The sequence below is a fragment of the Balaenoptera ricei genome, chromosome 2, assembly GCF_028023285.1.
Source record: "Balaenoptera ricei isolate mBalRic1 chromosome 2, mBalRic1.hap2, whole genome shotgun sequence".
In the NCBI taxonomy this organism is placed as follows: Eukaryota; Metazoa; Chordata; class Mammalia; order Artiodactyla; family Balaenopteridae; genus Balaenoptera; species Balaenoptera ricei.
This window is the reverse complement of record NC_082640.1, coordinates 144,513,613-144,657,791: the sequence shown is the minus strand read 5'-3', so window position 1 is coordinate 144,657,791 and position 144,179 is coordinate 144,513,613. Positions and strand designations below refer to the sequence as shown.

Here is a 144,179-nt window from a genome sequence, read left to right as displayed (position 1 = left end):
CCTAGAAGTGGTATGGTAATTTTATGTTTAACTTTTTGAGAAACTGCTAAACTGTTTTCCACAGCAGCTGCACCATTTTACATTCATACTAGCAATGTACGGGGGTTCCAAGTTCTCCACATTCTTGCCAACACTTGTTAATTGTCTGTCTTTTTGATTAAAGCTCTCCTAGTTGGTGGAAAGTAATATCTCTTTGTGGTTCTGATTTTCATATTCCTGATGACTAATGATGTTGAGCATTTTTTCATGTGCTTCTTGGCCCTTTGTATATCTTCTTTGGAGAGATGTCTATCCAGATCCTTTGCCCACTTTTTACTTGGGTTACTTGTCTTTTTATTGTTATGATTTCATTTTGTGAGCTTGTCAAGAGCCAGACCCACACATCATCAATATTTAAGAATAAAAGAAACTGTTAGATTTCAATAGGGGGAAAAAAATCCAGATTTCCTTTTCTTTCAACATAGAAAAAGATATACTTACTAGATTTCCTTTTAAACACACAGTAAAATGACTTAATTTTTAATATTTGTATGAGTTAAAATATTTAGATAGTTCAATTTTATTTGTAATATGTGAACTAACAATATCTACCTTACAGGGCTGTTGTAAGAACTAAATGGAATATAAATGGAATCATACAATATGTGGCCTTTGGTGTCTGGCTTATTTCATTTAGTTCACCACTGTATCCCTAGAGCTTCATATAGTGTACCGTATATAATAAGCACTCAAAAACAGAACGAATTTGCAAGTACCTAGTAGAGTCCCACAAGCACATCAGTAAATATGAGTTCCTCCCCTTCCTCTTCAGGAAACTTGAAGGAGGAAAGAATAACCACACTAGCAGAGGCCCTTGAACTATCTAGATTGTGGTACAATATGAGTTGAGTCGCTTGCCACTTAAATACTATGAGATTTATGGAGCCGAGAGGTTTAAAGGATGTGAATGCTGGAACTCCACCTATCTTCAATGAAAAATGAATATGTTGGAGAATGTTTGGGTTTGGAAAGTTAAAAAGACCCCCTATAGGCTACAGTATTCCTAACGTTGTGACACTGAGTCACTTGTCAACAAATTTCCTGACTTGATGTTCTGAGTGTCAGTGAATTATACACTCAGTGAGGAAGTGCCCATCATCATGGCGCCTTAAATGGAGAGTGGAAAAGCTAGCATGCGAGGCCTCTTAAGACACTGAGGTGGCTTGAAGACAGGGATATTGTTTGTTTTCTGGAAGTGGTTGCAGGGGTACTGTCATAACTGATATTTTATAATTGATATTTTGATTGATAATTGCAATTTCAGGAATCTGTCTCATTATCCCCCAGCCCCCATATAACTAGTTTTATCCTCCAGAAATATTAAGAGGGTACTGCATAAATCAGGAAAATTTATTTCCCACCTTCTAATATTATTAATGTCAATGCACACAGTCCAACACAACTAAAAAATCCTTTTCACACATCTTTATAATCAGTATGTGACTCTGGACCTGAGAAGGGAATCTACTTATTGCAAACTAGAAATGTCATTCTCTGTGATATAAAATTGCCTGTTAGGAGCATGGCGGTTATACAGTTTAAGTCTATACAGTTTAAATTAACACAACACGAATAGCTGAAGGCACAAATTAAAAATCATTAGTTTTTTATACTTAAAATATAAAAGAGAAATATTTTAATTTTTAAAAAGTACTCTGATAATCAATAAACTTCATGTTGCACTTTTGAAAAGAAGATCTGATTTTTATAAAAGAAGTATTTAAAATTGCTGAATAATATCTTTGAAACAAAAGGAAACTTACCTCTTAAAGCTACTAGACACAGGCAAGCATTGTGAATCTACAAATCTCTTTTAGTTCGAAACCTAATCTGTAGTTAATTTCTTTTCTTCAGGACACACCAGTCAGAACTGAAAGACCAAGTTATTCTGGTAGATTTGATGAGCTCCCGAAGGTCAATGATTTGGAATACATCTTCTAGCAATGACCCAAGGCTTAACATCTGCTAATTCTGTGCTATTCTAAGACAGTTCTTACCTTACTGGGTCTGAAAAGCAGAATTTCCTTTTAACCTCTGGTATTTCTTAGCAGTTTCTGCCTGCGGTATGATCACCTGATGGTGTACTTTTAGCCAGCTGTGTGTATTCTTGGGGGGTTGTCTGTCTCAAAGAACATTCAGAAAAAAGGAATGGCTAGTTACAAACAGGTGATCGTGTTAGCAGAGGTTTATGGCAGAATTAGACAAAAGCTATTGGAAAGAGGATGTACATTGTGGAGGAGAGGGGGGCATATCCAATAATGTAAAAAATCATTAGAAATAAAACTGAAAAAAAAAAGACCTATGAAGACAGGTAAACGGTTGTTTTTACCTAGGGATCAAATTCTTAGAAATTGAAGCCACGAAAGATAATAATGTGGCTTTGCAAGCACTGTTTTACTCAGAAACAGCAGTTTTTGTCTAATAAGGCTGCAGGTGCAGAGAGGTGGTAGATGATAGCCATGGAAACATCATCCCTGGGACAACTGGGTGCAGTGAGGGGCGGCAGGGTGGCCCGCACACATGGGCAGAAGCAGGCCGTTGTTTTAACATGACCAGTCATGTCCACGGCTCTCGCAGTAGTTAGTTCTAAATTGAATTTTGCTTCTCAGGTATGTTTTTCACTTGGGAAATTCAAAACAAGGTCAACAAAGGAATCCATGGCATTGGCATGTTTTAGACACTAGGTGGAATGAATAAAAGAGTTCTCAGGATTCAGGCAATTAAATCAGTTCATCTGCTTTATTCCCCAATCTCTTTATTATTTTTAAAAGCCTATTCTGGATTTTATTTCATAAAGTACCGTGTTCCTCTGAAGTTGTATGTGAATGCTACCCTTACCCTAGGGATAAGGGCGTGGTTTCAAATACATGAGATAAAAGCTTGCCTTGACAAATACTACTTTTGTAAATTATATCTTTCCTCTCTTGTGTTAGATACTTAAGGATCTGGAAAGTTTTTCTAAAAACATGTTCTTCAAAGTCATAGCATCCAACAAGGATGATTATGCTTATTATACTTACACGAGGCAGAAGTGAAAATTGTTGAAACAATTTGTCCAAATGATCTAACAAATTCACAATTGAGCTATAATGCATCCTGAATTGCTAGGGTACTACCTTAATGAATTTTGCTGCTGTTTGTTCAAATAAAACGATATTGATTTTAAGGCAATCACGACTGAGACATAGTTCAAATTTCTAATAATTTTCTCAGCAATACTGTTTCATTTCTCACCTGGAAGTAAAAACATGTGTAAATGTGTTGAAATTGTGTATTTTGGTAGTACAGTCTCAACATTTTCATAAATTAAAAAACAATTATAAGATGGGAGCTTAGTTGGGAGTCAAAGTAAGAAAAGATATATTAATATATAAGATCCTTCTTATACTTTTAATTTCTTGATACAATGGTAAGGTGAAGAAATCATAGAGTCCCATAGAGGTAAAAATATATTATGATATTGAGGCTGACTTTGAAAGCAGAACAATACCTGTGTCTCTATCAAGTAAACCTAAGATGTGGGGTTTATTTAATTGGTTGACTGAATTTTTTAAATTCTGAATTTCCAGATGACCACCTCCACCAACTAGCTCCTTTGCTTCAGCTAGAGTACCATTCATAGGCATAGATTATTTATAGTGAACAATTACCCCACATTCACTTTCCTAAGATAAAGAAGGGATATAATTAGGCTAGATAACATCCCTATAATACTATAAAAATTACCAAAATTATGGTCATTGAGTTTCATTCTTATGGAGCAAGTAAAAGCAATTTTTAAAAATGACTAATTGAAATTAATACTCCTTCTGAGGGAAAACTGAAAATAAGTGCATAATTAAGCATATACAAAGAAAAAAATCTTATTCAATAATTGTAATAGAACAATTAAATTTATATTGACTTTAACATCAATGACAAACATATGTTCAAACATTATTGTCAATTACCTACAGCATCACATTGTTACTGACAATTATTAGTAATAGCAAGACGAGCATTTTCATGAATACAAAATATCATGGAAAATGTCACAGAATGCAAAATAACACTTTGCAGTTGTCTAGTTCTTTTTGTTTATCAAAGTGTTTTCACATTTGCTATATTATTTTATTCTCAATTTTTAAATAATGAATTTTTTTATACCTTATGCATTTGCACATAATTAAAAATTTCTTTCCACTGAAGAAAAACTAACCAAATATCCAAAAACTCTTCTACCAGTTTTTTTTAACCTAAGTTGTTTTTCAAATGTTGCTCCTTTGATTAACTCCTGTCTCACTGTCTCTGCTTTCCCTTGTTTTATCCTCTGGGAAATATGCTGCTTCAGGAAAATCTTTATCCTCAGGATCAGAATTCTTTCATGTTTTCTTTCCTTCTCCCATTGAAAAGGACCACTTAAAGTCTTCCTTGGTAACTATGGCATATTCTTCTTTGTTTTATAACACCGATCATATTGTTTTGCCACCAGATGTATTGTATCGATACTACTCAGGCTATTTCCTGTATTTCCCTAATTTGTACCTTTCACTCAGAACATAACATGGAGCAGAGACAATAAAGATTCAGTAAGGAGTCAAGTTTAAAATCAATTGTGTTTGCTATATGATAAAGGCTGTACCTATTTGCTCTGATTTCTTTTAAGACATCAGAAACACTATATTCTATACTTTCATGTTTTTATTACGACTATTCCTTGGTTGAAACAGCTGTAAAGTACATATGACAGTATGTACTTAATAAGTCGTCGTTAGCATAGAAATATCCTTAAGATACTATCTGCTGGGGCTTCCCTGGTGGCGCAGTGGTTGAGAATCTGCCTGCTAATGCAGCGGACACGGGTTCGAGCCCTGGTCTGGGAAGATCCCACATGCCGCGGAGCAACTGGGCCCGTGAGCCACAATTACTGAGCCTGAGCATCTGGAGCCTGTGCTCTGCAACAAGAGAGGCCACGATAGTGAGAGGCCCACGCACCGCGATCAAGAGTGGCCCCCGCTTGCCACAACTACAGAAAGCCCTCGCACAGAAACGAAGACCCAACACAGCCAAAAATAAATAAATAAATTAATTAATTTTTAAAAAAAGATACTATCCGCTGAATTGTCATTAAAATGAGTCACCAGTCTACATGAAACCAGACCTACCAAGATGATTACTTGTCTTATTTTTACGCTTCTTCATTTAACTTTTCCTCTGCCCAAACTAACATCTTATTTATTTTTGTGATGTTTTTACGGGGACAGTGGTATCAGTTACTTCTCCAGATTTATTGGTTTATAAAATCTTAGAACATCTGTGTCGAATCTATTGGCTGGTATGACTGTACAAGTTAGAAGAATTTATAATCTCATCAGTACTATATTTGTTCAAGATTTGTGCATTCTCTATATGTTCAGTTGTTTAGTTGTACTCAGAAACCAGATTATCTACTACTTTATTCTTGATGTCGTCTTGTGTACAAATTACCCAACTGTGAATTTCCATGGAAATTATTTGTGGCAAATGTTGACTTGTATCTGCCAGAGCCTTTTGCTTCCACCACTGCCATTGGTGCCCCTTGCATGTCTCACGATGACTGTTATAGTTCATGCTGAGAAAATGTGTGATTGACCACGAAAAAACAATCACAGTGTCATTTTGTCTTGTTTTATCTTTTTAAATTGGATTCTGTGAATGACTTGCTAAAACATATGTGGATTACTAGATCTACTATGAAATATCTATGTTGTTAGCCCTTTCACACTGTATTTTCTTACCAAGTTGTGGGAATAGGCTATAAGGGTGGATTTTAAGAGATAGTAATTGTTGCAAGGGTGGTCGCCACAGTACTATAAACTTCTTTACTGTCTTTACATGTTATAGTCACAGATGATATTTGAACTTAATCCAGTGCCATTTCCATCTTGTTCAAATGAGAAAATGGCTCCTGTGGGAATTCTTTTGACTGTTTCCACCTGCTACAGGGTATTAGCAGATTAGACCAAACATTGGGAGGTGCCCTGTGTCATCTAAGCGAACAATAGCACATTTGTTTGCCTTTCTACCTTCAAGGATATTTGAAGGTCAACTTCTGAAGAAAGTGTTTTGTGAACATAAAAACAGCCATGTTCTTGTGTAGAAATGGACAGATACTTGACCCAAAGGAGGATCTTCCAACCATACAACTACAGATAGGAAAGAAAGCCTAACATGACAGTTTTCTATGTGTCTGCTTTTTCAGCATGCTGAGGGCTTCACCCACCCCTAGACATCTCCCGCCCGGGGAGCGCCTGTCTCAGAGATGCCCAGGATCACATTGGAGCTGTGAACAATGGTCAGTGCTCTTATCCTACAATTGACACAGGAGAAAATCCAAAAGAAGAAGTGATGAAAGAAGTGTTTTTTCTTTCCACAATTTTGCATTCTATAAAGGCTTGAAATGTGCAGGTTTCTCAATACTGTTTCTACACTGATAAATGACAATATAATAGCAACTAAATCATTTAATGGGTGGTATTCCTTGGATTTCTCATGTCCCCAGTGCAGAAAGGATGGTAAGGATCTGCAGAAATCATGCAACTGGCCTTTATTTCCTTTTCCATAAAACGGAAAGCATAATGGGTAACTCCTTCTTATGTAATAGGATGTTTTATACACATTTAAGAAATGTTCATTGGGGACTTCCCTGGTGGCACAGTGGTTAAGAATCCACCTGCCAATGCAGGGGACACGGGTTCAATCCCTGGTCCGGGAAGGTCCCACATGCTGCGGAGCAAATAAGTCTGTGTGCCACAACTACTGAGCCTGTGCTCTAGAGCCCACGAGCCACAACTACTGAAGCCCGCGCGCCTAGAGCCCGTGCTCCGCAACAAGATAAGCCACCGCAATGAGAAGCCTGCACACTACACCAAAGAGTAGCCCCAGCTCCCCGCAACTAGAGAAAGCCCGCGCACAGCAACGAAGACCCAACGCAGCCAAAAATAAGTAAATAAATAAATTTATAAAAAGAAAAAAAGAAATGTTCATTGGAGAAATGAATCCTATGGGCAGACTAGCTCTTAAGATCCATAAATATCTTATTATACTTGACATCCGTAATACTAGATGAAAGAAAATGCTTTTTCTTTCTTATTGAAGAAAACAATGATATTTTTAAAAAGTTGATATACCGTGACAGCTGGCAGAAGACACTCAAAAGTGTGGTCTGTGAGGATTAGCATTACAGTAAACAGTAAATGGGTAATTGAAAGGGTGACTTGTTTGGGGTGTCAAAGGGTTATGTGAGAGATATAAGTGCTAATATTAGAGGCACATGGCTGATTCCATATGCCTCCAGAAAAAGGAGACTGCACTTGGGTTCGCTTATTGAAGAAGAAATTATTTTAAACAGTTGTGTCATGCCTCATTTTGTAGTTCATTAAAAAAAAAAAAAAAAAAAAGCTTAGCTTAAAATCGGTGAAGCCTGGGGAATAAAATCTCCATGTGAATAAACATTCAAATATGTTTCTTGTCCAGAAACAAGGACCTTTAGTGACCAGGGTCCCGTCTTCTTGCTGTGGAGAGTTTTCCAGATGTCCAGAGGAGGAGACGTGGCCAAGCTTCAGCTGGACGCAGGTGCAGCCACTCTTCCACGGAGAAGGAACAATGTCCAGAGTTAGCCGACACTGGTCTGTCATACCCCACGGTGACTGCCAGTCGTTTGCCGGCTTTTGTCTATTCTTTGTGTACTGCTTGACTCAGCTTGAGCCAAAGAATCAGCAGCTAAAGCTGGAGCCTACCTTTCTGCAGAGAGCATAACGTTTGATGTTTCTGGACATTTTTGCAACACGTCACCCCTACCCCGAGCTCCTGCTGCCTTACGAGCACTTCTCACATGAAAGTACAAGACTTTAAAACGGTACCTTCCACACACTATACTCCCATTTAGGAGGCAAGCAGACAGCGTTACAGTGTTTTCTGACAGCTGGCTGTCCATCTGGTGTTTGATGTGTGGCAGAAAAGCACGGTGGGGTGATAAGGGAGATGCTGTTTCTCTAGGTGACAACCTGGCGCTCCTGACAGCAGACTCCCCCGGGCTCCCTGACCTTCTGCCCAGCACGCTGCCTCTCCCCACAGGACCCTAGACTGTCTTCTTAGTGCAGTGCAGCTAAGCTCTTTCTATGTGCCTACCTGGCTTCTCATTGATGCACAATTTCTTGATGACAACAAGTATTTCAACCACTTAATGATGGTGCTGTCAGCATGAATGCGTTGGTAAAGGTTTTTAACAATTCCATTTTTTTTCAATTTTTATTTGTGCCTGAAATTCTCCTTTATTATTATTCATCTGTGAACAGCTTCTGGTCTTTCCATTACATTTATGTTAGACAAAAAGCTATCACCTTGCAAACTGTGTCAGGCCAAAGATAAATTTTTTTAAACTTTGATAATTTTCAGTTTACTATGCCTGAAGTGTATAAATAGTTCAGATATATGAATACACATTGCTATATTATGCATACCCAGTTTAAGAATTGTTCAGAGAGATATCTTCAAAAACAATTACATTAAAAAATAATTGTACTTAGTGTCTACAAAACGTTTTGCCTATGGACTGAGTGGAGCATTCACTGCCACGTTCTTGTACCTTTCAGCAACCTTTCTCAGAGCCACCAGCAGACTTCCCCTTATGTCTTTTTTTTTCTTTTGACCACACAGCGCCGTATGCAGGATCTTAGTTCCCTGACCAGGGATCCAACCTGCGCCCCCCCGGCAGTGGAAACTTGGAATCTTAACTGCAGGACTGCCAGGGAAGTCCCAGATTTCACCTTATGTTTTATTGGCCAAAAGAGCATTGCTTGCCCATGCCTAGGCCAAACCTGACAAAAGAATGGTGCCATGGGGCTTCCCTGGTGGCACAGTGGTTAAGAGTCTGCCTGCCAATGCAGGGGACGCGGGTTCGAGCCCTGGTCTGGGAAAATCCCACATGCCGCAGAGCAACTGGGCCCGTGAGCCACAACTACTGAGCCTGAGCATCTGGAGCCTGTGCTCCGCAACAAGAGAGGCCGCGATAGTGAGTGGCCCGCGCACCGCGATGAAAAGTGGCCCCTGCTTGCCGCAACTAGAGAAAGCCCTCGCACAGAAACGAAGACCCAACACAGCCAAAAATAAATAAATTAATAAAAAAAGAAAAAAGAAAAAAAAAAGAAAAGAAGAATGGTGCCATGATAATTAACTTATATCAATCAAGACTCACCATCTAGGCTTGGAGCTGGTGCTAGCCCCTCCTGAAGGACATGGCTTCCCAGAAGAGGGCAGACACCTGAGAGAAATCAGAATTCATAGGAAGGAAGAAGGGGTGTAGGAAAAGGGGAGCCCAGAGTAAAGTTGGTAGGCAAGGTCACCTGTACACCCTATGCATAGAGTATAACACTGTCCATGTCCTTGATTATATTTTAAGTGCAATTGAAATGTTTGTCTGTGATGGCTCCTGTTATATAGTCCCATCTCTTCTCAACTACCAAAATCAATAGTGAATTTATTGTGTATTTCTGTGGGGGAAATTGAGAGCAGGGAAATGGAACAAAGTCCAATTAAACTCAGTTACTGCTAGTAGCTCCCCCAATATGCATTCTCTCCTCTGCCTAAGGGCTCATTTGAATTAAGTCTGAATATTGAAATTACTAGTGTTCAGAAGTATGAATTAGACAAGCTTCCCAGGGAAACTATAACTATTCCTTACTCATGGTTGACCAGGAGGATCCCTGAAGAGTAAAAACAGAGCAAACAAATTGGCATTTAGAATTTAGGGCATTTTGATTAGCCACATAGACTCTTTGCCGCACATAAATTTGGGGGTGAGGAAGGAAGCCAACATACGAAAAAAGATGAAGAAAACTGGATGGAAGAAAATGGCAATGAATGAGAGGTGGAAGAGAGACAGTAACAGGGCACATATGTGAGAGGGAGGGAAGGAGCTGTGTGCTTTTGTCACTATTATGTTGCTATGGTAATGAAGCAAAATTGGGCTGATGCTGCTCTATTGGTTTTGTTTTGAATGAGAGACCAACTCTGAGCAAGCAGAAAGACAAATTAAGTCTTCAGTAAGCCTAAAAGACAGTCTAACTGTATTTCATCTAAAATTTCAATGTAAACTTTATAAGAACTCCTACGTTCCTTTGAAATAATAAAATCTAAAAAGATTCTGAAGACTTACACAGTAATATTAAAGTTTCTTTTTGTGAATGAACAGTGAATGAAAACTTCTCAATTATAAATACATGTTTGCTGCAGAAAAAAATTTAAATAAATAAACGAAAAGAGCAGATGATAAAGAAAAAAGGGCACCTGATCCTGGCTGTTAATGTTTTCATGTGTAGCTCTTCAGTCTTTTCATTTATATGTTTTTACCAATTGGGATTGTACTTTATTTTTGTATGTTGAATATTTAGGTTAATTCTAGTTTTTCACTGTCTTAGCTTGGGCTGCTATAACAAATTACTGTAGGGTGCGTGGCTTATACGACAAATATTTATTATTTCTCACAGTTCTGGAGGTTAGGAATCCAAGATCAAAGTGTCAGCCAATTCAGTGTCTGGTGAGAGCGGGCAGTGTCTCCTTGGTTTGCAGACAGCCACCTTCTGATTGTATCCTTACGTGGCACAGAGTAGAGAGAAAGAGAGAGCAAGCTCTCTTGCCTCTTCTTATAAGGGCACTACTCCCATTCACGAGAGCCCCATTCTCCTGACCTAATCACCACCCAAAGACCCCACTTCCAAATGTCGGGGGTTAGGCCTTCAACATTTGAAGTTTGGAGGAGTACAGATATTCAGTCCATAGCACACTGTTATAAATAAGGTTTCAAGGGAAAAATTTTGCATACTTTTTTTGTGTACCTCCATAAATTACCTACAGCTACTTGTGGCATATTGTAGACATTCAACAAATAGGAATTATCATTTTCACTAACAGCCACACCTAAGTTTAGTGTGGTCAATAATTATTTGTTGACTTATCAACTGGGGTTCCTCTTCGAATACTACAGAAGGTGCCCTGTAGGGATCCTGTCCAAGTGTATGACTGGAGGGATTAGCAAGCCTTCTGCCGGAGGGTCCCACAAGGCGGCATTTACTTCTCCATGACTTTCAAACCTGACGCTTTGCAGAATCTGCAACAACCTATGCAGTCAGCATCTGGACATGCCAACTCACATAACTAAACTCACAGTAGAGGTGGTTAAATTAATACCAAAATTTTAATTGGCAATGAGAAATATAACTGCTAGGGAGATGGTGCATTTCCACCTGCACAACCAGTATTTTCTCCTTTTATAGTCAAACAACAACTGCCCACAGAAAATCACAAGTTTACTAACAAACAGAATCAGATGAGATGTATGTAGCCTTGTTATTCAGAGAGGTCACTCTCTTTCCTGGACATTTCATACAGCCTATCTCCAGTTTTAGTACCATATAATTCACTATATAAGTTTACCCTTTCTAAACACAATTTCCAGATCACCTTGATTGGAATTGTGGGGATTTCTAATTGTGGGGTTTAAGTCACACACTTATAGACAAAGTCTTGGTTTACTTCTTCAGATGGCTGTTCATTTTATGTGGATATCACTATTTAACTCTAGGTAACTGGGTAACCTTATTTTTCTTTATCACCATATTCATCAATGGTCCCTGTTGGTTGGGCACTTTGGCAGAGAGAATAAAAAGGTTTTAGTCTATTTATTAAAATGCTTACAGGATAAAAAATTTAAAGGCTATGGATATATCTTGAAATATTTGCTTGACAGATATTTATTGATTACTTAATGAAAAAGAAAATAAATGGAGTAACTCATCAAGTCCAGGAACTGTGGATTTCTCTAATGGCACAGTGAAGCTGCCATTTTATAATTGTGGTAACTTTCACTGGCGCTTCCGAATTTCCTAAGAGGAGAGGATTTGGCCAAGAACTCAACCTCACTTTAAAACACTTTAAAACAACTTGGTTTGGGGCTATGCAGAGGTAGCTGTGGGCCAATAAGCTGAGCATCATCTGAACTAGGGGTTCGGGGGAGGACATATCACAGAGTATGTGAATATTCAGGTCTGAGTCCAAAAGACAATTCAGGATGGTCATGGTCCATCCTCAGGCTGGTCAGTGTCTTCTATGAGTTTCTTGTGATCCTGTATGAACCTACAATCAGACCAAAAATGATGACCTGTGTGGTCCAGACTGGATAGGGAAGGAAGTAAAGCTGGGAGGAGGATGGTGTACTGGGGAGATGGGCAGGGACTGCAGACTGGAGTCCTTGATGAACTTGAAGATTAGGTTAAGTGTGAGTATGAGACTGGGGTTGATGGAGACAGATGTGAGATGAGAAAAGGCTGTGATGGGAGAATGGAATTTCTGGTGTGGACGAGTTCCAGAATTATAAATTTTCAGGATGTGGTCATGAGAATGAGTTCTTACCAGAAGATAATGAATGATGGAAAGAGGGGTGTTGGGGACATTTGCTGCTTTGCACAGCACTCTTATATCCTTTGGGAAATCATCCATCCAAGTAAACGGTCCTAGTTGAGGCTGCCAATCATGGCAACCTACTCTCTTGACCACCGGGTTGGGTCTATCATCAAAGCCCAGCAGAATTCTTCCACAGGACTTTTCAGTACTTGGTTGGGGAAGTGGGTGGAAGACGGGAGAAGAGAGTTCCTCTCTGGGCACTGAACTGTGAGGATATGATTCTGGAACAGTGCTCCAGGTGACTCCCAAATCGATATTTCTGGCTCTAATCTCTCCTTTACCCTCTAGAATCCCTAAAAACATCTCCATCTGAATTCCTCATTAACCCAGGGCCCCGACAGAATTCTTCATTTCCCCCCACCCAAACTGATCTCCATCCTGCATTGCTGTCAGTGGCACCAGCCATCCAAGCCAGACATCTGGAAGTCATCCTCAACATCTCCCTCTTCTTCACGCCCAAACGCAAGCAACCCCCAAACCCTGCTAATTCTACTTTATAAAGATTTGCAAATTTCTTCCCTTCTCTGTCTTTCCACTGCTGTGGCCTTAGTACGGATCTTTATTAGAGGCTCTTAACTAGTCTTCTGGCCACCAGTCTTAAAAAACCCCTGTCTATTCTGTCCTATTTCCACCCCTACTCTCACCCTGGCTAGAATGAGCTTTGTCCTTCAGCAGCTCACTCCTGCTCCCTCTGCAGCCCCTTCTCTGGCCACACCCCTGCTCTCCAGCCACACTGAACAGCTCGCAGTTCCCTGAACCTACCACATTCTCTCCCTGCTCTGGGATTTAGCTCAAAGGCTGCTCACTTTGCCAAAAATGTCCCTTTTTCCTTCTTTCTTCGTGGCTAACTCCTGTTCACGATTTAAGGGGGAACTTGGGTGTTGCTGCTCCAGGCATTCTTTGGTGACAGTTTTCACCCTTGGCTCCCTGGTTGAGATCTTCCAGACATGCTCTTACACCACTGTGGCATATGCGAGCAGAGGATTCGCTGCCCTGTGTTGTGAAAACAAATTTGTCTTTCTTCCCCACTAAGCTGCACGTTCTCTGAGGGAAGAGATTGAGTCTTATGCAAATTTGTATTCCATTTCCTGTTTAGAGTCTGACACATAATAAATTTATCCTTAATAAGCACCTATTGAAGAATAGATAAATGAGTGAATGCAGAGACGATGCATCACTAACTCTAGTTCTTTGATTCTGTGGACCCACTCTCTTCTTGAACAATGATGGTTTTATGAAACACTGCTAGATCGTGTCTCGTCTGAACCCTATATCCTCATTAAAATTTCTTTTGCCATCAAAGCTGGAAAAATAGTCAAATGTCTTTGTTTTTACAGATGAGGAAACTAAGGCACAGAGAGGTTGAATGACACTCAAGGGCACACAGCTAGGGTAGGATCCTGGGCTCCTATGTCCTGACTCAGTGTTTTTTTTTCCCAACTACTAAGCTGCCTCCCTTAAGCACTTGTAATTTCAAATACTTTTGATCTTGTTTCTTTGAGGAATGTGTTGAGTGCTTCTAGCCTCAGGAAATAAACGCTCCCACCTGCAGACAGCTCCCAGGAGATATCTGACTCCTTTCTGAAATGATGTTACTCTGTATTTCAGGCAGGAGGGTTAAACAAAGTGTTTCCAATTCAGCTGCCCCTGGCCTCCTCCAAGCACTTCAAAAATTCTAAGGAAGGAAAGTCAGCTTCTCCTGACTGGGAACATGAACATGGTCTCTGAGACAGGATCCACTTGGTTGTGTAATGCGCCCCCTGGTAGGTTTTTATAAAAACCATTCACAAGTTAGTCACGAAACTAAAGTATTCGGTGCTGGAGGTGGTGGGATGGGTGTTCGGAAAGTAAAGCAAAGCTGAGAGTTGTTTCTATGATCGTTTCCCACAGTAATTTAGGCCTCTATTCAAGCCAAGCCTAGTTTGAGTCCTTGCTTCTGTTTCCTTCTTTCTTCCATTCTATGACTCTGCCCCCATCTGTTAAAATGATCACTCCTGATTTTTCTTCAGCTTATTTCTCTGATCACTATACTTCTTGCTTGTGACATTTAAACATGTTTTAGCAAGTCAGCTTGACGGAGGTTTCCTTTAGTTATGTAACATAAGCCAGTTTAAATATTTGATTTATTTGAATTGCTGAATTCAAAATACTGTTGGGCATTTTACATTAATTTTAAAAAGAGGATGCTTTATAGATGACTAGTCTGTTTGTCAAATTATTGCCTTTTACCGTTTCTTAAAAGTTTTCATGTTTCTTCTTGTAAGTGTTTGTTAAGGATGGTTACTCACCCAAAGAATAACGGGGAAAAAAAAAAAAAAAAAAAAAGCCATAAGCCTGAACAGGAAGGGCCAAGCGGATGGTGAAGACCTTCCATCTTACCCAGGCTTCTCTCAGTTCCACTTTGAACCTTAGATAACACGCTGTTTGTATATATGGGTGTGTGTGTGTGTGTGTGTGTGTGTGTGTGTGTGTGTATGTGTGTTTATGTATACAGATGTATAAATTTAGTCACCATGCATACTTGTTGGGGTGTCAGATCAAAGCACCCTCCAAAACATTCTCCACTAAGGACAGGAACAATTTTGAGCACTGTGGGGGAAATTCCAAGGAAGCCTAATTAAAATCCTTGCCGGAGCAGATACTGCTTTTTCATGTCAGGTATTTATCACAGAATTTTAGCTTTCTTTTAAAAAAGGGCACTCTGAATATTTACTAATAAAACATTCTGAATCAATTTCTTCCTCTTTAAAAATTCTAGGTGATGAACATGAGGACTGTAAGTACGCAGTACTAGAGAAGAAATGATTTTGGGATTGATGCACATGAATTCCATGGCGGCTCCACCTGCCAGGTGGAGGTCTGAGCATCTTCACAAATCCATTCTCCCTACCCATCCTCCCTTGCAGCCTCCAAGAATGCCTGCCCAGACAGCCTCAAGTTTCCGGTAGGGGTTGTTGTTGTCTAATACAAGGCCTATTGTTCTCCATAGAATTTGGTTATCGCTTCAGATCATTGCTAACCTTTGCCCTTTCCCAGGATTTAATCTGTTTAAATTGATATTGGTTATTTGCTCTTGAGTTTACTGTGAATTTAATCTTATATTACTGTTTAATACATTAAAGTGCTATTTTGGTTGCTACCACTAAACTGATTAGCATTAATTTTCCCCAGAATGTGTTCTGAATATCAGTGAACTTGTTCAGCAGAAGGAATAATTTTATTGTTTTTTAAACAGTGAAATATTTGATTACTTTATAAAATGCATGAAGTGAATTTTGATGAGATCGGTTCTAGAATCAAACTAAGACTTTCAGAAGAATTGAAACACTAGTCTTAACATACAAGTCTTGCCTTTAAAATTTTATTTTCCTGCTGGTAGAGATGCATTATATTTGCTTTTTTTTTATTTAAATGAGTAAATAGTGGTATCCCCTCGTTTTTTTAAATAATCTTTTATTTATTTATTTATTTTTATATTTTTATTTTTGGCTGTGTTGGGTCTTCGTTTCTGTGCGAGGGCTTTCTCTAGTTGCAGCAAGCGGGGGCCACTCTTCATTGCGGTGTGCGGGCCTCTTCACTATCGCGGCCTCTCTTGTTGCGGAGCACAAGCTCCAGACGCGCAGGCTCAGTAGTTGTGGCTCACGGGCCTAGTTGCGCTGCGGCATGTGGGATCTTCCCAGACCAGGGCTTGAACCCGTGTCCCCTGCATTAGCAGGCAGAATCTCAACCACTGCACCACCAGGGAAGCCCCATATCTGCATTTTTGAGGCTGAATAATTTTAATTCCATTTTTTTTTTAATAAATGTTTTTTGGGATTTTTTTAATAAATTTATTTATTTATTTACTTTTGGCTGTGTTGGGTCTTCGTTTCTGTGCGAGGGCTTTCTCTAGTTGTGGCAAGCGGGGGCCAGTCTTCATCGCGGTGCGCGGGCCTCTCACTATCGTGGCCTCTTGTTGCGGAGCACAGGTTCCAGACGCGCAGGCTCAGTAGTTGTGGCTCACGGGCCCAGTTGCTCTGCGGCATGTGGGATCTTCCCAGACCAGGGCTCGAACCCGTGTCCCCTGCATTGGCAGGCAGAATCTCAACCACTGCGCCACCAGGGAAGCCCAATATTTGCATTTTTGAGGCTGAATAATTTTAATTCCATTTTTATTATACAAACCCAAGAGGAACATTTACTTTGTTTTCACTGATTAGTTATACAATTATTCTTTTCAGATACTACATGAACCATGAACCATAATATTATATTCCTTGCTAATACATTTTGGCAAAAGTATGTACATGAAAACACAATACGTAAATGTAATGACTTTCTCAAGTGAGTGCACTGTTGCCGTGAAGCAACCACCTTCATTTTAATACAAGTAAAATTCATTAATTTTTCTCAGTTAGCAAACCGACTTTTCCAAATGAACTAGTGAAGGAAAAACATTGCCTGTTTTATCCTAACCCAGCTGATTTGCCTTTTATTACAAGATGCCTATTTGGGGAGGAGAAAAAAAAAGTCTTTAATTTTAATAAACTTGATGCAATGCTGACTCCTACGGGATTAGGTATGGTTCCGATATACTTAGTTTCTTTTTGGTTAGTTTCAAAGTAAAAGTTAGATTCAAAAGCAAAAGGCTTTGAAGCCAAGATACTACCTTCAAGACTCAAATGTTGAAAAGAAGAACCTGGAGACCCAGATGAACTAATCCTTTGAATTGCAAAACTTAACTTACACAAAAGAATATTTTATTTTTTCCCTTTCATTAAAATGTTTAAATCCCATCATAAGTCTAATAACCAGATTATGTCATTTGACACAGACAGTTGAGTTGAGCCTTGTATCTGTAAATACAAATGTAGTTTTTTGGAAAAAAATACAATTAACTTTGCATTCACATTTATATAGTATAGATTTCAGACTAAGTTAACTTCCCCTTTCTGAAGTAATTTTTTAGTTGTAGTGTTGGTCATTCACTTTATGTGTAGAGTAAAAACATCTTTTTCTCCACCTTAAGATAAGTTAAAAAAAATGACACTAGCTATGCACATACTGAATAACTCAGGGTATGGGATTTATAAAATCTGTTAGCTATTCCTAATAAAAATGCAAAGACTAAGAATGCTAACGATCTTATATATTTGTGAAGCTCCTGCTCTTAAAATACTTAATATCACTTAATCTAATTCTTGGAATACCTGTTTAGCATTCTTCAGATGGATTGTAAAATGTTAGTTAAATAATATTTCTAAGGGTACAAGGTGAAGACTGAAAATTCCAATTTCTAGTACTGTTCTTCCAAGATAAGGGGCAACTAATACAGCCTTTGTCTTGTAGGAAGCTGGAGTCAGATGTTAAAACAAAGTTTACATTAATCCTGAGGAAAATTCACCGTATCTTTCTCTTTCCCTCATATTTCAAATAGCTCTTAAGTTGACAGGGGGGTGGAGTCATAAAAAAAAAAAAAAGAATCACAGCAGTAAACTAGGGGTATGTGACATTCTCTAATAAAAGGAACCAGGCTCCTTGGAAAAATGGCTGATTATAGGACTGAGGCAGAGAATATTCAGCATGAATCTGGAGCATCCTGTAGTGCCAGAGAGTGAGGAAGTGCTCAAAAAACAAAAAGAGACAACAAAAAAATGAAGCATGTCAAAGGGAAATAAAAAGCGACCTGAAAAAACTACTAACAGACAAACCTGGAACAATGTGGGCAACAAAATAAATAAGGTAGTATTGGATGTATGACCCATAGTCTAAAATAAATAGTCATGAATCCATAATTGAACAAAAAATGAAATACTAAAATATTAATATGAAATAGCCCAATTAAGAAGTTTTAAACATTAGCAAGTAGTTAAAAATCTTTTTAAAATACTCTTCAAAGAAAACATATTTGTGAACCAAATTGAGTTGCAGGTCTCCAATTTACAACCTAAGCCACAGTCTTCTATTTGCCCTGGGTTCATTTTTCAAGATTATATAGGGTCATTCATAATTTTCACGGCAAATGTAACCCTAAAGTTTGATGTTAATCTTTGGGGAATAGTAAGCTTGTTAAGATATGAAAAAGGAAATGTGAAAAAATGGGCCTAGAAATCCTTGCCAAGGAGCTACACAGTTTCCTCATATCGAGTTGACCCAACTCCTCAAAACCAACCTGCTTTTCCAAGGTCCTTCTGATCAAAATGGATCCTGTAATATTATCTAGCCCCATAAAGGAGTGGAGAAGCTCCCTCACCATTGATAGGAAAAGATTGATAAGATACATCGTTAGGTGAAAAGCCAAGGTGGAGAACAATATGTCTAATATAACACTTTTTGTGGTTAAGTAGAGGAAAATAGAGATATATTTTTATAGTTGCTTGTATAAACATGAAATATATCCATAGGTTATGTAAAAATTTAAGAACCACTGTGAACCTATGGGGTGGGAACTGGGCAGATGGGACAATCTGAAGAGGAGGCTTTTGTTATATACCTTTTCTTTAGTTATGCTATCACCTTTCTGAAAATTTAAATTTAAAAATATATTCTGGGCTTCCCTGGTGGCGCAGTGGTTGAGAATCTGCCTGCTAATGCAGGGGACACGGGTTCGAGCCCTGGTCTGGGAAGATCCCACATGCCGCAGAGCAACTGGGCCCGTGAGCCACAATTACTGAGCCTGCGCGTCTGGAGCTTGTGCTCCGCAACAAGAGAGGCCACGATAGTGAGAGGCCCGCGCACCGTGATGAAGAGTGGCCCCTGCTTGCCGCAACTAGAGAAAGCCCTAGCACAGAAATGAAGACCCAACATAGCAATCAATCAATCAATAAATAAATCTTAAAAAAAAAAAAAAAAAAAAAAAATATATATATATATATATATATATATATATATTCTATTTTAATCACAAATCCATATTCAACTAACTTAAGTTTGAAAAATGTGTTTTGTTGTTTTATGTACTGGAAGAGTCCGGGGGCAGAGTAAGGGATGGCTGGATAAATCAGAACTTTCTTGTTTTTGTTCTCTAACTCTCAACTCTCAGCTCCTGGGTGTTGGCCGTATTCTCTCTTGCAGCAGATGGCTGACCCTCAAAGTTCAGGAAAAATGGCCACAAGATGCATGAGTCATAGGTTTATATTATCCTGAGACCTTGCCAAAGAGGAAGAGAAAACATCTTTCCTTCTCTGACAGTTAAGTCTAGACCATCTTGGGTCACATATCCTTCTTGACCTCTGAACCAATCATTGTGGTCAGGAGGTAGAATACTCTGATTGGCCAGGCCTAGTTCATATGGGAACGGTGAGGATGCCCTCACTTGTACTACATAGAAAGGGGAGGAATATTCCCCTAAGGCTGGCATGATGGGCAGTGAACACATATCTACTATAAAGCCAAATGTACTTAAAACCAGAACAAATCCAAATCCCTGTGGCTCAGGCATTTATATCTAGACTTACTGCAGAACTCAGGGACCCACAAGATGCTAGGGACCTGGAAAATGACCGTTAACCATATAAAAGTTTGCTCTCCATTTATGTGGGCTGTGAAGTTGACATCCTTCTCTAAGACCCTACCTGATTAAAGCTGATTATAACAAACTGGAAAACACATCAAGCCCCTTCCCCTCACACACTGTTTATTCACTCCTGATATAAATAGTTTTAGAGTCTAAACTTAAATGATGAGACAAAGGAAGATGTTTGCCAAAAGAAAGAGTAATTCAAGAAGCTCTGATTTCAGAAATGCTGAATTAATCTTCATAACGCTGCCAAATTTTTAGAAAGTAAAAAAACTCAGCTAAGCTCATTAAGAAATCATCTAACATGATGATTGAAGACAAAAGGGTGGATATTCAGTTAGTGAGTTACCCAGCTCATGCATCTTGCAGCTTTTTCAGAACCTTGCGAGAACCCACCTGCTTCAAGAGAGAAAGCTGCTACCCTCAAAAATATCTACACACTATGCATTGTGAGAGGAAGCAGGGTGAACTCAGCCTCTCGAATCCCTTTAAACATCAGTTTCCTCATCTGCAAAATGGAGATAAATTTGTTTTGCAAAGCTGTTGGGAGTTGTATTTGTGCCCTATTGCTGCTATAACAAATTACTACAAACTTAGTGGCTTAAAACAACACAAACTTATTATCTATAGTTCTGGCAGTCAGAGCCCAAAATGGGTCAGCAGGGTTGTATTCTTTCTGGAGTCTCTAGAGGGATAATCCTTTTTTTTTTTGGCCTTTTCTAGGTTCTAGAGGCTACCCACATTCCTTAGCTCATGGCCACATCACTCCAACTTCTGCTTCTGTGGTCATATCTTCTTTTCCAATGCTGACCCTCCTGCCTCCCTCTTACAATGATCCTTGTGATTACACTGGCCCACCCAGATAATCCAGGGTAATCTTCCCATCTCATGATCCTTAGCTCAGTCGCATCTGTAAGGTCCTTTTTGCCATATAGGATAACATACTTACAGGATTCAGGGATTAGAACACAGACAGCTGTGGAGGTCATTATTCTGCCTGCCACAGGAGAATAAAATGAAACAATGTCTGTGACTATTCTTAGCATTGTGCTTGCCACATAGCAGATGCTTGACCAATACCTCTTTGCAGTTTGTAAGTTTTAGCAATTCAGATATTCGTGCATCCTGTCCAGCATTAAATTCTTAGATGTTCAGTATCTTTGTGGGGGCAGAATACACAGTGCTATGTTCTCATGGATGCCAACCTAATTTTATACATTTGTGAGCTCTGTGTACTGACCTTAGAAGATACTTTCTGTCCAAAAGTAAAGGGCAGTCCTTGAATGGAACTATTTTAAACAGTAAATGGTAAACATGCAAGTTCTCTTCAGTTACTCTTTAACGAAGACCAAATGCAGCACACAAATTGTGGAGAATTTTCAGAGAATACTCAATGTCCTGAAGAATGTTACATCTTGTAAAAGCTAGTAAAAGGGTTATTCATCAAAGTATGTTGTAAGAGGTCAAGATGTAACAATACAGATATTGGTGCCTCAGCAGATCTCCTCATTTGTATTTGGGTTAACAGGTTCCCAGGGCATCTCAGCCTCCCTCTTTTGAGGAGGGTCCTGCTGGCCCCAAACTGTACTCAGTGCAGCCCAGTGGCCCTGAATCAGGGTGGTGGATGCTAAATTGTGAGTTTTTCTCTACGCCCATTATACTCCAAAGACTTCAGTGGCCAAACAAGACTCCCCATCACTTTGAAGAAGGTATGCAATGGCCTTCGAGAGCCTCCCCAAAAGACTCATGAAGCTTAGTTCACATATCTAAAGAAAGGTAAGATGAAGTGTCCACTAATTTTAGTGAAAAAACACCCATGATACCCAGAGGGGCCAATCTTTGCAGTAATGATGCAAGTATTTGGTATGCAAGTATTTGCAGTATTTGGTATGATGGGCCATCCCTAGTATGTGTTCTTTCTGGTTAATAATAGTCTTTGTTTAGTAGTCACTCTCCTATGAGGAAATGCTAATGTAATACTCACAGTCTTCTGCTGCTGGCTGGGACCTATCATCAATAGGTCATAAATAAACGACCACCACATAGGAAAGACAGTATGATTATATATACTCCTACTACCTCCAATTACAGTAAGAGCAACAATTATAAGGTTGTACTCCTACAGCCACCCTAGGGAGAAAATGAGAGGAAAATGTTCCATTAACTTAATGAAGAGAGCACAGCAGAGGCACAAATTTTTTCACGATTAGCACCTATGGCGATACACGAGGGAAGCTCGAGATGCAGGGTAACAATTAAACTTTCTGACAATTAGCCCCTACAAAGTGCGTTCCCTGAAGCCAAAGGAGACATTTAAAGAATCACATTTACATTTTTCTCACCTCTTACCTATGAAATTTGAGTGAGTCATTTGCTTGTGGAAACAGAGGGAGTCAGGATGAAAGTTTATTTCAGAGATGACTACAAAGTATTGTTGGCAGGCTTGCTGGAGAACACACGTCAGCTGAATGGCGTGGTTTGTAAAAGGGAAGGTTAAGAGGGCTTAAAGCCAAGAAATGTTTACACCAACCTAATTAGAGAAAATATGGATTTGTTCAATGTGAGTAATGTAGCTTCCTTGTTACCTCTGCTAAGAAGAAGACCACAAGAGGGGAATAAAACTGCTCCACCCAACAAAGCAGAATACTGACCTCGATCACACCGGTCCACTACTGCTATTGCTTCTTATTGCCCCACAGGGTCGCTGCTGAAGAATGTCCAACAGCCCCCATCCATGTTGCAAGGAGGCCTCTCTCAGCAGGACAAAACCGATCTTAGATGAAGGCTAACTCCTCTTCCTTGGAGCTAGCTTTGACCAGAGTATGCCTTTTTCTGTTTTATACCCCGTGTCCTGGTCAGCCTCAGTAACTCTGGGTCAGGACTGGTTCAACCCAGAGCCCTCTCTCCCCACCCTTCCCTGGATTTGACACCTCCAGGAATTGGGCAACTTCTCAGTTTAAACCCTCAAAACACCCTCAGAGGGGTTTCCTGGATTACAAATTTCCAACCTCTGACTTCCAATAATAGTGACTGAGAGAAAGCTGAAAAGAAAAATGGCAAGTTGAATAGCAGACTATGTCTTACTGAGAAACAGTATTGCCTAGGAGACAGTCTTTCAAGCGTGATTATCCTTAATGTCTGTGGATTTTGCCCGTGTTTCAGGAGATAGTTTGCGACTACAATCAGGCTTTAGGTGTTTGGTGAAATAACCAGTTGTTTTAAAATCATTAATTCGTAACAAGATACTGAGTTGGAGAAGTACAGTACTTCCCAATTACACCCTCACCAGTCCTTGTGACAAGCGTGGTCAACTCCCTTTCCTGAATCGTGTGGTAGCTACTTTTCACAGCACTTGCTGCTCTTTCCCTGATTACCAGAAGGCTCACTCTTGCCCCCTGCCACCTCCACCCTCAAGTTCTGCGGCCACTGTGCATTATGTTGTAGAAATTACACCACCCTCTGGACCTCTGCATCCTTCTTCCTCCCCCCACTCCTTTTTTAACTCCAGAGAATTTGTCACTACTGACATACTCCATATTTTACTTATTGTTGTGACTTTGTTAACATTTGTTAAGTAGAGCCCTGGGGTGTTGGATGGTGAGCCACGAGGTGTTCAATGAAAACCGCCAGGGAAAGTGAAATAGAGAAACTTATTACTCATAGGTCCTGGAGGAAGTACATGACACACCGAGAGGGGCCATGAGGAGAGGTTGAGTCAGGGTGCAGGTAGAGGGGGTGTGGCAGGACCCAGGGCACATGGCTTAATAGTGTCCTCGGGTGGAATGCTTTGGGATTCCCAGGTGAAGGCTAAATTGGTTAAATCAAACCAAAAAGAGTACAGTTTTGGTGTAATCTAAGGGGTGCACAAGGAGAAGGCCCTGGGAGATGGGGGAGAGTGCTTATCACAATTGGGGGAGTCATATCAGGAACTTGTGACTCTGCGGGTATGGTGTCAGTTCAAGGCCCCTGCAGGCAGTGTGGCCACATAAAATGAATGCCAAGGCAGGAATATGTGTTATAGGGTAGTCTAAACTCTCAACACTTATTTATGTCTTTATTTCCCATCTCTCCTTAATATAGTATAAGCTCCATGAGGGCAGGGGTTTGTTTTATTCATTGCTGAATTTCCAGTGCCAAATATAATGCCTGAACATAGTAGATGCTCAATAAATAGTTGTTGAATTAAAGAAAAAAACTGCAGGTAGAATTTACCAAAGTCTTTGTATATGTGTGTGTGTATGTGACCCAACCAAGAAAATTCTATAAGGGAAAGATTTTTATAACTCCATAATTTGCCTTCCTAACTATGAGCCCTACCATCATTTTCATCACCATCACTCTTTCCTATTGCTAATGATTTGTGTCATCCAAATTATTTTCCCCACATTACGTGGCTACAAACGATAATATTTGGTTTACATAAAATTTGTCTTATGTGCATAATAGAAGCATAGCAGGTGACAGAGACTTAGAGATCACCCAGTCATCTTGCCTTGCTCCCGCGTTTTTCAGCTGAGGAAACAGACAGTAAATGATGTAGTCATGATTGCATAGCTACCAGCACTGCCTGGATCTGGGGGCTTTTGTTTTAGTTTTAGGAGAGAAATGTCATGTGACTTTACAAAGGGATTTGAAAACCTGTCCTCTTCAGAATAGAAGATCCCCCCTTAAACTCGCAAGCCCTAATTCCCCCGTTTGGAATCTGGAGGTAATGATTTATCAGGGTGGACCACGTGAATAGGATGAGTAGGGAATGGTTGACGTGGTGTAATTTGAGAGGTAGGATGGAGGCCCTGTAACTCCAAATACAGAACACCCCCAAGGTCAGAAATTGCACCATTGGCCTTTGTGCCAAGCTTTACTCACTCTGCAGTCCTATTTGAAAAGCAAATCTTCTGAATGGTGGAACACACAGGTTCCTAATACTTCAGTGGGTACCATACATCTCTGGATGTTTTCTGCAGTTGGTGTACGTGGCACAAAACAAAGCATGTTTTGCGGGTAAAGAGGAGAGTAGGCAGTGATGTGTCGAGGGCAGGGTGGTCCTCTTCCCATGTACGCAAGAAGGGGATGCATTGTCTGTAGAGAAGCTAAACATAATAACAAAACTGACCAAAAGTTGGTCTGCTTTTTATTGCCATGTGCCAACAATTCCAAATAATGTTAGTGATGAAATAATCCTCCCCCAAACTCTCTTTTAGTCTAAATTCTAAACAATTGCTGTGGTTATTGTTGAGTTGAAATATATAAAATGAGCACATTTGGAGAACTTATCCTTTAATAAACACTGTATCCTGCATGTAGATTGATTTGGAGAATTCCCAATTATACTGTTTGCCCCACACGTGGACCCGGCTACACCCATTCCTTTCCAGAGTAATAACAATTGAAGATTGTTAAAGCTTGCTTTGAAAGCAGTTTCTCTCTCTCAACTTTGGGGCACTACATAGTCCTGCGTTTAAGCAGCTTTTTTGTTGTTGTTGTTGAAATAATTAACAATTTAGCACAGTGATTGGAAAGATGAAGAAATAGAACTTGGGTTGCTTCAATTCGGTCTTTCTGGGCAGTTTTTATTATAATAGTGAAACAGCATACTAACTCTGAGGTATAATGTTTCTGTTTGGGAAGTGTAAATTTTGTTTCAAACATCTAATCTTTTACTCAATTAGAATAATACTTTCATCATTAATCATTTGTTTTAAACTAAAATATAACAAGAAAATAGAATGTTACATCAGTGGTATGTTTTAGTTGTCTAAATTGTACCTTTTGCATATGTTTTGGTTTTATTAAAATTCACTTATCAGTTACTGCAATGTTATTTTGTGTTACTGTAACAAACTGTTAAGTAGGTATAAATTCATCCCCCTTTAAAAATACATCAATGTAATTTAAAAGTAAGTACATTTTAATTTGTTCTGTGATATTTTATTTTGTATTTTTTACTGGCATGATTATTATGTATATGGCATATATATACATATATGAGATACACACATATGTACATATATATTCAATAAAAGACAATTTTTACTATCTGCACCCCTTTTCTGGCCATAATTCTTGTTCCTTTCGTATGCTGAAAATAATTTTGTCATATGGAGATGATAGGTGTTAAAAAATAATCCACTCCATATGTCAAATACTCCAGGTATGCCACCAATATCCACACTGACACTACACTGAGATCTTCTACCAGCATCTCTAGTAGCTAGCTGTAACTTTGCAAATAATACTTTGCACATTGGTTGTTTTTTCTAGTGATTACTAAGCCAATGGGTTACATAACAATTTGAGTTCCATTTTTAACTCCATCAAAAGATAAGGATTCTTATTACTGTAATTACTTTGTCTTTACTGGTTAAATTAACATTCAGCTCTTGGGGTTGCTGTGCAACATACGATATGATTTTACCTACTGTTTGTTCAAAGTAGTCTTGTCACAGTAACAGCATGCTAGCTTGAAAAGCCTTATAACAAATAGGTAAATACACATCTTTTGTGAATTAAAGGGGGTAATTATGTCAGCCTTACTGCATTTGTGGGTGAATAGCTAAAAATAACTGAAGTAAAAATGTCAGGAAATATTTAACATTAAATACAAGTAATCACAAGATTGTCATAAAAATGAGAATGACCTATAAAACACAATTTTTAGTTTCTCTTGAGAGAGTACCCACATTAGAATATGAAAACACATGCACAAATACTCTTTTATTTCCCCTTCGTTTTTAGCAGTCCCAGTCCTATACACTACAGGTACAATTGCTATAATTTTCCTGTCAAAATAGACCTTTGCTATAAAAGACCCCCATATTATTATTTTAAAAATTTATCTTTATGCTTTATACAAACAGAACCCAAATAAATCCTGATATTGAAAATATTTTGGCTTGCTAGAAACATGTAGGGTTATGCTATATGGGGTGTGCTTATTATTGAGATTCATTTAAAAACAAACACACCAGAATTTGCAACTGAGCTTCAAAGCAGTCTTTGGTTAACTACACACTTATTCCATGATTCTGTCTTTGTGCCAAATCTTTCTGGGAATTCCTTTTTCTTTGTGAATAGCCTTTAAACCATGTGGCATATTCTTCCAAATATTTGATTTCTTAAATTTAAGCCCCATGACTATAAGATGGTTGATTAAGCTAGATAAAATGGTTTTTTATTTAATACAATGAGGCAATCATACGATTCATTTTCCTTCTGCAGCTTCTAAATTAGCTTTGAAGGCTTTTGCAAAGAGTAGTCCCCGAAATATCTTACTTGCTATGATAGCTTCACTAGAATCAGCTCTAGAGATTAATCTGAAAGACAACATGTATTTGAATACCTGAAACTGGTGGAGTTGTTGATGATGTGAGTCCCATTTTTAAAAGAGAGGCAAATGGATTCTAATGGCTTTTGATGTAAAGCAATGATGGTGGCATAACTTAAGTTAGCTGTGTTTGAACAAGAGTGAAATACTTCAAGTTAGAAGTCACCAGGAAACTGACATAATCAGTTTCAGAATCATATTAAATTTTCTCCGATCTTTGTCTCTTAAATTTTGCCTAGAACATTATCAGTGGTGGATCAATGACACCCTTTTGCATATGTAATTATTCTCAACCTCATTCCAAAAATGATTTGAGGAAATTAAAAATAAAGGATATAATAGTATAATATTAATAAAGTTCAATATAATAGGATAGGATAGTACCATAGGATACAGTAGGATAAAAAGATAGAGAAATTGAGGCAAAGGTAAGTAAAGTTAGAATAGTAAAATGATTCAATACAAAGATGACAAAAAATATATATGAAAAACTCTGCACATCTTTAATAAAGGTCAAAATTTCAGCTCTCAGCTTCCTCGTGACCAGAGAGGAAAATGATCTGTTACAAGAATAAGAATATATATGTGTGTGAATGAGTTCATTCTCTTTCTCTTCTCTCTCCCCACCCTGCCCCCACCCCTGTGGTGTGTGTGTGTGTGTGTTTAAGGAGAAGCAGTGGGGCTGGTTAGCTTAACTAGAAGGAAATCTAAATCTAACTTTGCCATTAACACAACTTTAAATTTGTCTGTCCTGCAGTAAATGTGGGGATTTAATATTTTGCTTTTCCCTATTTTGCTAGCACATTACAAAAAAAAAAAAAAATACTTGGGATGTAAATAATAGTGACCTACTTCCAGTTCATAAGTCGTTAAGAAAATAGAAACAGCTGCTATCATTATTTGAGGGCGAGTCAAGGGGAATGTGTGCCATCACCTGTGTACCATTCACTTTGTATGTGCTGTGTCATTTCATTCGTACACCAGTCTTATGAAGTAAGATTCCTATTTTATAAATGAGGATGCTGGGTCCAAGGTTTCCTTAAACAGAGATGGCATTTGAACTGTGTCTGCCTAACCTGAAAGTCACACTATATTCTCCACTGACCACACTGCTTACTAACCCCTCCAAGGGCTTTACTGGAAAACTATGTTAAGTAGCACAATGAAGACTCATCCTGATTTCAGATTCCCTGAGCGTCAATCTTTCATTTTCAAAAAGGCTCAAGGTAACTTTTGTGTACCCATTTGAGCTTCAACTTTTCTGTTGCCAAATACTACCTGAACTATTATTTACTCTATATTTTGCTTTATATGTATTCATTTAAAATTTATCAATAGATTTAAGGAGGAAACTTTATATTACTATTAAAAATGTACAACCAGCATGCTTGCTAGAAATAGAAACATAAAGAGAAATAACTATTAATAGATGTGAGTTTATGTGGCCTCTAGGAAGCTCTCAGGCACCATCAGCTGGGCATCCCAAGGGAAGCCTCCGGTGCAGGACTGGGAAGTTAGGAAGCTCCTCCCTCCTTGGGTGTGGGGAGTGGTCCTCAGCACGAGTTTCCTGAGGGTCACATCCAGGCCTCGATGGTTTTATCATGCCATTCACTTTTCCACTTTCAGGTATCAGACAGTCTTTGCACTGTGGTAGGGACTCAGGCCTAGAGAAGATGAAGGAATATGTCCACTGCTATTAGAAATCTGTAGCTGCAGCTCAGAGTACTTTCTTTATTCAATAGAGCTAATTTGGGCAAAAGGGCTGGTAGAATAAAAGAAAACAAAATGTTCCTATTCTGTTAAAAGAGAACAAATTATTTTCAACTCTTTTTAGCATTACTAAGATTTAAGTGCCCTGATCCAAAACTTCAGATTTCTAGGAAGCTAAATTTGATGATTCAAATGTTTTATTAAATCAATAAATCAAGCAATCTGACATTAAAAAAAATTATGCTGTCAATTAAATCATTTTTTTCTATTATTTTTAGGAAAAAAATTTCAAGAAAATTCAAGAGATAAGAGTTGGTACTTAAAGCATTTCTTTCTTTCAGATTGTAAATTCTGGGAAAGCAAGCACTTTGTTTAATATTTACATTTTTTCCCTTAGAGTCTAGTACTGTATATTACATAATAAATAATGTGTGTCAGAATATTCTGAATGTATTTATTTCCTTACCAGGTTTAATCAGTTGTTCATCTTATGAAGAAATGACTTCCACACGTAGCAATTAGTTATGAATGGTACAGGCTGTATCTTGGACATTATAAAGAAAAGCCTTCCAGAAGTTAATTGAGCTCTGTTAATAGTTTGTGGGTTATTACTGCATTTGTTCAATGTTCCTGTGGATGAATTTTATTTTCGTTCAATCCCACTTTTGGCAGAATATGACTGTTCGGTCACCTTATGTGAGTTTTGCATAAATGTCTTTCCATGAATAATGATGAATTGTTAAACTTTAGCAAACTTTATATAAACACTTAAACCCACTCACTTCTACGGCCATTTTATTAACTCCCAAAGACCCATTCAAGCAATGGAGTAGGCATTCCTGCAATACAATATACAGCTGAACATTCAAAACCAAGGCCAAATGGACAATTCATATAATTTTGATAGTCTGAAGGCATAACTGTCTAATAACTAGTTGCATGAAAAGGCCATTTTTAATCTTTGATGTAGAAGGGAATGAACACTAGTCAAATACTTATGTACTTAGAACTCTGTATCATTCAATGCTCACAATACCCTATGAAGCTTGGAGGAAAGTGAAGACCACAGACATTAATTTATCCAAGACCACCCAGCTTGTAAATGGCAGAGCTGGGATTTGAAATCAGGCCTGTATGACTTCAAAGATTATATATTTCCTCTACATCATTCTGCCTTTATGATAAATGGAAATTTTCAAATAATCACTTGGAATTCTTGGATACTGGCAACTCTACTTCATCAGTATATGGGACTCACCGAAAGCTGTGACTTTATGAGGTGAGGGGAGTCATAGCATACCAGGTCATATTATATTGAACAAAACCAGGATTGACTCTGGTGAATAGTGGGGAGCTCACAAAGCCATTGTAGAGTTCCAGAAGGGAATTCTAAGATGAGAGTGCCAAATGCTTTAGGGTTTACGGAAGCATAACTGCAAAGAATGTGTCCTATGATGGGCAGCAACTGCAGGCCTCCGCTGTTGCTCGTCTAACAGGTTGATCCAAAACACTGCACACTGTGTCTGAAGAGCAGTGCACAGACGGTGACAAACCCTCCAAATAGTGTTAGAGATGGCAATCACAGGGCAGAAATCACCTGTGCTGAATGTGGATGGAACTACTGTTTGCACAATGGACTTTTTATACACACATGCAAAACCATAATCACTTGACATCATTGATTTGTCTCAGGTGGGAGGACAATCTGCTTTATTTCATATTTAACATTTCACTGTGTTAGTGAATCAAGACTAAGCTTTTGTTTCTAGTGGCACTGGGAATACAAAGATGCAAAGATGAATGTCATTGTCCTCAAGGAGTTCAAAATATTGGTGAGGAAAGTGGCGTAAAGTTTGCAAACTAATATGTAAGAGCAGTGCTCTAGAGCTTGCATTTTTGTTTTACTTACACACATATGCACACTCGTGTATATATGTATGTATATATATACTCAAATGAAACAAGGCTAAGAATGTGTTCCACAGTTCTACTGGATATGAACTAAAAAATTTAGTTTTTTAATTTATCTGTCCGTTGACAGATGAGTGGATAAAGAAGATGTGGCACATAAATAGAATGGAATATTACTCAGCCATAAAAAGAAATAAAATTGAGTTATTTGTAGTGAGGTGGATGGACCTAGAGTCTGTCATACAGGGTGAAGTAAGTCAGAAGGAGAAGAACAAACTCCGTATGCTAACACATATACATGGAATCTGAAAAAAAAAAACAACGGTACTGATGAACTTAGTGGCAGGGCAGGAATAAAGATGTAGACATAGATGGACTTGAGGACACGGCGGGAGGGGGAAGCTGGGGCGAAGTGAGAGTAGCATCAACATATATACACTACCAAATGTAAAACAGATAGCTTGTGGGAAGCAGCATAGCACAGGGAGATCAGCTCGGTGCTTTGCCAAGGACCTAGAGGGGTGGGATAGGGAGGGTGGGAGGGAGGTTCAAGAGGGAGGGGATATGGGGATAATTGTATGCACCTGGCTGATTCACTTTATTGTACAACAGAAACTAACACAGTATTGTGAAGCAAGTATACTCCAATAAAGATCTATTAAAAAAATAAAAAATAAAAATGCTAAAAAGCTATGACTTTTTAGACCATGGCATTTTAGATTGGCATTAACTCTGCTTCATGACTTCTTGCATTACCCACTTGCAGTGGGTAATGACAAAAATACAGAAGTTATATTATAAATAAATATCTGGGTGTACTAAAAAAAAAATTAGTTTATCAACTGAGTATAACGTATATTAGCATATCAACAAATTATAAAACAGCTCTTCACTTATATATTTTCTGTATAATCCTATTTATACATCATTACATTTTCTTCATTGATAATGCAGAGGTAAGTCTCATACGAGCACATGTGAACATGCATTCAAAATTAGCAAGGAAGGGAGGCAGAGAGGGGAGACAGAGTGTGTGAGCGTATATTTGAGTCTTTAGGAATGCGTTAGTATGTCTGTATATTAAGGTGGAAATTAAATATAGTAATTCCTTTCTTTAGAAGTTTTTATTTATCTAAATAGCCAAATATCAAACATCCGGAAGCAAAAAGTATTCCCTTGCATGTATATACTTACTATATTAGATGTTTCTGGGTTTCTGCGATTCTCTTTTTGGAGAGATAGACCTCCAGGGATATGACATTGTCCCTGGGATGCCCTTCTTTCCTTTGTCTGCCTGATGAACTTCAACCATCACACCTCTTTGGACAATTTCTGTACAAACAATGTATAGAAGTAGTCTTCCATATTACAGTGTGAACACATTGCAGGAGTTATAATGTACCATTCAAAATCAGGTACTATTTTTTGTCTAGTTCTGGAATGGTATATAATAGGAGCACAGTAAAAGTTTAATTATGAGTTTTTATCGACTAAACTAAGGTCTCAATTTCAACGGGATTACTCAGCAGTTTTTAAATCCAAATCATACGTTATGTTCAACTTTGTTTAGACCTTTAACATTAAATGACTTACTATTTTAGTATCAGGGAAATACTTAAATTATGGGCCTGAAGCCACTTATATTCACATTAGTTAAAAAGTCTTCTTGCTGCTACCAGTTAACAAGCTGTAAGCATTATTAACCACTTCTCCTGGTGATTTCCTTAGCAAAAGCAGAGTTAGAAGCTTGGCATTTGCTTTATTTTAGATTCAAAAAAATTTGTTTTAAGATTATGAACAAAGACTGAAGTTCCTTAGAAAAATGTTAAATAAGATATTCATTTTAAATATAAAATATCCAGGTTAACTCAAATTAAATCTTTATCAATTATTTCTATACTTTATATGATGCTCTGTAAATACTATAGAAATGGTAAATAATAAAATATCTAGCAAAGAGGTTCTCAAGAGCTTGTAGCATAGGCTAATAATCTTTGCTAAGTGTGATAGAAAGATTTTTAGGCTGAAATACAGAAGACTGACAACTGGTCATCTTGGTGAATCTAAGAAAACAGTTCTTCAAAAATTACTCAATCCATAAGAGGTTACAGAATACTGAATTGTATTCAATAACACCTGCAAGGGACCAAGTAAAATATGGTATTTAAATCCCTATTAAACACTACACTCCTAAAATATAAAAGTGATTTAGATTGTTCATTTTCCACAGATGAAAGCTAAAATTCTGAATTTTTAATTATTGACTTTCCCCCAATTTTAGCAGTACATATAATACTTATTAAATTTTTAAATGTCAGATTGGTATGCCTGCTTTCAATTGCTGTCTTGTTTAATTCTCAACTTTTTCTTATGAAGTAGCTCAAGATAAATGTAGCTCAAAAAAGCTCTCATAATTATCAAGCTATTTTTCCAATGCACATATTATATATTCAATTACACACTCAAGTAATTTCACAATTGTTTTCATTTAAAAAATTATTTTCAGTTGATTATTTCTTATGCATTGTAGATTCTGGGAGGAAAGTTACATAAAGCATTTGAAAATAATTCAAAGGTGTAGTCAAGTGAATGAGGTTTTTTTTTTTAATAGGATACTTTACTAGTGACAAAAATCTTTAGAAGAGAAAGTATTAATACTTCAATATTTTGAAGTAAGATAGCTCAGAAACACAAGTTAAATGCTATTTATTTTTCTAAAATGTACAAATGACTCATTTTTATTATCACTCATGCACTGTAATAGTTGGGAGAACAGCAGGTTGCTTGAAGATGCAACAAATATTCTTTGAACACTTCAATAAACAGAATGTAAACATTCACTTTAATAATGTTTCCTTTGTTAATGCAAAACTGAGTGCATTTTTTCCTTGTCTCTGGTTGAGCCGTGACTAGCTGAGTAGCAACAGCAGAGCGCTGAAAGAATTTTTCAACAGCAATTTGCTTGTTCTAATTTACTTTTCAAGGTTGATGATCAGGATCATTATGTGGCTTGCAGAAGAACTATTTCTATTAACTTGATCCAGTCATTCCTCTTGTTCTCATCATATTTAGTTTCCCTGGCAGCTTTAAGTGAATCAGAAGTGCCACTGGTGCTCCAGTTCTATCGTTTCATATGCAAAATGAATTCCTATATCCTTTAGAAACAAATCTGTTATACTCATTGAGAAAGTATGGGTTCTTTGAAATGAGTGACTTGGATACGAAACCTTTGCCTTTCGTTCTTCAAATGGAAATACTCTTTCTGGTTAGTGGACCTATGCAACAATAATACCAAAGCATTATCTGTTCAATCTTAACTTTGTTTAAAGAAATTCTAAGTAGCCTCGTGTTTTGAGCTTGAACACAATCATCACTCATCAACAAGATTAAGAAATAAAACTCATGTAATTTTTAAAATTTACATGATGCATACTGGAAAAGGCTTATTTTATTTCAATGTATAATATTCTAAAAATGTAATGGGAAATAATCAAGTTATTCTCCACATTTTCAATAAATTTCAAAATAGCTGAATGTTTTCCCAATCTGCTTTCTGTGAGGGAATGTGTATTACTATAGTTCTAACATTTAAAGAGTGCCAGCTAAGTGATTTGGAAAATTCAGTGGTATTACATTCGTCACATTAAACAAAACTATAAAACTGGGAAAGAAAAGAAACTCTTACTTCAATCACTGGCAAATTAACAAAGTTAACAATATAAATAAAATGGATCACACTTACCAGGCTTTGCTTCTAAAAGGGAAAAATCACAGGGTTTAAAAATATAGTCATTAGTTATCTCTTTATATAACCTGCAGAGGGCACTCAAGTCCCTTGAAAGAAAAAGTAAAAAATTTAAGAGGGATAACAATAATTTTTCATTTTTATTTATTAGTAGTGTTAACTAAATAACCTTTTTTTTCACATAAACTATCATTTAAAGAGAAGACATTTAGAGGAAACATAGTTTGATTTTAAATGTTTAATGGAGTATTAAGATATAAAAATTTTCACATCCTACTGGAAAAACAATTCAGCAGCAGGTGGTTTCCACCCCAGGGCATCCGTCAATATGTAAATGCTGCGCATCATATATTAACACCACACTACCATCAATTACACAGATTGGCCAAGGCCTGAGAAAAGTCAACCTGGACCTCAAAGTAACCTGCTTACAAGGCAGTAAATTAGTAATACAGATAAGGCATTGCATTGCTCCAGGCTATATATAGACAATAATGTTATCATATCCATAAAACAGTTGTTGAAAAAAAAACTAGAAGCTAGTTGAAAAGCTTTCAACTCATAAGAGTTTTAAACATTTTATAAGAGTAATCTCAAGAGCTCTTTGGCAATATTCATTTTATGCACCTCTTCATTACTACTAACATTGTGTTTGCAGGGAAGACATTTGAATATTTAACTTTAAATATTCTTCTTCCTCTGACATGATAATGAAATATTTCATAGGGAAACCCACCAAGTTGGACACACTAACATAAAACATTATATAAATACGCACACACATACATCTATGTCTTACATAAATATATTCTTTCTCTGATAGCATATTTCAAAATATATTGCAACATTTTATTACTAAAAATTTACTGCGTAGAGTAAGTTAATTATTAAAAATACTAGTTTCTTAGCAACATGGCCAGGGGATCCTGCCTTCCATCTTATATTTTTTCTGATCCTCAATTTTACCATGGTTAAGTAACTTGCTATCAAAAGATATTTAGAAACATTTTGGTTAATAAATTCAAACTAGAGATGTTCATTTGGCACAAACATAAGTTAGATATGCATTTATTTGAGTCACTGTTTCAATTTAGAAATTGGATCACAAAAAGTTTGAGCCAAAAAAAAGGTATAAGAAAATTATCCTAATACATAACTTGCAAACTGATACTAGAATAATGAACAATTACAAAGCATTAAAAAATGCTGTCTATAATAATAAAACTAGTCAAGAAACACATCTTACAATTTTATTCTTCAAATATTGTGCAAAATTTCATAGAATGTTTCAAAGTTTAAAGTTATGGAGGAAGGGTACCCAGTTAAATGAGAAAAAGGCAGAAAAAAATAGTAAAATAGTAAACAGTACTGTCGAAAATGGTTATTTTGATAACTTAAAATAATTAGTTTGAAGTATTTTTGTAATGGTACTTCTATGAAAAAAATCTTGATTCACCATGGGAACAAAACAAGCTCTTTTTCCTCAAGAAAGGACAAAGTTAAATAAATCTTCGAAATCAGAAGTCTTAAGATGAATAATTGTGTACTGCGACATGTTTTCCCCAATTGGATTTCTTTACCACATACCATGACATTTTTTAATGGAGGCGGATGGGGAGAAACTGTGCAGTTTAATAAAATAGAAGCATTTTCTCAGCGTAAGTTGTAGCTTTGATTTTTGGGTTATCTCAGGGCCAATAAATATACACTCTAGTATATGAAACAAAACTAGAAGATATACTTAAACTGTGGTCTTTGTTTCTTCAAAGCCTATGTTTTCTAAAATCATTGTTAGGCAAAGTAAAAAGAAATGTTTGTTCTATTACATAAGAAATAAACTTCATTTGGTATTCAATTGACTTTCTAACTTAGCAGACAGGACTTTTACATCTTCAAATACTGAAAATAAATTGCATTCTTGGCCCTTGCTTTAAAAGGTTATAGAGAATAAACGCACACCCTGGTAGTGTTCTAGTGATCTCCCTAATCTCAGTTGCACTTTGTCAGAACGAGGTAACTGGTAGTTAAGTGAAATACCCTAGATCAAAGGGGGATTAATCACCAACTGAATCCTTGCTGAATAAACCTGTCATTCAAGAAAATTATTTCCACTGAACTTAGCAGAGGATTGAAGGTATTTGCATAACAGGGACCAACGTACTTCAGCCAGGTTAAAAGGTTCAGAATTCATCCCATGTTTAGCTTTTTGCCTCCTTTTCCTTTCAGCAGCCTGGTACAATGGTTTCTAATCTGATAATACAGCTAACTATCTAAATGATGTCAGAACAGGAAAGTATTGCAAAGTTTGGATGAGGGATGGATCAATTTCACTTTCAGTAACTCCTAAATCTGATTTGTTGGAATTTAAGATGTAATCCTAAAAAAGTCCCTTAAACCTGAGAACTGTTTATTAACATCCCTTTTCTGACCTTTGTCTTAGAAACAACCGTTCTGCTGTGGCAGCGGTCCCTGCAGAGACTCTGGATGATAACTCGACCTACCTTCCTCCCAGGGGTGGTGCAGGAGTCCACGAATATCTATAACGGATTCTGAAATACTATAATAAAAACTAGAGGAAAAATACTAGTAGCTGTTCTATGTATTAAATTGTGCTTTGAAATATCTTAAACCATACAATGTATATATAAAACCACAATTTTAACTCACTGAAAATATTGAGTTGGTGTGAAAAAATTAATTTTGTAAGACTAATGATTAAAAATTTAAAAAAAATAATTTAAGAATTCCTGATAAGGTTATTTACTTCAAACCTGACATTTGAATCAATTATTTAAAAAGTAAAAGGTAAAAAATGCCCACCACTGTAAGGGGATTATCTTATGCTATAAGGGTACTGCTGACTTTAAAAAGTTAGAGTACATTTTCAGAAATGTAACACTTTTTGTACATTTTGGGTCTACTGAAGAATAATTACCCATATGATAGACATCAGATTTCATAATCATATTTTGGCACTAAAGGGAATTTAGCAACTTTGCATCTAGCGGTCTGACACCATCCAAATCTTTAAATGGAAGAAGGTGCTCATATTCAGTGCAAACACACAGCATCTTTCAAGTTAAAAAATGCAAAGAATAGTTATCAAAGAAAATGAATAAAATCCATAGCGAGATAATATTTTAGAAAATGATTGAAGTTTTAACCCAAGAAAGGACTCTTAGAGTGTCTTATAGCTTAGAATAAGAACATGTCAATCACGATTAAGCTTCTGGAATCGGAATCCCTTTGAAATGCAGCTGTTTCTTCTTTAATTGTGGCAGCAGACTCTGAAGAAAAGAAAGGTCCAGCCTTAAAGATGAGTAAGGAATACAAAATAGCTCAGGATTAGTTGTGGAGTTCAAAGGTCGCTAATTACACTAAGGAGTTCCCAGACACAGAGAAAACATTAAACAGGTCACCTACCAAACGGGAAACAGACTTTGTCTTCAGAAATTATCCTGAAGTGACAGGTTTCTAGACAAAATCAAAGCATCATAGTGTGCCCAGCTGATATCAACAGGATGAAAACATGAGTTAGTTTTAGTTCTGTAGTGCTATGTTAGAATGGAATGGCAACAGATGGCATCAGGTTCCCCATTGTCCCTACACTTTTCCAGTACTTCTTAGATTTTCCTCAGGTTTCTAGAAATGTCAGATCAAAGATTCATTGGTTTTTCTGAATGCTTATAAAGTTTTGCCTAGGGGATTATTATACTGAATCTCAGCCTACTCACTAGATAAATGCCTCTTCCCTATTTTAGTGTACTTTGTTAAACACTTATACAATCAAGATGTACAAATGGCTCCATTAATATAAGTGAAATGTTAAGCTTTCCTTGAGTTTAAGAGAGATCAAAAAACTTAAAGGGAATGATTTTTTTCTTCTTTCAAAAGGAAAGTTTTTACTACTGATTATCTATGATTAACCTAGAATAACAAGCTAAAGTCCTGGTCTGGAAGTTACTCTATTTTCTTCATTACTTGGGATAATTTTGAACATAGAACATTATGCCATGATAATGCCTTGCAGAAAATGAGTTTACAATGAGTAGGATTGACCTTAATTTAAAAAAATTACATTTCAAATCCTAAATTTCTATGCAATCTCCTTTCAAACTATGATAGCTCTCTTTCAAGAAGTTAGCAGCTTTTTCTAAGCTTTTCCTTAAGAGACTCATAAAAAAAAGAAACCAAGATATAATTTAATTGAATATTAATCTGTAATGCGTATTTTTTTTTATAACTCTTCTAATTCTGTTCTGTAAAAAGAAACTTGACATGGAATAAGTTTTGAGGTTCTTGAGATTTCATCTTTTCTTGAATGGTCATTTAAAGTCCAACTTGACAATGAACTACTTTGAAAACAGAATTGTGACAAATAATTGTAAAGACAGGTAGAGAATAAAGAGTATGACTGGATGGTTCCTGAAGAAACCCAGAGCATGCCAATAAGGAAGCAAGGGTGACAAATTTAAAGAAAATGTGCTACATGGAACTGAAATAAGATTTAAGTGATACTCTCTACGCATAAAATAGCTTTTGAATTTTTACCTGAATTCATTCATTAATGAATTATAAAAAAACAGTAAAAGACCAATATTATATCTAAATTTATCTTTAAAAATTTGGCTGCAGATATTTAGTAATCACAAAACACGGTGCTCATCTTCTGAAGGCATCCCACCCCTCTTAATATGCTTACTAAACAAAATGTTATTGTGGCAGATTAATAAACTTGCCTGAAAAGTAACTCCAGAACAGAGATAAACAAAATAGAATTATGCAGATTCTTTATTAGTCCGGAGGATAGTTCTGATTAAAAACAGGTTACTATTTTAACAATTTTCTTTCATTTTCATCAGCTGTTTTCTCAAGAGATTTACAAAGTTGTTTCTCATGTGGTCTCTGGTATTCTGTAACAACACATTGTACTAGCACTTAGCACTTAGGTTTGGAAGAGCAAATAGTTTTTTTATCTTGCATGCCATCTACAATCCATTGGGAGTAGCTGCCTGCAGCTCTGCACTGAGGAGCCTGAGCCCATATCCAGGAAGGCTCAGTGGAGAAAGAGGGCTGTGACTGATTAGCCATGTCTGCCACAGGGGCAGGAAGAAACATGTATGGCAGGATAACCCAAGACTAGTCTAGAATAAGCTGAAAGTGAATCACTACATTTTATGCTCTGAAAACATACTTGAGCAAAATCAAAGGGTAATGAAATTGGATACATTAGTCTTTAAAATGTTCTTTCAAAGTAGATCAGACTAAAAACATTGAACAAGAGCATTTTGTAATTAAATCAATGATTTTCACTCATAGGTTATATGCATACATATTAAAAATAAAAGACTGTGATTTAATTTATGTTACTATTGTATAAATCCCATTTAAACATGAGACAATTACAGTAATAATGATCCATATGTTACTGGAGCAGGAGCTTTAGAATTCCAGATGTAATAGTCAGAAGAAATTAGTTTCCGGTCTAAAAAAAAAAATGATAAGATTATATTATCTTAAAAATTCAATGAGAAAGCAAAGTCATGATATTTAAAATTGTGGAACACAATTATTTCAAGGAAGGCAATACTTTGAGATATCCATTTCAATTCAATTTTTATCAAGGCATTATTATAACTTTCACCACTTTAAAAATATGGCTTCATTAAAGACATGAATAATTCATCTTTTAGCTTATATATGCCAAAATCCCTCATGCCAAATCTGCTAATTTTTTTCTCACATCTTCCCTAAATTCTTTTTCTTACAGACCATTACTTCAGCTACAAAAACATTAAAAATAGTTTTATTGTTTCCCTTCTGTAACCTCTTCACCGCAGTTCTGATTCTGATCTTGCTATTCTTTATGCATTCAAAGTTTCAGAGATGGAAATACACACCCAGCTTCCTAGTAACGTTTTAAAAAGGTTGCTTCAGTGGTTTCTTATAGTTCTGATCAAATTTAAGGTTTCTGTTTTAAGAGCTTTGGACAAATGAAAACCTCTTTAAAGTTTTCTGATATGTAAAACTGAGATGATAATGCTCATTTGGAGCTAGACACGTGTAAGTTCTTATTCCATACATCTCTATTTATCCAATTCTGCCTTTTCTACCTTCCTCATAATGAAAAGGATAGAGGTAGGATGTATTACCTCATTGCCTTTTTTTTGTTGTTTGTTCAGTTTGAGAACCTAGTAACATTGAGAGGCAACACAGCATATTGGTTAAGTGGTCAGGGTCAAAGACAGACTGCCTGGATTTGAGTCCAGTTCTGCCATTTACTAGCTATGTGACCTTATTCTGTGTGTTCCGTCAGCATTCTCATCTGTAAAATGGAGATAACAATACTTACGTAGGGTGCTGTAAGGATTAATGAGTTAGCACACCTTACATACTCAGAACTGTGCCTGGCACATAGTAAGCAATAAACATCAGCTATTATTATTTAAATTAATATTATTAGCATTATTAAACTATTTTCAGAACTAAGTTGTATATTATGAATATAGATTTTATTGTCAAGATGATGGCAAAATAAAGGTTTTTACATAGTTGCATGAAGTGATAGTTATGCTCTGAAACTAATAGAAGAAGGAAATAAAATATTGGTCATAATTATACATTTAAAGTGACCTCTTTCATTCATATATTAAGAAGCAGGTGAATTACTGAAACATCCCATTCTGTATTATAATCTCTGAAAATTACTACAATATGTTTAGTTAATATTAATAAGATACAATATTTTAAACATTATCTAAAGAGACAACATATTTCCCATAGACAACCTAAAATACTGGTCTGTTTGCATTTAGACAAAACTGCTGGTTTGTCCAAACTAACAACTGTATTGTGCCTTCATTAAAAAAAAAAAAAAAAAAAGCATTATGAAGACTCTTCCATATACATCAATTTCTCTAAAAAGCAACCAAAAAATGATGTAGGAGAAAGCACAGGGATGTATGGAGGTAAAGAATATGGCTTATTCTGGTTATACTACATAGAATTTATTATTGCCATTCACAGGTAATTGCTTAGAATTCAGTAGTTCTGAGTTCTGTAATTCTTTAGAAACTTTAAAGTACGAAGTCTTGTCTTATCCTTCCTAGGGACCCTAACCCTTAGTTTAAGAAATACTTACCTAAATAGCTTTATTCCCCTTAATATATGAGGCAAAAATGTTGCTGCTTATGTTTAGCTAACTCTACCTCATTCTAGCTACTTTTTTATTCTATGCCACATATCTATATTTGATCTGAATTAACAATTTTGAATTCATCTACAAATTGCTGTTTCCCCTCCATATATTTCCATTTGTACTATGTGTGTATGCATGTGTACACACACACACACACACACACACATATTTCTCTTGCCCTCCTTTTGGTAAAACAGGATACTAAATAATGCTCATTGACTACAACATTTGCTAAAAATATTTAAAATTTTAAGTAATAATCATACTTAACATTTATTGAATCCATCCCACATGCTAAGCATTATGCTAAGTGCATGGTTGATACGATTTTATTTAAACCTCCTAACAACCCTGAGGTAAATACTACTACTAATTCCGTTTTATATATGAGGAAAATAAATAAGAAGTTCACTAACTTGCCCAAGAGTAAAAGAGTAAATTATAAGCAGAGCAAAGCAAATCCAACTGTAGACTAGAGACCACCTCTATGTCAATCCTTGCTCATCCAGACCACTTTACAAATAGGAGAAGGCAGAGGGCAATGTACATAAACTGTTACACAGGATGGATTAGGCCAGAATTCTTATAAATCGGTATTATTCTCTGATCTTTTTCTGTCACATTTTAATTTTATCTTAGTTAATAATAACATAACACCACTTTAATTACCTTAAGTTAGTTTGAATCTGTACAACTTACATGTACTTATTTTTGGTTTTCCTGATGCAAAAACTTGAACTGAATGCTGATCCGCATAACACCCAGTGAGTGTGTAATCTAAGATCCTAAAATGAAGCTAGAACAAGAAGAGAAATGTACCAAATTAAGGTGATTATTTGGTAAAAATGATGCTCACATTTTTTTCCCTTGACACAAGTTTAGGAATTTATTTCAGAGTTCACAAAATAAAAATCACAAATAATACTGTGTGTGTGTGCGTGAGAGTGCACATATTCACACATATACACTCACCTTTCCCTTTTGCATTAGGGCCATTTCTTTGTAAGGCTGCCATTATGAAGTGCTTAACACGTACCAGGCCCTTCACTAATATAAACTCTTATCTGCACTGCAAGGTATCCCTATTTTACAAATGAGGGAACTGAGGTTCAGAGATGGAAACACTTAGCATCCCAGTAGGTAAGCAGTAGAGCTGGCATTTGAACTCAGACCTGACTGACTACAAAAGCTGGTGCTCCTTCCCCTACGGTGTTTGGTGTTCTGTATGTTCTCTCCTATCTCTAAGGCTATGTGGTTGTGATAGATTTCAGATCGTTAATTCTTTTATACACCTTTTAGCAGAACACAATAAAGTAATTACTAGAACAGAAACACCAGTTTATCTGGTGTTTGGAGGGAATGAAACGCTCTACTTAATTTTTCAGAAAACTAAAATTTAACTTTTACATAACTAACCTTTCTAAAATGTAATGAATGAATGTAATGAATGAATGTAAGTTCCTGGATTTAACGGATAATGTGGTGATATCAGTATAAATGCCAATTAATATATTGGGCTATAATAGAGAGGGCCATTAGTACCTTCTCTGAAGGCATAGTGCTCGGCTGTCTCTGAGCCACAGTGATATTCACATGAACCATGAAAGGTCTATTCTTACAGAACTCCTGTCTCCTTTTGCTGTGATTCTCATCTTTGCTGCTAAAAGCTTTTGATTTGGCAATATCCTGATAGCTTTTCTATACTTTTCTTCCTTCTCCCTTCCCTGCAAATTTCTCTCTTTTCCTATCTTTCTCCTTTTGATTGCCAAACTAACTGATCATAGGCATAGATGTAATTTTCAGATCTTCTGAGCAATTTTTTCCCTATTGCAACTCAAATTATCTAATAGTAAAGGGCTTTTGCTTGCTTGTTTGGTATTAATTCTGGATGCTGGAAGTTATGACAAGGTTGATTTCCACACAACTAGATATTATAAAAATAAATGTATTCATTGAACACAAATACGTACTACACGTTTTTGATGTGACTATAACTGGTTAGGTAATGAAAATGAATAGAAGAGTCATAATCCCTACCTTTGAAAAACATACAGTATAGTAACATCTCACATTTTTTTCTGAAAAACATCTGGAAGAGGGAATTTCTATAATAATCATTGAAACAAAGCTCATGGACATAGTTGAAGCCAATACAGAAGAAATGAATATCACTAGTGTACTTCTGACTTCACTACCATTTCCCCTAGTTGCTTTTACATACAGATTTCAATCTCTCTTTGATTTCTTTGATACTACTCTATTTAGGTTTTCCTGCTACCTTTCTGATCACATTTTCGCTTTCCCTCATTGATCCTTTTGAACCTTCCTCCTATTTTCTCTTATCTTTTTCTGACCTTATTCATTTCTACTGCCTCAACTATTTCTTCTCCATGGATAACTCCTAGATCCTAAGAACAGTTGAGCTTTCTCTTGAGAATCAAGCTTTAGGTTTTTAGCCACCTACTGGACACCTATACTGGGGTAAGTTGCTATTACCAGCAACATACGTGATATGAAGCCCACTCCCTCCCAACTTTCTCCACATTTCTTCTAAGATACAGAACTTTCTTCTAAGTATGTTCATCCATTCATCAAATATTTATGTGCTAGGTACTGAACTAGATGTTGGGAATAAAACAGTGAATGAATGAGATTCACACAGTCTTTGCCCTCCTGGAGCTTCAAGTCTGGTTTAAGTCACAATTTTTTAATGACATCATCTTTGACTTAAAACTATTTCTTGGGCTTCCCTGGTGGCGCAGTGGTTGAGAATCTGCCTGCCAATGCAGGGGACACGGGTTCGAGCCCTGGTCTGGGAGGATCCCACATGCCGCGGAGCGACTAAGCCCGTGAGCCACAATTGCTGAGCCTGCGCGTCTGGAGCCTGTGCTCCGCAACGGGAGAGGCCACGATGGTGAGAGGCCCGCGCACCGCGATGAAGAGTGGCCCCCACTTGCCGCAACTAGAGAAAGCTCTCACACAGAAACGAAGACCCAAAACAGCCATAAATAAATAAATAAATAAATAAATAAATAAATAAATAAATAAATAAATAAATAAAAAAGAAAGAAAGAAAATCAAGATATTTAAAAAAAAAAAAAAACAAACTATTTCTTATCTTTCTACTTAATTAGTGAGATTAAAGGCTATACCTTTATCACAGCTCTATTCCTTTTCCTCCCTTCCTTTCTCTTTCTGTGACACTACACTAGTTCAGCATTATTAACTTATTACCTTTCATCTGGAATACTAATATAGCTAAAAAATAGTTTCTTTGTCTCTAGTTTTTTTCTTCACTCACCTTCCTCACATCCATTTCAGATTGATCCTCATAAAGTATCGCTTTCTGAAGGACCACTCCCGTACTCAAAAAAAGTATAACATTTTCTAACAAAGCAATGAAAGCCAGATTCAAATCCTCTACAATCCAGACCTAAATCACTTATTCAGACTTTTGTGTGACTACTGTTTCTAGCACTGGTTCCTAAACATGCCTTGTTATCCTTCATTCCTGTGATTAAGTCATTTCTTCACCCATACAAACGAGAGTCAATCTTCAAGGCTTCGTATCGATGCTTACCTGAGCCTCAGAGTTTTGCCTGAACTCCATCTCTACTACAAAGCTTTCCTTGACCACTTCGGTTGGAAGTGCTCAGTCTTTTTTTTGAAAGACCAAAAGCAGTTAGTCCTGATCAGTTACTGACACGCATCATTGAAAAATCCCTAGAGGGCAAAGACTACATCTTACATTCTTTGTATACAAATCTCAAATGTGATATCTAAGAGCTGGGTAGAACTAGGTTAAGTTGAGGTATTTAGGTTTTACATAATTCTTTCACCTTAAAAATTTTAAAGTCTTAAGTGAAATAGAAAGTGATTACTAAACAAAAAGAATCTTACTAAAATCTAACAGAGGACTTAGACAAAAAGAACAGAACCCCCCCCAAAAAAAGTTAGGAAACAGTAAAAATCAATTAGATATATGCAATTTGGAACAAAAGGAAAGGTTTCTAATGTAGTGAGCCATATAAATATATTTACCTTTAAATATGCTGTACCTCCAATGCAAATCTGGTCAAATGGCTGCTTTTCATGGCTCTTGGCTCCAAAAGTTACAGTTCCAGAAAGACTAATTTCCATTGATTTTGGGAACTTCTGTCCTAAAAACAGAAATACATCAATCAACTATTATAAATTAAATAGATTCTACAGCAAATGAATGAAAAAAAAATAAACAAAACCTAGTTTACCAATAATCCAGATCAATAAGCTTTTCTCTCGAAATACTTCAAGCTGGCCAAAAGTAACTTTGTATTCCACATGTGTGACTGGACCTCTTTAAAAAAGAAATGGACAAAATGGAAAGAAAAAAATAATCATAGATATAACAGTTTTAAGAGATGTAAGTCAAATCTTGCTACTGTTACTTAATACAAGGACAACATAAAAGCAGATCTGTATTCAAGTTTGCAGAATACAGTAGAATAAATAATGAATATTATATCTCAGAAAACACAGAAACACAATAAACATTTTTTTGGTGATGCTATACATTTCATTATTAATTCTAAAGATAACTACAAAGTCATGCAGAATGTATTAATACAGGCACATAGATTGACGTAACATTAAAACTGTGATTTTACTATATATTTATGTATCCTTTGAAAAGAACTATTCTGTAGGACAAACTTAAAAGTAGAACTGATAAGGAAGTAATCTTATGATATTAATTCACCAGGTTTTCTAGTTGGGCTTGATCTGTACATTGAGTACAGAGAAATTGCTAGAAATAAAGCCAGTAGTAAAATAAACCCTGAAGAAGCTACACTGGCTGAAGTTTATAATTTACTAGCAAGTAGTTTTAACCAGAAAAATGATGATATTTAAAAATAAAGAGATTATTTTTATGACAATGTTTTGGTTCAGAATCAGCATACGTTTGAATAACATAAAATTTTTAGATCTTAAAAATAAGGTAAAAACCAAGACAATTTATTATAGGGCAGTGGGAATGTACTAAAGAAGGCAGAGATCATGGCATTATGTTATTTTATTCCTACCTGTTGTAAAAAGGTATATGAGCTTCACAGAATTCAAAACTATTTTTCACACTTTCATGAAGTTTTAAATTAACTGTTATTTTTAGTTGTACTTCTTCCTCTTTTACCTGATAAAAACCCAAAATTGGTGGCACAGGGACCTGGAAACAAACATAAACACATTTTAATATAATTCTCAGGTTAATGGGTCTAAAATATCAGTGGTGATGGAGAAAAAAGCCTTGCAGTAATATAGTCATTACATACAGATATGACTTAAATGACTAATGGGTTACTCCAAGTTATTTTGATAATAGATGATGAAGCTACATTCCTTCTAAGGTCAGGGATTCTTGCATCTCTTTCTATTTCCAGAGATGAGAAAGGTGCCTTACAGAGGTGTGTGATACATTCTTTTTCCTACTCCTGCTTGTTCAGATTCCCTTCCTCCAGGTTCTCTATGACCTGCAACATAGAACATGCACTAGGCATACTGATCACTGACACCCGCCCACCGTTTCTGCTGCCCTGCTTGTATCTTGACTCCCCAACCCTCCCAGATCAGCAGTAGCTTAATGGGTCATCAATAACTGATTGAAGGGAAATAATCTGAATCTTCTGGTAAATAACTCATGAAAAGTTCTTGTTTGGACCAAAAGTATGGATGATTTGCTTACAACAGAATTCATAAATATAAGATTAGCAAAGTCCCAACTTCTCCAAGGTTGTTTACCTGAGAAGTGTAGTAGCATAAGTTGAATGACTCTAAAGGTGGAGTGAGTGGAAATTTGTAAGGCCCACTAAATGCAGAATCATCCGCTGCATCAATGCTACTAGAAGTCAGAACGGCAGAGTCGAGAGATGTCACACAAGGATGAACCAGAATATCCTGAAGTGGAGATCCATTGGTGGGGAGACTCAAGCTGATGGTAACATTTGGCATACTTCCTTCTAAATCACACTGCAACACAAACAAACAGATATTACCAAGATCCTTGAAGCATACATCTTCTGAATGAGGCCTTTCTTAATTTATCTGAGTCACTTTCCACAACTTAATTCACTTTTCTCTCAAGGTATTATTCTCATTGCTTTCTGTGTTCTGGTTAATGATTCTATCATGCTCTCAGACACCCAAGCCAGAGACCAGGAGAGCCTTCCTAGAGCCCTCTGCTTACATTTAAAACCCTTAAAAAGCTACTTTTCTTCATTCCTGTTACACTGGTACAGGCCCTTACAATTTCTGTCATAGCCCTCTAAGTGTATCTAGACTCGCTTTCCTCTAATCAATCCATCCTTCATCAATGCCAGAGCTATCTTAATAAAACATAATTCTAATTATATCGTATCCATGTCAAAACCTCTCAATAGTTCCCCCTCAGTTTTGTATTACTTTTAAAGCCTTTTGCTGTTTGGTTCCCATCTACCTCTTTAATCGTTTTCTACCCTGCAAGTAATGCTGGAGACACATTGGGGACTGTCAGAGGATCAGAGACTTATTCTCCCAGCTCCTCCTATACGTGAGTAAGCCCTCATTCCTATACTAAACACCTTTACTCCCATAAATCTGTAGTGGCTCTTTTTCTGACCCAGCCAGACTGATACACCTTACTTGTGTGTGTGCTGGGGGGGCGGTGGGCAGTCAGGCTCTTCCTTTATAACTCAAACTTGACATTTACCTCTATTAAAGCACCCAATTACAACTGTCCAATTGAGGCATATAAGGCTTACTGACAAGTTTTGTTTGGCTAGACTTGTACAATATTTTAAGAGTTGGTGGAACTCAGTAGGTATAATGCTTAGCTCCAAATGCAAGCAGCTAGTTCCACTATCATATACATAGTCTGCATTATGCATTAACTGCCCACTCTCTAGAGGTGAGAGCAAACGTCTGTGCCCCTGTTTGTTTCCTTCTTTAAGCTTTAAGTTTTTGAAAGCAAGAATTATTATATTTTTCTTTGTATCTCTAGTGCCCAGCACATTGCTAAGTATAAGAGATACTCCAAGGACTTCCCTGGTGGCGCAGTGGTTAAGAATCCGCCTGCCAATGCAGGGGACACGAGTTCGAGCCCTGGTCCGGGAAGGACCCACATGCCGCGGAGCAACTAAGCCCATGCGCCACAACTACTGAGCCTGCGCTCTAGAGCTCGTGAGACACAACTACTGAAGCCCACATGCCACAACTACTGAAGCCCGCACGCCTAGGGCCCGTGCTCCACAACAAGAGAAGCCACTGCGATGAGAAGCCCGCGCACCGCAACGAAGAGTAGGCCCCGCCCTCTGCAACAAGAGAAAGCCCATGTGCAGCAACAAAGACCCAACGCAGCCAGAGATACTCCAATAATGTTTGCTGAATGGATATCTTTTTATAATTACGAACCGTACCTTTGGTTCGCAATTTTAATAGGAAACGTTTCATTTTTTTATCTACCACTTGACATATGTGTGAATTCATGAATATATCTGCTGTATAATGCAAGCATTTAGAGAGCAGGCAGGCATTATGAACAGTACCATGTATAATTAGTGACTTATAAAAGTCTTTCAGTGATAGTTAGAATAACATCAATCCCATTTGATAATAAAAATGCCAAATAACTACTATGAAACTTAAGAACATTTTAGTATTTTCAACTTTAAATCGTCTGCTACTTCACTCTCTGTATGTGGATAGCAAGAATTAAAGAAAAAAGTTTTATTTTTTGGCAGATATTTATGGAGATAATATATGAACAAATATTAGTAGCAAATAGTATCAAAATTTTTAAATATTCTGTTTATACTTATTAAATTATTCTCTAACACTCTAACATAATTAAAGGAATCAGGGAAACAGCAACCATTATGGAAATAACCAACAAATTATCTGCTATCTAGGCAGCTGAAATACCAGAGCACTAGCCATTCACTACGGGATGAGGACATCCATTCTAGAAGAAATCTGTATACTACCCTTTAAACCAATCTGGCATATGTATATCTGGACTTTTAATTAGGAATTATAAAAACAGAAGGGACCTAGGTACTTATCTAATTTTAAAAATGAGAAAAGATTGAAAAAATTGTGTAACTCTTCCAAAGAGACAGAAATTAGTGGTGGAATGAGGACTAGAACTTCAGTCCACTGGCTTTTGGTTCACCAGGTTTCCTACTAGGATTGAGATAAAATGAAGATAAGTATTTCCATTTACAATAGGCTTCACAATAAAACTCCTTTAAATACTTAAAAAATGGTTTGGCTAACAGTTATACTATTTACATACAACCCTAAAGAAACATTTAGTTCATGAGTTTCAGTACACCCTCACTATTTTTATTTTTAGAAAAAAGTTTTTTAAAGATGAAAGTTTCCCATCATGATCATTTGTATTAGATCAAGAATAGGAGCCAATCTAAAATTCCCAGAAGCAATAAACTAGGGTCAGCCTATCAATGAGCTATTTAAATAGCATAATATTAATTAGTATTAAATTATATATAACATATTCCCTGTTCATTACTACAGAATGAAAAACAGAGACGGTGAATTTTCCTACTTATATTTTACAGAACTTACAAGAAACGTAGATTCAACAGCTTTAAGAGGTATGAATGACATAATCCGTGAACACCTTAATTTTGGAAACATTTATGATAATTATTTCTATTAAAATTAATAACTGGAATGTATTTTTGATCAAAATAGAAGTGAGTTTAAAACAGGCACATAAATTTTTAGGTCACGTTAAGGTTAAAAAGGAAAAAAAAGACCCAATTTGTCTGCCAGGACTCTTCTAATTCTCTGTTCTTGAAATCTACTTTTATATATTGGATTTGCACTTAACTACTCAACTTTAATATGATATATAAAAAGTTTATATCAATAAGTGCAGAGAATAAAGGAAGATAACAGAAAAACAAAGACACCTGAGAATATTAATATGCACTTGTAGACATTCTCTTGGAGGGGCTCTATTTTTGATCATTATTGAATGTGGCACTGATCACTGCTAACTGTATTGTTATTTTCATTGCCTTTTCCTATTACCTAACCTTAAACCACAGAACCCTATATTAACCTAGTGACTTGTTTAAATAAAACATGAGCCCTTGAAAATGGCTTCAGATATTAAGTCAGAGATTTGTCAATTTCACCCCCTCTAGGAAAAATGGAAAATAGCTATGGTGACTTTAAAATATTTTCACAAATTCTTTGACACTACTCTTTTCAAAAGATGGAGCCTAATCCCACTCCCCTTGAACGTGGACCAGACAAAGTGACCTGCTTCTGATGAACAGAAAGTGGTAGAAGTGATACTATGTGACCTTTCAGCCTAGGTAATAAAAATAGCTTTCACTTGTGCCTCATTGTGGCCGTCTGTCTGTATGATCATTTGATCAAAGGGAAGGCAGTCACCAAGTTGTGAGAACGTTCTTAAGCAGCCTGTTGAGAAGTCCACGTGGAAAGGAACTGAGGTCTCCTACCAATAATCAGCACCAACTTGCCAGCCATGTGACTGAGTCACCTTGCAAGCAGAACTTCCAGCTCCAGTCATACCTTCAGGTGACTATAGCCCCAGCTGAAATCTTGACTGTGACAGACTTCCACACTAGAAGTTCCCAGCTAAGTTGCTCTTGAAGTCCTGACCTACAGAAACTACGAGTATAATAAATGTTTATTGGTTGTGGTAACAGGTCAATTCATTACACAGCAATGCAGTTGACCCTTGAACAATGCGAGGGTTAGGGGCACTGACCCTCTGTTCAGTCAAAATCCATGTATAACTTTACAGTCAGCACTCTGTGTCCAAGTTTCTGCATCTGTGGATTTAACCAACTGTAGATTCAGCCAACTGCAGATACTATGGTACTGAATGCAGTACGTATTTAGTGAAAAAAAGCCACGTATAAGTAGACCCACGCAGTTCAAATCCGTATTGTTCAAGGGTCAAATGCATATAGCCAGTATAATTAGTAAGAAATGCAAAAAGATAACATTATAAAATTTCACGTGAACATAACATTTAATGACTGCTGTTTATAAGAATCAAGAATGTCACATTATGATGTAAAATAATGTCGGCAAATTTTACTTTTCTCCATAAATGTTAAGTGGTATGATAAAACAAGTACCAGGGAAAATCTCACCTTGCAAGTGACAACTCCAATGACTTGCCATGTATCTGCTATATCCTGTTTATCATATTGCATGGATTTTACCTTTTCAGTGATAGAAATAGAAACCTGTGGTTTTCCTTTGTATGTTCCAGCTTTCCAGGTTGGCTGTTTTTGTGGATGAGTAACAGAAGCAAAATTAATACTATCCAATGAATTTTGTAAGTTGGCATCTAACAAAGTGCCAAAAGGACAAGCCTGTAGAAGCAAGTCGGGCAACTGGCTCAATTTTGTATTTAGCTCACTGTCATTTTTTTGACCTGAGTAAAGAAAACCCTGTACCCCAAAAAGAAGTTCAAAGCCTTGTGAAATTCCACTAATGCTAATTAATGGTGGACGAGGGGATAAAGTTTGTTCAACCAGTGGAACACAAGCGTATATCATGCCATTCTTCAAGAAAGCAACAACTGGCCAGAGTTCTTCACCTCCTACTGGGAGTGCATAAATGGATGTTTTATTGATGTGTGAACAGCTATCACGACTCTCCGAAAAGTCCTTATCATCATCCAATAATCTCAGTTCGAAAAGCAGTGCTTTAAGGAAGGGACCATCTTCAGGAACAGGCACATAACTTGCTCCATTGAAGACTCTGGCTCTTTTTTCAACAGTTGGATACCGTCTGTATTAATGGAAACAAAAACATAATTAATTCCTGCAAGTAAAATAAAACTGAAGTTCAAAACCTAAAAACAAACACAAAACATAAGGCAAACACTAATAACAACAAAACACACAATAACAAATACACACACCAACACACAAAAACCACAACCAAAAAAATATTATATTACATGTTAAATTCTTACTAAAACAACTACCTGTTGTGTACTTGATATAGCTCAAATGATAAAGTATCATTATCTATTATTTTAAAAAATTCAATTTAGTTAATTTTTTAAATGGGTAGAGTACCTGGTTCTAATTCAAAATCCTAGTCTTTGGCTGCTCAGATTCGCACTTAAGCAAGGTGTGTATACCTGTATACATTTTAGGCATCTATAAGGACTTATTTTTCTTTCTTATCTTTTTAAAAAAATTTTACTTTTTATTTCCTCCTTTCCTTTGTTTTTTAATCACAGGGAACATCTTTCTCCCCACTCAATCCTACCTCCAGGAGTAACCCCTGCCAAGGGTTTAGTGTTTCATCCTTCTAGAGGGTTTTCAACGCTTTTAAAGCATAAACATAAACACACTGTCATTTTTAAAAAACAGAATGATACATTTTGCAGTGAAACTTACTTTTTTCGCTTTCCAAGTTAGGTCACATAAAGCTACAGCTGCACAGTATTCCATTGAGTTAAGGACCTGCAATCTATCTGGACCCCCATTGGTAGAAACATCACTTCTTTTGTTGTTACAGGTAAGGCTGCAAAGATTTTCTTGTCTTGTCTTTCCTTTCCCCTTCCTCCCTCTCCCTCCCTCCCCACTTTCTAATTGAGGTATAATTTAGACATAACATTATATCATTAGGTTGGTCAAAAAGTTCATTCATTTTTTTCCGTAAGGTGGCTCTAGTAGTGCTTAGTTGTCTTTAACTTCATTGGAAACAATTTTGTTAGACTGTATTGTGACAGCTGTCATATCAGTGTTCATTTAAAAAAAAAATCAAAATTGGTGAATTTCTGTGTTGCCATTTTAATATTGAAAAAGAAAGAAAAAGCAACATTTTCAGCATACTATGCTTTATTATTTCAAGAAAGGTAAAAACACAATTAAAACGCAAAAAAAAAGATTTGTGCAGTGTATGGAGAAGGTGCTGTGACTGACAGAACGTGTCAAAAGTGGTTTGCGAAGTTTCATGCTAGAGATTTCCTGCTGGACGATGCTCCACCATTGGGCAGACCAGTTGAAGTGGATAGCAATCAAATCGAGACATTAACTGAGAACAATCAACGTTATAGCACACTGGAGACAGCAGACATACTCACAATATCCAAATCAAGTGTTGAAAGTCATCTGTACCAGCTTGATAATGTTAATCGCTTTGGTGTTTGGGTTCCACGTAAGTTAAGCAAAAAAAATCTTCTTGACCGTATTTCCGCGTGCGATTCTCTACTGAAACATATCGAAAACGTTCTGTATTTAAAACAAATTGTGATGGGTGATGAAAAGTGGATACTGTACAATAATGTGGAACGGAAGAGATCGTGGGGCAAGTGAAATGAACCACCACCAACCACACCAAAGGCCGGTCTTCATGCAAAGAAGGTGATGTTGTGTATAGTGGGATTGGAAGGGAGTCCTCTATTATGAGCTCCTTCCGGAAAACCAAACAATTAATTCCAACAAGTACTGCTCCCAATTAGGCCAACTGAAAGCAGCACTCGACAAAAAGCGTCCAGAATTAGCCAACAGAAAACGCATAATCTTCCATCAGGATAACGCAAGACCGCGTGTTTCTTTGATGACTAGGCAAAAACTGATACAGCTTGGCTGGGAAGTTCCGATTCATCCGCTGTATTCACCAGACATTTCCAGGATTTCCATTTATTTTGGTCTTTACAAAATTCTCTTAATGGAAAAAATTTAAATTCCCTGGAAGACTGTAAAAGGCACCTGGAACAGTTCTTTGCTCAAAAAGATAAAAAGTTTTGGGAAGATGGAATTATGAAGCTGCCTGAAAAATGGCAGAAGGTAGTGGAACAAAACAGTGAATACCTTGTTCAATAAAGTCCTTGGTGAAAATGAAAAATGTGTCTTTTATTTTTACTTAAAAACCGAAGGAACTTTTTGGCCAACCCATAGTTTCAGGTATGTAACATAATGATTTGATATTTGTATACATTGCAAAATGATCACCACAGTAAGTCTAGTTAACATCTGTCACCTTACATAGTTACAAAATTTTTTTGTGTGTGTGATGAAAACTTTTAAGACTTCCTGTCGGGGCTTCCTTGGTGGCACAGTGGTTAAGAACCTGCCTGCCAATACAGGGGACACAGATTTGAGCCCCGGTCTGGGAAGATCTCACATGCCGCGGAGCAACTAAGCCCATGCGCCACAACTACTGAGCCTGCGCTCTAGAGCCCGCGAGCCAGAACTACTGAGCCCACAAGCCACAACTACTGAAGCCCGCGCTCCTAGAGCCTGTGCTCCACAACAAGAGAAGCCACCACAACAGGAAGCCCGCGCACCGCAATGAAGAGTAGCCACAATGAAGTGCGCGCAGCAACGAAGACCCAACACAGCCAAAAATAAATAAATTAAATAAATTTAAAAAAAGACTTCCGGTCTTAGCAACTTCCAAATATGCAATACGGTATAATTCAACTATAGTCACCATGCTGTACATTACATCCCTATGACTTATTTATTTTATAACTGAAAGAGTGTATCTTTTGACCCTCTTCATAAATTTCTCCCACCCCACCACAGGACTTTTTTTCTGATTCCATCTTAGTAGAGTAGGATGGAAAAATGTGGTTCAATTTAATCCTCCACATTGTGGATTCACTAGTACCCTGAGTACACTTGGTACCCTGAGTCTTCTTGCCAACCCCTACAAAAACATGTAAGAGCATTTTAGTAATAATGGTTTATCTCTATGGCCCTGGAAGATACTATGAGGTAACAAAAAGAATGAAATGAATAATCTTTCATGGTTTGCATGCTCTATCCTGAACACTAAGTTACTAATTCATTCTTTTTGGGGGGGAAACAAATTTACAAAAATGTTAAATCACATCTTCTTAATTAAAAAAAAAAAAAGTACTTTCCCGATTCCTTATCTCAACACTCCAAAGTCCACAACAAAGTCATTTATTTGCTATTAACTTCTGTGTAAATTGCCTAACTTCTCTAAGTCTGTTTTCTTATTTGTAAAATAAAGGAGTGGCTAAAGAACATATAAGCAATTCTCATCAAGAATCAAGAACAGACCTAGCCAAATAATGTTTTTCTACTAATTCACTAATACTACTAATAAAATATTGGTGTTTATTAATAATTTTTAAAAAGAAAAATAAGAATGTATTCAAAGTTATCCATGTATTAGTGAACCTCACTCATTTACATTCTGATGCATTTTCTTGATTGAGGAAAGGGAAGAATTAGCTAGCCCTCCAGTAATGGCCTAGCAGGTGAATGCCACTTCTTTCTCTCAGTCTTTGGATAAGGATAGTTAAAAACTCTGGACTGAACTCTAGTCCAGACTATTATCCTCTAGAGGATAATTAAAGTTCTCTTAAGTGTAAGAATTTCATGATTGAAATTGTAAAAATAAGTTTATCTGGGACCTTATAGAATGTCTCAATATATGTTCAATAAATACCTTGTCAGATGACTCAACCTGTCATTTCAGAGATATTCTAGGCCTTTTCTAAAACAGGACTTGAACTTTAAATGGCCCCGCAACTATATGGAACAATACCAACCTAAGCTAGACTTAAGCTGGTACTGTTACTATCTATCCAGACAGCAAATCTCTAAACCAGAATCTAAATCAAGTTCTGTTGTGGGGAAAAAGTAGCTAGATAGAGGAAAGATCATCTGCATTCTTAAATCTTAAGTGATGGCCATTATCCTTTGGCAAATATGTGGATAACAAGGCAGTACATATCTGTTTAGCTCTAACTCTGGCCCCAGGAGGTCAGAAAACAGAAAAAAAAATAAAACCTAACTAATTCATTCAATGATATAGGATAAATAAGTGACAGATGAATTATCTGAACCCAACTTGCTGCCTTCATAGAGATGTTGAAAAGTCCACCCAAGCAAAAAGAATTTTTCTTTTGAAATATTCTGAGCACAGTGGGAAAGAACTCTGAAAACAAGCACAACTTCTTCAAGAAACTTATTATTGTACACAGTACAAAAATTTTACCTCTATGAGATATTAAAATAAGCTACAAAGCCACAGATATAAATACACTATGGTATTGGCAAAGAACAAAGTTATAGAACTGAGACAGACCAATGTTTATATGGGAGACATAATAAACTACTATCAACAGCCCCAGAAATCAGTGAAGAAAATACACACTATTTGGAAGATGATGTTAGGAAAACTGGGCCACAGCATAGAGAAAAACAAAATGAGATTCCTACTTAACGCCACGTCCAAAGATGGACTACAGATGGATTAAAGGCCTAAATATAATAGAGAAAATGATAAAGTCAAGAGGAAATAATGTAGGAAGATATCTTTGGGAAATAAGGGTAGGGAAAGACTTCAACAAGTTCCCTCAAAGGGCTAACTACTTTGACTGCAACAAAACTAGGGATTTCTGTTTAACCAAGGGTAATGAAATTACCAATTGTCAATGAAATTGACAATGACAATAAGTTAAGATAAAATATCTATAATACCTAAAAATGACATAGGACTAATATCAAGATTATGCAATGAACTCTTGCAAGTTAACAGGAAAAAACCAGCAACTCTTGAAGAAAAAAACAGACAAAGGATATATACAGGCAATTCACAGAAGAGGAAACCTAAAGGCCCTTGCTACACAGAGAAATGCAAACGAAAGTAAGATATTCTTTACACCAATACTGGCAAAAAGTGGAGTAAGTGTTAGGAAAGAATAGAGATACTGCTGAGAGTGTAGACTGGTCAAAGTATTCTGAGGAGCTAATTACTTGGTAATATTTAGCCAAAATCAGTATAGATATGCCCCCATGTAACTGTCTGAGGTTATCTACTGCAGCACCGTTTTGATAGCTGAGTTGGGGGCAATCTGGGAGATCATCACCAGGGGAAGGGGAGATGTAAAATGTGGCAGATGTAAACCATGGAGTACTACAGAGCAAGTAGATGCAATGGCCTAGATCTGCACTATCCAGTACAGTAGCTGCTAGCCATACATGGCTATTTAAACTTAAAATGAAACAAAATTAAAAACTGAGTTCCTCAGTTACAATAACCACATTTCAAAAACTCAACAACTACATGTGGCCAGTAGCTGCAATATTAGACAGCATAGATTTAGAACATCTCCCATTTCCATCACTGAAGAAAATTCTATTGGACAGTGCTGCCCTAGATGAACACAAAGTAACCTGGATGTTTCTGAAAAATAGTGCTGAGAAATCTGACAAACGTTAAGAGAAGGGAATGACATCTATAGCACACTTAATCATATAATTTGAAAAATACATACACAAACACACAAACAAAAGGATAAAGATACCAAAGGGAATATATAAGTAAAGCAGGAGTACCTAGGATGGATGGACCAATAAGGCTGATGAACCATATTGAAGATTATTATTAACCTACTGAGGTACAACAACAAGAACAACAAATGTAAGCCAGGTATCCCAGAGAAAATGGTAAACTCCAAGGCTCAATGCCTTCAGTAACAAAAATTGTTAAGGTAGGAAAGAGGGAATTTTTCATATCCACGTTGCCTACCACTTTTCACTTAAAATTACACTCATCTTTGTCAGCCTCAATCTGGATTCAGAGCTAGCTACTTCACTATAGAGCTTTTCTCAGGGAAGAATGAATGTTTGCAAGAAAGAACTGTCCACCACTGAGAACAAAAGGTGAAACAGATTACTCAATTGCCACCCATATTTTACACTGAGTTACTGTATATTCCCTTCACAGAGCTAGTTTGATAAAACGTGGCAAATTCTAAAAGTGGAAACAGATCAGCTCACACCATTTTTAAAAAGTGAATTCAATTTAATTTTTTGTACTTTTTCAATTTTCTTCAACAATTAGGAGCTTTAAAGTAAACTGAGAATTTCTGGGAATGAAAAATAATTACAAGATGAAAGTAACAGCCTGATACTGTTCAGCAAAGACTTTCCATAAAAATGAGTTAAAATGTCCTTGAATGATTTTTATTAAAGTAGAAAAATGTGAAACATGTTTACTGCTCAGGAAGTTTCCTTTCCTTTCGTCATCTCCACATCAATCTTACGTAGGTGGAGTTACGATACAGTAACATTAATATGAGAAAATACATAATACTTAAAATGTGCCAGGCATCAACTCATTTAATTCTCACCAACACTATGAGGTAGTATTATTACAATCTCCACTTAACAGATGAAACAAATGTTAAGTAACTTGCCCAGGTGTCGGACCAGGGATACACAGCATCACAAAACTACGCTACACCATCCATCTGTCCGATCCATCACGCCTGAGGATTTAGATTTGCGTTTACCTGGAGAATCTGACGGTGCCACAAAGTGGAGTTCCCGGTTCGTGGCTTATGAGCCACACTGCCCGCTGGGCCATGATAAGCCACTAAGGCATCAGCTCTTCTCTAAGGCGGCCACCGAAGAAGAGCGCAGACCGGCTTTCTCAGGCGTTTTCTTTTACCAGAAGCCCCGAGGCTCACGCATCTAGAGCCACCTTCTGCCCCACCACAGACAGGTCGGGCTCAGCAGAGAAGCTAACTCCTTCAGGTGAAGTCACTAAAACCTCTGAGTCCACGCTGGACAACACACGCCACAAAAACTTCTGTTAATCCGCACTTAAAACCTCCGGAAATCTATTTATCCCCACCAACCCTACTACTTTCTTCCTCTCGAGTCCACTTCCGGGACGGTAGCCCGCAAGGATCACGGTTCCTCACTAGCCCGCGCAGGGAGCCTCTTCGCGGTTCGCCTGCTACTCTCCCCCTCGCCGGCCCCTCCCGACAGCCACCCGGGCGCGCGCAGCTCCACTTCCGGCGTACGAGGCGGTGACAATGGGAGCGGCGCGGGCGGCGCCGGGAGGCAGCTGACAGGCGTCTTCGGCTTTGCTTCATGGCCGCTTTCCCGCCCCGCCTGGGCTCTGTGGGCAGCGGGGCGGCCCGCGGCAGCCGGGAGCCGGAGCTGGCGAGCCGAGCGGAGACCTGTGCGCGGCGCCGCTGAGGCGCAGCATGTGAAGGAGAGACGGCATCCAGTGCGAGGCGAGCCTCTCAGCCGGCCGGGATGGCCACGACGGCCGAGCTCTTCGAGGTGGGTCCCCGCAGCTCTTCAGGGAGTGGCAGGCCCGGGGTGCAAGCAGCGAGGTGGGCGGGCAGAGGAGCGGGCGTTCGCGGCTTCGGGAGCAGCCCTGGGGAAGGAAGGTGGCAAGGGGTGGGGTGGTGGCTCCCGTGTCGGCGCGGGCGGAGCGTGAAAGGGGGAGGGGTGGCTTGGGGACCGGGGTGGGGAGGTGGGCAGGGGAGCAAGCCCGGACTCCCAACGGAGGAGCGTTGGTTTTGTCCGCACGGCTGGAAGGGAGCCTCAGGGTTTGGGCGTTGGAAGATGAACTCGGGATGAGAGTGGGAAGGGCTGACTTGGGGCGCGGAAAGAGGAGCCTGACCCAGGTCTGGCGAGCCCCGTCTTGTCGCCTGGATCCCCGCGTGATATTCTAGGGCCACCCCTTGAGATTGGGACGACTAGGCGCTTCTCGTGGTTGAGTAATGACTCCGTTAGCCAGTGTTAGAAGCGGCGCTCACTTGCCTAGCATTTACTCTTCCATTTGAAAAGGCTGTAGTATTTTTTACGACGATAAAGGCCTACTAAACCCTTCCGACTGAAGGAAGTCAAAACTAAAATTAACATTTGTGTTCGGGTCTTGAGGAATTGAAGTGTATTATAACCCCCCCTCAACTCGGTGCTTTGTGACCACCTAGAGGGGTGGGATAGGGAGGGTGGGAGGGAGACGCAAGAGGGAGGGGATATGGGGATATATGTATACGTATAGCTGATTCACTTTGTTATACAGCAGGAACTAACACACCATTGTAAAGCAATTATACTCCAATAAAGATGTAAAAAAAAAAAAAAAAAGAGTCCTTAACGCGTGAGACAGTGAGATTCTAATGTGTTTCTTGGACCGTTTTCAGTCTCTAAAACTTAAAATTCAGTTTAGGGAAATCCAGTGTGAGAAGCTGTGATGCTTGAGATAATAGAATAGGAAAATTCTAATTAGACCACCTAACAACGTGTAGGGGATCTTCTTTTGTGACAGAAATGAAAACTGAGATGTGAAGGAAGGGGAAGGAAGAACCTTTTTGATGTGTGCTTGTGTTTCATATTGAATAATAAAAAGTGTAAGAAATAATTAAGAAGACTGCAGTTGACAATAGATAATTTCTCCATAAGTGAAAATTGGATCCTTTTTTCTGCGTGAGATTCAGCAGGTTTTGTGGGGTTTTTTGTTTGTTTTTTTGGCTTAAAATTTGAATGCCACAGTTTCTATAACAACTGGGAACTTTTCATTTCTTAGGTAACTATGTTTTGGGTTTCTGTCAGCTTTTGGATAGATAATGCATTTATTGAGGAATAGTATATGCCATTTTTGTAATAAGTTGTAATAAAATAGTAATTTATGAGTGAAGGAATATAATTATAAGAAAGAATTGGGAAATATTAATTACATTTCCTCAGATTTAAGTGTAGGGATATATTATTACATTAAGTACTCTAACTCCAAAATTGTGCCATCTGTTTATTGATTGACACAGGAGCAGGGAGACATTCTTTTTGCTACAAGCTTTTACTGTGTGTTCCTGAGCAAGATACTAAATAGTTCTGTAGTTCCTTGTTTTATTTTCACATTTTTATAAAGGTAGAAAACAATTTATGAACTTTAAGTCTTTAATATAATGAAATATGAAACCAGCCAGCTATTAATAGAAAACTGTTATTTTGTCATACAGTTCAGAAGGCATTAACCTTTGGGCTTATGAATCCTGCTTGACATTCCCAGTTGTCTTTTTTTTCTTTAAATGTTTGATCCCATGAGTCCACGTATACTTCCTTGAAAATATATTTGATTTCTTCCCCCTGCCCCCACCATGGGGGAAGGAGAGGAGGTAGAGAAATATCTGTAGTATATTTAGCTTTCTAGGGTCTTGCCATTTAGTAAAGTAGTTAAACTAAATTAGGGTTTAAGTTAACTCAGTGACTCCAGTTATGATAGCAGGTAATATTCACTTACCAGTGATGATAGAGACAGACTAGTCCTGTGTCTACAGTGTTCATAGAACGACCTTGAACATGCTTATGGATCTTAACGCATGTGACTTTCTCTTTCCTGACCATATGTAGTTTGTTGTTTCATCAAAATTAAAAGCATATTACCTTAGGGACTTCCCTGGTAGTGCAGTGGTTGAGAATCTGCCTGCCAATGCAGGAGACACGGGTTCGAGCCCTGGTCCGGGAAGATCTCACATGCAGCGGAGCAACTAAGCCCATGCACCACAACTACTGAGCCTGCGTGCCGCAACTACTGAAGCCTGCGTGCCTAGAGCCTGTGCTCCGCAACAAGAGAAGCCACCGCAATGAGAAGCCCGTGCACTGCAACAAAGAGTAGCCCCCAAGCACCGCAGCTAGAGAAAGCCCGTGCGCAACAACAAAGACCCAAGGCAGCCAAAAATAAATAAATAAATAAATAAATAAATTTTTTTAAAAAGCATATTACCTTAATTACAATTAAAGGTTAGTAGTCATGATTAAGAAGTGTATTTATCTTTTCATCCCTACAGTGGATTCTACTCTTGAATAAGTTTTCATCCCTAAGTGAAAAGTTGGTCTCTTTGCTTTAGAGGGAGAAGGAAAAAAAGAAAACAAAAACCAAACTTCGTTTGTCACCGCCATTTCCTGTTGCTTTTGCCTTAGGACCTAGGTTGTAGGACAAGTCAGGGAGTGCTTTTTCTCTTGCTTCCCTTTCTTAGTCACAGCTGGAGAACTGTGGAAAACAGAGGTCAGGATGTAGTCAAGGATATTTAGTTTTTGCATCCTGGCTTTAATGCACCAATAAACTGAATTGTGTTTTAATTTTTTCACATTGAAAAAGAAGTTAACTCAATACAAAATTATGTTTTGAATCCATGAAATTTCGTAAGTGTTAATCCTATTTCTTTTAAAATCTTCTTATTGGTCCTGTGAGACTTCCTTTTTAACATAAACACCTTCATACAACAAAATCAAACTACAGGATATTTCCTCAGTTGACAGAAATGGTTTAAAAGTTCTGTCTGCAGTGTTTCTAAATGATCACCTCAGGTTGGACATTCTAAACAGGAATTCCTATGTGGTTTGGATTATGTCCTCTGCATATAAAAAGTGGCGGGGATAGTAAATTTTTTCTTTGTTGTCATAAGTATTCCTCTCTTTTCACTGCACTACTGAGAACATTGTACTCCCTTCTCACTTGCTATTTTTCTCTCCTGTCATTCTTCTGGAGACAATGGCTATTCTTCTGCTTGGGCAAGCTACCTTTATGGGAAAGTTCTTTGTTACGTAGGGTCCGTTACCCATTCATTCAACAAATATTTGTTGAGTACCTACTAAGTTAATGAGGCTGCATGTCTCAAAGGGTGTGCTGTATACATATTAATCCTATGAGATGTGCTGCAAAAAACCCAAATGGTTCAGAGCCCAAGGGTATGGGCATGCTTTGTTTCATTAGAGATTTACAGTATACCTTAGTATGTTAAGTATTCTAAGAAGTTCATTTCCCAAACTTTTTTAACCATGAGACTGTTTTACTTTCTACTGTTAATTTTGTGAATTCTATGGAACATACTTTGGAAAATGTTGAATTGTATATAGAACTCACCCTTACTGTTAAATAAGGGGAGAGAAGATAGATATATAACTATATATATATATAAAGCAGACAAGACGATAAAAGTCAAGATATAAAGGGAGGTAACTGTAGACCCCAGAGACAAGGGAAGAGTTCATTTTAGCTGAAAGATAGCATGCATGAAGAAGAGGAGTGCCATGTAAGGTAATTGGGGTTTAATTGTAGAGGTCCTAAATGCCAGGATTAGGAATTTGATTTTTTTTTTTCTTTCTTGTAAACGTAGATGCCTTGATAGTAGTGTTTGAGGTCATGTAATTTGACTGTGGTGACAATGGCTATTTGACTTCCAGCTTAGAATTTGAATAGCTAAGAACACGTTTGTGTAAAAACATATTTATGTCTCTTAGATTTACAAACTAAGTAACAAAAGCTATTTAAACAGACTTATTGAAAAAGACTTATTCTGTTGTTCAATTAACTAGTTAAATATGTTTAATGAACATGATATATACAAGTAAGGACCACTCCTTTACCTTCAGGGTGCTGAAATGCTACTTGTTTTAGACATATTAGCTATTAAACAAGTGTTTGTGGAACCTCGCCACCAATTACAGTATCATGTATATGAGAAAATGTATTTATTCAGTAAACATTTAGCTTACCTTACCTTACCTACCCTAGGCCAGAAATCCTTCCAGGTACTGGAGTTAAAAGATGGTTTGAGTTAAAAATCTAGTTGGGGGAGTCAAAGAAAAAAAAAAAGAACTCTTTCTACCACTACTCTCAATATTACTTCCCTTCTGACACCAGATGTGTGGGGATTTTCTTCCACAAGAATTCAATTCAGTTTTCCAATAGACACTGATTGGGTGTCCTACAATTCACTGTAATTCTGATACTGTCTACCTGGAGTTAGCATCAGATCCCACAAGTTAAGGGCTCAGTCCCACAGAAATGCCCCCGCTTCAGATACCAGTTGCAGTTCAGGTTGTCACCTGTGTTTCTGACTGACAGCTATAAATTGGAGGGTCTCATGACCCCCTCTTAGAGATTCAGTAATTTGCTAGAATGGCTCACAAAACTCAGGAAAACAGTTTACTAACTAGATTACTGGTTTATTATAAAAAGATAAAACTCAGGAACAACCAGATGGAAGAGGTACATAAGACAAGATGTGGGGAAGGAGTGCAGCACTTCCATTCTCTTGGGTGCTGCCACCCTTCCAGCAACCTTGATGTGTTCAGCAACCTGGAAGCTCTCTGAACCCCACACTTTAGGGATTTTTATGGATGTCTCATCATGTAGGGATAATCATTAACTCATCTCTAGCCCTTCTCCCCTTCCCAGAGTATAAGGGGTGAGGCTGAAAGTTCCAGGCTTCTAATCATGCTTATCTTTCTGGTGACCAGTCCCCATACAGGAGCCCACCAAGAGTTGCTTCAGTAGGACAAAAGATGCTCCTATTACCCAGGAGATTCCAAGGGATTTAGGAGTTGTGTGTAAACCACTCCTATCACCTTTGTCACTCAGGAAATTACAAGAGTTTTAGGAGGTCTGTGTCAGGAACCACGGTTGAAGACCACTGGAACAGAAGATGCTCCTAGTACGCTTATCACTTAGTCCCTTAGTTGTCTTGTGTGTGCTTTCTTTCTACCTTTCCATGGGTAGGATGAATCCCATTTTGCCAGTCTGAAACGAAATGAAACGTTTGTAGTGCTTTTCAAAAGAATCAATATTCAGTAAATGTAATTCATTTAAATCCACCATGAAACACGTAGTCTCATGAAAATCAAATCAAATGTGGTTAAAAAGGAGAGCCAAATGTGATAAAATTCATTTAGTTCCAGTGCCAGAATTGCATAAAGTTCATATTTGGTTTCTGGTAGAATCTTGGATTTATAACACCATAGAATGCCTATTTTTTATTTCTGGAGTGGAAGGTGGTGGTCCTGCCTTTTTGGTTTTGGATCTATGAAGCAAGTCTTGATTTTCAAGATCCTGTGCAGGGGATTTGGCCATGGCCCCGATAACAAGTGGTTTGATTTATTGTGCATCTATGGTGTGCTCAACATTGTTCTGTTGACCACAGCTGGAAAGCTAGAGAAGTGTATGACAAATCCTGCCTTTGCTTTCAATTTAAGTGTGGAGAAGAGAAAAACTTACAAATGTTACTATAAAACAATAAATGACAAAATGGCAGTAATATATTGTTTTGTGTTGGCATTTGAATTTTTAAGCCTCATAGGGGTTAAGAGTGAAAAAATCAGTGGAGATCATCTAGGGAAAGAACCCTTTCCCCATAAGTATCCTTGTGGGTTGAGTTACCTGGTCACGGGTAAGGAAGCAGAAGTAGCATGGGTTTGAAAATAAGACTAGAGGAGGCTGCTGGTAGTGTACCTGTTCATTTTGGGGTGCAAAGAAATTTGGTTAGGTAGTGCAATATAAGAACTTAAAGGGCAGACTTAAGAGTGTAAACTTAATAGTTTAGGAATTGCATAGGGAAGTTTCTGACTAAAAGGGAATAGTGTTTTAAAGATTAGTTTGGCAGTGGTCTGCACAATGAATTTAAGAAAAGCCCCTTATATAGGAAGTACTTGAACCCACCTGTTAGTTGGTTTAATAGGACACAAATACTTCTCTCTGAAATCCTCTGAGCCTTATTTTTTAATCCAAGCAAGCAAAAATATTATAGGTTCTTTGAGTTTGTGGGTGGCTGTAACATATTTTATTGGATCTATTTTTCGGAAAGCTACTGTAAGAAAATATAAACGTTTGATTGGATTTTCTCAAGGAAACAATGTTAAATTAGGGATTTATGTTCCTGTCCAAGGGCTTGAGGTCTTAATTTTTAATAGAAATGACCACAAACCCCAGGTTTTTATTACAATTGGTAGCATTTGTAAAGAATAGGAAATCAGTTTAAGAGATCAACACAGTAATCAATTATGTAAAGTTGAATTTAATATGATAGTATCTTTGTAGTACATACGTAGATTTTTGTTTTTGTTTTGGACGTTTGCTTTTAATTACTACAGAAAAATAGAGATTAAGATATACCTTTGTCAGGTTCACGAAATTCTAAAAGATTTTTGGGGTAATTGTTTACAGGTATCTTTGAGAATCCTCTTAGGAGGACTTGGTCATTTGGAGGTCTTGGAGAATTTGCTAATTTGACTATCTTTTTCTCATTGTAAATGCCTTTGCAGCAATGCTAAGTATTAGAAAGTAAATTATTGGGATTTATTTGGTTTTACAAGCAGCAAAGGTTTTGTTTTGTTTTTTGCTTTTTTGGAACTTCCATTCCATTGGAATGAGTAGCTGATTTATTTTAACTCTTGTTGATAATTTGATTGCTTCTGAAGATGAAACCTGAACTTTGCTTCCAGGATGCTGTTGTCTCCTAAGTTTTCCTCCTCCTTTACTGGTCCCCCTTACTTTGTCTTTTGTTGGATCCCTTTCCTCCTTCTATCTCCACATGTTGCCATGCCCTTCTTCTTCCTAGATGAGCTCATCCTGTTCTGAGGTTTTAAATAACTCTAAGATTATGTCTAGCGCCAGTTTCTTCCCTGTAATACAAACTTATTTTTCTGACTCTGTGCTCTGCATATTCACTTGTATATCTAATTGGCATCTTCAACATATCATATGCAGAATAGAACTCTTACATCCCTACTCCCTTTTCCATCTCTTTCCCCAGTCTCACTAAATGGCACCACTTACCATTCATACAGTTGTTCAGGCTGCAGACCTCTATGAGTAATCATGATTCCCTTTTAAAATTTCTCCCCACATCCAATTCATCAGCACTTTGTATGAGTACAGTCTTTAAAAATGTCATGAACTGGGCCACATCACAGTACCCCCTCTACTGCCACTTTTCATCTGAGTCATTAGCATCTCTTGACTAGACTAGTACAGTGTTGCAGGTTTTCTCAGAGAAGCAGACTTTGAGACAGAGTTTAGTGTGCAGAATATTTATTAGAAAGTACCCTTGGGATAAATACATGTGAAAGGATAGGGTAAAGAAGCAAGATTGGGCCTTAGGAGAAGTAGCGGTACAATGCTGGCCCAGTGACAGTGGTGATGATCCCTATGGGAAGATCTGGAACTAAAATTACCTATCAGAGTTGTCCTGCTTTTTACCAAAGTGGTCAGGCCTTTATATCCCCGTCTTATTTAGTCATTGGATATAGACCACATTGAGAAAAGTGTGACATTGAGTGAAGTGGCTCTCTGCAGCTGAGAGGATCCCTGAAAATACTGCCAGGTGAAGGTTCTGTGCTGACAGCACTGCTAGCAGCTAGAGGAAGACCCTTCTTGAAGGGAGATCTGGATGACACGTGTCCACCGCAGACCACCCCTGTGCCACTAGACTCCGTGTCTTCACATACATTTGGGGGGTAGCTCCTCTAGACTCCAGTTGGGGTTCTTATCCTGGAGGAAAATTAGAAGGTGGTTAGTGGGATGAACTATGGCCCCTGCTGTTGCATGTGGTCTCAGGTTGCAACTGATAATCACTTTCCATTTTTTACTCTCCGTTCTAACTCCCCCTCACCTTCAGCTAGTATGTCTGCTGCTTTTGGTGGCTTAACTGGTTACCATACTCTTCTTAGGCCGGGTTGCACGCTTGTCCATGTACTTTCAGAATTGGTCAAGGGAGTATCACAAGATCCTTACAAGGAGATCTGTGTGTCAAACATATTGTTCCCTGCCCCCTCTGTATAGTAGCCACCCTGCCTCCCTCTGATGATGTCAGTTGCCCTGCCAAAGATGGTCACTCCTCTTCTTGTTTTTTATTCCCTGGATAAAAGCAGCCAAATGCCCAGGCAGCACTTGCAGTTATAGTTTATTGGGACTCTTATTATGTTCCCATACAAAAGTATTCCCCCTTTGGAGATTAAGACCTCTAACCCTGTAGACCTTAGAATTGCAGGAATAGCAAGAACAAATTGGGAGTCATGATGAGCAGGGCCACTTCTGATTTTACTCCTTGTTCCCAGGCTCATGTGTTTTTCCTGTTGGGGACACAGCATCATGTAAAGGTTTTAAATTCAGAATGTATACTGCATCTTGGCGGGTAGCGCTCCATCTTTATAGAGTATTGTCTCTGAACTGGTAGTTCAGTTATACCTTCAACAGGCTCTTTCAGTGCTCTATCAGACTGGCAGCTTCTGGGTGGTATGGTTTATGATATGACCAGTTGATCCCATGGTCACCCCCTTTGCTGTTAAATGGGTCCCATGGTCTGATATATGAGATCCTGTGCCAGGAGAACAAACACTTCCTCTGAGGATAGGCAAACTCAATTTGGAATGTTTCTATTCCTGTTAGAATGAATTACTCTTCCAGCGTGGAAAGAGCCCAGTGTAGTCAACTTGCTACCACATGGCTGATTAGCCTACTTGAAGGATGAGGCTGTTTTAGGGGCTCAGAGTTGGTCTCTGTCACGCTTAAGCTAGATCTTTGGCTTTGACACTAGATGGATCAGCCTTGCTAAGTAAGACCTCGTGCTGTTGGGGCCATGTCTCTGTACTGTGCTCTCTCTGTTCATGTGCGCAATATGCTAATGCTGGGCAGAGGCTGGCTGGTGTCAGCTGGCAGAGTCATCTTGTCTACTTGGTTGAAGTCTTCTTGTGGATATTAACATGTGGTACTAAGATCTTCATACTTCATGCCCAGTCTCATGTATCCATTCACATGCCTGTACCCCAGACTTTCCTGTTCTCTTTCTTCCAGTCTTTTTCCTCTGATAGCCAGGCCCTTTGCAGTTGTCTGTGAGTCCATATATATTCTAACTGCAGGTCAGTTTTCTGTCCATCCAAGAGGATGACCAGGTGTATTTCCCAAAGCTTTGCCTTTTGGGAGGATTTTTTTTTTTCTTGCCACTGAGTTTCAAGGCCACGGTTGAGGGAGGTTGTAATTGCAGCTGCTGTCCATTTTCATTTGGCACCCACATGCTTAGCCAACTCTTCATAAACCAAGCTCATGCTATTTCCTTCTCTGTCATCTGGTTGTAAGAGATTCCCATAAGGCCATACATGTGAACTGAGGGAAGGATGCTAGTGCAATAGTAGTGGAAGACATGGGAGTTTGGGCTACCTGCTTATGCAGTTTGCTTTGTGGTTCTGTTCATGTTTGATCCTGGATTTACTGCTTCCGTCTTATGATGGATAGTTCCTAGGTCCACTTGGGGAGTCTGTTAGAACACACCTCATGTTATAATTCTGGATGCACGGTCACTTCGTGTCCTGTGGTCAGGTGTACCTTCTCTGCCAGGGTCCAGAAGCATACTAGGAGTTGTTCCTCAAAAGATGTGTAATTCTGCTGCAAATGGCATGATCTTGCTTCACAATCCAGGGATCTGTGTTGTGATTATCCCACTGGAGCTTGCTATAACTTCACATGACATTGTTTCTTGGCACTGATTACTTTAATACTTTAGTAAATGCCGATTTCTTTAATACTATTGGGTCTGCTAGGTTGTATGGCCCCCTCTTCCACAGATCCCTTTTCTGTTTTTGTGTTACCTGAAATATGTGCCAGAGTGGGTGTGGAATATGTTGGCTCCAGAAGCTGAAAAGGCCTACCAGGTGTTATGTGTCCTTCCTTGTGGTGGAGGTGCAAGGTACCATAGTTTGTCCTTTACTTTGGATGCGATGTCCCAGCCTCCCCTGTCTACCTTAAACATTTTATTGATACACTGTGCCCGTGGATCTTTATAGAGTATATGTCTCAGTCTCTGGAGCACGTGTGTCTTACCAAGCTTCTCCAGTGTGCGAGCCAGTTCTTGCTCATTTGGCCCAATTAGCATGATGTCAGTTCATATGAGGAATCAGTAAGATGTTCTGCAGAATGTCCATACAGTACAGATCATGTTATAATAGAGGGTAGGAGAGTTCACATAGCCTTGAAGCAAAACTGTAAATGTACACTGTTGTCAGTTCTATGTGACCATGAACTGTCTGATCCTCTTTGCTAGTAGGGATAGAAAAGAATGTATCAGCTAAATCATTGACCATATAGCATGAGGCTCGGAGGTTGCCACCGCATGTGGCACGGCAGATGTAACTGGGGCTACTTTTTGGTTGATTATTGAGGTAGTCGTCCTCCAGGATTTGTGTGGTTTCTGCAAAACCCAGACTGATGAATTAAATGAGAAAATGATGGGTAACATTACCCCTGCATCCTTTAGATGGGGGTTGGCAAATTTACAGCCCATGGGATACCTGCCTGTTTTTAAAGTTTTATTGATATATAGCTAGACCATTTGTTTATGTGTTGCCTATGGTTACATTTGTATTACATAGGCAGAGTTGAATGGTTTTAACAAAGACTCTGGCTCTCAAGCCTAAAATACTATCTAGTCCTTTATGAAAAAATTTGCTGATCCTTGCTTTAGAGCTTTAAGAGTGGCACTAATTTTTGCCATTCCACTTGGTTACTACATTGAGTAGGGAGGGGTAATTTCAGAGACTTTTACTTGGACTTCCCCACCATAATAGTTCCTACTCTATAAACCAAGGACTCAGTGTGGAAGTTGCATTGGCCATCAGGTGTGTCTGTTCCTATTAAAGGTTTGCAAACTGGGGAAATGGCCACTAGTTGGGCTAATGGCCCATTAGACCGATGGTGAGCTTGACTTTGGCTAGGAATGTGTTTATTACTTGGCTCCCATATGTCCTCCTCCCATATGTCTCTTGAGTCCATGGTGCTTTGAGTCAATCAAGAATGTGAGCTAGGACCCTGTATACAACAGACCTCAAAAAGTTTGAGTATTCCCTTTCCCTAGTATATAGTTACTCAAGTAAATTGTTGTAACTGCTTTTGGGGGAAGGAATAGTAGATTCATTACTGCATATATTTGCCAGCATATTGCAGAGTCCTTCCTCCTGGGAACCTGGCCTTTTCTTCAGGCGATAATGGGGAATATGTTATAGTACATCCTTCAAGACCTTAGTACAAGCTGTGGATTCTCACTACCTCTCTTGGTCTCATCTACAACTATTCTCCACTTCACTCACTGTGCTCTAGTCACACTGGCCTCTTGTCATTACTTGCATACTAAGTTTGTTCCCTGTATTTGGAGCATTCCTTCCCCAGATGACTTATTCCTTAGCTGCATTTAGTTCTTTGTTCAGAATTTACTTTTTTAAAAAAATATTTATTTATTTATTTATTTGTGGCTGCTTTGGGTCTTCGGTGCTACATGCGAGCTTTCTCTAGTTGCGGCGAGCGGGGGCTACTCTTTGTTATGGTGTGTGGGCTTCTCATTGCAGTGGCTTCTCTTGTGGAGCACGGGCTCTAGGCGCGTGCGCTTCAGTAGTTGTGGCACACAGGCTTCAGTAGTTGTGGCTCACGGGCTCTAGAGCACAGGCTCAATAGTTGTGGCACACGGGCTTAGTTGCTCCGCGGCATGTGGGGTCTTCCCGGACCAGGGCTCGAACCCATGTCCCTTGTACTGGCAGGCGGATTCTTAACCACTGTGCCACCAGGGAAGCCCAAAATTTACTTTCTTAGAGAGGCATTGCCTGATCACTTCTACTAAAAATAATTCCACTCTTATCCATCCGTCTGTATCCTGTTTAGCTTTCTTCATAGTTCTTACTACATTTTCATGTATCTGCTCATTTGTCTGTTACTCTCCTCCCTGAAATCCAGTGGAGCAGAGATTTTTCTCCTGCCCTTAAGAATATTTAGAATAGTGAGTAGCATGTAGTAGGCTCTCAATTAATATTTGTTGAATGAGGGAATACTGTATTTTGAGAAAATTGAAAATGTTTCATATGAAAAAATGCTTGCTTTTTTTTCACTGTCAATAATACTTGTTGATTTGTAAGTTTTTTGACATATAATTTAATAAAACTGGTTTGTTGAGATTAATGAACAGTGTAACATGTTGAATTGAAAACTGAAACTACTCTCAATAACTAATAAATGAAGTTAATAACACATGAGAACTGGGACTTCCCTGGTGGTCCAGTGGTTAAGACTCTGTGCTTCACCTCAGGGGGCATGGGTTCGATCCCTGGTTGGGAACTAAGATCCCGCGTGCCACATGGTGTGGCCAAAAAAAAAACAACAACAAAAAACCACACATGAGAACTAAGATTATTAAGTACTGTATTTACACAAGTATCTATGCGTAAAAAATGACAGGGAAAAGGAGCACGATTACTATATAATTTAATGAAAGTACTGTGGACTTTTTTTTTTAACATCTTTATTGGAGTATAATTGCTTTACAATGGTGTGTTAGTTTCTGCTTTATAACAGAGTAAATCAGCTATACATATACATATATCCCCATATCTCTTCCCTCTTACGTTTCCCTCCCTCCCACCCTCCCTATCCCACCACTCTAGGTGGTCACAAAGCACCAAGCTAATCTCCCTGTGCTATGCGGCTGCTTCCCCCTAGCTATCTATTTTACGTTTGGTAGTGTATATATGTCGATGCCACTCTCTCACTTTGTCCCAGCTTACCCTTAGTACTGTGGACTTTTGAAGAGCTGCTACTTCCTAAATAAATTTAACCCCTTTTAAAGAAAAAAACTCTTTATTTTACCAGAAGTGAAGGCTTGAACTTTTGAAATCAGATAAGCATATGTGATCTTGGATTAAATAGCCTTTTTGTATCACATAATTTCCCAGGTATAAAATGAATCAACATTAATAGAACCTACCTCATGGACTTGTTAAGTACATATTAAATGAGATTAAGTTTGTAAAATGCTAGGCACATATCTGGTACATAGTAGACACTTTAAAAACTCAGCTGTCATCACCATCTTATCATAATTTAGAAGTATTTCATGTGCTTATCAGACTATCTAAAGTTCTAAGTAGCTCTAAACATAAATTTCTTTGAGTCATTGCTTCTCAATTTATATATGTAAATTAAGAATTGTTAGACATGTCAGCTCTTTGTCTCAAGAGAAGTGAGGTAGACTACAGGTATGATTATATAAATGATATGTTCGCTAAATGAGTTAATTGTATATTAGAGGGCCAGAATTTTTACTTTGCAGCATAGCTAACTCATCCTTAGGATTTAATCTTCGAACATGTCAGCACCTGGATAAATCTGAATTTTTAATTTTTTTAGTTATTACAAAATATTGGATATATTTCCTGCATTGTACAATACATCCTTGTAGCCTATCTTACACCCAGTAGTTTCTGCCTCCCACTCCCCCACCCTTATATTGCCCCCCTTCCACCCCACTGGTAACCACTAGTTTGTTCTCTATATCTCTGAGTCTGCTTCTTTTTTGTAATAGTCATTAGCTTGTATTTTTTAGATTCCACATATAAGTGATTTCATACAGTATGTGTCTTTCTCTGTCTGACTTATTTCACTTAGCATAATGCCCTCCAAGTCCATCCATGTTGCTGCAAATGGCAAAATTTCATTCTTTTTTATGGCTGAGTAGTGTTCCATTGTATTTATATACTACACCTTCTTTATCCATTCATCGGTTGATGGACATTTAGGTTGCTTCCATATCTTGGCAATTATAAATAATGCTGCTGTGAACATTGGGGTACATGTATCTTTTTTTTTTTAATTTACGTGTTTATCTATCTATTTATTTATTTATGGCTGCGTTGGGTCTTCATTGCTATATGCGGGTTTTCTCTAGCTGTGGCAAGCGGGGGCTACTGTTTGTTGCGGTGTGCGGACGTCTCATTGCGGTGGCTTCTCTTGTTGCAGAGTACAGGCTCTAGGTGCGCAGGTTTCAGTAGTTGTGGCACATGGGCTTAGTTGCTCTGCAGCATGTGGGATCTTCCTGAACCAGGGCTTGAACCCGTGTCCCCTGCATTGGCAGGTGGATTCTTAACCACTGCGCCACCAGGGAAGTCTGGGGTGCATGTATCGTTACAAATTAGTGTTTTTGTTTTTTTTCAGTTGTGGAATTGCTCCACATATGGTAGTTCTATTTTTAGTTTTTTGAGAGACCTCCATACTGTTTTCCACAGTGGCTGCACCAATTTACATTCCCACCAACAGTGTAGGAGGGTTCCCTTTTCTCCGCATCCTGGCCAACATTTGTTATTTGTGTTCTTTTTGATGATAGCCATTCTGACATGTGTGAGATGATAGCTCATTGTGGTTTTGATTTTCATTTCCCTGATGACTAGCAGTGTTGAGCAGAGCTGAGATTTAAATCACTCTGTTTTCACTGCTGTATAAAACTTAATAGTAACTTTGGGAAACTACGAATAGCTCCTTGTGCCTAAGGTGTAGATGGTGAGGATAAGAATTCAAACTGGAATCGCCAGTAAATGCTATCAGTTTAAGTTACATGCTAAGTGGGAGGCAATATATGATATCTATTTGTACGAAAGAGGGTAATATGGAAAATATGTAAATTAGTGTGTATTAGTCTAAAAAATGCATTCTCAGCCGATGGTGAACATTTGAATGTTTATTTTCTTGATTGGGCCTTCTACTCTGATATTCTTTTTTTTTTTTTTTAAAGTGTTTGTTTTTTTGTTTTTTTTGTTTTTTTGTTTTTTTAACTTTATTTTATTTATGGCTGTGTTGGGTCTTCGTTTCTGTGCGAGGGCTTTCTCTAGTTGCGGCAAGTGGGGGCCACTCTTCATCGCGGTGCGCAGGCCTCTCACTATCGCGACCTCTCTTGTTGCGGAGCACAGGCTCCAGATGCGCAGGCTCAGCAATTATGGCTTACGGGCCTAGTCGCTCCGCGGCATGTGGGATCTTCCCAGGCCAGGGCTCGAACCCGTGTCCCCCGCATTGGCAGGCAGATTCTCAACCACTGTGCCACCAGGGAAGCCCTGATATTCTTTTTTTATAATTCTTTTTTTTCTGGGAAAGTTTAGAAAATTTTACCCTGCTTTTTCATTTTTAAAATATTTATTTATTTATTTATTTTTAATTTTTGGCTGCGTTGGGTCTTTGTTGGTGCGTGTGGGCTTTCTCTAGTTGTGGCGAGCGGAGACTACTCTTCGTTGTGGTGCGCAGGCTTCTCATTGTGGTGGCTTCTCTTGTTGCGGATCACGGGCTCTAGGCGTGCGGGCTCTAGAGCACAGGCTCAGTAGTTGTGGCGCACGGGCTTAGTTGTTCTGCGGCATGTGGGATCTTCCCAGACCAGGGCTCAAACCTGTGTCCCCTGCATTGGCAGGCGGATTCTTAACCACGGTGCCACCAGGGAAGTCCTGTCCTGCTTTTTTAATATCAGATATTATACATGAGCATTTTTTTCTGATTTCATTAAATTGTTTTACAACATGATTTTAATAGGAACATAATTGTTTTATCCTGTAAGTTTACTCTAATTTTTCAATAATGATTTTGTTGAATATTTGTGTAATAATTTTTCAGTGTTATATATAATACAAAAATTTTGTGTTCATATCTGCTTTTTCCCTTAGAATTTTATAAGTAGAATTACTGGGTTAAAGGGTATGAGCATTTGTAGTACTTTGATGTTACCAAAATGTTACCTGCTGTCCTCCAAAAATACTGTACCTTTTAACATTTCTAACAATAATGAGAGTGAATTTCAGCTTATCTTCTCCTGTATCCATATTATAATTAAGGAAAAAGAAAAACTTTGTCAGTTTGTGAGGCAAAAAGAAGAAAAAAAAAGTGATAACTAGACCTTATTTGATTACTAGTGAAGCTGTATATATTTCATGTTTCTTGGCCATTTGTATTTCTTCTATAAATTGTTTGTGTCCCTTGCTCATTTTTCCTTTGGTATGTTCCTGCTCATAATACTCTTTAATATTTTAATATACTGATTTTCATTAAGTAATTTGTTTATTGAAGATTTTTTTAAATTGAAAAACCCTGTACATTTTAATAATAGAGATGTGTTTAGTAATTTAATTTTAAGTTCTCACATGGTATAAACTGCTTCATTTTTGTAAGTAGTATTAAGTCATGGTCTGTGAAACTTTTTAAAAGAACATTTATTTTGTAAACTAGGAGCCTTTTGTGGCAGATGAGTATATTGAACGTCTTGTATGGAGAACCCCAGGAGGAGGCTCTAGAGGGGGACCTGAAGCTTTTGATCCTAAAAGGTGAAGTAAAAATTTCTTTTTCATAGATGCAATCTAGTCCAAATTTGTGTCTGGAATAGAGGTGACTGTTGGAATTCCTTTCAACATTCATGTAAAGGGAGTTAACAACTGGCCAATAAAAGGAAGAAGCATTAGAAGTTTGAGATTTATTTTTTTCCTTTTATGTTTCTTTTATTTTAGAGAAAGACCTTAAGTGATATGGGGGAAGGGGTTTTATTGCATATGAGAATTTAATATTTTCTCCACTTAGTAATAAATTAGAAATGGCTGGCTATACCTCTAAAATAAAACATGTTGAATATGTTGTTTTAAGTATCGGTGTAAATTGGGGGAACAAAAATTCACCATACCCTGGAATGCACAGTATTATTTTTATATAGTATGATTTACCTTTTTAACTATTTCTATAAAATTGGTTTCAATTCTGGGGGTTAATGGAGATTCCCTATGAGGTTTTCATTTATGTCAGAGATAATCCCTAACAGGATGCTGAAGAGAAAATTAACATGTTCATCCTTACCTCAAGGAATGCTCACTAATACTTTATTTACAATTATAAGTGAACTGGTCACTTCCTAGTGATCAGTTATAGATGGATTGATACATATTCTAATTTTCCTTTGTTAGATTATTAGAAGAATTTGTAAATCATATTCAAGAACTCCAGATAATGGATGAAAGGATTCAAAGGAAAGTAGAGAAACTAGAGCAACAGTGTCAGAAAGAAGCTAAGGAATTTGCCAAGAAGGTACAAGAGCTCCAGAAAAGCAATCAGGTAAACATTTAGTTAAATAATGAATAGTTTATACAGGCTTTAATATCTTTATTTCCTTTCAGTTTTCAGTTTTTTAAAAAAATCTAGTGCAATAGTAATTGTTGAGGTTTCTTTATACTGCTCCCATCTCATGGGATAAAATGTTAATGAATTGTTATCAGGCACTCTGGGTGCACTTGCTTGCCTACTGAGTGTTGGTTTGGGATCACAGTACTCTCTTAGGATGGGGTGGTATCCATTACAGTGTGGTCCTTGCTTCCTCTTTAACAGTGCAAACTTTTAAGAATGATAATTCAGTAGACCTTTATTTTTAGGGGGTCGTGATTAGCTTGGACATTTAGGTATTTATTTGCATTCTCATTTAATCATAAAGCAAAAGAATAATACCAGACCAACTATTGCCTGGATGGAGTTTTTTCCTAGAGGAAACCTGGTCTGGGAAGCTTCACAAAAGTCATGAGGTATATACCCTAATGAGAATGCTGGTGTAACTGGGAAAAGCATGTGCAGAACTCTTCCTCAGTCCATTTGGGAGTAAAACTAGATCTCTAGACTGACTCTGGGGTAAGTAGGCCAAGCTTCTTAGCCATTCTTAGGCCCTAAACTTAATCTGGAACCTCTGAACCTCTTTCACAGCCTGGACCTGATGTGGAACTTGATTGCCCTTTGTAAATGTAGTTAGAAGAGCATGTTTAGCATCGCTGCCTCCCAGGGGCTGTTTGTCCTTTAGTGTTAGGGGTTAGCAAGCTGATTTCTGCTCAGATTTCATATGTTTAGATTCCTTCACTTAAGCATGTATAACTGTTAGAAAATAATAAAGTCAGTAATTTACATAAGATAGAGAATGTGTTTTTAAGTAGTTCAGGTGATAGATTCCAAATACTTCTAATGCAGATTCCCCTTGGTAATAATGATAGTATTAGTAGTTAATCTGGGTTCTCTGATTGTATTTTATGCTTGTTCACATTTTTTCTAGGTTGCCTTCCAACATTTCCAAGAACTAGATGAGCACATCAGCTATGTAGCAACCAAGGTCTGTCACCTTGGAGACCAGTTGGAGGGGGTAAACACACCCAGACAACGGGCAGTAGAGGCTCAGAAATTGATGAAATACTTTAATGAGTTTCTAGATGGAGAATTGAAATCTGACGTTTTTACAAATTCTGAAAAGGTGAGCACTGTCAGAAGGATAAAAGCAAATTATAGCATTAATAACAATGCCCTAATTATGAACTACAGTTATTACTTTCCAGAGTCAGACTTCAAGTCACTGAGTAGCTGACTTATTAAAAGTCTTTATTCTGAAATGTACACTTGTCTACAGATTGCTGATCAAGTATATATATATTCAACTTTTTAGTTGGATTGCCTGGCATTTTTGTTTATGAAATTTGTATGGTTTAGAAATGTTGGGGTAACTATTTTAATAAATATTTCTTTTTCATAATTGACTTTTAATATTAACAGAATTTGATAGTCACATTCCATTGGGTGAGGGGTGGTCTGACCTAAATCATTGACAAGCTGAAGTATCTTTCTATGCAAGGAATTCAGAGCTTCTAGTTTTTGTTACTTGAATAAAGATCTTTTACAAAGAATTAAAGCATAGTTTAGATCAAAGAGAATAGAAAAATCTGAATTAATTGTTCATGTTAATCTTTTTCATAGCACTAGTCACTTAATCCTGGTCTAAGGTTGCATGGTGTTGGCTGCTGTACAATCTTGGAAGAGGTTATTTAGCTCACTTTCTTCCCCTCGGGGGAAAAAATCAAAATGCATGAAAAAATAGACATTCTTATGGATGGTATATGCACATAGTGACGTTGTCCACTAATATGTTGAATACAGTCTTCCAGAATTTTTCTGAGTGTACTCCATGGGATATCTCAGATAGTGGAATTTTAAAAACTAAGTAGGACTGAAGTTCACTTTGAATTAAGCAACACATTTTTTTGTGAGTAGGAACTATATAGGGGTATAGAATTTATAATTTTTAGAGATCTTTGAAAGGAATGGTTACATATGTAGAGATAACTCCTCTAACGAAAAGGCAGTATTTTAAATAATGAGTTTCAGGAATTATATTTGTAATATAAAGTAGAACTGATAAGATTAACATCAAGAACATTATCATACTTAAACACTTGTAAAATACTGGCAATATCTAGTTTTTATATATTCACATGATTTTTATGTATAATAATATACACACACACACACACACACACACACACAAACACGGCTTGAACACTGAACTGTTTTTCAGGATAGTTTATGGAATGCTTTTATTTTATGTTTCCTAAATATAAACATATTTCTAATGTATTATAAAAGTACATATTTATACATATAAAAATGTTTTTTTGTATATATATAAAATTGTATATAATTCAAGTCTTATACCTTGGGTTACCTTGGATTATACCTGTTGGATTGTAGAGTATATTTATGTTATAAACAAAATGCAGATATTTTACCCAGTGTGAGTTGGTCTGTTTATTTGATGCAGCTCAAGGCAGCCATTTAGAATCTAGAGAAAAATAAATATTTTAAAATTGACTGATTACACATATTTTTACCCTGATTTGTATTGCTTGTAATGTTTTGCATAATGAAATTATGTTTTTTACACTTTTCTTTAAACATTTTAATTATCCTCAAGTAATTGTGTAGTTCATGGTATTACTATTGTCTCTTAGTTTTTAAGATTTTGATTGAAAGAAGAAGAAAAAATCTTCATATTCTTGCTACTTCATTCACTTGGTCACTAGCTGTCTGTAATTTTTGAAGAGCAAGTAGAGCTAACAGTGCTTATGCTACTTCCTCTTATTTTCTCTCCTTTGCTTCACTCCCTACCATATCCCATTTTCTTTCATCTTGTTCCTTTTTTCTTATACTCTAGTCCTCTTTTCCCAATTGTCTTGTTTTTCTCTCATATCTCCCATAAGTTTTGGGTTACTGTTGAATCATTACTTCTGACCTGGTACTATCACAGTTAACTACACTTAGGAACATCATATATGGTATTAGATTGCTAATTATTAGATAAACTTCTAACTATCTCAATTTCTGCACTGTGTGCCAGCCACCTTCCCAATGGAAAGAAAAGGAAAATCACCCATGTAGTTAGGGAGGTGTGTGATTGTGGAAGGAACTAGAATGCGAAAAGATAACAACACATCTTTTTCCTTTTTCTTGTTGCTCTATAGTCATTTTTGCTTTTTTTTAATCTTTGCTTCTCAGAATCTTCTAATTTTCTTCTCTGGGAAAAAAAAACCCATCTTAGGGCCATAGTATATATTCCCTCTTACCTCTGTCATTACAAAGTATGTTAGTTGTTTCTCTTAGCATCACAACTTAATGTTCTTCATGTAGATAATGCCTGATGGCCCTGATTATCTTTAACCTGTGGTGATCTCTCACTTTACCCTAACATCAGTAGTGGTGGTCTCTCACCTTACCCTAACATCAGTAGTATATGTAAGCAAGTTATTAGATTGTGGTTTTGAAAGCTTCTGTACTTTTATAGTATTTTTCAACTGATGGATGACCTTAAGAGCTACTTGCGCTTGAAACAATTTTTATAAAATAATTACCTGTGGGAATTCCATAAAATCAAGTGTTATTTACTCTGCTATACTTCTTACTATATTAAGTGAAGTTTTCAAACACTACGTAATGGGGACTTGCATCTCTTAAGACAACAAGAACAAACTCCTGATAGGAACATAAAACATGTATGTAGGTCCTTTCTGAAGGGAGTATCGGTGAGGAGAAAAGGGTGGACATTGCTAGTACAACTAAATGGCATGGTGAAAAGAGATAATGCAGTGGTATCTGTGCCCATGTTCAGTAGAATAGAGTGAGCATCTGGTAACTGAAAATGACAGTGACATGCTGACTAGGAGAGAAGAGATAACTGAAGCAGAAATGCTATCTATATTCACTATTGTTGGGCAAAACAACAATATCATTTGGTCCTGCTTTTGTTTTCCACAGTTGCTTGCCAGACTTCACATGAGTACTCAGTTAGAAAGATCTGTGTTAATGTTCTCAGCTCTTCCTTCACGTTTGTATGAGTCTCTCTCTCTTTTTTTTTTTTCGTGTAAGAGAAAGTGAATGATCATAAAATCATTTAATTAAAGGTGTGCCAAAATAAAACTCAATACTTATTTGAAATTTGTTTTAAAAAGTAAACATTATATAACTCCCCTATACATTAGTGTGAATAAGCACAAATGTCTGCATTTTAAGAATTTTGGACCCCTTGCCTAAATCCTTTAGTTCCACAACTTGAGTAAGTACAAACATTTCTGTACCGTTTTCCATTCTAGAAACTTCATATTAAACTTAATCTTTGCTTTTATAACAAGTTTTATAACTTGATATGTTCATTAAATGACAGGCATTTTGTTGTTTTTTTCTTCACTTAAAATGGGATATATACAGCAGTATGATCTGAATTATTTTCATAAATCTTGTTTATCGTTTCACAAACTCAGAAGATACTTAAACTTGCTTTCAGCAATCAGTGATTTGAATTTTTTCTGAGTAAACTTGAACTGCAGGTTTCATTGGGAAGGGATTGTGGCATTATAAAATCACAAGATTTCAGTACAATAATGACAAATGTTTATGTTTTGTTGACTCATTATTGGTGATACCCCAGATGTATTCCTGTTGCTCATAAGATTTTATTTGTTGTGTTTTTTAAAGAAAATTGTTTGGGTGAGTGTCTGTGGGCATACATAGAAGAATATTACTATTTTTAAATATAAAATTATTTTTTGATATGTATAAAGGTTTTTTTTAAATTATTGCTTTTGTTTTTTAATAGATAAAGGAGGCAGCAGACATCATTCAGAAGTTGCACCTAATTGCGCAGGAGTTACCTTTTGATAGGCAAGTTTATTTCTCAAGAGCTAATTTGAGTATATGGTATAGTGTATAGAATAAAATTGTACTTTTTCTTGTATGATTTTGCTCATTAATTCAACAAAAACTTATTGAGGACAGCCTTTGTACAGGTACAGTATGTAATAGCTGATTGAAAAAAATGTGGTATCTTAACAACTAAATTTAATGATATATCTTGAAATAATTTCAATCTTATGTTTTTCTTTTGAAAAAAATTGTTGGAGAATTTTGAAATTGGAGTAAGATTTTGAATTTTCTTTTTTTCTGGACTTTGATAAACAGACTAGAAGGGGACAGAGAAAGTTTAAACATGGGGCTCTTGAGTTCCTTCTTCTTCTGTCTACATGAGAATTCTTAAGCCTTTAGGGGTCTTAGACACCTTTGAAAAGCTGGTGAAAGCTATGAAATTTCCTTAAAAAATTCAGATACACAGACTGTTGTATACAATTTCATGGAGTTTTAGACCCTTTAGCCTATCTGTAGGCTCCTTCCTAGGGACTTCAGGTTAAGAAATCCTGTTTTAGATGCAAGACCCTAGGGCCATTGCTAAGTTAGGTATTAATGGTTTCATCCTAAAAGAAACTTCACTGAGAAGGAAATTCTTTCATGATTTCCTTTAGTTCATGGAATGTCAGACTCTATAATAAAATCTTGTTAACAGTGGTTCTCCCATTTAAATATCTGGAAAAAATGTCTTCCCTTTTAACAGATAATATACGTATTTTATTCTTTTGGTAATACTTGAAAATCCTGAGGTACAGGTAGAATGTAAATGTATTGCTATACTTAAAGCTTGTCCATTATGTCCCAAACATAGAGTGAAAGTGAATTCCCTACCCCCAAATATATCTTATTTTACTCTGAACTTTGTATCATCATAAAGGATTAGCAGTAATAAGCATCTATCATTTAGCTATTATTAATAATCTCATACTTGTCCAGCATTATGAGCAATGATTTTTAATGTCGCCCACAAAAAACCTCTCTTTAACTTTATTTCAGAGTTAAAACATTTACTTAAATGGGTAAAATGTGTGGCTCACAATAAGTGCATCATAACTGTTGGCTTCATCTGTCTCCCACCCCTACAAACACACAGGCATATACTCATCTTCTCCTGCTTCTCAATTACATGCTTCTCTTACAGTTTTGTTTTAGCGTATCAAGCCTTAGAATTGAATATATAGCCTAATCAAGTTTAATTTTTTCACAAAGATCAATATGGCCTAACATACTCTGTGATCCACTGTGACTTTGATATCAATTTTGTATAGATCTTTAAATTATTACCTTCTTCATCTGTCTTTGGCATTCTTTTGCCACCCACTCTCCTGTCTCTTCAAACTAATTACATAAGATCTCTCAACATTAATTTTCCATGTTGTGCATTCCCCCTTGATACTTATGATTTGAAAAAAATTCTAGTGTATGGTAGTGTGTGATATTTTAGTTTTTGAATTTGCAGAGGTTGAATGCTAGGCACATTACTGGGTCCTTTTTATGGCTTCTATTTTATTTTTCTAGTTTTAAAATAACTCATTTGTATATGCTTATTTTATAGTTGTTTTTCTTTAAGTAACAATAGTGGAACGTCATATGAGGAAATCCCAACTGAGGGGAAAATAGACAAATATCAAGTGAATTTAAAATGCCGGTGAATATGAGTAGGGACAATAACCCAGTTGTTGGAGTCTTCTGGGTTGTTAATGCCTCATACAGAATTCCTCCCTTTAAAAGGGGATTGATGGGACTTCCCTGGTAGTCCAGTGGTTAAGACTTGGCCTTCTAATGCAGGGGGTGCAGGTTTGATCCCTGGTCGGGGAGCTAAGATCCCACATGCCTCTGAGCCAAAAAAACAAAACATAAAACAGAAGCAATATTATAGCAAGTTCAATAAAGACTTTAAAAAAAAATGGTCCACATCAAAAAAAAAGGGGTGGGGGAATTGGTTAATCAATGTGAATTTCCTCAGTGAGAACCAGATACCCCATCTGGATTGCCCAAATTCAGTTTTGTTACATGGCATGCTTCCTACTATCAGTACTCTTTCCCCTCTGGCTTTGTCTTTCCCTCCCCTCCCTCCCTCCCCCGCTTCCTTCCTTTTTTTCTGACGACATTTAGTATAGAGGATTCCTATGTACCCCCAAAACCAGTTTCCCCTTATATTAACATCTTACATTACTATGGTACATTTGTCACAAATAATGAACCTCATCATTGGTTTTTATCTTTCAGATTTTCCGAAGTTAAATCCAAAATTGCAAGTAAGTGGGGTTCTATTTATTTAACTGTTTTGGATAGGTAATCAAACTACTTGTATAAAAGAAAGAAAATAGTAAAAGAAGAGAGTGGGAACAATGTCATCCTCCCACCCCATCCCTGAGTTTGATTCCTCTTCCTTGAAACAAGTGTGATCAATTTCTTGGGTATTCTTCCAGAATATTCTATGGATATACAAGCATAAGACATAAATCGTGTATATAATGTATAGAATTTAGTTCTGCTGTCCACATTTATTTTAAAATAATTGGTGGCATGCTATACAAATAGCTTCCATACCTTGTGTTTTTAATTTAACAGTGTATCTTGGGGATTGTTTTTGTATTCATACATACAGTTCTAATGTAGGTTCTCTTTTTTTAAAGCTAGCTCATAATGACCATTTCAGTACCTATTTAACTCCTTACATGATAGCTTGATTCTTGATCTTTGGATTGTATTTTAAGCAGATCATTCTGGATTTCTTGAAAGGCTGCTATATTTGCAGGCTCCCGTGGTAGTCTAAGTCACTGTTTTGGGAAGTCATTGAAGTTCAGAGACCACCTGTTTTCCCAAAAGTGTACTGTAATAGCCTCAAGAATGTAGTGAATCAAATACCACATGTTGTCTCAAGGTGTACCTTGGTATTGAATCTGCCATTGTTTGTAGTAAAGGCATCTGAACACTAGTAAAGAGTTTTATAACTCTGCTCACCCTTTCCATAAATTCAGGTTTAAGATTTTTCCTGTCTCTTGCTATCACAAATGACATCCAGAAGGTTTTTTCCAGGCAGCTGCTTTCTTTTTTTAACATCTTTATTGGAGTATAATTGCTTTACAATGGTGTGTTAAGTTTCTGCTTTATAACAAAGTGAATCAGCTATACATATACACATATCCCCATAACTCCTCCCTCTTGCGTCTCCTTCCCACCCTCCCTATCCCACCCCTCTAGGTGGTAACAGAGCACTGAGCTGATCTCCCTGTGCTATGCAGCTGCTTCCCACTAGCTATCTATTTTACATTTGGTACTGTATATATGTCAGTGTTACTCTCTCACTTCATCCCAGCTTACCCTTGCCCCTCCCCATGTCCTCAAGTCCATTCTCTATGCGTGTGTCTTTATTCCTGTCCTGCCCCTAGGTTCATCAGAACCATTTTGTTTTTTTTTAGATTCCATAGATATGTGTTAGCTTACAGTATTTGTTTTTCTCTTTCAGACTTACTTCACTCGGTATGACCGACTCTAGGTCCATCCACCTCACTACAAATAACTCAATTTCTTTTCTTTTTATGGCTGAGTAATATTCCATTGTATATATGTGCCACATCTTCTTTATCCATTCACCTGTCAATGGACACTTAGGTTGCTTCCATGTCCTGGCTATTGTAAATAGAGCTGCAGTGAACATTGTGGTTCATGACTCTTTTTGAATTATGGTTTTCTCAGGGTATATGCCCAGTAGTGGGATTGCTGGGTCGTATGGTAGTTCTATTTTTAGTTTTTTAAGGCACCTCCATACTGTTCTCCATAGTGGCTGTATCAATTTACATTCCCACTAACAGTGCAAGAGGGTTCCCTTTACTCCACACCCTCTCTAGCATTTATTGTTTGTAGATTTTTTGATGATGGCCATTCTGACTGGTGTGAGGTGATATCTCATTGTAGTTTTGATTTGTATTTCTCTAATGATTAGTGATGTTGAGCACCCTTTCATGTGTTTGTTGGCAATCTGTATATCTTCTTTGGAGAAATGTCGATTTAGGTCTTCTGCCCATTTTTGGATTGGGTTGTTTGTTTTCTTGATATTGAGCTGCATGAGCTGCTTGTAAATTTAGGAGATTAATCCTTTGTCAGTTGCTTCATTTGCAAATATTTTCTCCCATTCTGAGGGTTGTCTTTTTGTCTTGCTTATGGTTTCCTTGGCTGTGCAAAAGCTTTTAAGGTTCATTAGGTCCCATTTCTTTATTTGTGTTTTTATTTCCATTTCTCTAGGAGGTGGGTCAAAAAGGATCTTGCTGTGAGTTACGTCATAGAGTGTTCTGCCTATGTTTTCCTCTAAGAGTTTGATAGTGTCTGGCCTTACATTTAGGTCTTTAATACATTTTGAATTTATTTTTGTGTATGATGTTAGGGAGTGTTCTAATTTCATTCTTTTACATGTAACTGTCCAGTTTTCCCATCACCACTTATTGAAGAGACTGTCTTTTCTCCACTGTATATTCTTGTCTCCTTTATCAAAAATAAGGTGACCATATGTGTGTGGGTTTATCTCTGGGCTTTCTATCCTGTTCCATTGATGTATATTTCTGTTTTTGTGCCAGTACCATACTGCCTTGATTACTATAGCTTTGTAGCATAGTCTGAAGCCTGGGAGCCTGATTCCTCCAGCTCCGTTTTTCTTTCTCAAGATTGCTTTGGCTATTCGGGGTCTTTTGTGTTTCCATACAAATTGTGAAATTTTTTGTTCTAGTTCTGTGAAAAAGGCCATTGGTAGTTTGATAGGGATTGCATTGAATCTGTAGATTGCTTTGGGTAGTAGAGTCATTTTCACAATGTTGATTCTTCCAGTCCTAGAACATGGTATATCTCTCCAGCTGTTTGTATCAGCTTTAATTTCTTTCATCGGTGTCTTACAGTTTTCTGCATACAGGTCTTTTGTCTCCCTAGGTAGGTTTATTCCTAGGTATTTTATTCTTTTTGTTGCATTGGTAAATGGGGATGTTTCCTTAATTTCTCTTTCAGATTTTTCATCATTAGTGTATAGGAATGCAAGAGATTTCTGTGCATTAATTTTGTATCCTGCTACTTTACCACATTCATTGATTAGCTCTAGTAGTTTTCTGGTAACATCTTTAGGATTCTCTGTATAGTATCATGTCATCTGCAAACAGTGACAGCTTTACTTCTTCTTTTCTGATTTGTATTCCTTTTATTTCTTTTTCTTCTCTGATTGCTGTGGCTAAAACTTCCAAAACTATGTTGAATAATAGTGGTGAGAGTGGACAGCCTTGTCTTGTTCCTGATCTTAGAGGAAATGGTTTCAGTTTTTCACCATTGAGAACGATTTTGCCAGCCAGCTGCTTTTTTATATAGCAGTGGTAAATGGCAGTCACACTGTAGGAGCTCACCTGTTTTACCAGTTGGGAAGATTTTTTGGTCTTGAAAATATAGGTTTATATACCACAGTATATTATAAGGTTTTGATCCACTACCTATAATCTCATATAGTTTTTGCAATTCTTTTAAAAGAAAGCTAGATTCCTAGTCATTATATTTATAAAGAAACCATATACTCCTAAATAACTTGGATACTTTGTCTCATTGTAGCTGAATGACATTCTATTTTTAGGTAAATACCATGATTTAGAATGCCAGCTGATTCAGGAGTTTACTGGTGCTCAAAGAAGAGGTGAAATCACCAGAATGAGGGAAGTAGCAGCTGTTTTACTCCATTTTAAGGTAAATAGTAAAAATTTAAAATGCAGATTAGTCTTAAAGAGTGCGGAGATTATATGAATTCTATGTATTATAGTCTCTGTTTTTCCCTGGTTGTATGAGTCAGTGATAATTTTCATTATTTGGAATAATTTGAATGTACATTTGTATCTTTCTCCAGAAATGATATTAAATTTTAGGTAGTTAATATTATTTAAATAAGGATCTTATATTCAATAATATTAATATTTTTTCACTGAATTTTTATATAGTTTGATATAGAAAATCATATTGTCTGCCTTCAGAGTGTTTAATGTATTTTTTTTTTCCAGTCAAACACTTGATGAAATAATTCAAAAGCCAGAAAGCTTGACCTTAAGTTTGGAATATAGGAACCAGAGAGTAGCTATTACCGTTGGCCATTTATTGAGGCATAGACATAGCTTTATTACATATAATACCTCTTTTATTGACATTGTTGTTATTATTGTTATAATTGAACCACAACAGTGATGTGTATTTCTTTCTTCTTCCTAGGGTTATTCCCATTGTGTTGATGTTTATATAAAGCAGTGCCAGGAGGTAACATAACAGTACACTTTATTGGATTTTATTTTATTTTATGCTAATTTGTGTTTTAAAAAAGCATTTTAAAATTATATATTCAATGAAATTTCCTCTGCTGTTTAGGGTGCTTACTTGAGAAATGATATATTTGAAGATGCAGCAATACTCTGTCAACGGGTGAACAAACAAGTTGGAGATATCTTTAGTAATCCAGAAACAGTACTGGCTAAACTTATTCAAAATGTATTTGAAATCAAACTACAGGTAATTTTAAACGATGATTAAGTACTTAAGGCAATATGTGATTTTTTTCCTCTGTGTTTTAAAAGTTTTTAAAATTTAGTTTATTTGTGTAATATCCTTAGGCATAGTAATCCACTTATTAAGTGTAGGAGAAAGGAGTGACAGTGTCATGCTTTTAAAAAAAAAAATGTTTTATTCTTCACCAAGAAAAAAGGTGCTCATCACTCAGTGTCATCAGAGCATTTGTTTGAAATTACATGTGTATCAGGTTGTGGTAGGTTAGCCTCAGTTTTAATTTTTATTGGTTTCTTACCTCGACCAATAGATGGCATTTTTGAAATTGAACAAGAATTACAAGCTCAATCTGTAGAATTTTTTATAATATGGTACTAAGATTAAAAGAAAACACACAGGAATTTCATTTACAACCTTGGCTTCCATACCTCTATACTTTAAGGCAACATTTCCTAAACTATGTTTACCAATGGATTGAGCAACATTAAATAAGTGTTGTCTTTAAAACACAATTCAGGACTTTTAATAGCCTTTAAAGATACTAATATGTATTGTGATTCTCTAGAAGTGGAGATGTAATGTACAGCATTTCCCAATTTTATAGTAATGTCTCAAAGGGCACTAGTGTTACTTTGACTACAGTTTTGGAAAAGCTGCTTTAAGGAATTGACCATATTGATATAGCTTCAGGTTTTGTTTTTTGGGATTTTTAATTTTTTCTCCCAATGTACTTCATGAGGCAGGATAGGCAGATTTCAAAAGACAAGGTATTTGAGATTCTTAATGCTTATTCCCAACACTGATAAGATGTATGAGTAAATATGAGAAGCAGTAAAAATTAAAAACCTATTTTTTTTTTATATTGGTCTCTTTTCTATGCATTGCCTTTTCCACTGGATTTTATTTCAGAACAGTTCAAGAATGTGGAGTAATTCTAGAGAAAAAAAAATTGGCTATATAATTTAATATTTACTTAATTGACAGAATGTTGACTTTTTTTTTAGAGCTTTGTGAAAGACCAGTTAGAAGAATGTAGGAAGTCCGATGCAGAGCAGTATCTCAAAAGTCTCTACGATTTATATACAAGGTATATTTTTAATTATTAGAAAATGGTAATATCTCACATTTTCTTTTTTTCAAATAGAAAATGGGGAAGTATTCAGGTATTTTTGAATAACAGTTTGTCAGATAACAATATACCTTTTAGCATTAAATACTTGACTGTATAGACTAGTATTGTACAAGAGCAGCATTCTTAACATGTTAACTTAAGGAATCGGATATTATGCTTTATATTAATGTACTTTAATGAAATATAAAAACCTTGTTTAAGACTTGAGAATTTTGTTTCCGATTTTAATTGTAAGCTAGTGCATTATTCTTTAACTTTTTTCTTTAAGAACTAGTATAATTACATTTATCTGCAGTTAAAACTTTAAAAGTTGAGAAAGGGAGTGACAAACTCTTTTTTAAATTTATTTATTTTATTTTTATTTATTTTTGGCTTTGTTGGGTCTTTGTTGCTGCGTGCGGGCTTTCTCTAGTTGCGGCGAACGGGGGCTATTCTTTGTTGCGGTGCCCGGGCTTCTCGTTGCAGTGGCTTCTCTTGTGGAGCATGGGCTCTAGAGCGCAGGCTCAGTAGTTGTGGTGCATGGGCTTAGTTGCTTTGCGGCATGTGGGATCTTTCCGGACCAGGGCTCAAACGCGTGTCCCCTGCGTTGGCAGGCGGATTCTTAACCACTGCGCCACCAGGGAAGCCCCCAGAGTGACAAACTCTTATATGACAATTTCAGACTTAAGTCTGATGTGAAAATTTGTCTTGTGCTTTTGTAAATGGCAGTGTTATACTTTGTAGAAGCTTCATGTGGAGTTTTTTTCCAACTCTATTGCTTTCCTTTATTGTCATCACTTTGAGAAGAGGGTTTTCAAAAGTAACTATAATCAGGAAGTCCATCTCAACAACCGCACTATTGTGAGCCTATCTTGAACAGTGAGAAACAGAAAATTAGAGGAAAGTCCAGGGACAAAGACTGAAGAGAATGAACAGTGCATAGACTTCTCAGTATTTTGACTTGTGTACCATGTCATGAATGGCATACTTGAAGCCATTCTGCCACTGTTGCCATTTCTAGTCTGGTTGGTTGCCTCAGTTTCCTCTCCTGAGTCATCTCTAGGAGTTTATGGTAGTTTTCAAAACCACGATGTTGTCTGTAATATTCATTCTACTTAATATATATAACCCTATACAGTTGCTGTCTGCATCCTAAGTAACTTCCCAGGGTTTAAGAAATGGTGGTGTAACATAAGTTATTAAAAAGTCACGTTATAAAAATATGTATTTCTTAAATATTGTTACTATACCTAAAATATACATTAATCTTTTCTCTCCCTTTTGCATGAAAAGAACCACAAATCTTTCCAGCAAGTTGATGGAGTTTAACTTAGGTACTGATAAACAGACTTTCTTGTCTAAGCTTATCAAGTCCATTTTCATTTCCTATTTGGAGAACTATATTGAAGTGGAGACTGGATATTTGAAAAGCAGAAGTGCTATGATCCTACAGCGCTATTATGATTCAAAAAACCATCAAAAGAGATCCATTGGCACAGGAGGGTAAGTGTTTTTGTTAAATGTTATAGTTAAAACTAAAGATACTAAAAGCTATTATATTTGGACAAACTTGTGAAATATTGATAGTCATTAGAATTTTCTGTGAAGAATTTTTTTAATACAGTTTGTTTACACCATTCATCAAATCCTTTCTCTCGAGCCACATGTTGAAATGTTCCTACATAACATTATTAAAATGTAAAGCAGAATACTAGTACCATAAAGAGTTCCTCCCTCCCTCGCTCCCTTCCTGCCTGCCTTCCTTCCTTCCTTTTTTTAGACTGAGTAAATTATTCCAGGTTATTAACTAGGAAGCACATTGTTTTATTGCTGCTATTGCAGGTGTGGTTAAAAAGAAAAATGCAGATAGTTCACAGTTTTGTACCCTGAGCTTTTTCATGACTTGGGCATAAAATTATTTAAGTAATACATTAAAACGTGAATGTACTTACCTACTAGAATAAAATTAATTTATTTGCTGTAAGAATTGGTGGCAACTCAGTTATCTAGATCTCAACTATCTGGAATTGAGTTGATTTTAGGATGAATCAGAATGACCTCTGTGGAGCCATATAATCAGAGTTGACAGTTCACATAATGCACACCCAAATCATTTTCTTGTTTCCCAGTTTGTCATATATTAAATAATGATCATGGAGAGATTATAATTAGCAATAAGAAGTGACATCTGAAAGGCAGTAGCAAGTAAAAGAGAAAAACTAAAAAACAATCATAAGAATTTTTTGAAAAATTAGTTCACAGTCTGGAGCTGTATATTCTAGGACCAAAAAAAATGTAATTTTCTAAAGATACTCTCATGTCATAAATGTTCTTAATGACCCTCAGTCATTGAGAAAAGCTAAATTATGTTTAATAATAATGAAATGTACAATATGTTTAAATGGTTAATGTGTTTAAAAATCTTTAAAATTTTAAAGTTTGTTTTAAGCAGGACCATTTAGTTACCTGGAATATTAACTTATTTGGAAAAGCCCACTTCCTAAGGAAACCAGACAAGGAGTTTTGGGCTACTGAGTCAGAATTGTAGAGTTGAAAGAGACTTTAGAGATAATAACTCCAAATCTACTCATTTTTCAGACGAACGTCTTCTGTTTAGAGATTAATGCTTGCTTCACTTTACAGAACTACTTACTGAAATTAGAAGTTTTAGGTCTCCTGGCTGTTGGTCCTTGTTTCTTCTTCTTTCTTTTTCTTAGTTCATGTATACTAAGTTTGAGAGTATTTGAAATTGAAATCTATGTATAGTAGTGTTCTTTTTTCATTTGTTGGTATTATGCACTAGTATTCAAGATTTGAAAGAGAGAATTAGACAGCGTACCAACTTACCACTGGGGCCAAGTATCGATACTCATGGAGAGACTTTCCTATCCCAAGAAGTGGTGGTTAATCTTTTACAAGAAACCAAGCAAGCCTTTGAAAGATGTCATAGGGTAAGAGTAATTGTAGATTTATTTTATTTGTATATAGTTGTGTATTTTAATTTTTCTCTGGTTAGGAACAATTGTTTATTGTAATAAAAAATAGGATTTTTGCTTGGGGAACAGAATTATTTTTAAATTATTTAGAAGTATATTTTAACATAATTTTAAAGTTGAGCATATCAAATTTTCTTTAGTGAGATATTAAAGCAAGATATGAAAGGGAAAGTTAGACCTATCTTATAAAGAAATAGAGTATTAGGGAGAGAAGGATGTTTAAGAACACAGATATCAAAGGAAAGGAAAAGTTGACTCCATTAAAATTTAGAATTTCTTCCACAAACATACTTTAACAAAGTAACAGATAAGTCACAGCCTCTGAGAAGGTATTTGTAACCAATATTACTAACAGAAGATTTATAAAACAAATAGTAGTGGTTAATAATTGTATACCACATACTATGTTCCAGGCACTATTCCAAGCACTTTAGGTATGTTATTAACTCATTTAATCATTGTAACATTTCTGTGTGGTTATTATTCCTGTTTTACAGAGGAAGAAACTGAGGTATATACTTCTTAAGTACGAAGTTGAGAGTTGAAGCAGTCTTAATTTTTTATTTGTATTGATGTATATCATCTGTATACTTATATTGATAGATAGTAAATCAATATAAATTATACATATAAATCAATAGAAAACAAGTCAAAGGCTGCACATAAATACAGAAAATATAAATTATCAATAAGATATTCAGTCTCACTAGTGGGGAAATGAAACTTAAAACGGAAAATACTATGTCATTCTCAATAGGTTGGCAAAAATTAAGAAGTCTGTTGATACTAAGTATTGGTAAGGGTGTGGAGCAATAGAAGTTCTCATACACTGCCAATGGAAGTAAAAATTGGTATACTTTGGAGAGTAGTTTGTTATTTCCTTAGAGAAATTTGTAGGTGCACATGACATGTCTAACATCATAAGCTATGTTGTTTGTCATGGTGAAAAATTAGAAACAAACAAAGTGTGCCATAAAGAGAATTGATAAACTGACATTGTTCATATACTAGAAAACTATATACCAATTTAAATGACTAAACTTGAGTTACATGTATCATCAGCATGAATAAATCTCAAAAATGCAATGTTCAGTGAAAAGAGCAAAATGGGGAAAAGATATATTCAGTATACCACAACATAAAATTTTAAAAAGTAAAACAATACTTTATATTATTAAGGAGCATACACAAGCATGGGTGTGATAAACAACTTCAGAGTAGTGGTTGCCTTGGGAGGAATACCCAAGGGACGTTATCTATATGTATAATGTTGGACAACTCCTGCCCCCCAAAAGGAAGAAAATCTGAAGTACATTTGGAGAAATGTTAAGATATGACACATCTGGGTAGGTGATGGGTATATTTGGTACAGTAATATCTGTACTTTTCTGAATACTGGAAATATATTAAAATGTTTCTAAAGCATCGGATCATCAAACATGAAGCTGTCAACATATTTATTTGAATCACAGCAACTAGGTCTAAATCATGACCTTTTGTCTGGAGAGTCATGAGATTGAAAATCAGTTTAATTCATTGCAGTCTGATCCAACAAACATTATTTTGTGTTTACTTTGTACCATCTGCCATGTTAGGCATTGAGGTTATAAATACAAGACATTTACATTACTTTTGATTAGTGTGGAGAAAAGAGGTAGACATAAAAAGAATTAGTGCAAGGTAGGTAAACACTGCTGGGACCAAAGAGGAAACAACCAGCTTTGCCTGGTTAAGGAATTGAGAAAGAGTATCAGGAAAGATTTCAAAAAGGAGGAGACATTTGAGGTCTGGATCTTGAAAGCTAAATAGGATATCTTCAAGAGGATGATTCTGGCAAGCTGTTTCAGGAATAGAGAAAATTACGTGCACAAAGACATATACAAATATCAATCAGGGAGTATGAAATGCTTGAACTAAAAAAGGATGTGGGGAGAGTAATAAGTCAGGAGGTTGAAAATGTAGACAAAAACTCTTTGTATACCATACTTAGAAATTTGGACTTGACCGTGTTAAGTGATGATGGAAACTTTAAAGGATATTAAAAAGGGCAGTGTAATGAGCAGATTGGTGTTTTTTTCCTTTCTTTTTAAAAAACTTAGTAACTTTGAGATATAATTGACCTTCAATAAACTGCATGTATTTGAACTGTACAATTTGATAACTTTGGTAAATTATGTGTACATTTGTGAAACTATAACGCAGTCAAGATAATGAACAGATCCATCACCTCCAAAAGTTTCCTTCTGCCCTTTTAAAATCTCCCTTTCGCCTCCATTTCTGTCCTTGGGCAACTGCTGATCTGCTTCACTGTAGATTAGTTTTCAAAAAGAAGGGGATGCTTCAGAACTGAGTCTTGAAAGCTAAATAGGAATTTTCAAGAAGTTGATTAATTTTCTAGAATTTTTAATAAATGGGAGTATAGTGTATTATACTGTATACATGTTTCTGGATTCTTTAACTCAGCATAAATGTTTTGAAATTCATTCATGTTGTTGTGTGTATTAATTAGTATGTTCTTTTATTGCTGAGTAGTATTTTATTTAATGAATACGCCACAATTTGTTTATCCATTTACCTATTGATGGCAGTTTAGATTGGCTCCATTGTTTGACTATTACAAATGAAGTTGCTATGAATATTCATGCATATGTCTTTATGCAGACATATGCTTTCATTTCTCCTGAGTAGCTATATGATGTGATATGGTAATTCTTTTTACGAAACTGCCAAACTGTTTTTCAAAGTTGTTTCATGTGACATTCTTACCAGCAGTATATGAGAGAGTTGCATTTGTTCCACATGATTTCCAACATTTGGTATGATCAGTCTTTATTTTAGAGTCTAATAAGGTATGTAATGATACCTTATTATGGTTTTAGTTTGCATTTTCCTAATGACTGAAGATGAGCATCTTTTCTTGCATTTATTTGCCATTCATGTATATTATTTGGTGTATTTTGCGTGCGTTTTTTAAAATTGGGTTGTCTGTTTTCTTATTTTTTGACAGTTGTATATCTGGTTAAAATTCATTTATTCGATATATGATTTACAAATGTTTTCTTTCAGTCTGTGGCTTGTCTTTTTCATATCTAAAGAGTATTTCAAAGAATAGAAGTTACTAATTTTGATGATATCCAATTTAACACTTTTCTGTTATTGAAGGTATTTTTGGTATCATATTTAAGGAATCTTTGCCTAACCTAAGGTCACAAAGATTTCCTCTTATATTTTCTTTCTTTTGTTTCCTTTAAGTTTTCTTTCTTTTTAAAAAAAATTTTTAAAAAAATTTTTCAACAATTTTGAAAGGTTACTTTCCATTTACAGTTATTACAAAATACTGGCTATATTCCCCACATTGTACAATACCTCGAGCCTATCTTACACCCAGTGGTTTCTACCTGCCACTCCCCAACCCTTACATTGCCCCCTGCCCCCCTGCTCTGTAACCACTAGTTTGTTCTCTGCATCTGTGAGTCTGCTTATTTTTTGTTGTATTCACTAGTTTGTTGCATTTTTTTAGATTCCACATATAAGTGATATCATACAGTATTTGTCTTTTTCTGTATGACTTATTTCACTTAGCATAATGCCCTCCAAGTCCATCCATGTTGCTGCAAATGGCAAAATTTCTTTTTGTTTTTATGGCTGAGTAGTATTCCATTGTATATATATACCACATCTTCTTTATCCCTTCATCTGCTGATGGACACTTAGGTTGCTTCTATATCTTGGCAATTGTAAATAATGCTGCTCTGAATATTGGGGTGCATGTATCTTTTGGAATTAGTGTTTTTGGTTTTTTTCGGATATATACCCAGGTATGGAATTGCTGGGTCATATGGTAGTTCTATTTTCAGTTTTTTGAGGAACCTCCATACTGTTTTTCATAGTGGCTGTGCCACTAGGAATGTTTACATTCCTACTAACATTGTACAGGGTTCTTTTTCTCCACATCCTTGCCAACATTTGTTGTTTGTAGACTTGATAGCCTTTCTGTATGAGGTGTGATGTGGTATCTCATTGTGGTTTTGATTTGCATTCCTCTGATGATCAGTGATGTTGAGCATCTTTTCATCTGCCTGTTGGCCATCTGTTTGTCTCCTTTGGAAAAATGTCTGTTCAGATTCTCTGCCCATTTTTTAATCAGGTTTTTTGTTTTTGATATTGAGTTGTATGAGTTTTTTATATATCTTGGATATTAACCCATTATCTTGCATATCATTTGCAAATATCTTTTCCCATTCAGTATGTTGCCTTTTTGTTTTGTTGATGGTTTCCTTCGTTGTGCAAAAGCTTTTAAGTTGGATTGTGTCCCGTTTGTTTATTTTTGCTTTTGTTTCCCTTTCCTGAGGAGACGGATCCAAAAAAATATTGCTAAGACCTACGTACTGCCTATGTTTTCTTCTGGAAAAGAGCGTACTGCCTATGTTTTCTTCTGGAAGTTTAATATTACACTGTTTTGATCACTGTAACTGTAAATCTTTAATCAGGTAGTGTGAGTCCTCTAACATTACCATAGAAAGCGTTTTCATGTAAGTCTAATAATTTGTCAGTTTCTGGGGAAAAAAAAAGTTTGGGATTTTGACTGGGATTGCTTTGAATCTATATAGTTCTGTTTGTGGAGAATTGACATCTTAGCAATATTGAGTTCTCAAATACAGTTGATTTTTATATGTTGATTTTGTACCTGCAACCTGACTAAACTCACTTATTCTAATAGCATTTTTTGTAGATTCCACAGGATTTTCTGTATAGAATATCATGTTTTCTGCCAATAAAGTCAGTTTTACTTATTCCTTTCAATATAGATGCCTGTTGTTTTGTCTCTTGCCTTATTGCCCTGGTGAGAACCTCCAATACAATGCTGACTATAAGTGGCGAGAGCATACACCTTGCATTATTCTTTTTGTTTGTTTGTTTGTTTTTAAAATTTTTTTTAAACATCTTTATTGGAGTATAATTGCTTTACACTGTTGTGTTAGTTTCAGCTGTATAATAAAGTGAATCAGCTATACATATACATATATCTGCATATCCCCTCCCTCTTGCATTTCCCTCCCACCCTCCCTATACCCTGCATTATTCTTGTCTTTATCATTAATATGATGCTAACTGTAGGTTTTTCTTTTTTTTAAATTTTTTTTATTGACGTATAGGTTTTATTTATTTATTTATTTATTTATTTATTTATTTATTCATTTATTTATGGCTGTGTTGGGTCTTCGTTGCTGTGCATGAGCTTTCTCTAGTTGTGGCAAGCAGGGGCTACTCTTCGTTGAGGTGCACAGGCTTCTCATTGTGGTGGCTTCTCTTGTTGTGGAGCATGAGCTCTAGGTGCGCGGGCTTCAGTAGTTGTGGCTCGAGGGCTCTAGAGCTCAGGCTCAGTAGTTGTGGCGCATGGGCTTGGTTGCTCCGTGGCATGTGGGATCTTCCCAGACCAGGGCTTGAACCCATGTCCCTTGCACTGGCAGGTGGATTCTTGACCACTGCACCACCACGGAAGCCCCTATTGACATATAGTTGATTTACAATATCATGTAACTTTCAGGTGTACAGCAAAGCAATATGTATACATATATATGTATACATATAAATATGTAACCTTATAGGTTATCACATAATATTGAGTATAGTTCCCTGTGCTATACAGCAGGTCCTTGTTGGTTATCTGTTTTATACATAGTAGTGTGTATATGTTAATCCCAGCCTCCTGATTTATCCCTCTCGCATCCCGCTTTCCCCTTTGCGTAACCATAAGTTTGTTTTCTGTGTCTGTGAGTCTCTTTCTGTTTTGGAAATAAGTTCATTTGTGTCGTTTCTTTTTCTTTTAGATTCCATATATAAGGTATATCATATGAGATTTGTCTTTGTCTGGCTTACTTCACTTACTATGATAGTCTCTAGGTCCATACATGTTGCAAATGGCATTATTTCCTTCTTTTTTATGGCTAAGTAATATTCCATTATATATATATGTATATATAATTTTTTTAATTAATTAATTAATTATTTATTTTTGGCTATGTTGGGTCTTCGTTTCTGTGCAAGGGCTTTCTCTAGTTGCGGCAAGCAGGGGCCACTCTTCATCGTGGTGCGCAGGCCTCTCACTGTCGTGGCCTCTTTTGTTGTGGAGCACAGGCTCCAGACGCACAGGCTCAGTAGTTGTGGCTCACAGGCCTAGTTGTTCCGCGGCACGTGGGATCTTCCCAGCCCAGGGCTCAAACCCGTGTCCCCTGAATTAGCAGGCAGATTCTCAACCACTGTGCCACCAGGGAAGCCCCTGTATATATAAATTTATACACACACACACACACCACATCTTTATCCATTTATCTGTCAATGGACATTTAGGTTGTTTCCATGTCTTGCTATTGTAAATAGTGCTGCTATGTACATAGGGGTGCATGTAACTTTTTGAATTATAGTTTTATCTGGATATATGCCCAGTAGTGGGATTGCTGGATCATATGGTAATTCTATTTTTAGTTTTTTAAGGAACCTCCATACTGTTCTCCATAGTGGCTGCAATTTACATTTACCAATTTACATTCCCACCGACAGTGTAGGAGGGTTTCCTTTTCTCCACACCCTCTCCAGCATTATGTATAGACTGATGATGGCCATTCTGACTGGTGTGAGGTGATACCTCATTGTAGTTTTGATTTGCCTTTCTCTAATAATTAGCGATGTCGAGGATCTTTTCATGTGCCTCTTGGCCATCTGTATGTCTTCTTTGGAGAAATGTCTATTTAGGTCATCTGCCCATGTTTTGATTAGGTTGTTTGTTTTTTTGATATTGAGCTTTATGAGCTGTTTGTATATTTTGGAAATTAATCCCTTGGCAGTCGAATCATTTGTAAATATTTTCTCCCATTCTGTAGGTTGTCTTTTAGTTTTGTTTATGGTTTCCTTTGCTGTGCAAAATCTTTTAAGTTTAATTAGGTCCCATTTGTTTTTCATAGGTGCTGTTTATCAGATTGATGAAATTCTTTTATTCCTAGTTTTCTGGGTGTTTTTATAAGGATTAGATGTTAGACTTTGTCAAATGCTTTTTTTGTTGTTGTTCTGTTAATGTGGTGGATTACATTGATTGATTTCCAAATGTTAACCTTGCATTCCTTTGATAAACCCCATTGGTCATAATGTATTATCCTATTTATGTATGGTTGGATTAGGTTTGCTAAACTTTTGTTAAGAATTTTTGTGTTTGCCTTCAAGAGGGATATTGACGTATACATATTTTTTTTCTCGTAACGTCTTTGTGTAGTTTTGGTATCAGGGTAATGTTTGCCTCATAGAATAAGTTGGAAAGTGTTCCTTCCTCTTCAATATTCTGGAAGAGTTTATGAAAATTGGTGTTATATTTTCCTTAAATATTTGGTAGAACTCACCAGTGAAGTCATTTGGGCCTGCAGTTTTTAACTTTGTGAGGGTTTTAAACTACAAATTAACTTCTCTAGTAGATATGGAGCTATTTTAGTTACTTGTTTCTTTTTAAGTGAGCTTTGGTGGTTTGTGTCTTTTAAGATTTGTATATTTCACACAAATTGTTGAATTTATTGGGATTAAGATGTTCATGGTGTTGCCTTATTATCCTTTTTTTTATGGTCAATTGATTTTGTGTGTGTGTCCGTGTGTGTGATTTTTAATTGAAGTATAATTTGTTTACAATGTTGTGTTAGTTTCTGGTGTATAGCAAAGTGATTCAGTTATATATACATAATATATATAATATATATATTCTTTTTCAATATAGGTTATTATAAGATATTGAATATAGTTCCCTCTGCTTTACAGTAGGACCTTGTTGTTTATATATAGTAGCTTATTATCTTTTTAACGTTTGTAGTATCTATAGTGACGTCTCCTATTCATTTTTGATGATTGGTATTTTTTTGTGTGTGATCATTCTGGCTGGAGGTTTATCAGTTTTATTGGTTTCCCCAGAGAATCAGCTTTTGGTATCATTGATTTTTCTGTTTTCTGTTTTGTATTTCATTGATTTCCACTCTTTATTACTTCTTTTCCTTCTGCTTACTTGGGTTTCATTTGCCCTTCTTTTTCTAGTTTTTTAAGGTGGAGGTGAGACATTGATTAGAGACCTTTCTTATTTTCTAATATAGACATTTAGTCTTATAAATTTCCCTTTAAGGTACTGCTTTAGCTGCATACCACAAATTTTAATTTGTTGTATTTATTTTCATTCAGTTCAAAATACTTTTAAATTTCCCTTTTGATTTCTTTTGGCCCAAGAGTGGCTTAGAAGTATGTTATTTCATTTCCAGATATTAGGGGATTTTTTAGATGTCTTTCTGTTATTGATTTAAATTTGATTTCGTTGTGGTTAGAGGACATACTTTGTGTGATATGAATCCATTTTAAATTTATCGAGACTTGTTTTTTAGCCCAGAATATGATCCATCTTGGTAAGTGTTTTATGAATACTTAAAGAAAATGTATATCCTGATGTTGTTGGATAGCGTATTCTATGAATGTCAGTTAGGTCCAGTTGATTAACAGTGTTGTTTATGTCTTCCATATCCTTACACATTTTCAGTCTACCTCTTCAATGAGTTATGCATGAATGTACAGATGTAGAGAGGAGGAATGTGAAAAATTAAATTTATTCTTTGTGACTTGCTAAGGGCATTTGTTAAGCATCAGTGAGCAAAGAAGGGAGGTGAGGGTTGTGGTAGAGAGACTGATGAGAAGGGTAAAGGTTAGGGTTGTATTCAGAAGACCAGGAAGGGAATTGAGTAATACCAAATTAGTATTTATAATCAGTAGAGATTTAGGGAATTTAAAGTGGGTTATGCACTTCAGTGCCCATTACTCTGAGAGTGGATCACAGATGGAGACTACAAATAGGCAACAATCAATTGATAAATAATATAGGAAGCAGTTATAAGAAGTTGAGAGGTAATTTTCTAACTTTTAAAGAGGGATTTAATTTTCTCAGCATAATTACTAATAATTCCTTTACTAAGTAGTTAATCAGCAGCAGCAACCTCAACATCAAAATGAAAATTTATTATTGTGAACTTATTATATGCCAAACACTGAGCTAAAAATACCTTACATGCACTTTCATACTTTATTTTCACCTCAAGGCTAGGATATAAGTACTATTAATATTATTCCTACCTTACAGATGAAGAAATTGAGGCTTGGTGGGGTTAAATAACATCTCAAGGGTTCACTCAACCAAGAAGTGATGAAGGTGGGATTTGAGCCTGTCGTATTTTATAGTGTGTCTGTTATTGACTTCCCATCCCTACCCTCCAATAAAATAAAGAATCCTTTTTGTTCTGAGTTTTACTAGAATAGCATTTGTTCATTTGGTGGCTCTCAGAATTCTTTTACTGTGACTCACAATAAGAAAGGCACTTTACATGGCAGTTGAGTGTACATTTTTTATATGTATTTATGTGTGTGTGTATGTTATGTTTGTAAGTGTTTATTTCATTAAAACATATTTGGTTTTAATGTGTACTTTAGACATTATTTTCTATTGGTTCTCTCTTCTTTTCTCTCTTTCTTTCTTGTCACAATCCACTAATAGGTTACAATCCAGGTCAGAAAAACATTGATCTAGTCTAAGCCAGGAGAGTTGTAGACAAACACGGAGCATTGTAACTGTATGTACATGAGAAAGGCATTTTGGGTGGGCAGGAAGAGTTTTAAGTTATCATTTTGATACCTGAATACTGACTATGTCTTATACAAAGTTGATTGCTAAAAAAAAAAAAAAGTATTGCCTTTTTTAAAAGGTAAACTTGAGGAGTGATATATTTGGTTTTTGTTTTTAAAGCTCTCTGATCCTTCTGATTTACCAAGGAATGCCTTTAGAATTTTTACCATTCTTGTGGAATTTTTATGTATTGAACATATTGATTATGCCTTGGAAACAGGACTTGCTGGTAAGTATATTTATTTGTGTTATACTTCGTGTTAAATTCCTTTGATCCTATTCGGTTAAACTTTATGCATAATGTTGTTTTATATATATTCAACTCTATCTGTCAAAAGCAGTTCAGTGCAATGAAATGCTTTTTGAGCTTCTGTAACAAGGATTTGTCAGATACTAGAAGCTATAGAAAGACACAGTTCTCATATTGCTTACATTGACCAGGGCTACATAAGTCACTACAGTGTATGGAAGAATGTAACACAGTGCTGTAAGCTATGAAATGCCAAAGGAGCAGAAATGGAAGTGACAGCAATTCTGGTTGAGACAGTTGAGTAAAGTAAGATTTAGAAAGGAAAGTAAGCCTTTTCAAAATAAGCCTGGAGAGGAGTAGATTCATATAAAATTTTTTCTTTTATTTTTGGTCTTCTGGGTTTACTGGTATTAATACGATAATAATGACTTCTTCCCTAAATTACAGTCCCATTAATTCAGTTGCCTCCTTGACCTCTCTCACCTGTTCTGTGTGCATCTCAAATTTAATATATGCCAAATGAAACTCTTTATCTTCCACCTAAACTTCTTCCTTTCCCCTTCTTTTCATGTCTTTAAAAGGCATTACTATTTACTGTTTGCTCAAGGCCCAAACCCCGGAGTTATCATAATTCTCCTTTTCATCAAACCTGATAGCCAGTCTATCAGCAAATCCTGTCTGTATACTGCCAAACATAACTCAAATTCGTCTCCTTTTCTCCATTTCCGCTGATGCCACCCTGATTTAAAGATCATCATCTCTATCCATTCCTAACTGGTCTCTTTGTGTACATTCTTACCTTTCCAAATAACTGACTCCATGTAACAGTTATGTTATAAATTCAAGGGTCTTAAAATTTCTTGGTTAAGACCCTTTAGTGGTTTCCTGTTACTCTTAGGGGAAAAACAACAAGAAACTCTTCATGAAAGTATAGCTTTTGATCTGGCCTCCTCTTATATATTCATCTTCATCTCATGTTGCATTTCCCCTTACTACCCCAGCCCCTTTGGCCTTCATTCATTTTCCTCACTCAGGTTCTTTGCACTTGGTATCTCCCTACCCCCCAATCCTTTTCCTTCACTCTTCTCATGTCTGGCTTTTCACCCGTCTGATCTTAGCTAAAGTGCTACCTTCTTAGGCCTTTGCTGATCGACTTAGCTAAAAAGTGACACCCCTTTCCCAGCCTAGTTATGCATTATTTCATCATTGAATTAACTTTTTTCATAGCACTTGTTACAATGAAATTTTCATTTGTTAATATCTGCCTCACTCACCAGAATTCATTCATTGGACACATGCTTAAGTCCTTACCCTTGTACTCATGCAGCTTATATTCTTGTGGAAAAGATAGACAAATGACTAGTAAGTGCAATGAATAAAAATAAAATTGAGTAAGGAATAGAGAATAGTAATGGGAGGTAGGATAGGGAATTCAGGGGCAGAGGGTTTTTTTAGAAAGGCTGGTCAGAAAAGGCCTCTCTGAGGAGACATGAACCAGAGAGCTGAATGAAGTGAAGGAGTAAATTGAGTATTTGGAGAAAGAGTATTTTAAGTAGAACAGCATGTAAGTTCTCTTGAATAGTGAACTTCACGGGAATCTTACCTGTCTTAGGAATCTTATCTGTCCTAATTGCCATTATAGGCTAGCACCTAGAAAGCACATAGCACATGCTCAAAAATGTTTGACTGTATATAACATCATTCCATAAATTTTCTAAGGTTGAAGCAAAATTACCCATAATTCAGTAACCTTGTGGTTTATTCTTACCCTTTTTTTTTTTTTTTTTAACCTGCAGGACGTAGATAAGCATTTGTAGCCTGCTTCCCCCCCCACCTCCACCCCATACAGCAGAAACTTGACATCAAGTATTTAACATTTGCCATTTACAAATAAGCTAATGTGGTAATTTTTATTGGGATAATAATATCCACCTCAAAGATGTGAAGATTAAAGAAGATAATAAAAAAGTAACATGAATTTGATTCTATATGGTATGAAAGAGTTGTTCTTTAGCTAGTATGGAAGCCTAGCTTCTTCATTTTAATAGCAGTATTCATAATTTGGAAGGGCTTAGAAAATTTCCTGGTAGGATGAGAATGTCCCTTATACTCATAAACATTTTCCATGCAGCTATTTAGTTAGTACATACTGCTATTATTTCTAATGATTTTATAAAATTCTGTCATGCATATATATTATAAAGTTAACCACTCCCTATTATTAGACATCTTGGATCTTTTCAGCAATTTAGTAGTATAAATAATGCTACAATGAACATTGTAGAGCTTAAAGTGTTTTCCTTATTTTGAATTATTTTCTTTGGATAAAATTCTGGAAGTGAAATTACCAGATCAAAGCATATTGCAAATTAAAAAAAATTTTTTTTTTTTCACACACACACACACACTGTATTTTATTTTTACAAGAGATAAATAGACTGACAACAAGCATTGTACATGGATGACCACAACAAAAGCAACAATGATTGCAATTACCAAACATGAAACACACTCATACTATGTCATAATATTGACATTCAGCCCAGTAATCCTCCACTGTAACAGGTCCTTTACTTTGCAGTGAAAATTGATTTGTATATTCTTTGCCTCTGAGTCCTTGTGGGATTTTTTTTTTTTAAATTCAGACAGAAAGTCACAAAAATTATACTCATCCTCATCAGTTCACTCAGTCCCATGTAATGAATTGTTTTTTTTCATCTTGATCTTTTGTTAGCACTTTTATGAGTTCATCAGTTTTTCATCAGAGTTCTGAAAATGCTTAATCATTCAGTTCAGCAGTACAGTCAGTTACCAGAAACCTGTACTTGTCAGAGTCTTTTTTTTTATACGTATAAACTATTTTCCTAAGTGGTTTTTTCCCACTAATCTATACTGCTATTGGCATGTATGATTATACCAGCTTTTCTGCACACCACTGAATATTCTTTAAACACTTTAATAATTTAGTGGTTAAAAACACACATCACTATTGCCTTTTCATGTCTTTCATTAATAGCAAGGATTAGTATTTTCTACATGTGTATTGACTTTATTTTTTTCTCTTGTAAATTTGTGTTGGAGCCTTTAATTTTCTTATCAATTGGTGATTTTGTCGTTTATGGGAAAATAAAACACCTTTATTTTCCATTTTTAAAACTTTGAAAAAAAATCCTCCTCCTGTAAAGAACTCTAGGTATTAAACTTCTGTTTTCTCATTTTCTGTGAGTATTTTTCCTAGCCCCTTATGTCTTTGAACTTTAGCTAGAAACATAAATGTCTGTGGTTAGTAGGGACTTTTAGAGTTTAACTATTACTCTCTTAACAAAAGAGGAAACTGAAATCTGGAGAGATCAGCTGTCTGTTTTGGGGTCAGAATGTGAAGTGGCTTGAATACAGTGCTGAAAATCTGGAATTTATTATGTTGACAGTGAGGAGACTTTGAATTATTTTTGAGGAAATAGTAGAGAACATGGTGAGTGAAATATGTTAAATACATTATTATGGCAACAATATATAGCATCAAAGATAAGGAGATTTGAACCAGGATACTAATAAGAAAATTATTTTAACTGTTATCAAAGGTAATGAGGCCTGGTTATAAGAAAAATGGTAGAAGTGTATTCATGGCTCATGTGAATCATTGGGCATAGGAGGGCAGGAAAGGGAAGGAGAAGGTATAGTCCAAGACGATTCATTTATTGATTTATTTATTTTTTATTTATCTCCGCAAATAATGAAGACTTGAGTAGATAGTGAAAATTTGGACGTAAAAACGTTGGATGAATTTTATCAAATTATTAACAAGTTTAATTTTACTCTTCTGTCCACAAAAATTATTGCTGATTTAATGAAACAGCAGTTACTTTTATGCATGTTGTATATATAAAACCACATTCTTTTTTCTGTTGCTTACATGAATTTCTTTAATATGATTCTAACATATACATGCCTTCCAACTTTAGGAATTCCTTCTTCGGATTCTAGGAATGCAAATCTCTATTTTTTGGATGTTGTGCACCAGGCCAATACTGTTTTTCATCTTTTTGACAAGCAGTTTAATGATCACCTTATGCCACTAATAAGGTTAGTCAAATTGTCTGATTTTCATTGGTGTTTCAATGAATATTATAATACTCTACTTCTTGTTAAAATTTAAAAGTAATAGATGTTCGTTAAAACATCAAACAGGAACAGGAGGGTGTGAAATAAGTAAAAGCCCTTTTCCTCTTCCTTGCCTTCCTGTTTTCCTTCTGTGGTATTAATTTTAGTTTACTGAATGTGTCAGAAACCTAAATCTGATATGAAAGACAACTTCTAGCTTGTTCCCACTTATTATAATAAAAAGATGTACAATAACAATTTTGTGAGATCAATAGGACAGGTTTTGATGAGGCATTAAATAAGGTTTAGTTTATATCTTCCTATCAATTTATGTGAACTTTTAAAGCATGTGAGGATTAAATAAGGTAGTGTATATGTGAACATGCTTTTTAAAATTGTATGTGTAGTACTATAATTAAAGAGGAAGAATATTCATATAGAAGATACAATTCTAGACATTTTGTATAAACGTTGATATGCCAAGAAATAATTAGTCTAGAAACGATCTCAAAGATAAAGATTACTTGTGATCCCTGAATCACATTTTGAAAGGAAATTTACTTTTTAAAGAGCTCTAATGTCACATAACAAAGAATTCACGTAATTATTAGGGTTGCATATTCTTTAATATTTTGGGTGTTTTTTTGACATTTAGGTAATATTCAGAAGGTAAATATGGCTACCAAGTTGGTTTTGTTTTTCGTTTTTTTTAATATAGGAAAGCTAAATACAATTGAATTGGGTGTTAGTCTCCAAATTTTAATTATTATAATTTGCTGTATTCTCAAGACTTTGTGATTTTTCTTACTGATATACCAGAAATTTAATTAAAAAGGAAACCAAATAATTTCAGAATTTCTAAATCACATGTTTATATTCTAAAGGGATGTCTCCTCACAGATGAAAGTAATAAATCTAAATCCTCCTCTTCCTTCTCTTTTAACTGGTTAATTTTTCCTAGCGTGAGTATTGTAATGAATTGGGCATAGTGAATACTAAATAATTACTTTACTATTTATATGCTTCTTGGATTGGTGAGCAAATTAAAATAATGTGTGTGTGTGTGTGTAGGTATATAGCAATACACATATGCCTATGAAAAACTGTTAGAATTGTAAGGCTACTAATGTGATCTTTTTCCCCCTTTAAACGTTCAATAGCTCTTCTCCTAAGTTATCTGAATGCCTTCAGAAGAAAAAAGAAATAATTGAACAGATGGAGATGAAATTAGATACTGGCATTGACAGGCAAGTTGTTAGTTTTACTATTTCTCTTGCATTTTTTTTGTTGTGTTTTTTTATTTTTAAATTTTTTTAACATCTTTATTGGAGTATAATTGCTTTACAGTGTTGTGTTAGTTTCTACTGTATAACAAAGTAAATCAGTTCTATGTATACTTATATCCCCATATCCTCTCCCTCTTGCATCTTCCTCCCACCCTCCCTATCCCACCCCTCTAGGTGGTCACAAAGCACCGAGCTGATCTCCCTGTGCTATCTCTTGCATTTTTTTTAAATTGTAAAAACACCATTGTAACAACATGAAAATGATTTTCAGAGAAGAAAAAAGTCTATTTTAATTCCACCATCCTGCTATAACATTTGATTTTATTTTTACGTATTGCTTTCATCTTTATTAGAATGTTGTTTTTATTGGCTTCCAGGTTTATTATTTATGGAAGTCAGTATGTTTAGACTTACTTTTAAAGCAGATTCTATTTAAAATCTTTTTTTGTTAATGCCCCCTCCTACACACACACACACATGCGTGTGTGCACACACCCTCTCGCTCTCCCTCTCTCTCTCTCCAAACTCCTTAAAAATGGTATGTAACATAGAGGATTTTATTTTCAGTTAGAACTGTCACGCTAATATCTGAAATGCTTTAAATAAATATACTGATTTTCTAAAAGTAACTTCCATTAAGTGAATGCAGACTCTACATTCAAAAAATTTTTGTAATGTGTATTGTAGTTAATTACCTGTTCATAATATGGAGCAGTGGATCTCTGTCTTTTGAGATGATGGTGGGCATTTATTTATTGATGATGACAATAGCTACTATTTGGTTTGGCCAGAAAGTTCGTTCGGGTTTTTGTAACATGAAAAACCCGAACGAACTTTTTGGCCAACTCAATATTTATCAAGAATTTGCTATGTGCCGGGCACAGTACAAGGATCTTTACCTGTATAATTTCGTTTATTTAAGTAGGAAATACTATTCCCATTTTACAGGTGAGGAAATGAAAGCTTAAAGAAATGAGGTAGTTTGCTCAAGATCTAATGCTGGATATTTGGGACTCAAATTCTAAAGCCCATGCTACTAGGTTTGGGCATATTTTTATTTACTGTAATTCTACTCCTTTCTCTTCTATTCAAGAAAACATATTTGAATATAAGTTAGTTACAGGAACTCTAGCCCTTAATATCTTTGTCTTTTGCCAATCTATTATCCTTTCCCAGCTTTATTTTATTCATTGTTGTGCTTAGATTGCTTGGTCCATCTCTTTAGTTACTCCCTCGTAATTACCCTAAAATTTATTTCCTTTAACCATAATTATCTTACAGATCCTAAAATCTGGATTAATGCAGACTCTTTTATTCCCATAACCGTATGGCTGATTGCTGTTGGAGAATACCACGTAACTCAAACATTATTCGTGCCATTACAAACACATACTCTCATTTCTCAACTGGGTCTTCAGTACCACTTGTTCAGCCTCCTGCTTGTCCTTAGACTGCGAAACTCGGGTTCTTCTCACCTGTTCTTCTAAACTTTGGCCATTCCTCATAAGCCCCTCTATCTTACTGCCTTCCTAAGCATTCTCCAAATATAGTTGTTAAGGAAACAAATTAGTGACAGTCTTCTAAGATCTTTAAGATTTCCTTAAATAGAGTAATGGGCAAATGAATCTTTGCCCTGTGTTTTGAGCAGGAAGCTAATAAAACTAAGAGGTCTTTGATGTCAAGACCTAGAATTTACTTTTTTAAAATCTAAAGTATACCCATAGTAAAATAGTCTCATGGTGACATGAAATTAAATAATTTAAATTTAATTTGTTATAAATAATATAAATAAAAGTAAATATAAAGTAAATTAAATGGATCAAATACATGGTGTTCTCAATTCTCTAGGACATTAAATTGTATGATTGGACAAATGAAGCATATCTTGGCTGCAGAACAAAAGAAAACAGATTTTAAGCCAGAAGATGAAAACAATGTTTTGATTCAGTATACTAATGTGAGTAAAATGATTCAGTATGCTAGTAAGAATATCTGCTTTGTTTGTACTTTTGTTAACATTTCATTGATGTATGTTATTATGCTCCAAGTTTTTTTCTTTTATACTTAGAGATTAATGAGAAACTATATGTATTTTCTCCTTAGCTAAGCTGATACACATTTCTATGTAATAAGTATAGAAAAAATTTTTACAGGCCTGTGTTAAAGTCTGTGCTTATGTAAGAAAACAAGTGGAGAAGATTAAAAATTCCATGGATGGGAAGAATGTGGATACAGTTTTGATGGAACTTGGAGTACGTTTTCATCGACTTATTTATGAGCATCTTCAACAATATTCCTATAGTTGTATGGGTGGCATGTTAGCAATTTGTGATGTTGCTGAATATAGGAAGTGTGCCAAAGACTTCAAGGTATGTATTCACAAATATCAAACTTGTAAATAGGTTCAAGAACATAAGTCAGATCATAAAAAATGTGTACTGACTTATAATCATTAGTGAAAAGTTTATAACTTTTGTTGACATTGTAGTGAGACAGATATAACATTTCCTAACTGAAAAAGTATTGTTGCAGTCATATTCTCAATATTAACATATTTTTGCTTTGAGCTTTATTTTAGACAAGGCCGTATTTCAATTCCATAGTCCGAATGACCTTATTAAATAACGCGCATGACTAATGCTGCATATATCAGATATCAGGAAAATATGTTCTTTCTTCATGTACATCTCTCTGAAATCAGTTTCCCTTAATGTTTAAATTATTTAAGAAACCTGGTAAATCAATGATAACTAATTCTAGTTTACAAAAGTATAAATGATTATTACTATTTAAGAAAATTGGCATAATATGAATCTTTTCAAAAAGATTATAGTGAGTTTTATAATGTGTGAAATATTTGAGTTTTAACACTTAAGGAACTTGAAAAAATTCTAACGTTGAACTCTCCAACATTAGTTAAGTCCTGAATAACAGTACGTAAGTGAGAAGAATTTACAAACTGATTGTAAAACTAAACATTATTTTGTTTCAATGTTATTTTTTTCCTTCTCTTATCTCAATTCAGATTCCTCTGGTATTACAGCTTTTTGATACTCTGCATGCACTTTGCAATCTTCTGGTAGTAAACCCAGATAATTTAAAGCAAGTCTGCTCAGGAGAACAACTTGCTAATCTGGACAAGAACATTCTTCACTCCTTCGTACAACTTCGTGCTGACTATAGATCTGCCCGCCTTGCTCGACATTTCAGCTGAGGTTGAATTTACAAGGGCAGTGTGTTGTACTTCAGCAGGCCTTGGTTGATAGAAAGCACAGGCGGTTTCTTATGATACAGCCAACATTTTATTGAAAAATGATGACTGTTTAGAAAAACAGCAGCCATACTTACCCTTGAGATTTTTTTGAAATTTGGACACAACTAAGCATATTTTGCTCTTTTCCCTTAAGTTGAATTTTAATTCCGTTTTTGAACTTATAAATTTCAAACTCTGTAAAGCTATATGTCATTGTTTTCATCCTGGAAAATGTTGGTGTCAGAAGGCAAATGAGATGTTACCAGTGTTCTGGTTCATGTTCTTTAACATAGTCCATTGGGAAATTTCACCATCCTATTTTGCACTAAAGATGGGTAAAATCCAGCAAAACTACATTATTATTTATCAATTTTCAGCACTGGTAATTGTGAATCAGTTTATTTTAGGTTTTTCTAGAGAACTTTTTGCTTCTTTCAGAAGGTTAATTAACAATTGGGCATAATTTTTGTAGTTGGTTGATTGGATTTTTCTGAGGTACAACAATAATACTATTCCAAGAAAAATGTTATAAACAAAACTAAAATGATGAAATGTTTTATGTAGGTATTAGCAGTGGATCAGAATACATCTGCTTTCTGGGTAAAAAAAAAAAACTTAAAAGTTTACAATTTCTTATTTGGTAAACAGATTTTTAAGCCAATGCTAGCAAGAAATTAATAAAATTATTTTATATTTTGCTTAAGATAAGGTGGAGGATCTTAACTAAAGGACCATATTTATTCATTATTTTAATATTATAAGGGAAGTAAAAAAATGAGGTATAGTCTAAATGGTACATATGAGAAGTATTGACAGTGTTTAGCAACAATACAGTCCTTTAAGATTTCTACCTTTATGCAAAACTGGAATAAGATGGAATGGCTAAACATGCAGGTAGTCTTCTATTTTAAGAGGAATCGGGAATTGATAGCATTATATTCTAAGTCTCGAGATAAACTTTGCAAGGACTAGTTGCTTTTTAAATCTATAGTTTCTGTCATTACCTTTTTCAAGGCATTTCTGAAGCGATTCCTACTGAATGTAGTTAATTGAATTGGCTTAATATGGTGGCATAATAAATCACTTATAAAATTTTAAACATCAAGCAGAAATTTAGAAAGATCTTTACTCTAAAAGCTATAAACTTGCTCTGTGAGAATGCATTCTTAGCTATATGTAGTGTTTCAGCTTTCATTGTGTTTTTCATAGTCTTCAGGAACAGATAAACTTTAATGTTCAACTCATTCTTGACTTTTCTTTTTCTTTTAATGTAGGCTTTTTGGCCTAATTTTGGAAAACTAATTTTAAGAATATGTTTCTGAATGTTCATCAACTTTACCAAAACTTCCAGGTCCAGAGCGAGCTAGCTACTGTTTAAGTTACTATTGACTGAATTTTCTTCATTTTCTGTTTAGCCCAGTGTTATCAGGGTAAGCAAGAGAAATGAAGTATGCCAACTTTTATCAAAGCATTTTAGGAAATTGTGGCAGCTTTAGAAGGCTGTCTAGTTTTCTATTTCTTAGCCAAAGGAAAGCCAGAACAGGTTTTGGATACTAGAGAAAGTCATATGCTTGTACTATTGCCGTTTTAGAAAGCTCTGATGTGAATTCAAATTATACCTCTGTTACTTAAAGCCAACAATTTTAAAGCAGTAGTTTTACTGGCCACTTGAACTCTTTGTACACAGTGTCAATTTGTAAAAAAATAAAAACGGGAAAAAAATATCAAATAAAACATGAGAGAACACTTTAAGACTTCCAAATCAGAAAAGTGCTTCAAATTATTTTGTTTGGATTAATTTTTTAAATGTAAAACATATATTTGTTGCTTAGATATTTTGTTAATTATTATTTCCATGTTTGAATTCTGTGCAATATTTTCCATTATGTCCATTGACAGGACAGTAACAAAGAAAACTCATAAGTGACTACTTAATTTAGAAGTGTTAACATTAATGCTCAATAAACAAATTCCCTGCAATTGTTTTTTTTTTTATTTCACTCCATTTTTACATTTTGAGGACACTCATACTGAATTTTATAAATTATTTTTTATTTAAATTTTTAAGATTTCTTATTTTTCATAGCATAGATCTTCCTTTTTAAGCAGAAAAATACTTGATTAGATAATCAAAATTAGAAACAGATCGTCTTTCTCTAAGAAAAAATAATTTGTTGTATAAAGCAGTATGCATTCTTTGCATTCATTGTATTTCATTTTGAAAGTATTTTTCATATTAATGGGCACTACAAAATTCTGCTCAAAATATATGGCTCAAAAGAGATGGTCAATAAGTAAAATGTTTTTCATACGCACATGGTAAAATTTTAGGTAGCGACAATGGAACTTTGTATATCAGTAACTTTAGTCAACATTTGAATAAGGAGAATCTTTATAATTTTCCGTAGTTTCACATGAGCTAACATGCAATGTTTAGATAATGTTTTGAAATCGATAATAGACTCTTAAACACTGCATTTTTAGGAAATGCAGAAACACTTGATAAAAAGCTTAAGTGTATTATGTTTTCATAACACAGAAAGTGAAATACAGAACACAGGTTTAAGAAGGAAGTCTAGCTTCTATAAGTTATGATATTAAAAATGACAGCTAACCAAAGTAGCTGAATACTTCTTATGAGGAATTGATCTGGGAGTTTAACTTTTTTTTTTTAATACAAAAATATTCTATGTATTACCATTTATTGCCCATTGACTCAGAAGTATGACATATTTTCTAGAAGCATAGTGATTTCTAGTGGAGAATTTGACATATGAAGCATTCTGAGCTTTCATCCAATTAGTTTAACTATATTCAGTCCCTGTAGTACTTCTCTCTGCTTGAAGAAGTCTGTCCTGAAATACGTCGTGTACTTTGGAGGAAAAGACCAGTCCATATTGTTACTGTAAATAATTCTACATAAAGTAAAAATAGCATTTAAAAAATTTTGATGCATAATAAAGTGTAGCTATATTTATTGACTTTAGTTCCATGCACTGTGCTAAGCCCTTTACATATATTATCTCATTTGGTTTCAAAGGAGCCCTAGGAGTAGGGTACTGTTATCTCCATTTGACAGACCCCGTGCACAGAAAGTTTTAAGTAGATCTGCTCAAGTTCTACAGCTAAGTAAAAGACTCAGATAGAAACCTGAATGTTTCTCACACTTTATCTTCTATACACTATTCTCCTTATGCAACATAAAATATTGTTTGATAGGCTCATTAGTTTTGCTGAGTCTAATTTTCTTTTCATCCAATATTTGGTTCTCGTTGTAGTGTTTAGATTATGAAGTTGAGATACCGGGCTAATATCTAATTTACTGTTAGAGTTTTTCGTAGTGTCTCCGGTGTGTGGTCATACTTTTATAAAATTTGGTTTTTAAAATTTTATAAGTGGTCATGAAATTTTAATTGAATATTAAATGTGTACCTACTAGAAATCTTTCCATCAAAAAGTTCTTCAGTGAGTTATTTTGCATAATCATAATACTGTTTGAGTAATAATTTTTGCAACAGAAAGACTTCAGGTATTTTGTACAATATTTTGTAACATGGGAGTGAATGACTACCTTGAAAGATATGAAGAAATCAGTATTTCTACCTTCAAAAACAGACTATTTTAGTGTCACAAGTTTGCCAATTCTGTTGTTTATTTAGTGCATTGGTAGTTTTTAAATAGCTAATGCTGGAGTGAAAACATGGAGAAAAATGTACTCAGTGTATTAGCAATAGGCAGTCATTTTTATGTAATCAAATATTGCATATTTAATATTTTTAAAATTGCCTTAACTCTTAACTTTTATTCTTACCACTGATCAATCTTTCTCTTTCCAAATTTAGGGGAGAAACAACCCTCAAGTGTATATAGGAGAGAAACCTGACACATTAGAGAGTAAGAATTTTAATTGGTGTTTTGAAGCAGCTGGGTTGATAACCCTGGGCTTAACAAGATTGATATTTTTAAACTAGGCCCTGTATACTTTAACATAGTTATCTGGGAGGTAACACTAAACTTCAGTTCTTGTGATTAATAACACTTTTGTGGGGGAGAGACAAGTAATTAACCATACTTGCTCATTTTCTAAGTGGTTTAGAAGGTTGCAGTCTGCCTCACCATACAAAGCTAATTTAAATATGAATATATAACAATCATACTTCAAACAGCAAACAAGCTCAGAGGAAAGTCATCTATTCAGAAGGCATAGATTTGCGCTAGACAGCAGTGATGCATTACAAATATATAATTATTTTCACTAATATTTGAGCAGGTGGAATGGATTAGAACATGGTCAACATTATGCTGCTGCTAACATGTATTTTCCTATATTAATATGTACTGTGCAACATGTATTAAAATTGTCAATAATTCATTTTAGCCGAGATACTAATATTTATATTACTGTGTTGAAGAGACAGTATCCAACTGAGCCACTTTTAATTTAAAAATCTGAAACTGGAATTAAGTTTACTTTCAAAAACCACTTAAATTACTTTATAATCACTGGAAAGTCAATAAAACATAGAATTATCAGTGACTGGTCACTTAATAGGAAGAAGTATGGAGGGTTAAGAATAGGGATAAGAATCTGGAATGAGTTAAATTAAGTTTCATTTATACTCAGATGAGTGACTTCCTTTTGTTTTCACCATTGGCAATCTTAAATGAAGGAAAATGTCTTTCTTCCAGAGTATCTTCATATTAATAAACTAAGTTTGAAGATTGGATGGAACCAACTCCAAGGAATTAATCTCCAGTGGTGGACTTTCAGATTTTTTAGATTAAACTTTGAGAGGTAGGAAGCCTTCTTGATGCCCCTGTAATCTTAAATAGGCAGGTGCCTTGGAATGGGGCCATCCCTTTTTACCTGCCTGTCATTTTAATCTTTATACTGTGGGTAAATTTGGTTTCTTTGAACTCTGGCATTTTGTTGTGGCTGTCTATCAAACCTGCAGCTTTTTGCTATAGAGAATATTATCCAAATAGAATCTGGACAATGCTGAACTAAAGAAAACTGTGAAACTACGTCTTAAGTATATTGTTTGCAAATGCTGTGTGCTAGAGGATTCACATAAAATCATGTGAAAATACTTTATAAGGAATAATACTAAGTGCCTCTATATTAGGATTCTTCAGTAGAATGTATTTTCAATTTTTGCCACAAGGGGGAGAAGTTATAGTAATACTTACAAACATTTTTGTTTGATAAAAATAGAACTCACATAGCTTCTCTCTACTGAACAGCACCTATGAACATGTCGCTGTCCTAACTAACAGGAAGAGTGTGTGAGTATGTGTGTGTGTTTAAGATTCTGAAAGTCATGTGTGAGAAGAATTTCTGGGTGAATTAATGACACAAAACTAAAACAGTTTTGAAGAACATATATGTGCACAGTGGACCCAGGAACTGGACAGACTTCGTCATTAAAATTGTTTTTTTAATCATTGAATTCTTTTATCAGCTCTTTAAGAATAATAAGAATCTATTGATTCATTTTTTTGCTTTCTGCTTTTTAAAGAAAAATTTTCGAAACAATCTCTAACTTACAGAAAGGTTGTAAATATTGTACAAATAAAATTTTTCCACTTTGAGAGTAAGTTGCTGTCGTGATGCCCATCACCCTGCAATACTTTTGTATTTCCAAAGAGAATAAATTCTCCTATATAGCCACAATACAACCATCAAAATCAGGAAATTAACATTGATATATTACTCCCATCTAATCATAAGACCCCATTCAGGTTTCACCAGTTGTCCCAATAATGTTTTATAAGGATCCACTTCAAAATCATGTGTTATCTTAGATTGTAGTGTCTCTAGTTTCTTTCACTCTGGAGTGGTTCCTCAGTCTTTCCTTGACTTTTACTACCCTTGGCACGTTTGTAGATTATAAGCCAGTTATTACATAAAATGTCCCTAAATTTGGATTTATCTGTTTCCTTGTGAATAGATTCCAGTTGTGCTTTTTTGGCAGGGGTATTATAAAAGCAATTCTGTGTTCTCATTGCATCCTATGAGGTAGTGCACAATTTCAGTGCACTGTTTCTGATGATACTCATTTTGATCACTTGCTTAAGGTACTATCTATCAGGGTTCTTCACTGTAAAGTTACTTCCTCCCTTTGTAAGTATTTTGTGAGGAGGTAGTTTGAAGCTATTTATATATCCTGCTCCTAATCAAAATTTCAGGTTATTAATATCAGTATGAATTCACGGTTTTCTAGTCAATGGATTATAATCTGTTATTTATTTTGAATCTCAAATCATCCCACATTTGGTCAATGGGAGCCCTTTCAAGTTGGCTCCTGTGTCCTTTGACAAGTTGCCATCATTTTTTAAGTACTTTCTTACATTTGGGCACACAGGTTTGTCCAAACTTACCTTGTACTTACCTGCCCCATCTTTGGAATCAGCCTTTTAGTGGAAATTGGTATTTAGAAACAACAATTTGTGCATGAGATGTGCTTATAATTGAGATATCGGTGCCACACTCCTTCTCAGTGGATGGTGCTCTAGGGCTTTATGTGTGTATATATATGTATATGTTTTAAATTTACATGCACATACACTTTACTGTGTGGCACCCTTTTCACCTCACTTGAGCTCCAGTACCCCATATTGTATTTCTCTCTTCCCCCATGCAGGAGGGGGACTTCCTCACTCCACTCAGCCTCTGAGGCTTTGGCTTTAGGACAGGTTGGGGGAATGAAAACAGTCATTACAGAAAACATGTAAAGATTTAAAAATTCTAAATAAAAATTACTCATAATTTCATCATTCAGAAACAACTATTTTTTTTTGGTGTATTTTCTTTTATTGTAGTGATCAAATTAATAAAGCTTAATTGAGAAGGGTAAAGTGTTTATGCCAAAAACACGAGGCTTATATTTTAAGGAATTAAATTTGAAATCATATCATATGTTTTTCTATAATACGTGTCCTTGCTACTATGAGTAGTTGTTAATTAATGATAAAGTACATCAGAGAAACTGATTCTGAGAAAGGAAATCTGACCATTAAGGACTAAATACCAATAGGATATTGGTATTTTATTACTAATAAAATTCAAAGGAAAAATGATCATAAAATTGTTTTGTAGGCCAGCAAATAAAAATATATTTAAGTAAGATCAACTTTATATGAGAAAGGAGTCTGTATCTAGACTGGATTTAATACATCTTAAAATAAACTTCGTTTGAAATAGGAGTCTATATATGGGCAAAGTACTTAATCCTCAGTTTCCTTGTTAGTGCTGTATGATCACTGCTAAGGCTAAAATTCTGTAATTCCAAATGCAGGCATTCTGTTGAGAGTGTATAGTGATGTCAGAAATAGATTAGCTTAAGAAGTCATGTCTGAGCCCAACTGAGAGTATCTGAGAGCTAGATCCTCCTCCAGTGCTGCCAGCTTGCAGTGACCGTACACCACTTTGGTTAAGAGCTAAGGCTCTTGAATCAGACAAAAGGCAGATGTGCATCTTGGCTTTGTCACTTGCTAATTATGTGACCTTGTGCGAGTGTTGTAAAGTGGGGAGAAAAAACATTTGTGGTTTTCATCCTCACCACTTCTGTCAGCTTTTTGAAGTATTTCCAGTCCTATGTGGGATCACCTCATTGGCTCATTTTTCATCTGACCAACATTTATTGAAATGTTGTCCTTTGTCCGGTACTGTATTAGAAGTTAGGGATATTAAGATTAAGTAATAAGATCCTGCCCTCAAGAGTGTAGCCTAGTGAGAAAGTTAATGTATGCAACCAATGATAGTATTGTATAATAAGTGCTATAACAGTAGCATGGAACCAAGTACTGTGAGAGTCCACAGGGAGCTGTTACTAAATTTGTGGGCTGCTGGGGAGGGTGGGTAATTAAAACTATTAAAGTTACCTTTTATTAAACACCTATTATGTGTCAGACACCTTGCTAATAATACATTTGTTATTGTGCTTAATACAGTGGGAGGTAGGTACTGTTTTTATCCCCATTTTACAAATGAGGGAACTGAGGCACAGAGAAGTTAGATAACTTGACAGAGGTTAAATATATAAGAAATAGTAGAGTCAGAATTCAAACTATAACCACAGGCTTCCAGAGCCAGTGCTTTAACCACTTTGTTCTGTTACCTCCAAGATTTCACACTAGACTTTTAAAAGTCAAGGAGCATTTCAGGAAATGGAACAGGTAGAGGGGCATTCCAGGTAGATGTGACTCACACTTGCAAAGGTGTGGTGCATGAATCACTGGTGTATTCACTGAATGTGAGTAGAGCTTAGGGTATGTGGTCTGTCAGAAAGGCAAGTAAAGCCTGGAATATTTGGGTCAGGGTTAGTTTATTAAGAGTTTTAAATGCTATGCTAATTGTTTAGGCTTTATCATAAAAATAATAGAGAACCAACCATTAATGATTAAGTAGGTGAATGACATGAACAACTCTTTAAAAAGGCGGCTGATAGGAATGTGTGCTGTGGGTGAGAGGGCAGAAGAGAGCAGAAGCTAGGCTACTGCATTAATCTGGATGCTGAGGGCCTGAACTGGGGGAGTAGCACAGGAATGAAGAGGAAGTGATGGACTCAGGAAACACTTGGAAGATTAAACCAATGGGACTTATCTATTGTTGATTATTGGATGTGGAGGGCAAGGAAGAGAGGGGATCAAAAATGATTCCAAGATTCTTAGCTTACATATCTTGTTGAATACCAACATTACTTACTTACATTATATACATTAGCAAAAGTAGGTTTAGGGGGAATGTCAATGAGTCCTGGAAGAACATCTATTTTCTCACCAAGAGAACTTGGTTAAGGTCATGTAAAATTTTTTAAACTTTTTAATCATCATTTTTTCAGAAATACTAGAAATGGTGGGAGAAGAAAAACATCCCTTCTTTCTCTATGGCTTTGAAACAGGAATGATTTTGAAATTTGAATAATGCTTTGATAATGTATAGTTGTTGAGTTTTTGTTTTTTACTTAAAGCAAAAAAGAAAGCTTTCTAGCATTTTAATGTATGGATATAATGGGTAGACTCAAATGGAATGACACCAGTCCTCTAGAAAATTTAAGCTGGGAAGTATGACTTCCTATAGTTGGACTGTTTATATGCTGGGAATGCTTCCAGATTCTGAACCAGAATTTTAACCTTTAACCTTGAGGATGTCAAGTATCTTCTTATGGGAAGACACTGCAGATCTATAACACAGTTCTCAGCCATCATATTTAACTGTAATCCCAAAGAAAGCATGTTTACCTCATTAAGGTTAACAAATGGCTCCTTGGCAATAGTATGTGGAAAGTATAATTACAAATTATGGATATACCACAAATTAATTGTATTTGATGGATTTCAGACATGTTTTGAAGGCATATTTTTGGATCTTTTGGAAGTTTGACATAACTGAGTTGTCTTAAGCAGGCTAATAGTTAACCAAAGGATTAGCAAAATCCTTTAGAGGTAATTTATTTCTGAATCTGATTTTTAAAAAACCCAAAACTCACACATTGTCATCCTTTTATCAGATGCCTTTTACTCTGCTTTAGCAATTTTTTAACACAATGAAATAAAATTATTTTCATTGTGATTACTAATGGCTTTGATCAAAAGAGATCATTTACAGAATATTGAATATTTTTGTTAACTAAGAAAATAGTGGATACAAATTTCATTAAAATTTTGTGATTATATTTAGTAAATATTTTAATTTTAATACACATTTAACTTTCATCAGTACAGAGAAATGTGTTTTTAAAAGATTGTAATATTTTGATTTTTCTATAAAGGAGATTATAAAAAAGCAAATGATAGTCATACATAACCACAGAATACATATTCATTTCAAGTACACATGGAAATTTACAAAATGGACTATGTGCTAGGTCTATAATGTCCTAACAATTTTCAAAAATTTGAAATTATTCAGAGTATGTTTTGTGACTGTAGTGGAATAAAGTTAGAAATAAAAGTTTACTAAATTTTCATACACTTGGAAAATAAACAATTTCTAAATAACTCAGGAGTCAAAAAAAATTACACTGGAAATTAGAAAATATTTGAACTGACTGGTAAAAATACAACTTATCAAAACTTGTGAGATGCAGCCAAAGCAGTTCATAGAGAAACATTTAAAGCCTTAAATGTGAATGTATTTAAAAGAAAAAAAGCAGAAAACAACTATTTAAATCTATTTGAAAAAGTTAGAATAAAGCATCAAATTAAACACATAGGAAAGAAGGAAGGAAAATAACAGAAAATAAAATATAAAACAGAGGATAAATAAAAACAAAAATTGGCTTTATTGTAAAGACTAATGAAACATAAACCTCTGCAAGACTGATCAAGTAAAAAAAGAGCACGAATATTATCTCAGGAAATAAGAGGGAATCTTCTGTACATATTCTGCAGACATTAAAAAGGAAACTAAAGCGGGACTTCCCCGGTGGTCCTGTGGTAAAGAATCCGCCTTCCAATGCAGGGGATGCGGGTTCGATCCCTGGTCTGGGAACTAAGATCCCACATGCCGCGGGGCAACTAAGCCTATGTGCCACAACTACTGAGCTTGCGTGCCACAACTAGAGAGCCCACACGCCCTGGAGCCCACACGCCACAACTAGAGAGAGAAAACCGTCACGCTGCAGCTAGAAAGAAGCCCACGTACTGCAACAAAGATCCCGCGTGCAGCAACGGAGACCCAACGCAGCCAAAAAAACTTAAAAAAAAATAATAATACCAACTCTTTGCTAATAAACTTTAAAAAATAGATTAATGTTATCCTTCAAAAAAATTTAAAAACTTAGCACTGATACAAGATAAAATAGAAAATATTAACAATTCTATATCTATTAAAAATAGTTATTCTGTAATTAAAGACTTTCCTGTGAAGAAAGCAGGCTTAGATGACTTCCTTGATTAGTAATGGTAACATAGTTTTGAAAGCTATCTTCCTGAGATCAGTAAATGCTTGCTGTCACCACTTCTGTTTAACATCATAATGGAGATCCTAGCCAATACAGTAATGCAAAAAAATAATTATATATATATATATATATATATATGTATAAGGCAGAAGGGAAGAAATAAAACTCATTATTGGCCGATATTGTGATTATGTACATAGAAAGTCAAAGAGTACAGATAAGTTATCATAAGTGAATTTAACAAGGTTACAAAATCTATATACTACAGATTAACTATAGAAATTATTCTTTATGCCAGTAAACAATTTGAAGATAATTTTGAAATGTTATCTGTTACAAAAACATCAAATACCTAAGAATGAAACTAGTGAAAGACATGTAAGACCTCTATGCATAAGACTCTAAAACATTATAGAGAGAAATTAAAGGGAGTGAAAGGCCATGTTTATTGATCAGAACTCAACATTATAAATCAGTTCTCCACAAAGTGATCTATAGACTTAATAAAATCCTAATCAAAATCCCAGCTCATTTGTTGTGGAAATTGACAGACTGACTGAAATTCATATGAAAATGCAAAGATCCAACAATAGCCAAGATATTCTTAGGGAAGAAAAATTTGGAGAACTTTCACCACTAGATACCAACACTTATTAAAAAGTTACAGTAATTAAGACTGTGATATTGACAAAAGAATAGAAAAATAGACCAATAGAGCAGAATAAAGGGTCCAGAAATAGACTGACACATACATGAATACTTGATTTATGATAAAATTGGTGCTGAGGAGTAGTATATTTATGAATCTCGATCCCTCCTCCCTGCTTAATACCATACACAAATTCTTGGTGGTTTATGCACCGAAGTGTGAAAGATAAAACAATAAAGCTTCTGAAAAATAACAGGCAAATATATTTGTAGTAGAATAGGAAAAACTATCTTTGCAAGTGACAGAAAGAATTAACTCTAACTTGAATTACATATAAATTAGGAACTCCCAGTCATGCTAAGGCAGAAAATGAATAGACTTTGCAATCAGGAGTGAGAAGGTCAGGACAGAAAGAGCCTCTGAATCTCTGGAGGCTAGAGATTGGGGAACTGGATTTAAAAGCATGAAGATTCTTGAAGAAATTTGTTGGTTGTTGGAGTTAAGTTGAAAAGACCAAAGAGAGTAGGGAAAATATTTACAATATGCATAATTGACAAAAGATTAGTGTCCAAAACGTATGAATAACTTCTATAAATCATTAAGAAAAGGACATTTCAATAGAAAAATTGGCAAAAGATTTGAATCACAGTACACAAAAGAGGATATCCAGCACCCAATAGATACAAAGATGCTCAACCTCATTGGTTATCAGGGAATTGCAAATTAAAACCACAATGAGATACTATTACACATTCCACAGAATGGCAAAAATTAAGAAGCCTTGACAATTCCATGTATTGGCAAATGTGAAGCACGTGGGATTTGTATACATTTCTGGTAGGAACAGATATATTGCTATTTGGATAACTATTTGCTATTTTCTACTGCATATGCATACCCAGCAATTCCACTCTTTCCTTTGAAGGGAAGGAAAGGTAGTGTCTGAGGAGGTAGCTCAAGAGCTTAGGTCCTGGGGTATTGTTTTATTTCTTGATCAGGGGACAGTTACATGAGTGTGTTCACTTTGTAATAATTCATAGAAAAGTACATTTACAGTTTGTGCACTTTTCTGAATTTAGGTTATATTCTAATTAAGAGGTTAAAGTAATTGAAACAGAACTACTTTGGTTTTGCATTCATAGCCATTAATGATGCTATTAAAAATAATGTAAAATCTAGAGGCACATTTTCTAGAACTTTCTGGATATAATATGCCTCCTGGCTTGTGCTGTTTGTTGAATAATTTATATGACCGCAGAGGATAAGACCTACTAGAGTAATTCCTGTGTAGGTGGATTAAAACCCATGTGTGTATATATAATATTTTTTCTCTTTTCTCATTCTAAAGTAATATATACATGCTCTAAATACTCCAGACATTACAGAAATATACAATGCAGTATAACCAGAAATATGTACGTAGTGTACCCCTGCTTTATTGGCTTGGTCTACAAAAGGTCAGTTTTTTAAAAATACTAAAATTCTAAGAATTCCAATCCAACACCTTGAATTCCCCCAAACCTAAGGTTGTAGAGGATAATAAAGCTTTACTGCATGCTTGGGGGATAACCAAAGAACAGCAGCAAAAGTGATTTACTCTGCCATTGGCAGTGATTTTTCTCAGGTTCATGTGCCCTGAATTCAATATCAGGGACCCCATGGACTTTCTATCAGGCTCCCAGATGTTGAGGCTAATTTAACGCCCATCAACAAAACTCTCCAAGAACTTTCATGTGCCAAATCCAGACTCAAAAGAGGCTCTGTCTGCCCCATGCCCACACTCCTGATTCCAAGGCCCGTTCATTTTTCTGCTTTAAAATGATTGAGAGAGGGACTAGATGGTAAGTCACAGTAGAGTGGATTTCTCAAAGCCCAAGTTCATTTTAATAACACCACAGAGGAACACTTAGAGTCCTATCTAAATATACATATAGGAAAGCATTTCTCCAGTGCTTCAAGAGCCCAGCACAGCCAACACCACATCTGGTTGCTAAACAGAACTCCTCATGATGATCGCTAACACTCAATGGAACGTTTATGTCAGATGTTATTTTAATGACTTTATAGTCAATCTACACAAAAACTCTATGAGGTAGATACTAATATTGTCATTATTTTATGGTTAAAAGAGTGGAGGCGTGGAGAAACCTAAAGCAAGTTCACCCAGGTAGGGGAAGTTAGAACCAGGATTGAACATGGGCAGTCAGCAATTGGTACCTGTACTCCTAACCACCACCATGTTACATTTCTTGGAAAATAAGCTGCTCAGATGATAACATCTGGCTTTGGACTTCTGACGACTTCACATGTTTCTCCAAGATTAACTGATGAACTATTACTTTCATGTAACAAGAGACTATCCTGAATAATTTTCCCCAAACAAAGGGTACATCTCAGAATATAATGGATTTATCTACTACCAGGAACCCAAACTATCCAGCAACTCCCCAAAGCCAGATCATTTCACAAAACAAACCAGTACATTTAAAAAGTGGAAAATCGCAGTAATCCTGCTCAGTGTTCAACTCTGTTAGTAGACATGTTATGAATTTTGATTTGGGTAGCTTCTCAAACTTGTTCTTACTCTTAAATCCATACCTTTCACATTTAAATATGCAGCAAGTTGAACATTGATGTGACCCTTCATAGCATGAGCAGAGGATGAAAATACCTGAACCAACATGAAGAGTTTAGGGAGTAAGCCTTTCCTTTGTTATTTAGAGCCAGTGGGTGAGAATTCATAGGCCAGTTAGTAATAATGTTGCCTAAGTGTTGGGCTAGGCCAGACCCAAAGCCTGATCCACGTTCAAAGATGGGCAATAAAAACGACTTGAACTCATTTTAAGATTACTCTGACCCAATTTACAAACCTGCAAAAGAGCAGCAATACAAGTGTGTGAGTGGAGAGGCCCTTATGGAAGGGTGCCCAAAGTTCAGAAGTCAACGTGGCATGTTTCCAGTAATGAATCACCACACAACTCTACCTCTACAGAGTCTTATTAGCCTAGGATAAAGGCCCTATCAGCACTCAAGGGTTTATCATTCACTCAATTCAACATTTACTGAACACCTATGTGCTAGGCATTGGTCTAGGCACATGGGATACATCAGTGAACAAAGTCCCAGACGTTGTTGAGCTTACCTTTTAGCAGCAGAAGCGAATCAATACAATTAATAAGTAAATTCTGCAGTACATTAGAAAGCGATAAGTGCTTTGGGGAAAAAAAAAAACCAGATCAGGTTATAAAGAAAAAGAGTTGGCAGGGAAGAGCTGCTCTTTTCAATATGGTAGGATCAGCTTTATATGTGTGCAGTCTCTGCAGTTACACAAGGCCCATACTCAGAAGGGATTGCACTTGGTTTAATGCTCTGCTGACATCATCTTGAAATTCTTAATAATTTTGTCTTTGAACTTATGTGTCGGGTTTTTTAAAATAAATTTATTTATTTACTTTTGGCTACATTGGATCTTCCGTGCTGTGCTTGGGCTTTCTCTAGTGCGGTGAGAGGGGGCTACTCTTTGTTGAGGTATGCGGGCTTCTCGTTGCGGTGGCTTCTCTTTGTTTCAGAGCACGGGCTCTAGGCGCATGGGCTTCAGTAGTTGTGGCACGCGGGCTCAGTAGTTGTGGCTCACAGACTCTAGAGCGCAGGCTCAGTAGTTGTGGTGCATGGGCTTAGTTTCTTCACAGCATGTGGGATCTTGCCTGTCCAGGGCTCAAACCCCTGTCCCCTGCATTGGCAGGTGGATTCCTAACCACTGCGTCACCAGGAAAGCCCCTGAACTTATGTTTTTTAAGTGAGGTCTGATGGGACAATGGAGTATGTGTATAAGCAGAGGAGATATGCACAATTTGCATGTCTGCCATGTCTGTTGAGATTCTAATTGAAAACTGCATTACATTGGTGTATTAATTTGGCATTTTTAGATTATTAAGTTCTTTCCATTCAAGAAGATGGTATGCTTTTCTATCTGTTTTTATGTCCTCTGGTGATATTATATAGATATTTTCTATTTAGGGCCAGCACATTTCTTTTTTATTTAAATTCTATTTTAATTTATTCCTAGGCCTTTTCTGGGGGGACAGCAGTTTTGATGCAAGGCACATTTTTTTCATATTAAAAATCAGCATTTTGTCTTTTGACTTAAAGTCATAGGAGAAGGGAGAAAGTTCCGGAGAAACACACAACTAGGAACAAAATAGTCTTTTTGTTTCTTGGCATGTTGTATTTCTGGCCATCCTTTGCTTGCAAGTTCTCCTTCAGACCCATTGAAATTGGATAAATAATCCTTTTTGGGGGAAAATACAGGGATCAGTGAGTCTCAAAGTTAGGGTAGTAGTGGATAAGACAAAGCCTGTACTGGCCATGAGAACAGACTGCTCTGTGTGGTTACTTGTTGGGATAACCATGGCTGTCAGCAAGACCAAAGAGAAGTAGCCAGAGAGGTCAGTGACCCCATGGCCTCTTGGGTGGGGTCTACATATGTACCTTTGACACCCCGGCCACTGAGGACTAAATGCAAAGAGCAGCACAAGCAGGGACCACAGGGGCTGATGTGATGTGTGGCCAGGCCTGATCTGTGCAAACCAAGGAAAATGAAGCTCATCCCAGATCAAGAAGACTGTAAATGTTATTATAAACCTCAACGGACCCATTTAGTCAGCAGAAATATTTTCACCAGCAGTGTAGGATGTGCAAATGCACAAGAGATGGAGCAGCTAGATGAAAAATAAGAGGAAAATCTTAAAAGTAGCAACAACACCATGGCAGAAAGAGGTGAACATTCTAGACTAAAATTAAGTGGACACAGAGATGTTTTGGTATGCAGCCAGAACCCAGCAGCATACTGCTGGAGACATTGTGACTCATAGAGGGCAATCAGCCCAGCAAGGACAAGCATGGACCCAAGAGGAAATGAGGCAGAGAGAAGAGGTACCAGACTATGTCTGAGACAGCTTCTGTTTGCTTTGGGCTGTAGGAAAATACCTGGCCTTAGGATAAAGGCCATTTACAGTGGCCAAGAGAGATCTTCATTTAGGTGTTAGAACAGAAACAAGAGTCTTTTGCACCCAGCTACATTTAGAAACCAATAAGCCATGATATTGGTTTCTGCCAGAACAGTTAATTGTCAGGCCCCAGTTTCATCGACCACTGCTCTTTTGAGATTCCTGGAAGGCAGAATGGGAGGCTCTTATTAGGATCCAGTATGGCAACACTACTCTTGAACATTCATTTTTCAGCTGAGCATTGTGAGAACCACAGGCAGGGAAAGAGTTAAGTATGTCAAACTGCATACACAAAATAAAAAAGAGAGAGAAAGAAATGTTACCAGCATATTTTTAAACAATAGACATGAAAATGCCGGCTCTTCTCGGTATGGAAAAAAATTTCCTTTTCATACATATTGACAGCCAGAGGGGGTTATTATTGAGAACATGGGTGAAGTTACTGCCAGTTTCTACTGGTACTCATGTTTAAAAAGAAACTATGGAAACCAGAAGAAGGAATATTAATTAAGTTCAAATTTGGAATGTCTTTGCCAGGAGTAGATGAATGAATTCAATGAAGCAACCTGTTGGGTTGTAATTCAGTGTTTTGTTAGCAATTTAATAGAATGTTGAACTTTTCATAAATTAACACTTTGTTTTAATAATCTTATTAAAAGGTTGTTTCTTGATAAGGTTAGTCCTGGAATGTGGTTTTGTTTTAAATTTAAAGAACCAGTATATATTTTTTCTTTTTCACAATTTAAATAACCACATTATTGGTTATTTATAAAAATATTTAATACATTTCTATGTTAAAAATAAAAAGCACAAAATAGTATAGACAAGTAAATGTCTTTCCCACTTCAGACTCTGTCTCCCTGCTACCCCTAACTAAAGAAACCTGTTATTAGTTTCTTGTGTATACTTTAGAGATATTATTTGCACATCTCTTTCATACAAATTCACAAAATCTGTTGTTTGTTAGACCTATTATAACTCTTTTTAAAAGTTCCCTATTATATTTATATTCAAGGCCCTTTGATGATCACATCTTTGGGGTATTATTTTCTAAAAACACATGCCTTTTAAAAGAAAATATTTTCTAATAATGAAAGTAATATGTCTGGAGAGCGTAATGCTAATGAGAAAATACAAAATGGGAAAACTTATTCACCTGAATAAACCTGGAGAGTTTACAAGTAAGGCTTCACTGGTCACTGCAGGGTTTAAAGGAAGTTTCCGCTTTACAATGTGAATATGTTGTGGTCGTCTTAGTCCTTAGACTAATTTGCCTCTTTCTGGTGGCGAGGCTAGCAATGTGGAGAAAACACTGACTAAACCGAAAATCAGCTCCATTTAAATGTGAAGCTGCGTTCTAAACACAAGCAGAGTCTGCTGAAGGGCTCTGAACATTAAGCTGCATGCCTCGCTGAGTTTTATTCCAAATAGACAACAGCAGATGGTAACAATGCACTTCTCATAGATGGTAGGAGGGAGGCAGTCTTGTTTCAAGTAATACTATTTCTGGGCGATAATCCAAAATGCGCAGTAGGCAGAAGTTAAAAGGAAGCGCTTGCTTTTAGGTTTTTAAAATATATCCCTTAATCCTGGGTGACGATTGACAATCATGATTTAGAGTATGAGGGGCCTCTCTTTAATCTGGCAAGTTTGATGTTATTTGCGTATCTAGTAGGGCTTTTATTCAACTAAAACTAAGTGGAAGCCTATGCAATTGATGCTGCATTTCAGAATTGATTCCTGGCCTGGTACTCTATTTACAGATTAGTAAGTACACAGGATCCATCCTCCTCATCATCTTTTTGAAATTTAAAGGCTCTAAAAGAGACATTTACAATTAAAATGTTTCTTGCTGTGTAAGGCTATGACCAGGAGATGACGTTTTTTCCCTATAATTTAATTTCTTGAGAAAAGAAGCAGTGTATAAGATTATATTATAATCCTGATTTGATTCTTAAAGTATAATATTAGCCATTGGTATTTCCAGATGATTAAAATGTTGTCATTACTGGCTTTGTGTGGTTTGTTTTAAGTTCTTGGGAGAAATTTTAGTGAATTACCTCCAAGTCTACTGCGCCTATTACAAGGTTTCTAGGGAAGCTTTCGTAAGCAAAAGATCTGTGTTCAGCCATTGTATTCCTATTGTTTTATCATTTGTGACAATAAATTGATTTAAAAACACACATTACTAAAATATAATTAAGTTATAAATTCCAAAACATGATACAGCTAAGAAAAGGAAATGAACAGAAATGAAATTTAACAGATGAATTTGACAACAGTAACAATAAATGTGGTTTTTATTGAGGCAATCACTAATGTTAATGTCTCCGTCACAATTGAATTAAACAAAGCAAAATGGGCTTAAGGGAAGAGAGAGAGAGCTATATGTGAAGTCCAAGTGATTTAGTGTTTGACCTGTGTTCTCATTATGATGTTTTTAATTATGTAATTTGGGGGAAATTTTTAAGAAGTAAAACACGTTCATTACAGAAAATTGGAAAATACAGAAAAGTACAAAAAGAAAATAAATATTACCCTCAACTCCAATTTTCAGAGACAATCACTGTCTTGTAAAGTCAGTTTTTTCCCCTTATCTTGGTTTAATCCAGATTTAAGTATAAAATATACCTCCCAGGAGACATTCTGGCTGCTGGGAGCGTGCAGAAGTGTTCAGAAAGGGTCCCTTGCAGCTTCTGGATCCGGGATAAGTGACACAAAGGGCTACAGGTTTGGTCTGTGTTTTGTAGCTGCGCTAGCAGTGCTTTCTTCCTATAGAAACCCCAGTGATGGGAACCTTTGTGTTTAGAATATATATATTCTAACCTAATAAGTGAATGTTGATAATACTTCTTTCTGTTAACATTTCAAAAGCCCATTTTTGCTGCAGAATCATGTGTTTGATATTTAAAGGCTAATAAAATAAATCCAAGTAATAGAAAAATAGTATGAAAATCATATTAGAGTATCCATTGCAAACAGTTATTAAACCCAAATTTCCTTTTTGCCTTTGGACCTTCAGTTTCTTGCCAGTAAATGATTGAGTGATTGCGAAAATGAAAACACTACTTGCCTTTGCTCAATTTATTCATAAGAATTGCATAGGTTAACTCATCAAATCTTAATGAGGATTTTCTGAGAAGTATAATAGGTAGACCTAAGTCTACAGGCTCAAAAATTAAATCCCAACCCCTCAGAATGCCAAATCTGGGGAAAAGTCAAGGACCTTCCTCTCCAGTCAGCGATGGCCATCATCCCAGCAACCTATCCTGTCACATGGTTTTCCCTCTCCCCGGCATGCTATTCCCCCCGCTCCCTCACACCCTCACATTACTGGCTGCACTCTTCCTTGGAGATGCTGCTCTGATGTCTCCTGTGCCATGAAACCTTTGTCTCCTGCCCCTGGCAAGGTCCCTGGCACCTCCCTCCACACTGAGAGGGCCCTTCACACACACACAAACCTCCACTGCAGCTCTCATCACCTCCGGTTTCCACCATTTATTTACTATCTGTCTCCTCCTTACCTGTGAGCTCCCACAGCCTAGCACAGCATTAAAAAATAATTTGTTGATGCATTGACTTACTAAATAGATGAATAAACAAATGGATGGGTGAATTGACTCATAAGATAAAGGTGTCTAGCACCCAGCCTAACAGCACAGTTAGCGTGCATAGTAGTGATAATAGTTTCTGATGCTATGGCTCTTACTGAATAGTTATCAGATTTTGTGTTCAGTCCTTTAATGAACTACTCTTTTATGGTGATATTATTATCCTTATTCTACAGAGGAAGAAACTCTGAGGCTTAGAAGGAATAAATCACTTATCCAAAGGCATACAGCCAATATCTCATGGGGACGGGACTCAAATTCATGCTGTCTCATTCCAAAGCCTGTGTACTTACCAATATCAAATATTACCTTTTTCTGCAGCAGGTAGTCAATACTTGTCGAATGAATCAATGAATAAATGAACGGGTACTCTCCTTACAAGTGAGAAGTTTTGCTGAGAAGCAAGTAAGAAGTGGAAGTGAGACTTAGCATCAGGTGTGTAGTAAGTGCTCAAGAAATGGCAGTGCCATTGACTTTATTTTGTCATATGTTCTATGTGGAAGCAAACCACCCAAATAGCATCAGTGAAAATCTGACTTGAAATTAAGGCTGGATTGATTTATGTGAGCACCGTGGATGTCGAATATACTTGTTCAAGATTTGTTTAGTGGGGAGGGGTCAACACTGGCAAGAATGCTTCCTTTTCCCCCTTTCAATTTCCTCTAAAAGCTTATGTATTTCAGTAGAAATGGGACCATGTTACATTTTGCCCTTTACGTTAGGAGGCATGTATAGAAACCCCAGTTCACTGGCAACACATTTTGTGGTATTTTTAGCACTTCTAATATATTGGTACCACAGACATTGGTCTGGTTGGTCCACTCCATAATCTGACTCTGTATAAAGAGGGATATTATTATGAAAAGTGCCAAAAGATGTCACAAGTTCCAGGTTGATCTCCATGGCTCAGCGATTCTCAACCCTAGTTAGTTTTGAATCAATGCATTTGAAGAGTTTTTAAAGTCTTCAGATTCCTAGCACCCAATCTCAGAGTTTCTGATTAAGGAGACCCAAGGAGAGTTGTAGTTGACATATGTATTTTTAGGAAGCTCAGCACTGTGGATTGGGATGTGCAGCCCATGTCCAGAACTGATGAAACAAAGTATGTAAAGACTTTGACATATAAATATAAACTTTCCTTACCCTGAACCCTCCTAAGCAGGATGGCAGACAAAAAGGGAATAAGGATTTATTTCCAGCCAGGTCTGAGGAGGAAGGGACTCTGACGTGGATGTGCTAATTGGATTAACAGATACAGTTCAGTGGTTCACAAAGTTGACTTTTCTTTGCACTCACCCCAGGGCAGTTTTAAAAAATAACCTGAGTTCACTGGCAACACATTTCTGTGGTATTTTTAGAACTAATATATTGATGCCGTGGGCTCCCACCCCTAGGGGCACTGATCTAGGTTTGACCTAGGTCTCAGGATTTTTTAAAGCTAGCAGGTGATTCTAATGTGCAGAAGTGTTTGAGAACCACTGGTCTAGTTGAGGAAACTACATCAGATGTCAGGTAATTGACTCTTTGCAATATCTCCTCAACAAGGGTATTCTCTTGGATTGATCCTTCTGCCACTCCTCAAATCTAATGCACAGAAAGCAGGTCTCTGTTTCAAAGGAAAGGAGAAGGAGAGGCAGTGAGTATGGCTAAAACATAGGAATCTCTGGTTTTCTAGAGTTTCTAGGTAGGGTCTCAGGAAACATATTATGGAGGCACTTTTTTGTTATGTACCTTTGCTCTACCTTTATTCTCAGTAAGAAAGTTCTTGACTTTAATTAAATTTCCTAAGCTAAGGTATAAGCTAGCCAACAGGAGTAGTCCATCTGGCAATCAAAGATCTCAATAAAAATGAATATGTTGGCGTTACGATTTGTGTATGAGCCACCTCATGAAGGCCTGATCACTCTCAGGTGCAATGATAAAACTGTGGTGCAGAGCTCACCAAGCTGAGAACCAGACCCAGCTTTCTTGATGATCCTACCAAATTGCCACCCCATGAGACTTGCGCAGAAAGAGACGTCTCTTTCATTTTAAGTCTGTCTCTTTACAGGAAGACCCAGGAACCATCCCACAGCATTTACCATGTTGAATAAAATGGGGCCTCTTACTCCCTTAGCTGAGTGCTGGAAATCATGGGCAGGTATTTGACTTGGGTCTAAGAAGAAAAATAATCTGACAGCTTGGAGACAAAATAGAGATAACTGAAGGGTCTAAGTGCAGGCATGAACACCAGTCAAAGGGCAGTGTCTCTGAGAAGTAGACCATGAGATAGAACAATCCTAAGCCAAATACACATGTTCGAAGGACCCTCCAATGTCCAGTTCCATGAAACTCACTAGTGGAGATGAGAACCATAGGAGGCTGGGGGCAATTTCAACACAGGGCTCTTCTCTCTTTCCAATTCTCCCTCTATTCTGCATCAGTCTTGTGGCCTGCCTGAAAATCTCACCGTTTAGTCTTTGTTATTTGGTATAAAATACAACTATCTCCAGAAAGTGCAATAAGCCTCCCCATTAATGTCTATACAGTGATTCTCAACCCTTGCTACATGTTAGAATCACTTGGAGGGTTTTTTAGTTTTGTTTTTTAAATACTGAAGCCAGGGCTTCATTGTCAGAGATTCTGATTCAGTTGGTCTAGGGTAGGGCCTAGGCATTAGTATATGTTTTTTAAAAATGAAAGGTAATTTTAATGTGCAGCCAAAGTTGGCAATCACTGGTCTAGAGTGTGAAAAATTTGATCATATCCTTTCTGGAGGGCAGATTTTGATTGGGAAGGAAAGAAAACTGAATCCTTGGGCAAAGGGAAGTAGGAAGAAGTACCTGGGGTTTTTACAGGAAGATGGGGAGAATGGAGATTAGGAATGAGGAGGTGGTGCTGAAAATAAACTTCTATTTGTCAATTTTGCCTAGGACTGGCTCTGACCCAGGACATAGAGATAAGGAGCGAGGAGGAGAGTGAGTTTATAAGAAAAATGCATCTTCATGAATACATATTTAAAAACTCTCTTAACAAGCATTCTCAACATCACTGGGTTTCGGAAATTGACCACCTCTAACAAAGCACTTTTAATTCCTGTAGTACTGATTCTACCTGGAAAATCCTAAAATAAAAAGTAGCACAAAATTGAGTATTAAAATATCTATGGGAGTAGTGGTAAGTGAGGTGTTTGCTTAAGGATCCCTCAAGACAGTTTATATAAGAACCTTGAAGTGTGCCCTCAGAGAAATAAGTCATATTTTGTTATTGTAAAATCACTGTGTAAATATCCTTTTATAAAACACCAATCCAATTTTATCTTGCTTTAGTTTGCTTCTCCATCATTTGCTAGCCAAATAGCTTGCCCCTTGACCCGTTCACTTGTCACTTTACTTGGCATGAAGAATTTTAATTAGTTTTGTTGGTTGTCCTCCTGACTTTTGTTTAGAACATTTTCCAGGGCTGCTACGTTACCTCTAATCCACAGCCTCTGAGAGGCAGTGTGGCATCATGCACTGAACTTGTGCATCCTGGGTTTGAATCTCAAGTCTTTGACCTTGGGCAAATCTTGTTGATTTCCTTTTCCTCATCTGTAAAATGGGGACGATGCTAATACACTGGCAGAATTATGAGCATTGAGTGACAATATATGTGAAAATTGCTTTATAAACTATATAACATGCTGTGTAAAGGATTTTTTCCCCTTCCATGGCCCTCTCACAGGGAAGGCCTGTTAAAGCTCTTCAGGATAGGATGAAAGGGGATGGATTATTGGGGGATTTTTTTTTTAATTAATTAATTAATTTATTTATTTATCTTTGGCTGTGCTGGGTCTTCGTTTCTGTGCAAGGGCTTTCTCTAGTTGTGGCAAGTGGGGGGCCACTCTTCATCGCGGTGCGCGGGCCTCTCACTATCGCGGCCTCTCTTGCTGCGGAGCACAGGCTCCAGACGCGCAGGCTCAGTAGTTGTGGCTCACGGGCCTAGTCGCTCCGCGGCATGTGGGATCTTCCCAGACCAGGGCTCGAACCTGCGTCCCCTGCATTGGCAGGCAGACTCTCAACCACTGCGCCACCAGGGAAGCCCGGGGATATTTTTCAGACATCTGCTCTTGGTCTATGGATCATTTCAGAACAAACGTGCTGAGATCATCCTCTGGCCTTCCTGAAGCCACGGCTCAAGAGTCATCATCATCAGCCTCTGGGCACATCACTCATTGGGTGCTCTGCCCCAGAATCTGACATCAGAGAGATTTGTATGGACTGTTGGGTTGGTGGATTTGACCTTGGGTAGGGCTCTTCAGTTTGTGATAATCAGAGTGAGCCACGTGGCTTTGAAGGTACAAGACCAGCGTTTCCTCTCAAGATTATCATTTTAGCTTTGGGTCCACCAATCTCTAAGCCCTTAGAGGGCCCCTTTGTGGTCTGTAATTCCTTGGGGTTGTGAGAATCTCCTATAACATCAATCCAAGACACTCTCTAAGAACTTTATTGATAGGACTTGTGGCTGTTCATCAGTGTCGTATGATGGAATCTGCTATGCAAATACAATTCAATAGGAAATATTGGGGCTTGTTTATCCTTTCCTGTTCTAGGCTATCCTTGTTTTGATCTAGGACAGTGGTTCTCAATGTGTGATCCCCAGACCACCAGCAGCAGCATCACCAGGGGAACTTGTTAAAAATGCAGATAAATCATCAGCTCCACCCCAGATCTTCTGAATTAGAAACTCTGGGGGTGAGATCCAGCAATCTGTGTTATAAGAAGCCCTCCAGGTGATTCTGATTCACTAAAGTTTGAGAACCACTGATGTAGAAGGCAGCTACCTAGGAAGCTGTGACCACCTGTGTTCTCTCCTGGGTTCTACTTCATTGGAAGTAGAAATGACCATCTTCAGGCACTTCTCTTAGGTACCTTATTGTAGTCACCCAGTGAAAGAGCCATTATCAATGGCCCTGTGCTCTGAAAGCAGCCTGACTGGCTGACATTGGGTTCTCCATCCAGCTAACTGCTCTCTCAGCGCTTTGCTTCATCAACTTCCTGGATTCAGCTGCCTTTACTTTCAGGCCGAACAATTTTAGGAAGAAAAGTGTATGATTTCTCTTCCTGGGTAAATGTGCATTTTGTTATCTGACCTCAAGAAATAGCATGAAATTAGCTTATTTCCCCTACCCTTGGTTAAAAGAAATGTAATTTTGTTCTGTGGCTCTTCACACGTTTGGTGATATCTGACCATAAATAGTTTTAGGACTAGAGAGGGTCAAGCAAATAAAACAGCCTTGCCCATATAGGCTGGGGGAAAAACTTCTGCCCAACAAATTTAAATTGCCTTTCCTTTGATCATAACACATATTGGTGGCCTGAAGGAGGATAGTACCAGTGCGCTGAAGGCTGAAATTTCCATTTCTATCGTTTTTTCTTTACCTACCGGAGTGGCTATCTGAGGGACTGTTGGTCATACTCACTCTCTAAGTAGGGTTTTGTGTCAGTTTCTGCTTTCAAAATGTGCTGGAGATCTGAGTAAATTTTTTACCACTATCCAGTATCGTATATTTTCTTGTTTTGCATATGATCACCACTATGGTTTTAATATCTGAGTAGTAACATTAGGGAGACATGGGAAAAATATTTTCCTTATCTTGTTTTTGGTCTTGAGCCCTAAAAGTTTGTTTCTCAGAAGGTTCTAATTGAAAAGGCCCATTCAGGACCTACAAATTTAATGGTGGTTTCTGTTATTCAACTCTAGGATTCACTGAGATAGGTCCATATTAAATAAGATCCCCTCTTCATGTGGTCACAAATTCAAGATTCTACTGTGTAACAATGAGCCCTTCACCAAAGCTTTACCATTAAAGCCAATATGCTAGATTCTTTCATTTTCTCACCACCAAATACTTCAGGGGAGAGCCAGTGATCTTTGACTTTCACTCCCATTTTATTAAGCTAATTTTTGTCATCATTACTCATCATAAGGTGACAAATGATGACTGAAAAAATAAACTGGCTGAGTTGTGAGTCACAGTGTTCCAAGGAAATGGCCAGGGCAAGCTTGTTCAACTAGCTGCTGGGCTCTGGGTAATAATGAACCATCCAAATCCATCCCTTTCCCAACTTTGGTTGGCACCACCTGTGGCGATATTTCGCTCTGGCTTATATATCAATGGGGATAATTCTGGGTCTTGTAGCTCTCTGGGACTAACAAGACTATGATAACAATTCCAAAAATTTTCCAGATAATTACCTTTCCTTGCATTGACCCAATGGTGGGAGATTGGGCTGGGAGGATATACGGTTATGAGGTCCCACTCTCTGCTTCCCAGCTTCCCAGTGTTTTCCCCTGAAGCCTCAGCCTCTCCCCACAAAAGGTTAGAACTTTAACCAGCCCCGTTTGAGAATGAGGACTGGGAGAAAACAGGGGTCAATTGCAAATCTTGATACATCCAAACTAATTGGGGCTTTCTGTATTAAGCTTGTCAGCACACTTGAGGTAAGAAGATGTTCAATTTATGTTTGATGACTTGAATTGAATATACAGGTAGCATACCCCTGGGAGAAAAAGTTAATCTTTATTAAATCTTTAATGTTTTAAGAGTTATTCTTTATCTTCTACCTCATTTTATTCCTGCAGTTTTGCATTCTGATAGGTTGGGACTTCTTTCATGATCTACGTTTTTCAGATGAGGAACCTGAGGCACAGAGTAGGCAGGTCTAAAATCACACAGCTTTGACAGAAATGGGGATGAGACTCAAATCAGTTCTTGCGATGTCCAGCCCAAACCCTTGAAGCAATGAGTGTTAGTGTGGCAGTTATATACCTGAGATGCTGCAAACTTTGTTCTCCTTCCCCTCAACCAAAAGAGTAATCCAAACAATAGTCTAGCATCAATAAAACAAACACCTTTTGAAAAGTGACTAAAATGAACAAAATGAGAACCAGACTCAAAAAGGACAACTGTTTTTTGGTTTTTTTTTCCTCAAAAGAGAACAGTTTTAATACATGTGCCGAAGGTTTTGGAGATGGTTTTATATATAGTCATGAATCCAGCACATACTTTATTAACTTCCCATGCTCTGCTTCTTCACCTCTGGTACAGTGTGAGCCTGGGAAGCTCCCTTTACATCCTCCTTAAGTTCACAGGTAAAAGTGTGTTTATTTGGTTCATTGTGCGTGTTTTATAATTATTTTTTGTGTTTAGAAGAGATTTTAGAAGGTTAGAAACCACTAATTTCCAGACCTATCTCATTATTACACAGTCAAATGCTATTTGAATAATTATTTAAATTAGATGGAAGCAGTATTTTTTTCCCTCTAACGAGAAATAAAACTTTGTCACTGTTTCCCCAACTCTTTTTTCTTTACCTCCAAAGAAATGGAGATCTTATATTAACCCTATGAGTTGCGCTTTTTTCAGTTATTCTTCATTGTTTAAGTCAACCAGGTAAATATGTACTCATTCTAGTCTGAGATTGTGTGAATAAAGAATGATGATTTTATTTTATAACTTGAGTACCCCCTGGAGAAAGTAACTGGCAAAAATGTCTTGGTATTTAAGTTCAAGGTTGAGTTTTTAATGATTTGAGTGTGAAGTGTATGAATTAAAAAATTAGCTCTTTGGAACCGTCTGTCCTGAATTCAGACATCAGATGTGGTGTTATTGTTAGTCTTAGAGTGGACCTATCAAGAGGCTACGTTTTTGTTGTTGCAGAGCTATTCATATAAGCTGTCCTGTGTTATTCATCTAGGCCAGGGGGTCATCAAACTCTTTCTGTAAAGGGTCAGAAGGGTCCTAAAGCATATATCTCAGGTCTTGCGGGCGTGGTGTGATAAGAAATATATTTGGTCTTTGTACCAGTTCCTGGCAGAGAGCTCCTACAACCTTTGTAACTTCCTGAATGATAGGGGTGCTAGGAGCATCCTTTGTTCTAATATTTGGTCTTTGACTCAAGTTCCTGATACAAGAGCTTCTAAGATCCTTGGAATCCCTGGAGTGGTATGAGTGTCTTTTTGTATGCTAATGAGATGGCCGGTGGCTGGGGGCCTCTAGATAGCTTCAGGATAGGGGCTGATCACCAGAAAGACCAAGCCATGATTAGAAGCTTGGAACTTTCAGCCCCACCCTCCATCCTCTGGGGCTGGAAATGGAGTTAATACTCTATCACACCTAAATGATGAAAACTCCATAAAAATCTCTAAACTACAGGGTTTGGAGAGTTTCCGTGTTGGTGAACACACCCACAAGCCGGGAGGGTGGTACACCTCAACTTCATGAGGACAGAAGCTCCTGCGCCTGAGACCTTTCAGACCTCACCCTATGTACCTCTTTATCTAGCTGTTCATCTGTATCCTTTATTATATAATAAACTAGTAGATCTAAGTGTTTCTCTGAGTTCTATGAGCCATTATAGCAAGTTGTTGAACCTGAGGAAGGGTTTGCAGGAACCCCCAATTTACAACCTGTCGGTCAGAAGCATAGGTAACAACCTGAGACTTGTGATTGGCATCTGAAGTGATGGAAGTCTCCTGAGACTGAGCCCTTAACCCGGGGGTCTGCACTAACTCTGGGTAGTTAGTGATAGAACTGAATTGTGGTATACCCAGTTGGTGTTTGGAGAGTTGGAGAACTGGTTGGTGTGGGGAAGTGGTGTCAGAAGTGTTATGAGTAGAAAAGGGAAACAGAGTTTTTCCCTTAGCGGGTCGTGTAATTTCTGTCACAAGTACTTAACTCAGCCATTGTAGAGTGAAAGTAGCTGTAGACAGTATGTAAACAAATAAGTGTGGCTGTGTTCCAATAAAACTTTATTTACAAAGACAGGCAGTGGGCCAGAATTTGGCCCATGGGCTGTGGTTTGCTGACCTCTGATCTAGAGGCTTCTTGGAATAAATTTGTTATTCTGAACTGTAGAAGATTATATCAGATAAAAAATAAAAAGGTCAGTTAGTTGTAGACAAGAAGCTTTATGATTCTGACTCCTATGATTTAGGCTCCAGAATTATACCTTTAAATGAGGGACTTCCTGTCCTCACATCAGGAATTAGGCTGAGCAATTAAGAGAACTTAATTTAATTGCTTCATTTTAAAATACAACTTTTAAATGAGGTATATTCCTCATGGAAATATATATGTGCATGTTTGCATATATATCCATATATTGCATCTACGTATCTGATATATCTATACTTATATCTAGCATGCTGTGAAACCCTACAACACCTTTTTCAAACTCTATTTTTAGTAGCTACTTTCACAAAGAACAAGACTGGGTCCCTCCTTGTCATTCTCTAGACTCCAAGTGAAACAAGCATCCCAATCCACCATATGTCTGTTAGTAATTGCAGGGTTGGTCTGTTCCAGGTGAGAGCCGTCCACGGGGCAGTGTATGGCTTCGGGCTGCCCTGTGCCAAAGTCGCTGTTTGCCAGGTTGTTTGATCAAGGTAAAGAGAGATGATAATCAGAGCCCAGGTTGCAAAGACAAAAGTTGGAATTGGCAGGTTAGGTAGATAGGATAGGTTTAGAGCACTGAAAGAGATGGTGTAAAACAGGCAAGAAGGCACTTTGGAGGCAAATTCTATGAACCCTGGGCATCTGCTGGGATGTCCCTTCTCAAGGGCAGCCTGGCACCTTTTTTTGGCTGGAGGCCAATTTTAACAGTGAATGAACTCTGTAGGCTACTTAGTGACCCATTCTAGGGATTTGTGGAGTTCTGAAGGGTCAATTCATCTTGGATCCCACAGCATAAAGTTGACTAGTCAGAAAGAAGACCAGTAAAACTGTCATCAAACCAGTATTAGACACAGAATCCCCTTTCATTGTTAGTGGCATTTTCAACATGAGTTAGGGCTTTAGATATCCTTGGAGGCAGTCAAGGTTAAAAGCAAGGGCTCTGAAGTTCAACTGTCAGGTTTCAACATCAGCTTCACCACTTATTAGCTGATAATGGTGCTGTGTAAAATAACCTAATCTGTCTAAAATTGTTGACTCTGTAAGATAATCTATTTTTCTTTCTGAAATGGTGGGAGCTCCTGCCTGCTTCCTCAGCTGCCCACCCCCCATATTTTTCTCGGGCTGCTGCAAATTGTTGGATGGAATCATATGAATTCTAAATTACTTTTTAAAATTGACATTACTTTGCTGCAAGCCAACTACTTCATAAGCTGTGTCAGCTAAAGGTCTCCCTACCAGTTAGTCTGAAGAAGTTTTTGCTGTCATATCTGTCCTGTTAATTTAAGCAGAAACTGTAATTAGATGTAAGTGGTCCTGTTCCCACAGAAATGAATGGCAGCATCTGTAGAGAGACAACCGTTCCAAACCCTTTTGGCTACCAGTGCTCTACAAGTTAGCAGTATGGAGTGAGGCCCAGATCCAGACTTCTGTCGGCCTAATTTTATATCTGTGGATACACAACACTAAATCCAATATTTCTAATGCCTTGCTGTGATGGGTGCAAAGCCAAGCACATTCCAGACTTTTGTGCTGGTGACTCCTTCCGAGAAGGACACTATGTGTGTCTGTGTTTGTGTGTTTTCTATTTTCCTTGATCACTAAGCAAAAATAGGAAAAAATAAATAGCCATTTGAAAAGTAGCTATGTGCAAAACCAGAAAAAGTAGAAAGTTGTGTTTATAACTGAACACTGGAATCCAAAGATATTTTGAATAAAGATACTTCATTCCTTTGTTTACTTCTCTGATAAAGGAATGAGCTGCTTGTATCCTGAAAGTCTGGCCAATGATAGAGTCAAGTGCCAGGGCCTCCTATGTGTGTAGGGATGTATTTGCAGGAAGAGTATCTATGGTAGACAAGTAAGAAATCTATATTGAGACAGTTCATACTATACTAAAGCTTCAGCAATGCAGTAAAACTGGCAGTTGTTCAATATCTAACACTCATCTGTACCACACTAGAACTTGTGGCATATATAAGAGTGATAGAAAACATGATTCCTTTTCTCAGTGAGCTTGCAATTTGGCTGGGGGTTCAAATACACAAACTCAAAGATAACTGGATAATAAAATTGAGTACAATAATAAGTAGAGTAAAACTCTCTTCGTGATGAGAGAAGCATGTTCCAACAAATTCATTTGCTTAAAACCTGGTGTCATATTGCAAGATTAATGAAATGACCAGAGTGAGGTTGCCCAACTAGCCATCTGGGAGTTAACAGGGGTCTTTGCCATCTAAATCCGCCCTGGTCCTGGCCGCAGTTTGGTGCCACCTGGTGGCAGTTGTCCACTCCAGCTTAAATATACCTGGAATGATTCTGGGCCCTGTGGTTGATGGGACTTCCAGGAAAGAGGCAGCAATTCCAGGAATCTCCCAGAAAGTTGGCATCCGTTTCATTAGCTCAATCCAGGGAAACTGGGGACGTGGTGACCACCTTGGCTTCCCTGCTTCCTGATGGGGTTACCTGCAGAGTTCCTCTTTTCCTTCCAAGCAGCCTGTCTTCCCGCCCTCCAGCATCTTTGAGAACAGGGCTAGGCAGGCAACGGCAGCCAATCATTACTTTTGTCATATTCAAATTGACCTTTTACTGTTCTTTTTTTTTTTTTTAATTTATTTATTTATGGCTGTGTTGGGTCTTCATTTCTGTGCGATGGCTTCCTCCAGTTGTGGCAAGCGGGGGCCACTCTTCATCGCGGCGCGCGGGCCTCTCACTATCGCGGCCTCTCTCGTTGCGGAGCACAGGCTCCAGGCGCGCAGGCTCAGTAATTGTGGCTCACGGGCTTAGTTGCTCTGCAGCATGTGGGATCTTCCCAGACCAGGGCTCGAACCCGTGTCCCCTGCCTTGGCAGGCAGATTCTCAACCACTGCGCCACCAGGGAAGCCCCCTTTTACTGTTCTTTAAAATTTTTTGTTATTTTTTTATTTCACAAACTTGGAGAGTAGTTATTCCAATGTATGTTGTAGCAGCAAAGGTTTCTTGAAAGAAGTTAGGCTTGCACCTTTTGTGGAAATGTGAAATATAGTTAGTCGGGAAAGACAAACTTTACAATATCAAGTAAAAAATATTCTCCTAGCTGATTTTGCAGTTTTCTGGAAAACATGTACCTGATTTAGAATGTATTTGACCAAATAAGATACATTTTGGGAACTTTGGGATCTTTTGGGTGATAGTAAGGGACGAGAGTCTGTATTGGTACCTGATGGTGCTTGCTGTTTTCGAAATATTTGATGGCCCCTAAGCACTTTTTTTTTTTTTTTTTTTTTTTTTGGCCACACGCACAGCCTGTGGGATCTTAGTTCCCCACCAGGGATTGAACCCGTGCCCACTGCAGTGGAAGCACGGAGTCCTAACCACTGGACTGCCAGGGAATTCCCGCCCCTAAGCACTTTTGGCACTAGAGAAAAGGGCCTTTTTCACAGATAGATATTTAGCTGTACTAATGCATTACTTAAAACACCATCAGCCATGACATGTTTGAATGTAAAGATCAACACATGAGAGAGAGAGAGAGAGAGAGAGAGATGGAGAGAAAGAGAAAAAGTGCTCCAATGTTCACCTAAGAATTAAGTTACC

General features: G+C 36.7%; 2 protein-coding genes across 4 annotated transcripts; one reads left to right on the top strand and one right to left on the bottom strand.

Annotated features, from left to right (window-relative positions):
* Positions 1 to 37,459: 37,459 nt before the first annotated feature.
* On the bottom strand, positions 37,460 to 59,924 carry AP5M1 (adaptor related protein complex 5 subunit mu 1). 2 transcript variants are annotated; one of them, XM_059914300.1, is made up of 9 exons: positions 59,223 to 59,924; positions 52,072 to 52,717; positions 47,678 to 47,905; positions 46,966 to 47,105; positions 46,153 to 46,238; positions 45,944 to 46,062; positions 42,602 to 42,698; positions 40,111 to 40,189; positions 37,460 to 38,178 (listed from the first exon to the last, which is right to left on the bottom strand). In XM_059914300.1, exons 1-9 carry the CDS (start codon positions 59,294 to 59,296, stop codon positions 38,151 to 38,153), a joined length of 1,497 nt encoding a protein of 498 aa, XP_059770283.1. In that variant the 5' UTR covers positions 59,297 to 59,924; the 3' UTR covers positions 37,460 to 38,150. The 2 variants fall into 2 exon arrangements, with proteins under 2 accessions (XP_059770283.1, XP_059770285.1); XM_059914302.1 differs by lacking the exon at positions 37,460 to 38,178 and having other exon boundaries at positions 39,478 to 40,189; positions 59,223 to 59,923.
* EXOC5 (exocyst complex component 5) lies at positions 59,646 to 117,078 on the top strand. Of its 2 annotated transcripts, XM_059914299.1 has the most exons (19): positions 59,646 to 60,003; positions 76,520 to 76,614; positions 77,242 to 77,389; positions 78,366 to 78,560; positions 82,227 to 82,291; positions 84,542 to 84,570; positions 87,918 to 88,027; positions 88,541 to 88,585; positions 88,694 to 88,834; positions 89,833 to 89,915; positions 91,233 to 91,442; positions 92,743 to 92,890; positions 102,747 to 102,855; positions 106,839 to 106,959; positions 108,138 to 108,224; positions 110,112 to 110,220; positions 110,417 to 110,632; positions 115,359 to 115,410; positions 116,206 to 117,078. In XM_059914299.1, exons 1-19 carry the CDS (start codon positions 59,977 to 59,979, stop codon positions 116,313 to 116,315), a joined length of 2,100 nt encoding a protein of 699 aa, XP_059770282.1. In that variant the 5' UTR covers positions 59,646 to 59,976; the 3' UTR covers positions 116,316 to 117,078. The 2 variants fall into 2 exon arrangements, with proteins under 2 accessions (XP_059770282.1, XP_059770281.1); XM_059914298.1 differs by lacking the exons at positions 115,359 to 115,410; positions 116,206 to 117,078 and adding an exon at positions 111,289 to 113,459 and having other exon boundaries at positions 59,649 to 60,003.
* The last annotated feature ends 27,101 nt before the right edge of the window (positions 117,079 to 144,179 follow it).

Bases quoted from the DNA above. Each gene is read 5' to 3' on its own strand.
- EXOC5 (XM_059914298.1), top strand. From the start codon at position 59,977: ATGGCCACGACGGCCGAGCTCTTCGAG. The intron at 91,443-92,742 runs GTAAGTGTTTTT...ATTATGCACTAG, and splicing joins AGATCCATTGGCACAGGAGG to TATTCAAGATTTGAAAGAGA. The intron at 110,221-110,416 runs GTGAGTAAAATG...AAATTTTTACAG, and splicing joins TTTTGATTCAGTATACTAAT to GCCTGTGTTAAAGTCTGTGC.
- AP5M1 (XM_059914300.1), bottom strand. From the start codon at position 59,296: ATGGCCCAGCGGGCAGTGTGGCTCATAAGCCACGAACCGGGAACTCCA. The intron at 47,906-52,071 runs GTGAGATTTTCC...TTTGTGTTGCAG, and splicing joins TTGGAGTTGTCACTTGCAAG to TGTGATTTAGAAGGAAGTAT. The intron at 46,239-46,965 runs GTAGGAATAAAA...TCTTTTTTAAAG, and splicing joins CATATACCTTTTTACAACAG to AGGTCCAGTCACACATGTGG.